The 144,179-nt window shown below is 38.4% G+C and overlaps 5 protein-coding genes, 3 long non-coding RNA genes and 1 pseudogene across 8 annotated transcripts; 4 read left to right on the top strand and 5 right to left on the bottom strand.

Moving 5' to 3' along the window:
• Positions 1-9,362: 9,362 nt before the first annotated feature.
• LOC125775505 (uncharacterized) lies at positions 9,363-10,576 on the bottom strand (annotated as a pseudogene).
• A 54,675-nt stretch (positions 10,577-65,251) lies between these two features.
• On the top strand, positions 65,252-67,663 carry LOC125775684 (uncharacterized). The gene is made up of 2 exons (XR_007421289.1): positions 65,252-66,958; positions 67,019-67,663. It is a non-coding gene; the product is annotated as an uncharacterized LOC125775684 (long non-coding RNA).
• On the bottom strand, positions 67,549-69,449 carry LOC105230070 (ubiquitin-40S ribosomal protein S27a). Its single transcript, XM_011210685.4, has 3 exons — positions 69,311-69,449; positions 67,792-68,132; positions 67,549-67,732 (listed from the first exon to the last, which is right to left on the bottom strand). Exons 2-3 carry the CDS (start codon positions 68,110-68,112, stop codon positions 67,583-67,585), a joined length of 471 nt encoding a protein of 156 aa, XP_011208987.1. The 5' UTR covers positions 68,113-68,132; positions 69,311-69,449; the 3' UTR covers positions 67,549-67,582.
• Positions 68,203-69,335, bottom strand: LOC105229986 (ribosome biogenesis protein NSA2 homolog). Its single transcript, XM_011210567.4, has 2 exons — positions 69,311-69,335; positions 68,203-69,071 (listed from the first exon to the last, which is right to left on the bottom strand). Exon 2 carries the CDS (start codon positions 69,051-69,053, stop codon positions 68,274-68,276), a length of 780 nt encoding a protein of 259 aa, XP_011208869.1. The 5' UTR covers positions 69,054-69,071; positions 69,311-69,335; the 3' UTR covers positions 68,203-68,273.
• A 7,458-nt stretch (positions 69,450-76,907) lies between the features above and the next one.
• On the top strand, positions 76,908-78,191 carry LOC125775671 (uncharacterized). Its single transcript, XR_007421272.1, has 2 exons — positions 76,908-77,936; positions 77,993-78,191. It is a non-coding gene; the product is annotated as an uncharacterized LOC125775671 (long non-coding RNA).
• A 32,232-nt stretch (positions 78,192-110,423) lies between these two features.
• Positions 110,424-111,656, top strand: LOC125775442 (putative nuclease HARBI1). Its single transcript, XM_049446075.1, has 3 exons — positions 110,424-110,861; positions 110,917-111,064; positions 111,144-111,656. Exons 1-3 carry the CDS (start codon positions 110,554-110,556, stop codon positions 111,633-111,635), a joined length of 948 nt encoding a protein of 315 aa, XP_049302032.1. The 5' UTR covers positions 110,424-110,553; the 3' UTR covers positions 111,636-111,656.
• Positions 111,657-111,841: 185 nt separating this feature from the next.
• On the bottom strand, positions 111,842-112,910 carry LOC125775476 (histone deacetylase complex subunit SAP130-B-like). The gene is made up of 3 exons (XM_049446128.1): positions 112,711-112,910; positions 112,469-112,648; positions 111,842-112,404 (listed from the first exon to the last, which is right to left on the bottom strand). The coding sequence occupies exons 1-3, from the start codon at positions 112,852-112,854 to the stop codon at positions 111,925-111,927; spliced, it is 804 nt and encodes a 267-aa protein (XP_049302085.1). The 5' UTR covers positions 112,855-112,910; the 3' UTR covers positions 111,842-111,924.
• Positions 112,911-113,347: 437 nt separating this feature from the next.
• On the top strand, positions 113,348-114,626 carry LOC125775512 (uncharacterized). The gene is made up of 2 exons (XM_049446172.1): positions 113,348-114,051; positions 114,105-114,626. Exons 1-2 carry the CDS (start codon positions 113,878-113,880, stop codon positions 114,624-114,626), a joined length of 696 nt encoding a protein of 231 aa, XP_049302129.1. The 5' UTR covers positions 113,348-113,877.
• Positions 114,627-121,022: 6,396 nt separating this feature from the next.
• LOC125775733 (uncharacterized) lies at positions 121,023-122,690 on the bottom strand. The gene is made up of 3 exons (XR_007421341.1): positions 122,373-122,690; positions 122,182-122,309; positions 121,023-122,116 (listed from the first exon to the last, which is right to left on the bottom strand). It is a non-coding gene; the product is annotated as an uncharacterized LOC125775733 (long non-coding RNA).
• Between the last annotated feature and the right edge of the window lie 21,489 nt (positions 122,691-144,179).

The following is a 144,179-nucleotide window of genomic DNA, read 5'->3' as shown; positions in this document are numbered from 1 at the left end:
TTCAACCTCCTATGATAACATTTTAAATGAAAAACGGCTATCCTGAGCAAATAAAGTGCTCAGAATCTGATGTTGAAATAGAGAAAAAAATATTATTGCAACACACTGCGTCAGGAATGTAATTAATGAACGCAATGAGTCCTCTCTTATTATTATTAGAAATGTGGCTATTTTGGCAGTTTTTCTGAGCAGAGCGAATATAGCGAATAATTTGAAAGACAATAACTTATTTATCACGACATACTATGTCTCTTTACTACTAATAATAAAATCGCAAAATGATGAAGAGCGCAAACTAATTTGGGAAAACTAGACCTTCGTCCTATTTGATTTCAATTTAAAAAACGAATCAGTTCAAGCAACCCTAAATTCACTAAATTTGCGCTAGAATTTGCAAGAAAATTAACTTCAAAATATTCCTGGTAAATATCATATACGAAAGAACTATTCTCTCAATCTTATATCCTTTCATCACCAGTCAAAGAAAACTATCATGCAAAATTAAATCATTTTTACTACAATCAGTTTTTGATTTAGTTAAATAACATTCAAAGATTTCCTTGTTTCGTTTATCAACTTTTTTAAATTAATATAATTAATTAAAATTCGTTACCATGGGGAGGATGGCAGAGTGAGAAACGGGAGAGGGACATTTTAAAAAGCTTTGGCAAAAGTTGCACTTTAATATAAGTCGCTGATTCCATACAAGCCCGACCACTGCGCGTTGTTCCAAAGATACCTTCTTTGCCTTCTTCTTCTTTATTGACGCAGACACCGCTTACGCGATTATAGCCGAGTTAACAACAGTGCGACAGTCGTTTCTTCTTTTCGCTACGTGGTGCCAATTGGATATTCCAAGCGAAGCCAGGTCCTTCTCCACCTGGTCCTTCCAATGGAGTGGAGGTCTTCCTCTTCCTATGTTTCCCCCGGCGGGTACTGCGTCGAATACTTTCATAGCTGGAGTGTTTTCGTCTATTCGGACAACATGACCTAGCCAGCGTAGCCGCTGTCTTTTAATTCGCTGTCAATGTCAATGTCGTCATATATCTCATACAGCTCATCGTTCCATCGAATGCGGTATTCGCCGTGGCCAACGCGCAAAAGACCATAAATCTTTCGCAGAACTTTTCTCTCGAAAACTCGCAACGTCGACTCATCAGTTGTTGTCATCGTCCAAGCCTCTGCACCATATGGCAGGAGTTTGGGATTCGTTCGTCGAGAGAGGACTTTACTTCTCAATTGCCTACTCAGTCCGAAGTAGCACCTGTTGGCAAGAGTTATCCTGCGTTGGATTTCGAGGCTAACATTGTTGGTGGTGTTTACACTGGTTCCAAGATAGACGAAATTGTCTACGACTTCGTACGACTGGGGAATCGGTCGTTTGCCTTCTCCTGGCGTTGCAATTTCACTGCCATTCAGCAGGCTGGGGAAGTCTTCCCTCCATAATTTTAGTATGCTTGAGGCATCGATCACTAGATCACCTTTGGGGGTTCTACAAGGGTATGCTCCTTGCACGACACTCCAGCTATTTTTTTTCATTTTCCGAAAACCAAAGGTAATAATACTATATTTGGGGTATATTAAGAGATAGTACCTATGAACATAAAAGAAAAAGTAAAAGTGCCCACTTTTAAATAACTTTTTACTTTTTTGTAAGTTATTTTGATAGTAAAATTTAATAAAAATAATAAAAATGTTTTTTTAAGTGATTTCACTTTCAATTAAAAATTAAAACCAAATATTTTAAAAAATATCGTTAAAGCGGTTTCCTAAATAAAAAAGCTAACTTTTTCATGGCATATTTTTTTTCGTCTAATTACGACCTAAAACATGGAAATTTACTGCTTTATACGAGTAGTTATGGTCAAATTTTGTGTTGACCCGTGTAATTCGACTATTTTAATTCAAGGCGAAGAAAGTACCAAGAAGGTTAGTTCGATTAATTATTACGCATATGGTTTAATGATTCGACAAAATGCTGACAACTATTTGCTGCGGTTTCGACGATTGCTGCAACAGTACTGTGTTGACATGTACGTCAAAAAAGGAACTTAGCGCTTAAATTTCATTCGTTTGAACCAAGCCAAACTGTGTTCTGAGGAGCACATCCATTTCCGTGATGCAATTAGTACGGAATAAAATGTAGCTAACATTGATTGATTACCTATTCTGCCAGAGACGTACATAGGAAGTTCACGTATGCATATATATGCGCAAAATGCAAACACTTACATATACTTTACAAGTAAAGACAATATACTTTACGTTTGCAAGTAATCCAAAACGCATAGAGATTAATAACACATCTTCGGAAAAAATCGAAGAGCTCGAGAAACGAGAAAAGATTTCAATCAGACAAAATGAATAATGTCATATGCCGAGATTCCCGATCACGAAGCCAATGTTGGTTATCCACTATATCGGCGTCGATCGATCATCCGATGATAACGGTCGAACTATCACAATAAAAGTAAAAAAGAATCGATTTCGTTGTCGCCAACAGTTGGATTGTTCCATATTCGCCAATTCTGTCGAAAACGTTCAAGACACTTTGCAACGTCGATTATTGCAATTCAGTAAAATTCTTAAAATGCTTCTGTAAAAATGTCACGAAAGGCAGCGATATAGCGGGTTTTGTCACCCAAAGCTCTAATAGCAACGAAGAAATTTCGCGCTAAAAAGTTGGTCGGTATATGAACTGCAATGAAGCGATTTGGGGTATATTCGCATTCCTTATTCATGAACGGCATCCTACTGTTGTGCGCATTTGGAGAATGGTCAAAGATTATATGTATTTTACGAATTCTAATGTTGTTCAACGTGTGCAAATACCTCCAGTGACAACATTGACCAGTTTCTTTGAGATCTGCCAAAGCGATTCGGTTGACCGAACTTTACTTTACGCGGAGATGCCACGTTATTGTACTTGGAATGCTTCATCAAAAAATTTTCAAAGACGCAAGCAAAGACTAAGCGGTTCATGGTTATCCGGATGCGCGTTCTATTGATGCTGTTGGGCGTATGTATACAGTTAATCATTAATGCTCCTTTTTGTGGTTGTTGTTGGTAAATGTGCCTGGGCCAACGTCATTTGAGTCACTACGGACTGTTCATTATACAGTATTGCATGTGAAGAACTAAATTTATTGAAAACGATACTCATTGGAAACAACAATCGTTGAAGCAATTATATCTGCATCTCCAAATCAGATATGAACATTACTGGCAATCATCATTTCGACATACTTTGCATCGAACCCATCTAAGCTGTGTTACAAATACAAGCATAGTATGTCAGAAGACGTTTTACATCAAATTCGTGTCAGTTCGAGAAATTCCGACCTTCAGATTAATAAGGAAATACATAGTCAGGCTTTGATCTTGATCGAAGACATCTGTTACCTCATGTGCGGCAATTTATTAGTCGAGTTAGGAATGAAAGCGCCACATTGTGAAAGGAATGACGCATTTAATCGAAAATTTGAACGGGAAAGTGAATATGATCACCAGGAATAGTTTGAACGAATGTACCCCTGTTGAATCACCAACAAAAGGAAGTTTATAACACATTGATGACGGCCATTGACAACGGAAATGGTGGTTTATATTTCCTGGATGCTTCTGGTGGTACTGGTAAGACATTTCTCATGTTCGTGCGAGATCTGAAATTGCGGTTGTAGTTGCTTCTTTTGGAATGGCAGCCATATTGTTAGAAGGATGCTGTACGGCTCATTCAGTATTTAAATGCCGTTAAATCTACAAACTATTGAAGAACCAGCGTGTAATATTACAAAATGGCAATGGCAAAAGTTTTAACACCATCGAAAATCATCATCTGGGACGAATGCACAATGGCACATAAACCAGCATTGGAAGGATGAGGCACGATGATTTTACTGCCTGGAGATTTCCGCCAAACACTACCAGGAATATCAAGATCAACTGCTGCAGACGAAATAAGCGCTTGTCTCAAATCATCGAATCTATGGCGCTATGTAAAGAAACTTCAGCCAGAGAACGTAAAGTATAGAGAAGGTGCAAATCGAAATCTGTATGATGGTTCGATTGCGCGGCTAACAGAGCTGATAGAATCAGATCAATGAATTCGCCGTTCTCGCTGCTATTTAGCAGAATTGAGCACGTGCAGTGGCAGAAATATATGTAAAATGACTGAGAATAAATAAAGAGAATTGGTTTGTAGAAAAATATACAAAATATACAAAGTCACGCAGAGAATGTAAAAAGCATTCTCTGAATGACATATGCATGCTTATACATATTGTATTATGTGAACCATTGTCATATATGCGCAATTTTCACATATGCATGCTTATTTTGTATTACATGAACCATTTTTTTCCAAAAATGGTAAAAATTTTAATTTTTTTTACAAAATCGGGAAAAATCGGGAAAAATTATTTTAATTTTATTTCTCTTTATTTTTATTTTTTAATTTTTCAGATAAAGTAATATCTCAAATAAATTATTTATTTCCACTATTACAAGGTGAAGATGTGCAAAATGAACTTCATTTCTTCAAAGAAAATTGATGACCTTCATGAAATATGCATATTCGCATTATTTCGTTATCATTTCCATATTTGTACCAATAGAATTTCTATGGCACATACATACATACATATGTATATTATTTCTTTGGCACATTTGTCTGTATGTTACAAAAACAAATGCGAGCCACATACATATGTACATACCTATGTAACGGGTGATTTTTTTGAGGTTAGGATTTTCATGCATTAGTATTTGACAGATCACGTGGGATTTCAGACATGGTGTCAAAGAGAAAGATGCTCAGTATGCTTTGACATTTCATCATGAATAGACTTACTAACGAGCAACGCTTGCAAATCATTGAATTTTATTACCAAAATCAGTGTTCGGTTCTTTTCTTTTTTATCGACAAATTTTGTTCAGCGATGAGGCTCATTTCTGGTTGAATGGCTACGTAAATAAGCAAAATTGCCGCATTTGGGGTGAAGAGCAACCAGAAGCCGTTCAAGAACTGCCCATGCATCCCGAAAAATGCACTGTTTGGTGTGGTTTGTACGCTGGTGGAATCATTGGACCGTATTTTTTCAAAGATGCTGTTGGACGCAACGTTACGGTGAATGGCGATCGCTATCGTTCGATGCTAACAAACTTTTTGTTGCCAAAAATGGAAGAACTGAACTTGGTTGACATGTGGTTTCAACAAGATGGCGCTACATGCCACACAGCTCGCGATTCTATGGCCATTTTGAGGGAAAACTTCGGACAACAATTCATCTCAAGAAATGGACCCGTAAGTTGGCCACCAAGATCATGCGATTTAACGCCTTTAGACTATTTTTTGTGGGGCTACGTCAAGTCTAAAGTCTACAGAAATAAGCCAGCAACTATTCCAGCTTTGGAAGACAACATTTCCGAAGAAATTCGGGCTATTCCGGCCGAAATGCTCGAAAAAGTTGCCCAAAATTGGACTTTCCGAATGGACCACCTAAGACGCAGCCGCGGTCAACATTTAAATGAAATTATCTTCAAAAAGTAAATGTCATGAACCAATCTAACGTTTCAAATAAAGAACCGATGAGATTTTGCAAATTTTATGCGTTTTTTTTTTAAAAAAAAGTTATCAAGCTCTTAAAAAATCACCCTTTACATTCATAATAACAAGTGCCGCACGCATCTTTTCGCATCTCCTTTGTCACAACATTGGCAGAAAATCCAAGCTGTGCCGAAAAAAATAAACGAATGGCTGCCGATTGTCACCGCTTCCCTTGCCCCTCTAGCAACTTCGCCGTCCGTAATATGTATATTGATAAGTGATAAAATCATGATTTGAATTTCTGAACGCGCACATGCGTATCCATACATACATATGTATAATCATATGAGTAGATAATAAGATTAATATGATAGACGATATATGTATGTATTTATATATTGTTGTGCAATGCAATTTCTATTACTAAGAAACATAATACAAAAATGTTTATTAGTATAGTATATTATGTAAAAATCAGATAAAATTATTAAATATTCAAGTCCAAATTGACTATAAATATTACTATGCATTCATACAAAATTATACTCATATCATAATTTTTAGGCTGGTTCTGGAATCCGAGTGGAAGTGGAAATCAAAATGAATGCAAAAACGAATGAATTTGCTTTTGGTGTTCTGAAATCTGAGTTTTTTTTTCATTTTAGAACTCGTTTTGTATTCACCCTATAAATGAACTTTACATCTGTCAAATGTAAAAATGAACTTGATAGCTGTCAAATTATTTTTCAACAAGAAAAATTAAAACGGGGCGAAATAAAAATGAGTGCTTTTGTGATATTTTCCTCAATTATTTTAGAAAGGGAATTACATGCAGAGGAAGCTGTTAGCAGGAGGATTTTACGTGACCATTCAAATCCATTAGATGTGCCGGATTTCAAGTAAGAATGTAACATTTAAAAATTATCAAAGAGCGCATGCAAAAAATCTCTTTTGAAGGTTTGTGGCAAGCTATCGGGTAAACAAAAGTGCTTTTGAAATGCTGGTAAGCGTCGTAGCTCCGCATTTCAATGAAAGTAGCAGCCCGGCACGACTGCAGTTGGCGGCCACACTAAGATTTTTAGCCGAAGGTGGCTTTCAAAAATCAGTAGGGAAAGATGTTGTTGTTGCAATGGGTCGCAGTACAATTGCGAAAGTTCTTAAGCGGCTGCTTAATGTTTTAGAAAAATACATTTGTCTACAATGGATTAAACTTACCATGACGGAGGCCGAAATAGCCGCATCAAAACAACATTTTTTACAAAACTTCGGCATACCTGGCGTGGTTGGATGTGTAGACGGAACACATATTCGGATAACAAAGCCACATAAAGATCCAAGCCTTTTCTACAACCGAAAAGGTTATTTCAGCATCAACGCAATGATTGAAAGTACCAAATATAACTACATACTTGTAACTTTGTTGTTGGTAACCAATTTTTTCAAATTTTCTTTTAGATTTGTGACTACAATATGACAATAAGAGCAATAGATGCCCGTCGCCCTGGTTCAAGCCATGACGCTTTAATATGGAGTGTGAGCAGAGCTCAAGAGTATTTCCAACGCAACTACGAAGGCGGTGAACGTGGCTGTTGGCTTTTGGGTGATGCTGGCTACGCGTAGCAACCATATTTGCTAACTCCGTTTAGGGATCCAAGTGTTGCACCACCACAACATACTTTTAATCAAAGACACTCTTCGGCAAGGAATATTATAGAAAGAACTATAGGTGTTTTAAAAAGCCGATTTAGATGTCTTTCTCGTCTCCTACAGTACCAACCTCAAAAAGTAGTGCAGATGACAAATGTTTGCTGCGCTTTGCATAATATTTGCAAATACTATAAAATGCAAAAATTGGTAGAGTTTGCCTCAGGAGATGATGAAAACGAACACAGTATTAATGTAGAAATCTTTTGCTTTTGACAACGCTTGATGGAGAGGCTGCAATAATGCGAGATACTATAGCCAACCTACTTCATACGAATTCCTGAAAATAAAGTGCGCGTTGAAATAATGCAAATAGATATTAAGTAATGGATTTCAAGTTCATATGTAAATATATTTTATTTATTTAAAATTAAAAATATCACATTAAGTGTACTTCAGTTTGAATAAAAAAAGTGAATTTAGTTCACTAAACAAAATAAAAATCACATAAATTCATTGAAAAAAAAATTAATTGTTGTTGCCGCGATTGTAATTTAAGCACATTTTGAGGTCTTGCAGCTCAAACTCCTTCATTTTCATCTCATTCTCCTTTTGTCTAAGCCTTTCCAGTTGTAGGTGGTGACGCATGTTCTCGGCCGTGCTTTCTTTAACGGCGATGGTTAATTCTTTCACGGCATCGCACACGCCTTGAAGGCCCGCACTAACTTCCCTCGTGGCGTCAACATTTTCGTCTAGCCCATGCACAAGGGTTCTCATGGCCACAGTCTGCTCATTAACATTTGCCCTAAGGCATTCAGACACCCCAAGCTGGCGTCTGCGAGATGGCGTTGAGAGGACGGCACTGCTTGTGCATGGCAATTTTGCGTCTTCATCCTCTCAGAATTTTGAGGAGCACCAAAGTCAGCCGTTTTTTCGATGTCGCCCACAACGGTATATATGCCACACAACTGGGCAATTTTATCTTCTGTTGCTGTTAACGTGTGCTTGTTAAACGGCCCTCCCCCAGTTGCTCTAGCTTCGGAATTATTGTGGGCAACTTTTTCCTGATAAAGGACTTCCAATCCATCCAAACCTAATGAAATATTAGATTTAGAAAAGTTCTTAAGAATTAGAAAATGTATTGTGTCACCTTTTTCCAGCCGGAAATATCTTTTTCTGGTGGGCCATGTTTGTTAAGCTCTGCTGCAAACTGCTTTCAAAGCGCATCGCTTTTGACTTTATCGCCTTTTACAAAATTAACTATTTTTAGTCCTTTTTTGTGCAAAATTTAAACATTTAATTACACTTACATGTTCGCGCAACAAATTCCCAAGTTTGAATTGAAGTGCATGCAAACCGACAAATTTCTTGTGAATTCGTTTTCCAGAACACGCATATTCACTCGAAATTCATTTTTGAAAAAAATGTGGAAATGAATCGGGGGAAGTGGAACATAGAACACCAAATGTCGGATTGAAAGTGAATTTGCTTGATATTCACTCGGAAGTGAATCACAGAACCTGCCTGATAATACGTGTTGTATGAGTAATTGTAGGTGATTAATTTAAATAAAATTTTCATAACTGTTATAAATTCGAGAAATAAAGAAAAACTACGGAAGTGCACCGCGTAGCTCTAGGCTAGTGTAACCACAAACCCACAAACTGTCCACATGTCAGTAGAAATACAAATTTTCTAGGTCCATTTTGACCCTATAATAACCGTTTTTGAAATACTTGTGCGAGTCTCACAATAGCCGACGTGTGTAAGAGAGAAAATTCATTCATTAAATAAATTTTTGACGGTCGTAGGGTCACTTTTGATAGCTTCACAGCGCTCTCTGCTTTCGATGTTCGATTTCCTTTCTGAAAATAATTGAATTGCCAACCGATATGAAAACAAAACGATGATTCGATTCGGTTGCGATATGATATTACTCTGTTTAAGAAAATGTACTAAATGATAATAAATTTCTCTTGCAATAATGGCACCAAAATATCAAAACTACCCTAGTTTGGATTTTTGTAACAATTATAAGTCCAATATCCGGAAAATCCCTTCTTATGTTCTTTCGAACTGAACTGCAGTTTTCAGGCATTTAGTTTCTTACTAATTTATGCTCATGATATTTATAATATTTCCAAATGGGTAATGGACTAATTATAGAGCAAAAATTCACAAAAGTTATTTTAAATTCTTTATTATATGTATACAAAAAATTCAATGTTTCAGTATTCTATATTTGTTTCTTTTTGTGCTACTAAATAAAAATATTTACAGTTAAATAATTTTGAACTATTAGTAGTAGTCTGGCTCCAATACACATAAGTCAAAATTAAAACTATATATAATATATGTATTTACAACTAACCCCGATTATCTGGTGCCAATATACACTCAACTGGGTTGTTCTGCTGCTGTTTGCATAGTTTCGGATTTCGACACCCCAATACTCGTATTTTTATTGAATAAAGTCAAAATATACTCCTTTGGAAAAGTACACTCAGTATTCGTGCATTTGTATATATCAAATATTATAAGCAAAGCTCTATAAACCCCTTACGACTGTGACTTGAACTTCTCGAGTGATGTTTGTCCCTTTCACCTTCAGTTTATCTCCACTGGTCAGCTTTATTTCTACTCGAGGCCGAGTACTCCGAATCGGCACCACTCGTGAATGCATTATAATCCGGCTCGGAGTGTTGTGTATCCGGTACTGTCGCAGAACTTCTTGTGCCTCCACGGTCGTTACGGGCAGTCTGTGCATCATCACCGAATTTCGGTACATGTTTGGAACTCCGCTCATCAGCCAGGGTGGCTAGTTGTTGATGGAGGTGATCGAGTATAAAATGTTGTTTGCGGCGCTCATCGCCCATATCTATGGAATCATGTTGTATGTGTGGCACCTCATCGTTTCCTCCATTTGCAGTATTGGATGTTAAATTTTCAAGATCAAGTAGCATAGCATCGCGTTCAAAGGGTTCAGCGTGGACTATTTGTCGTATGCGAAATTGCAATCGTGCGAATTGTGTGGTAAGAGTAAGCACAGCGCGTTGTAGAGATGTGAACTCGGATTCCATTCGACGCACATATTCCAGCTCTTTAATACTTACTTGTTTCGGATACCAGACATAAGTCTGATCATAGGGACTTTGTTCAGGGTTTCAACAGCACATGCCGTCGGGATTGTAGTCATTATTTGAGTTCCGCTTGCTACTCTCGGAGTCCTCCTCTTCATTGACCTTCATTGTTTTCGTAAAATGATTTTGTAGTAAAAAGTTATTGAGTCCAGATAATTGTATTTGAAAAATAAAATGTTGATTTTATTAAATTTTGAATATTGACTGAAAAATAAAAATACTTTTTTTTGATTTATAAAAATGTTAGTTACCGAATGGTTGCGATGATAGTGAAGGCTATGAATGGCATTCATTTAATGTGGCATCTGACAGGTGACAACTTGGGTTAAATGAGCGCTCCGGTGAAATATTCCTATACTATAAGTTAGCTGTTCTTCATTTATTTGTCATCGTTTTTAACATGTTGCTACAGATAAATTTTCGGCAGGGTTCACATAGTCGGAACTTAGGAGTTTAAACAGTTTTGATTCGATTTGAACAATTCTTGATCATTTGAGGTTTAAAAAGTACACGTCATATTACCATAAATACTTCTTCATTTGTGTACTGGAAAGTGAAATAATCAAATGAAATTTAGTATTGTGTATTGTTATATGGGAAATAGATGTATGTTTAATCTGCTGCCCAAATTTGCACCCCGAAATATTAATCACCTCAACAATTATTTAATAAAAAATGCACACAGGTTAAAATTTACATTAATTTATTATAATTTAAGGTGTTCACAATCATTGTTATTGTAATCAAATTCTTATAAAAAATTATAAATTATTTGTGGGCGACGGATGTATGTAGGTGCACCGAGCGGGGTAGATGTAAGTAGCACACCGGACCGATGAGGGATCGCAGGAGGGATTTACGTAGCGCCGCGTATGATCGAACAAACTTGTATATAAATAACGAAGGTAGATGACTGATGTTGATAGCGACTGTGTACACGAATTACGATGTGCAATGATTGTGTGTCGAATTGTGTCGAACGAATGGTGGCAGCGAATTGGACCGGGTGATGACGACGGGGTGCAGTGTGTCAGCGAATGTGTGTATTTCGAATGTAGTCTCCTTTCCTGTTGTCTATCCTTTTCGTTTAGTGGGTAATCGCATAGGTGTGGTGAATTGCGCCGTTGCATTAGGATGCGCCAGTTTTTCCGTGTAGAGGGGGTGGAGGCTTAACTCATTTAAACAACGTGGTTGTAGTCTGATTTCGCCCATTTTCGCACTGTAACATAAAAATGTCAGAATGTTACACAACGAATTTGGTTTAAATCGGTCGTTTAGGTTTCGAAACATGTAATTTCACCTAAAAAAGGCGGTGCCACGCCCAATGTTCAATTTGAACCGCGGCTCTTGTAAAGCCATATCGTACCATCTCGGGTGTAAAATCTAATGCTTCCTTCATTTTTTTTTACTAGTTTTTACTAAAATCATCCCAATATATCCATCTTTACACACTTCATAGAGGTTTTTGGTGAGGGACTCGATTGCAATCGAGTCTCAAACTTAGGAATATGTTTTTGTTAGGAAGTTATGTCTCTGAGCCTAGAATTTTTAAAGACTAGAGGATGACTGTTCTCAGACATTCTAAAGGACTTTATATTCATTTATAAATAAATTATAGAGATAAGATATGAAATAGAAATTTAACCTCTCTCCTTGGTAGGCAAGGGAAAGCTAGGATTTTTATTCGACTTATGTAAATATTACTTTTTATTGTACTTTACCTACTCAAAGTAAGTAAGTAAGTACAATATTTTAGTTCACTGTATTTTAAGTAAGTCCGGTTTGTTGCATAGCGTCTACCAGTAGTGATGATTATATTTTGACTCGTGACGGCGTGGTGTGTTCAGTAAGGTATGCAATTTCAACATCACACGCTTCATTTTGGTACAACGCTTCGAAATTGTCCAAACTTTTTACGCAAATTATCGATAATTCATCTTTTTAGTGAGGCTCATTTCTTGTTAATGGCTTGTCACTATTGGGGAAAGTTAAATCCTTCTGTGGTTCAGGAAATGCAATTCCAATCGCGCAATTGACCGTTTGGTGCAGATTGCTGTATGGCGACATTATCAAGCCTTATATTTTTCGAAATGAGGTAGGAAATGTCGTTACCGTCAGTAACTAGTAGAATTTGAAGAAAATAAAGCAGACGATCTCAATTTCCAACATGTTTCACGTTTGAACATGGGCACTTTGCGTGCAAGGTTTGGTGACTTGTTAATTTTAAGACATGGCGCAGTAAAATAGTTGTTGAGATCATCTGATTTAACGGGTCGATACTGTTTTCTGTGCGTCTGTGTTTAGGGGAATCACCAGCAACGCTCAATGAGCTAGAAGACAACATTCAGTGAACCGACCATTTGGCCGACATTTTGTTCAAATCGTCATTTTCTTCTTTATTGGCGTGGTTACGGCTAACGCGGTTATAGCCAAGCGCCAATTGGAGATTCCAAGTGTAGGCTGGTCCTTCTTCACCTCGTCATTCACAACCTGCTTTGCTTTTTTGGCCAACCTGGAGAAAGCAGAACTAACGTCGCGGTTGTTATGGCCATTGATATCGATGTCATCGGCGTACGCTAGATGCTTTACACTGTTATTTAATATTGTACTTTATCGATTAAGCTCCGAATCTCGAATTATTTTCTCCAGCAGCAGATTGAAAAAGTCACACGATAAGTATTCTCTTTATAAGAAACTTCTTTTGGTTCAAACGGCTCTCCTTCTCGATCTTGACGAAGCTTTTAGTATTGTTGAACGTCAGCTTACCCAGCCGTATTCGCTTTGCGACGATACCACGTTCAGGCATAGCGGCATAAAGACAGCTCTTTTTCGTGCTGTCAAAACCAGCTTTAAAATCGACGAAGTGGTGGTGTGCATTGATTCTCTTTTCACGGGTCTTTTCCAAGATTTGGCGCAAGGTGAATGTTTGAACGGTTGTTGATTTTCCAGGCCTAAAGCCCCACTGATAAGGTCCAATCAGTTTGTTGACGGGAGCTTTAATATTTCATATAATACGCACGATAGAACCTTATATGTGATGTTTAGGAGGCTTATCCCACGGAAGTTGGCGCAGATTGTGGTGTTTCCCTTTTTGAGGATTGGCAGGGCACATTTAAATTCCAAGCGTTGCGCATGCTTTCGTCCGACCATATTTTACAAAGAAACTGATCCTTCTCATTAGTTCTCTGCTGCCGTATTTGAATAGCTCGGCCGTTAGTCCATCGCCGCCGTCGCTTTGTTGTATTTCAGACGGGTAATTGTTATTCGAACTCCTTACATCGTCATCGATAGGGAATTTGGGTTCATCAGCTCCTGGTGTTATGTTACCCATTCTAGCCAGCTTGCCTAGCTCTTCGTACTCGCGTATTTCGGCCTCTCTCTTTTTTTATCTGAAAATGCGTCTTGCTTCCCTTTTCTCGGTATATATACTGCACCTGTTGTGGTCGTTGCAGGTAGGTCTATTTTCCCTCCAATGCGACGGCGCACTCCTCATCGTACCAGCTGTTCTTTTGCATTTTCCGAAAACCAATGGTCATTTGCAACTGTATGTAGAGAACTTGAAATGTCGCTTCACATTTTAATTATACCGAATTGGTGACGAATGCTCTCAGAAAGCATGATTGCAAGACGATTAGAAAATCGTTCGCCTGCCTGTTGTGGTTGGAGCTTCTCGACGTCGAACCTTCCTTGTGTTTATTGACGTGCGTTTTTTGTTACACAGAGGCAGGTGCGTACCTTTGTTGCAACAAGATAGTGGTCCGAGTTGATGTGAGGACGCACGTTTAAAACACTGGAGATGTGTCTTCCGTCTATCACAACAAAGATACCTTCTTTGCCAATGCTAGGGTGTAAAGTCTCCAAGCACGATTTTGACATCGTGCGCTCCAAAAGCTCATAGATGGCATCTTTGGTCACATCGTCCCTCTCTTCCGGTGGGGCGCGAACGCAAATCAGGGATGTGTTGAAGAACGTCGCTTTGATGCGGATTGTGGCTCGACGTTCATCCATCGGGGTGAATGCTGGACTCGGCGATGGAGTTTCTCTTCCACCACGAATCTCACATCGAAAGTGCGGTCCTTAATGGGGCCACTGTAGTAAATGCCACAAGGACTTACTCGCTTCAGTCATTGTCCCTTCCATCGCACTTCTTGGACGACAGTGATATCAGCCTTTATGTTTACGAAGACATCAACCAGCTGGGTAGTTACACCTTCCCAATTATCGGAACGGACACTCCAGGTGTATGCTCTTAAATCGTAATCCTTAATATGTTTGCACTGGTTGTCATCAAAATGGCGTCGTTTCTTTGTGATCATATGGCTCTATCTTCCCTCAGATACTGCTCTTTCTCAGATAAAACGATATCGCGGGTCGATTTCCAAAAAATGTAAATGAATTTTTCAAGGACCAACGCAGGGTATTTCAACAAAAGGTCACATAAAATAGTTGAGAATTCGCAAAAATTAAAGACAAACGAAAGAAAAAGAAGTATAACTTCAATAATGCACAGCAGACAAACATACATATGCGCACACAGGTGAATATGTCACCAACCAAAAATTGAAACATTGTTCTACAAAAACAACAAGAGCATAAGCATGGCAACATTGTGTTGTTGGTAGAAAAGCCAAGCTGTGCCAAAAGAAACGATCGCCGATTGTGACCGCTTCCCTTGCTACTCGAACATCTTCGCAGACAAGATTGCATTAGATTCATATTGAGCAAGGTTGCGTTTAACGCAACCTTTTCCGAACTCGTATAAGAAGTATAACTTCAAAAATGTCTTTATGTTCTCTGGTGTGTTGTGTACACATTTTTCGCTGTCAAAATGGAATAAAATATAAACAAGCAAAACGAAATTCTTTGTGAGCATGCATACATATATTTATCTCTATTCATATTCTCTGCTTCGGCATATATGCCTTGTCATCGTATGCCGTAAATGGGTGATTTTTTTGAGGTTAGGATTTTCATGCATTAGTATTTGACAGATCACGTGGGATTTCAGACATGGTGTCAAAGAGAAAGATGCTCAGTATGCTTTGACATTTCATCATGAATAGACTTACTAACGAGCAACGCTTGCAAATCATTGAATTTTATTACCAAAATCAGTGTTCGGTTCGAAATGTGAAAATCCGCTTTTTTATCGACAAATTTTGTTCAGCGATGAGGCTCATTTCTGGTTGAATGGCTACGTAAATAAGCAAAATTGCCGCATTTGGGGTGAAGAGCAACCAGAAGCCGTTCAAGAACTGCCCATGCATCCCGAAAAATGCACTGTTTGGTGTGGTTTGTACGCTGGTGGAATCATTGGACCGTATTTTTTCAAAGATGCTGTTGGACGCAGCGTTACGGTGAATGGCGATCGCTATCGTTCGATGCTAACAAACTTTTTGTTGCCAAAAATGGAAGAACTGAACTTGGTTGACATGTGGTTTCAACAAGATGGCGCTACATGCCACACAGCTCGCGATTCTATGGCCATTTTGAGGGAAAACTTCGGACAACAATTCATCTCAAGAAATGGACCCGTAAGTTGGCCACCAAGATCATGCGATTTAACGCCTTTAGACTATTTTTTGTGGGGCTACGTCAAGTCTAAAGTCTACAGAAATAAGCCAGCAACTATTCCAGCTTTGGAAGACAACATTTCCGAAGAAATTCGGGCTATTCCGGCCGAAATGCTCGAAAAAGTTGCCCAAAATTGGACTTTCCGAATGGACCACCTAAGACGCAGCCGCGGTCAACATTTAAATGAAATTATCTTCAAAAAGTAAATGTCATGAACCAATCTAACGTTTCAAATAAAGAACCGATGAGATTTTGCAAATTTTATGCGTTTTTTTTTAAAAAAAAGTTATCAAGCTCTTAAAAAATCACCCTTTATATTTCTGTCTCTTCATATTCTCGGTTAGAATATGTGAGAGAATTGTAAACAATGTTAAAATTGTGAAGCGAATTCCGACCTACAATGTTAACAAATGCGGCGAATTCCTTGATCTGAATCTATCAAATGTTCGCAGTCGAACCTGCACCTTCTCTATACTTTACGTTCTCTGGTATAGCTGATGCCATGGAGAATTTTAAATACTGCTATGTAGTTTTCCTTGATGCCTGTCATACATTTTATAAGGTCTGGCATATAGACCTACCCAAGTCATACTTGCATAACCGGATGTTCTACGTCAGGTGTCTTGATGCTTGATGTCAGCAAATTTAGTAATTGTCATTTGGGAAAACTTTAGATATCATCCCCAGAATTCGGGATTAAATGGGTATGGGGGGATAGAGAATGTTCTCCAGATTAAGAATGTGATATATGCATGCAGGAGACTTATAGTTTCGAAATATTCGCATTTGAAGTCCAAAAAAATCTCAAATTAAAGTATACAATTTTTCTATGTATTATGCATTTTACATTTATTTTACTCAACATTATATTCATTAACCTTTCATAAAATAGTTTTATACACTTTTTGACTTATTTACAGAAACACAAAACGATTGCATGCAAACAAATAACAATTGTTGCCATACCCACGTACTGCAAGCGGATTAAAATAAATAAAATGGAAAATATGAAATTGCAATTACAGGAAATAAATAGTTAAGGAAAAGTAATTGTCCCCTCCGTGACATTAATAGTCGATTCAACATCGAGGTCGAACTACTTTTAGCTTTTTAACCCTTTTCTTTCCAACAGCGGGGTGTTCAGAATTCTTTCGCGTCGTACTATTTTCTGCGGTAAATTTTCTTGTGGGCCTAGTAGTTAGCTTTGAAGAAATGTAGTATTAATTTTTAATACATGTTTTCAATAAAATGCGAACATGGCAATGCTGGTTTTGCGAAGAAACATCAAATCAACAATTGAATCATCGCCTCGAATAACGTTGTAAGTGCCTTCGGCTATGATAGCACTTACAACGTTATTCGAGGCGATGCTTCAATTGTTTCTTAAAGGAAATTCAAAGTAATTATTAAATTCATCCTACAATTAGTAGAAATCATTAATATAGTTCATTCTGAAATTTTTTATACAACTTAACAATCTTCATCCACATTCCTTAAATCGTAATGAAAATATTTATATACTTACACACATAAGTTCATTTTCTTTGTTTATTTTCTCTTGTTCTTCTAATATGGATCATTCACAATGCGTAACCAGCTGTCAAAATTACTTGACTTACCGTACTCGTATCAAACGGAAATTTCACTTCAAACATTGCAATTTTTTTTAAATTAATTGATACTCGTGTGATAGAACACATCATTTAATTACACGAATAAGCTTTATTGGACTATCTAATCAATTTAAGTCTTTATTTGGTTTGAGGTATTGATATTTAAATAATACAAACAATTCACTTAGCCATATTTTATTTGACCAACACAAGCTAATACATAGCTAAATCGTTGACAAATAAACGCTCTTAAAAATTAATTGTGTTGGCAATGTGTTTAAAACTGCGAGAGGTGCCGGAGGTTTTGGAGGATCATCTTCTTTTTTCACTCCTCTCAATATCAGCCCCATCGAAAAGACCTTTTTATACAATAATATTAATATATTTTATATAGTTGCCGCTGAATTATGGCTTTTGAGATATTTACATTTAAAGTTCAAAAATTCAATTATTATTTAGCGTGATTCTCTGATTTATAATGAATTTTACACTTAACTTTTGTATTCTTTAACACTTCACTAATTCGGTTCTATTAATTTGTTTTGTATTAAATAGTACAAAAATAATTTTAATTCCATATTTAACCCAATTATTCATAAAATAAGAAAATTGTAGCAGGCAAAAAATTAGTGTTATCACCTTATGATATCGAATAAAATAAGAAAAAAAAGAAAGATTATACCGTCAATACAACATTTATTATCGTATTATTTTCAGAATTTTACTTACATTGATAAATCAAGATGTTGGATCGGCCAGGATTATGTTTTTGAAATGCCGTGTAGGTCTGGCAAAATTTCGATTTCTTTGTCCTCCTGATTAAAATATATACAGGGTTATAGGAGGCGCAGGGGAAGACTGCCCCCTCTACTACCATTAGGTAGTCCGCGTGGAAACGATGACACTCGTAGGAGGGGAATGAGTGGTGCCAGCCTAAAATGGTACCTTAGGCCCCTCCAGGAGGGAAAGACTCCGGAGGTAGCCGAAAAACTAGCAAAGAACAGGGTCAGAGGCAGCAGTGCCTCCCCTGCCCTAAAGGTGCGTAAAGGCGCAAACACCGCATCCAACGCTAAGAGGACCAGCGGGAGTCGGGACGGCGGTCATGCTAATGCAAATCCAGCCGTCAGAACTGGTAGCGTTAACACAGCTGCCCCGGCAGCCAAACGCAAGAGCAACCAAATCACGCCACAGGAGCCACCGAACTCCAAAAGACAACGGGGCAACTTCGCCCACGTAGCTGGTGGCCATTCCTCCGCATCGAATCCACCGCGGGCAGCTGGGGGACAGCGCAGATATGCGGATGCCTTAAGGGGCATACGGATGGCTGTGCTGCCTCTGAACTACCCCGCGGAGACTCTGGAGGCGGAGGAGCTAACCGCTCTACAAGATCTCCTCATGGAAGAGGTGTACAGGGGCTGTAAGGACCCTGTGGGCTTCCTTGGGGTGTACTTCAAGGACGGGTTTATGCAGCTCGACTGCAAGAATGAGGTTAGCGTCAACTGGCTGCGGGAGGTTGCTCCCAAGCTGACTGGCTGGAAAGGCCCTACTCTTTGTGTCAGAAGTGGGGAAGACATCCCGATCATGCACTGCATGACGGTACTCCTCCCCAGATGCGAGGGGAAACCCTTCGAATTTGCTTTGGGGCTCCTCAACAACCAAAACGGAGGGATAAATATCTCCGCCTGACGAGTAGTCGATAACAAAACGGAGGGCTCCGGATGGAGGTTGAACTTGTCCGTAGATGACGAGTCCTACAAATTCATCCGGAAGGAGGGCTTCCGTCTGAGCTACCGTTTCAGCACGGTAGTCTTGAGGCCCTACAAACCGAAGACAACCGGACAGGAAGTCGATAAGATGCAGGTGGACGAGGAGACTTCTCGTCCCAGCATCACGTCAGCCGAGCAGGATGTGACTGCGATAAACACAGCGGAAGTCCCAGCAGTAAAGCCGACCGCGGAGGAGGGAGTGCTACCCTCTACGCAGGAGCTCCTGGAGGGACTTGAGGACATTACTGGTACTGCGGGGGACGGGGCAGATGAGGACCAGCTCCTCACTGAACCGATCTTATAGTGATCGCAGGCATGGGAGTAGCCCAGGTGAACCTGCACCACGCGGCGACAGCATCCGCTGTAATCGCGAGCAGGTTCTCGGCGGATAACCTGGGCATCCTGTTAATACAGGAGCCATGGGTCCACAGAGGAGAAGTCAGAGGCCTCAATGTGGACAACAACAAGGTAATCTGGGATCTTTCCAGTGAGAGACCCCGAGCCTGTATTGTAATTAGAAGAAATATTGACGTTTTATGTATTTCAGAATTCCTAACCCAGGACCTAGTTGCAGTGCAAGTCAGAGATGAGGAGGGAGCAGACTTCATTTTGGCAACGGCCTATCTGCCAGGAGACACTTCTACTGCGCCCCCTGAAGCGCTGCAGGGCCTGGTGGACTATTGCAGGAGGAACAAGTTACCCCTGGTCTTGGTCTTGACGCGAATGCGCACCACACAGAATGGGGAAGTACCGACTGTAATGCACGAGGTGAGTCTCTCCTAGAATTTATCATTAGTAATAATTTAAGTATTGAAAATGTTGGGGGTGAACCCACAAGCAATAGGAGGGAAGTATTGGACATTACCCTGAGTAACGCGCTCATGTCGGGGGTGGTCTCGCAGTGGAGGGTGTCGTCGGAACCCTCACTGTCGGACCACAGGATCTTGAGGTTCGTACTAGGGGTGGAGGTCATGACAATTCCCCCCAAACGTATCCCCAAAAACACCAACTGGGCTGTCTATCGGGATACATTAGATCGAAACCTGTTAGGGGACAGGAAGTCGGGCAGAGGAATATCGGCCCTGGGATTAGAGTGCAAGATATCTGCGCTGAACCAGGCCATCACAAACGCGTACCACTGCAGCTGCCCCCTAAAGACGATCACCAAGGGGCGCAACTGCCCGCGGTGGTCCAAAAAACTCTCAGATCTCCGATCTAAAGTGCGTAAGCTTTTCAATAAAGCCAAACGCACTGGGGACTGGGAGGAGTACAAATGCAGCCTAACTGCCTATAATAAGGTCTGCAAAACAAGAGAATTTCAGAAGTTTCTGTGAGAACGTCTCCTCAGTGCCAGAAGCAGCTAGACTGCACAAAGCGCTGGCCAAGGGTAAGACGAACACTGAACTAGCGACTCAAAGAGGGGATGGCACTTTTACAACAAGTGCGGAGGAGAGGGCTACGGTACTCCTACGCGCGCATTTTCCGGAGACTGTTGAGGTGGACCAGTGCCCACCTGTCGTAGAGCACAAGCCGTCTCGCCTGGACTGGGTGCTTGCAAGGAAACGGTTTACTGCGGACTCAGTCAGGTGGGCCACGGCCTCGTTCGCCAAATTCAAGTCTCCGGGCGCAGACGCCATCTTTCCGGCGCTCCTACAACAAGGTGAGCAGATCCTGCTGCCACACCTTGTTCAGCTGATGAGAGATAGCCTAGCGCTGGCGTACATCCCTGAACCCTGGAGGACAGCGAAGGTGATCTTTATACCGAAAGTGGGAAGGAAAGACTATTCGCTGGCTAAATCTTTTAGACCGATCAGTCTAACCTCATTCCTATTGAAAAGTATGGAAAAGATCTTAGACCAGGAAATAAGATCGAAGGCTCTCGTAACTACACCCCTGCATGCTAACCAGCATGCGTACAGGGCAGGCAGATCGACGAACACTGCCCTGTACCAGCTTACCTCGGAGATACAAAGCTCGCTGGATGCGGGGGAAGTGACGTTATGTGCCTTCTTAGACATCGAAGGTGCCTTTGACAACACATCCCACGGGAGCGTGGCAAGGGCACTGGAGAAAAGAAGTGTGGCACCTACAATGCGCAGGTGGATAGAGGCAGTACTGCGCACCAGAATAGCTGAAACAACAGCAGGAGGCACCACAATACGTCTCGGTACTACTAAGGGCTGCCCACAGGAAGGTGTGCTATCCCCCCTGCTGTGGAGCCTAGTTATGGACGAGCTACTTGAGTTACTGACAAACAATGGAATCCGCTGTCAAGGTTATGCGAATGATATTGTCATCATAGCCAGAGGCAAATTCGCGAGTACTCTCTGCGACATCGTACAAAGGGGACTAGGCCTAGCAAAGGGTTGGTGCAAGAGCGTCGGACTAAACATCAACCCCTTGAAGACGACCATCGTCCCATTCACGAGGCGCAGATCTCTGACTGGCCTGAGGAACTTGACACTCGGAGGCAGAGAAATACAGATGACTAACATGGTCAAATATCTAGGTCTAACGCTGGATTCCACGTTAAAATGGAAGCAGCACATAGACCTAACCATAGTCAAAGCCACAAAAGCACTGATGGTGTGCAACCGGCTGGCTGGTAAATCCTGGGGGTGTAACCCTAGCATTATCAGATGGTTGTACACTATGATAGTGCGACCAATTATTACCTACGGAGCGGTGGTTTGGGCAGCGAAGTCAGATCAGACGACGGTAGCTCTCAAACTATCGAAACTGCAAAGACTCGCTTGCGTCTGTATGACAGGAGCCATGCGCACCTGTCCGACGGCTGCACTTGAGGCCCTGCTGGAGCTCACACCGCTTAACTTAGTAATCGGTCAAGTCGCCAAGCACACTCTGCTTCAAATGACAGCAGAGGGGACTGGAAAAGGTAAAGTTATCTCGTCCCGACGCATGGGAGAGCTAAGTGATATCATACCACTGGCTCTTCTTCCAAGGGACAACATTAGCAAAAAAGTGAACTTCACCAAGAAGTTCAAGATCACTGGCCGAGTGGAGCGACTCCGCTCTCGAGCTATTACTTAGGGATAGCTCGATCAGGTGGTACACCGACGGCTCGAAAACGGGGGAGGGAATTGGCGCAGGGGTCGCGGGACCACGCACAAGGCTCTCCATACCTATGGGTAAGTTTCCGAGCATATTCCAAGCGGAGGTTTTTGCTATAAGTCGGTGCGTTGAGTTAAACCTCCAACGCGGCTATCGCAATGAACGAATAGCTATACTAAGCGATAGCCAAGCGGCACTCAAGGCGATCACGTCGTACGAGGTAAAATCGCTACTGGTGCTGGAGTGTATAGAACGGCTGAATAACCTGGCAGAGTGCAACCAAGTGCAACTTATTTGGGTGCCTGGGCACAAAGGCATTGCTGGGAATGAACTGGCCGATGAGCTTGCCCGCTCCGCAACATCCGCCAGCATGGTAGGACCTGAACCTTTTATAGCGGTGGGTCCCCACGCCATAAAGGAGCAGTTCCGCAAGGATGAAGCAGTGGGTAGGGAGAGGCATCGGCAACACCTTCCAGGCTTGCGACACGCAAAGTTGCTAATGAATGGCTATAATCTCAAAAGATTTAAGTTTATAATCAATCTCCAAGAGATAAAGTCAGGCTACTCGTCGCCTTCTACACCGGCCATTGCAAACTCAAGAAGCACTTATTCAACATGGGCCTAGCTTCTTGTGCAAATTGCCGGTTCTGCGACTTGGAGCCCGAAACTCCGGAACACCTGCTTTTGGATTGCACAGCAATCTGCAGGCGCAGGACTAAGGTCCTTGGATCCATGTTTCTAAATAGGGATCACATCGCCTCACTAGCACCTAGCAGTATACTGGAATTCATCAATTTGCTGTGAGTAGGTAGAGGGCACAATAGACCCTAGGTCGCGGTGCAATCCTCATTCATTTATTTATCTTTATCTTTAGGTACCGCAAAGAGATATTCGACTTTTTAATTCAAAAACTCCAAAAATTGCTATTTTACAACATTTAAAACCGTTTATGCACATTTTTCACTTAAAATTCATTTAATTAATCAGTAAACATTTAAACAAATTTACATTTTACACTTTTTGCAAGGTTTTTACTCAAGAAATCTATATTTTAAAAATTACTTTTTACACTCGTTGTGGACATCATTTATGTGCTAACAATTATGAGGAAATAGGGCGCTGCCATTTGATAAAAAGCAAGTGAGAAAAATTCGTTGAAGTTCCTATTTTTAGCTGAAATTCCTCTTTCTTTCTTTAGCAATCTTAGTTCTTATAAAAAGAAGTGCCTATAAATCGCAAGTATATTTCAAATTAAAATGAGTATAAACAACGCGGAGAACGAAGCAAAACGCAAAGCGCAACGCGACATCATGGCATAGTGCAATCGTTGATACTCGTAGAAGCCAGCTACATAGCTTTCTTTTAGTTGTTCTTGTTGCAAATGCATAAAAATGCATGATTTTATGATTTACGGTAAATAAACCTGAGAATATAGCAACAAAATTACCATCTGAGCTTTCAAATATATCTAAAAATTTATTTTGATACCAAATAGTTTTATTTCATTTAAAATAAAATAGTTCTGAATCTAAGCCAGTGGCCCTCCGGTGGGTCACCCCGTCCTCAACATATTAATAAAGAAAAAAGAAGCACTCGAAAGTACAAGCAAAGATCTCGCTGTATAATATTATATAATTCCTTATAATTGTAAACATTCTAACCTTTTCAGACATGAGTGTCCTAAATGATTTTTAAATTAATAAATTTAGGTAAGAAATAACAAAATAAAAGTGAAATGTGAAGTTATTTCAATGTTTCAAGTGTATATTTCAATAAACAAAGTGAAAAGTGTGAAAAGAATTTAGTTAAACATTGAGAAATATTTTTGGATTTTTAATCGGGAATATTTTAGAAAATATAAATGTTAGCAACATTATTTTTGCATTTTCCTCCTCTGGAGAAACTCCCCTATCAGTACATACTCCATTTTTATCGAAATTCGTTTTCAGTTCCCTAAATCGTGCCGTTGGTCCGACCTGTATAATTATTTTTCGGCCAATGCCGGAAAGAATTCTATGCGAAAAACTAATAATGTGTTATTTATTTCCTACCATTGGGATATTATTTGTGTTCTTTATTTCTTATAGGATTTTTGTAAAATATGTACCTGAGGTAAACATTGATTATTTTTTAGAATGCAATCCTTTTGTTATTGTATCAACAAAAAGAATTGAACAAAAGTCAAATATTAAATAAGTTAACTTTGCATTATTCAATACACTTATTACTTAAACTCTGGAGAGACTGAAGGACTAGTACATAAGGAGGCGCATACCGAGGGAATATCTATCAGAAGTGCAACATGCTTATCGTAAAGGCAAGTCAGTGCATACTGTCCTGCATATTATCGTGCGATGGCTTGAGGATTTCGCTTGGGACCTTCTTTTATATCGAGAAAACTTTCAACAACGTCCTGTCGGAGGTAATCGTTACTGCTCTAGATGGTCTTGAGGTAGAATTATAAATCAAACAGAGTGATTGCAACAGATTGGGGCAACGAGAGTTTATACTGTGATCCGGATTTCTAGTCCAATGCTCCCATATACATTTTATTGGCAATCACCGATCCATACGATTCTTTGCTTCGTGCATACATATGTATACGAGTATGCAGGTAAACCTCCTACAACGTGGTGAATAGGGTCCTGAAAAACTCCGCGTTATAGGAAATCGCGTTATAGGAGGAGTTTGGTTCCTAGGGAAAAAAATTTTCATTAAAATATGGGATTTTGTATAGTAAAAATATGTGCTTAATATAATTTTGTGTATTTATTAGTTGAGTCATAAAAACATACATATTTCGAAATTTAATACCATTCCATTTATTTAAACAAAAACAAAATAAAATAAAATTTCAATTCTACGTGAAATAAAAGTTCAATTAAAATCAAGTTAAAAGATTTAAAAACTAAAGCCAAATAGAACGATAACTTTCTACTCCTTCTCCTCACTTAGTATGATTTGTTTCGAACGTTTTGTTCGTACTAGTTCAAAATCTGAGCTTGATCCACTATCTGATTCGGGTATCCTTTCGCCGAATATTGGTTTGAAAAAATCGTGCATTGAAGTTTGTTTGCTCTTATTTCGCAAATATTTATAAATTTCTTGATAGCGAGCTAAATTGTTTTGAAGATTTCGTTCAAATATTTCTGCTCTGTCACTTAAAGGGTCGTTCTCCAAAATGTATTCTTCCAACTTTAAAACTTTCTCGATATTTTTTAGTGAAAAGTTTTTATTTTCAACATCGGAAAGATGGCCAGAGCTACATACCTCCAACTAATTCTACATTTGTCTTTGTCACTAAACTTGCTTCGTTTATTTCGTCGTTCGCAATTAATTCTTGAATATCAGCCATTGTTATTTTATCAAATCCATAACCTTCTACTACATGCGCCAATCTCACTATGTTTCTATATTCATCTTCTATTGGTATACAAGTCGAAACAGTGCCCTGAAAGTCTACTTATGGCATTAGTGCTTACCAGCAAGCTTTTAGTGTTTAAGGACGAATTTCTTTTAGTGACGCATCAACAATTTCAACGGAATCAAAGTTGGACAAAATGCATAGAATTTTATTTGGGCAAGAAAACCTTTTTCAAACTAAAATAGTAAATTTTTGAAAAAACTTTCGTTAAAATCGCGTTGTAAGAGTAGCGTTGTAAGAAAATGTCCGCATTTTGGGAACCGCGTTGGAGCGAAAACGCGTTATAGGAAACCGCGTTGTAAGAGGTTTACCTGTACACAAACCCATATACTATATGTACATACATATTTATATTTACTAAAATGCGATTTGCATTTTATAACCCGACTTTAATTAAACACTGAGTCAAATAGGCACAAGTAATTGCTTTGAAGTCAAGAATCAGACTGACTCTGCCATCATATCAGCAACTCAAGTGTGCTCCAATGTGTGGGTATACCGCACATTCCAACAAACTCAAAATATGCCGAGTCTGCTGTTCTGGTCACGTACTGGCGGATCAAGCGACGTAGTGTACATCTGCATGCCGTCAGTTGATGCAACCTGAGATGTAACCCGCGCGAGTTAAATAAGAGAAGCCGAAGTTTAAATAAAACACAAAATCTTTTTGATTACTCCATTTTGGTTCTACTGAACTGAGGCTCAAACATGAATAATACTACCATTTATAATGTTAAGATTGCTAAGTTTCTTACATTTATATTTGTTGGTATAATTTATTCGATAATTCAGAACTTATTGGTCAATGATTGTACAGAAAAAACCCCCCCCCACCCCCCCCCCCCCATAAAGCGCACTAGTGCCTAAAAATAATTTATACAGCTAGCTGTCGTTCTAAACAGATTGGGCTCGACTGGAGAAAGTGCATCGATACGAAAAATTGCGTCAATTTTTGGGATTGGTGACGGAGGAACGTTAACAAATATTACTCGCAGAGTATTCGAGGCATTTTTAAAAAGACTCCATTTATATATATACTGGCCAGATAATACTGAGCGCTCTCTAATAGTACGAGAAACGTTCAACGAACTACCATTTTGTGTAGGTTACGTGGATGGCACTGAAATAAAACTCGCCGAATCCCCAATAAAAAATCATGAAGCGTTTTTTTTTTCAGAAATCATATACGAGGTGTGTTCAAAAAGTATCGCGAATCGTCTTTCTTTTCTTCGATTGCAGGGGCGTGGTGCATCATGAGTTCTTGCCACATGGAAGAACGGTCAATATGGAATATTACCTGCAAGTTATGCGCAATTATCGCGAAGCAATCCGCCAGAAACGCCCGGATTTGTGGAAGAACAAAAATTGGCTTTTGCACCACGATAACGCCCCTGCTCACACACATCGTTGCTTGTGCGCGACTTTTTGGCCAAAAACAACACACTAATGATGCCGCAGCCACCGTATTCCCCAGATCTGGCCCCCTGTGACTTTTTCTTGTTCCCTAAACTGAAGAGGCCCATGAAAGGACGACGTTACGCTTCTCTTGACGAGATAAAGACGGCATCGAAGGAGGAGCTGAAGAAGATAAAAAAAATGATTTTTTGAAGTGCCTCGAAGATTGGAAAAACCGTCGGCACAAGTGTATAATATCTCATGGGGATTACTTTGAAGGGGACAAAATAGATATTCATCAAATGAAAATGAATAATTTGTGAAAAAACACAAAATTCGCGATACTTTTTGAACACATCTCGTATATGCAATTAAAGCTCAAATGGTTTGCAACTACAAGCTAAAAATTCGCGATGTTCTCGTTGGCTAGTGGCTCTACTCACGATGCAAAAATATTTAAAAACTGTTCACTATACAAATACGAGCCAAGATTTTTTTCAGGACAGGAGTGGATTGCTGGAGACTCTGCTTACCCCTCAGTAACATTATTATAACGCCTTACAGAAGCAACTCTCAACAATTTGAACTATCTAAAAGAAAAAATTCAACAAACAGCATAGCAAATACCGTGTAAGAATTGAACACTGTTTAGGCTTATTAAAAGAGCGATTTTGCAGTCTAAAAGAGCTTAGGATTCGAATACGAAATAAAATAGTCAAAAATACTGTAACGAATGGATATGCTGCATTCTTCACAATATACTGCTTGATAACAGTGAAATTAAAATTACAACGAGAGTATAAATGAAGACATTTATGAAGAAGAAGTGGAAGAAACGATCTCAAATAGCTTTGAATTAAAAAGACTATCGTTATATCGTCTTATGTTTCCAAATACAGTTTTATTAATTAAAAATTATAATTAAATCAAAAACTCAATTTTCATTTTTATATATGTATGTACATATAAAAAGTTGTATCACTTCAAGTAATCACATTTAGATATATTTGTACATTCTTAAAAATTATTAAACATAACAATAGCATATAAAATTCATTCTTATTACATAAACATTCTTAAAAATTATTATACAAAACATAAAAAATTGTTATATATTATATTTGCACTTTAGTTCAATCATTGCTAGTCTTTCTTTTTGCTCTAACTCCAATCAATCAAAATCTTTATTTAACTTTTCTCTGTCCAATTCTAGCTTTAACTTTCCTTTTTCAATTTCTATTCGTTGTTAAAACAAACTGTTCTCTTCTTTTGTATATCTTTAAGTTCACTAAGAATATTCTTTGGAGTGCGTTATTTCACTTCACTTATGACACTTCAGGGTTGTACGTCTCTACAACACAATTGGCTTCGGATTTACTCCCAAATAAAACCGAAAACCGTTCATAATTTGGACACATTTTTTGAAAGTTTTTCTGAAAGAACGGAGAATTATTAAAAAACCAAAAAAGTTTCACTTAACATTAAAGCCGCATTTACCTTTTATTAAGGAAAAATCATCGCCAACGTCTGTTCCAGCACCCGTCTATTTGCGCCACTCCTCAGCTTTAACATACTCGTACATATGCTTCCAGTACCGGGCCTTGCATCGTAACATGTCCGTAGTCGCATTGATATTTGTTGTATCAATTAATTTTTGGTAGTACAATTGGGCGTTTGGTTTCTATAAAAATACGTATTAAAGTGTTTATTTAAAGCTAATTGTATAAAGAGCTACCTCAATTTTCACATTTTCTAGTAAATATTCTAGAACCAACTGGAACCTCAAAAATTATGGAGTGAGGACATAATTTTTTAGGTTCCACTGAAAATAAGTATTTAATGAAATAAAAAGCAACTATTTGTTGAAGATATACTTACTTTTGTAAAATTTTTCCTAATTCCGAAGTGAGCACCAAATTTATTTTCCCCGTTTAAAAATGTATAAAGCAACGAGCAACAAACAAACAGCTGATGTGATATAACCGAGTAACGAAACAATTATCAAGCTTGCCAGCTGGATAGTTCGTTACTCGGTAAAACGATAGTCTGTTAATTTTACAAAAACAAAATACATGTAAAAACTACCGAACTAACGACTAAAGAATTAACAAGGCTGATCTGAGTCTGGAGTCATGTGTAGAAGTTCACGCAAATGAGGAAAGTTCTCTGATTGCCATTCACTTGGGAGTGGCCAGAAACGATCCTTTTACATGTGACTCAAGCAGCTCACGCCTTCCGGTCTTTGACCAAGTATCCTCTGGGTAGCCCAAGAACATCCGTTTGAAGGCGAGCTAACGTGAGAAGGCGAAACATCACCTGCATAGGGTTGTGCGCTGGGTTTGGGACCCGCCACGTAAAAAAACACCCCCAATGAAAATCAACAATAAGCCTCGGATGAGAGACCCCCCTTTTGATGACGACCATGGCAAACGAAATAAGGACTACGAATTGAGGGCATGCACCTGGAATGTCCGGTCCCTTAACTGGGAAGGTGCCACTGCCCAGCTGGTTGAAGTCCTCGTGAAAACAAAGGCTGACATCACCGCCGTCCAAGAAATGCGATGGACGGGACAAGGACAGAGACGGGTAGGTCCTTGTGACATTTACTACAGTGGCCATATAAAGGAGCGCAGGTTTGGTGTGGGATTCGTGGTGGGAGAGAGACTCCGTCGCCGAGTACTATCATTCACTGCGGTGAATGAACGTCTAGCCACAATCCGCATCAAAGCGAGGTTCTTCAACATATCGCTGTTTTTGCGCCCACGCCCCGACGGAAGAGAAGGACGATGTGACCAAAGATGCCTTTTATGAATGCTTGGAGCACACTTATGTGAGATGCCCCCGTCACGATGTAAAAATCGTGCTTGGCGACTTCAACGCCAGGGTGGGCAAAGAAAGTATCTTTGGTACTACGGTCGGTAAATTCAGCCTCCACGAGTAAACTTCCCCAAATGGGTTGAGGCTGATCGACTTCGCCGGGGCCCGAAATATGGTTATCTGTAGTACTAGATTCCAGCATAAGAAGATCCATCAAGCTACCTGTCTGTCTCCGGATCGAAAAGCTACCAACCAGATCGATAATGTTGTGATAGACGGAAGACACGTCTCCAGTGTTTTAGATGTGCGTACGCTCCGAGGTCCTAACATCGACTCGGACCACTATCTTGTTGCAGCTAAGATTAGCACCCGCCTCTGTGCAGCAAAAAACGCACGCCAACAATCACAAGGAAGGTTCGACGTCGAGAAGCTGCAATCACAACAGGCAGGCGAACGATTTTCTAATCGTCTTGCAATCATGCTTTCTGAGAGCACTCGTCAACAACTCGGTATAAGGGAACTGTGGGACGGCATTTCAAACTCCTTACGTACATCTGCAACCGAAACCATTGGTTTTCGGAAAGTGCAAAAGAACAGCTGGTACGACGAGGAGTGCCGTGTCGCAGCGGAGAGAAAACAGGCTGCCTACCTCGCAACGTTACGATCGACCACAACGCGTGCGGGATGGGACAGATACCGAGAGTTGAAGAGGGAAGCGAGACGCATTTGCAGACAGAAGAAGAAAGAGGCCGAAATGCGTGAGTACGAGCAGCTTGATGAGCTGGCCGACAGGGGTAATGCTCGAAAATTCTACGAAAAACTGCGGCGGCTTACAGAAGGTTTCAAGACCGGAGCATACTCTTGTAGAACCCCCAAAGGTGATCTAGTTACCGATGCCCAGAGCATACTTAAATTATGGAGGGAACACTTCTCCAGCCTGCTGACTGGCAGTGAACGCACAACACCAAGAGAAGGCGAACCCGATACCCCAATCGATGACGATGGAGCAGACGTTCCATTGCCCGATCATGAAGAAGTTCGAATAGCAACTGTCCGCCTGAAAAACAACAAAGCGGCAGGGGCCGATGGATTGCCGGCCGAGCTATTCAAATACGGCGGCGAAGAGCTGATAAGGTGCATGCATCAGCTTCTTTGCAAAATATGGTCGGACGAAAGTATGCCCAACGATTGGAATTTAAGTGTGCTATGCCCAATCCATAAAAAAGGAGACCCCACAATCTGCGCCAACTAACGTGGGATAAGCCTCCTCAATCGCATATAAGGTTCTGTCGAGCGTATTGTGTGAAACAGAGATAAAGAGATGTCCAACTCCTCTCTCACTGGAAGTGAGAGAGCAATTGCTAAACGTCAAAACCTACTGAACTTTGACAGCTAATCGAGTTCAGTAGGTTTTGACGTTTAGCAATTAGAAACGAGCGATGGCCAGATTGAAATCTTACCAAAAAAATATATAAACGGAGAGATTTGTCGCACTTACAAATTATGTAAAACAATGAAAATTAAATAAATTTGTGAAATCTAAATGTATTTGATGAAACATTTTGTAAGGTGAAGCATCATAGTATTATTTTCAGTGGAAAATTATTAAAAATATTTATTGATTAAGAGCTTAAAAGCTTAAAACCTTTTATTGGGTATTGAAAAGTCAAAAGTCAGTTGTTTTAACATGCCATACAAAGATTTAAATAAATTCTCTATGTATTAAATAACCACTAAATAGTAACTTCTATTCTTACTAAATGTTGGGTGTTTTAATTTAAATGTCCAAAAATTAGTATTTTGTCCAATCTGGCCATAATGGAAAATGTTATAAAAAACGCTTATTTTGAAGCGCTCTCACACTGGAATAAGTTGGACATCCCTTTATTCCTGGTGTGAAAGATTAAAGCCCACCGTCAACAAACTGATTGGACCTTATCAGTGTGGCTTCAGACCTGGTAAATCAACAACCGACCAGATATTCACCATGCGCCAAATCTTGGAAAAGACCCGTGAAAGGAGAATCGACACTCACCACCTATTCGTCGATTTCAAAGCTGCTTTCGACAGCACGAAAAGGAGCTGCCTTTATGCCACGATGTCTGAATTTGGTATCCCCGCAAAACTAATACGGCTGTGTAAACTGACGTTGAGCAACACGAAAAGCTCCGTCAGGATCGGGAAGGACCTCTCCGAACCGTTCGATACCAAACGAGGTTTCAGACAAGGCGATTCCCTATCGTGCGACTTTTTCAACCTGCTTCTGGAGAAAATAGTTCGAGCTGCAGAACTCAACAGAGAAGGTACCATCTTCTATAAGAGTGTACAACTGCTGGCGTATGCGGATGATATTGATATCATCGGCCTCAACACCCGCGCCGTTAGTTCTGCTTTCTCCAGACTGGACAAGGAAGCAAAAGAAATGGATCTGGCAGTGAACGAGGGCAAGACGAAATATCTCCTGTCATCAAACAAACAGTCGTCGCACTCGCGACTTGGCACTCACGTCACTGTTGACAGTCATAACTTTGAAGTTGTAGATAATTTCGTCTATCTTGGAACCAGCGTAAACACCACCAACAATGTCAGCCTAGAAATCCAACGCAGGATAACTCTTGCCAACAGGTGCTACTTCGGACTAAGTAGGCAATTGAGAAGCAAAGTCCTCCCCCGACAAACAAAAACCAAACTCTATAAGTCACTCATAATTCGCGTCCTGCTATATGGTGCAGAGGCCTGGACGATGTCAACAACAGATGAGTCGACGTTGCGAGTTTTCGAGAGAAAAGTTCTGCGGAAGATTTATGGTCCTTTGCGCGTTGGCCACGGCGAATATCGCATTCGATGGAACGATGAGCTGTACGAGATATACGACGACATTGACATAGTTCAGCGAATTAAAAGACAGCGGCTACGCTGGCTAGGTCATGTTGTCCGGATGGACGAAAACACTCCAGCTCTGAAAGTATTCGACGCAGTACCCGCCGCGGGAAGCAGAGGAAGAGGAAGACCTCCACTCCGTTGGAAGGACCAAGTGGAGAAGGACCTGGCCTCGCTTGGAATATCCAATTGGCGCCACGTAGCGAAAAGAAGAAACGACTGGCGCGCGGTTGTTAACTCGGCTAATAATTAAGAAGAAGAAGATCTGAATACCTCTAGTATGTTTATTGTATTCACCAAGTTTTTGGAGCCACCTTGAGTTAATGTCGTTTCCTTCTGTTTTTGTGTGCAACCAAACAAGTGGTTGATGGTCTGTTAGCAGTTCAAATGGTTTGCCATAGAAATATGGTCGAAAATAGTTGACTGACCAGACAATAGCAAGCAATTCTTTTTCGATTGCAGCATAATGTTTTTCATGGTCGTTCCAGGTTCTGATTGTATTATACTATGTTCGGACCGACATTGAAAACATGTTTTCGTGGGAAAAACTGGTTTTCGCACGAAAACTTGTGTTTTCGCCAATATAAAATCTGTCATACGAAAACACAGTTTTCACTGAAAACTACTTGAAAACTTATATTCCACTCATTATAATCGATGCCTGCTCTATTTTAATCGATTTTTTTGGAAGAATATTTTGCCGGCCCTAAATTGTCACTTGATATTTGTTTACATTCCATATCCAAATACAGCTGTTCACTGTTAAGGGAATTATCTTGTTCTTGGTGCAACGACACAACAAACACATGCAAAAATTTATTTGCAATGGCTGTAATATATTATATGTCAGACCAAAACGCATGTTTATTTTCGTGCCGTCATATATCACTAGATTCTGCAATGGGTGTTCTCTTGGCCTTGCATATATCGGTGTAGGATTTTTGCATTTTGTGTCATCTTGAAACCAGGGGTCGAATCGTTACATCCGTGAACGTATCACTCGTCACGTAAAAGCCTGTATTTCGTATGACATACGTGAACGAGTATATAAACGTATCCGTTCGTTCGAATCGTCATTCGAAATTACCAATCGTAATAGACAAATTTATGGAAATGTGAGCAAATTTTTTTAAATTTTATGTTTAGTAATAAAGAACATAAATAAGAATGGAAATAGAAATGAATGGAATATCTCATTAAAAATAAAATAAAAATATATTTATATGAACAAAATTTTTGTATTTTAGTTGACATTAAAAATAAAATTATTTACAAGGTAATGGTCATATACATTTTTGAATTAAATTTATTAAAGAATACTTCATTTGGTCTCTTATCGTTTGGTCGATTGCGGTGAGGCGGTTTTCAATAGGGGGATTCTCTTGCTCTTGCAAGATTGCAGATTGAAACAATCCTATACCGAAATATACAAGGGCACGAGAGCACCCATTGTAGTATCTAGTTATATATGAACGGCTGATTCGGTCAATTTATTGTAAATGACTATTGTGCATGGCTATTGTGAATTGGCAAAATCTTTATAATTTAAATTGAAATTATAAAATCTGTTTAAAATTTACCTTCCTCAACAATTTAACGTCAAAATATGTATTTAAGTAAAATGACAGCTGGCACAGGGTTGCAGTTATTTTCTTACGTGTCATTGCACGAGAATAAACATGGGTTTTGGTCTGACTTATTTCACAACCATTGCAAATAATTTTCTGCGTGTGTTTCTTGTTGTGCTCCGTGCGACTTCTTGCTTTTCGTTAAAATGCATTTGCCCATGAAAGGAAAGCGTTATGCTTGCACCGGCATACTGGCGGTCATACCGGCCAACGAGCTAAAACACTCGTTCGACATGCTTTTGGACCGTGCAAAAAGTTGTATTGAAGCAAAAGGAGACTATTTTGAATAAAATAAATTGATTTTGCCGAAAAACCCTTTGTTCTGTTTTTTTAAGTCCTGTTTACTTTGGAACACACCTTGTATATGCCATTTTTGTTTCCCTGAATTATCTGATTTTTTTGCGACTATCCAAATTGGAAAGTTAGAGGGGGGATAACTTTCTTTGATAATGTTTTGTTCTAATATTTTATTCACCTGCTTTTAATTTCCTCTCCGTATACCCTTGTGTACCTGTATATTTTAGAATATACAGGTTTATTTGTTTTTGGTGTTTTGTGTGTGGGTGGGTTAACTTTTCTCCTTCTCGATAAAACATTTCAGAATATTCTCGTAAAATAAAATCTACATATATATGTTTTTTTTTCTTCCTCATTCATATAATCTCTATAGAGCTTTGATATGTTTTCCAAATTTAAGGTTGATTCTAGTGTAGGGATTTTCGTATCTATAAATATTAATTTGTTGTCGTTAATTTAAACGAAATCTTCTTGACGTTGAATTTTTGAGTTTAGTGCTTTTAATACATTTTGACCGATCAGTCCGTTAAAATTTTTATTTCTAAATTAAGTTACCTTCCAAACCACTCTATTGGGGTCATTGAATTTCTGAGATACTTCTGTTATTATTTCAAAATCAACTTTTGTTTGTCTTGATAGTGTACTGTATATGTTAGGTTTTATTTAGTCCTTTTATTTTCTTTTAACGATTGCTCGTCAATTAAAGTTGTCGTAGAACCGGTATCTATTAAACATTTAATTATATTTTTTTATTGTTAATTCTACCGGTAAATGTCGCTCTCTTTGGTTAATTGAAAATTTACCTCATATGATTTCTATGTGGTTCTGGGTTTCTTGAAAAGTTGTGTTGTGCTTACGGATTATCTGTGTAATTTGTTTGCCTACCTTGATTATGTGCTACTTGATTGTCATCTAAATATGTACATAATTGCGAACTGGGTTAAAATGATTGCCATTATTTCGTTGTGAGTTGTTATTTGTTCTAATTCTATTGTGTGTCAGACCACACTTCTCCAGACAATAATATGCTTCTCTAAGGTTCCCTATGTTTCTGCTATGTTTTATGTTAGCTGTATGTACCGGCATGATATTCACAAAAGTTTTTAAAATCATTGCCTCGTTTATTGCGGGAGAAAACTCTTTTGGTTTTACAGTGTCTTATCCAGAATATTCTTAAGGTATAGAAATGATTGACTTACATTATAATATCTGACGTTCAGCGTCTTGTGTTAAGTTGATGATAGAATTCTCGAACTTCAAAATTCCTCAGTAGCTCTTGTTTTATTTCATTTCAACTTAGATTTTCCAGGGATCTAATAGTGTTAGCTGCTTCTCCTTGCATTTTTTCAGGACGTGCCGTTTGTGGAAGAACTCCGCCATGTTGCCAGAACACAAATCGATGAAAAGTTCCACCTCATTAATAAATGATGTGAGGTCGTATGTGCCATCTCCTCAGAACTCCTGTATTTGTGTTGCCTCTTTTAATGCTTCTGACAGTGGTAATTGCTAGGTGGAATAGTTAGGTGGTAATTGACGTATTGCAGCAGATGAAGCTTGATTTAGTTCAACCGATATTAATGCTTCCATGTTAATTTATGATTTTTTTTTTGCTATAGAGTTTATCTTTTGCGGTATTGAACGCATATATTTATTCACAATTTTAGGTTGAATATCCTTGTGAATATTAATGATAGGTACTTTTCCTATGACACCATAGTCAAGCCCATTATGTTCTATGGAGCCTTTATGTGGTGGAGGGCTTTAGAAAAGACGACACTTTCAATGAAATTTTAGAGTGTTCAATAGTAGGAGGAAGCATCGAAAGCTGGAGTACGGGACTTTAATCCGTTTAGCCTAACCTACTTCTAACTCAAGACTCTCCCACGGAACCACCTGATAAGGTATTACTTTATGGGAGTGACAAGACACGCCGTTTACGTCTCCTCTATAGCACGGATGGACTGACGCCTATTCTGCTGTAGCTGTCTGTGGAAATATCTTCCCACTTCTCAGAGGACTGACACATAAGTGCAGTCAAACTTTCCACCGTTAAACTATCACCTAGTGCTGTTTCTAACTTTTCCCCTATGTTTAGAAACCGAGAACAATGGAAAAACACGTGTTCAGAGTCTTCTATTGACTCCGTACACATCGAACAATACGGACTGCCGTCATTTTTTAATTTGTATACATAGCCTCTGAAGCACCCATGCTCGCTGAATATTTAGGACAGGTGGAAATCCAGGTAACCATGTTGTCTACTTATCCACGTATGGATGTCAGGTATAAGTCTGTGGGTCCACCGTCCTTTAGTTGAGGTTTGCCACCGTTGCTGCCATATAGTTATGCTCTTTTTTCTCTGTTCTCTCTTTTGGATTTCTGTAATTGACGCTAATAGTTCATATAATCTCGTGAACTCATCTCCCTGGATGTCTGTGGGCATCATATTAGCTAGTAGTTCAGCTGCTTCGTTGGAAATAGTTCGAAAAGCACTTGTTACTCTTAATGCTGTGAGTTTATGCACCGCATTTATTGGTCTGGCATACGCTTTTATGTTTAGAGCCTGTATCCATACTCGGATTGCATTTTTACTGACGGGAGCTCTCTATCAATTCCAGTTTCAGACTTCCTGACTATTGCAGTGTCTTCCAGGCTGAGGTTGCAGCCATCAAGGTAGCAGTAGATTTGCTGCCTCGGAGTGGCCTTCTTTGGAGGAATGACCAGTCGCTCAGATAGCAGACCGGCGATACTAACCTTGAACTCATTTACATTGCGTTCAAATGCATAGTGTCTTTGTGATAACACTGTGGTGCCGAGTCATAGCGGAATCGCAAGTAATTAGCCTCATCCTGCATAGGAAGGTTTTATGGAAGCTGAATATCTCTATGACACCATAGTCAAGCCCAAAAATTATTTCATATTTTCGGACTATAATAATTGTAGCATAAATTTTATATACCAATTAAAATAATAAATTTAATATGAGCAATGATATTTTGATTATGTTATGTCGTTGCCTTCTTACAAATGTTCATGTAACAGTCTTCGCGACGCCATTTACAGTTCACCGTCATGTATATCATAAAAAGTTTGCGCACAAAAGTAAGAAAAAATTGATGGTTAATAACTTGTGGAGTATCCTTTACTTTCTAAAGCGGCCGTATAATTGATTTTACCAATTTTGCCATCTCTTTTGAAGAAATTTTATTATGTTCTTCGAGAATGATGTTTTTCATGAAATACTGTAATCCCAAATCTTGCGCTCCAATAAGTCGCAATTGTATGCAATTACTTCGGCGCATTATATAACAGCCATAACTACATTATGTCTGCTGTGTGTTTCGGATCATAATCCTGTTGAAAGTGAAACATATTTTCGAGGCCAAGTTATTGAGCACTTTGCTTTCAATTTGCCTCTAAAATATTAAGATACAACCCCTTGTCCATAATAGTATCAATATCTTGTAGGTTACATACACCACCACTCGCCATACACCCCCACACCAAAATGCCACCGCCGCCGTGCATCACTGTAGCCACTAAGTTTTCTTTATTTAAGCCTGTACTTTAGTTTCTCCACACTAACTTACGTCCTTTTATTCCAAATGTGCAAAATTCACTTTCATCAGAAAATATCCCGAAACCTTAATGGCTTATTAACTATAATATGCATACACTGCCGTATATTACTATCAAAAAATTAAGAAAAGCCTGTCAAATGCACAAGGAACGGAGAGTAGACTTTTGAATGACTATAATTTACTTACATGCAGAAGGGAAAAGTGTCAACAAACAATTTGGATTTTGATTTTTTATTTCGTTTGGGTTTTGCATTATTAATTATTTTGCATAATTAAAATATTTAAAAACAATTAAAACGAGTACTCTGTTTTAGGCGGATAATGCATATTAACAAAAATTAGTAAAATTAAAAAAAAGAGTTCGGTCATGTTCAGTGAGGGAAATAAACAGAAAGAGGAAGAAGGATTGTTTTATACGATTTCAAGAAATGAAGAGGATTTTTTTATATACACGCGAATGACGCCGCAAGTGTATGGACTTTTGCTTACTAAGTTTGTTCATTCTAATGTATTTTTATTAAGTGTCTCATTTTTTTCTCAAGGAACTTCGTTTCAATCGTTGATATGATCATTTCAATTAGGAAAGCAAACGTTAGACACATTATTCCGGAGACAGCTGAAGTCCTTTGGACCAAGTTAGGCGCTGTTTATGTATCTGAGCCTAATGAAAAAATTTTCAAGCAAATTTCCCAAAATTACTGGGAGCTGTGAAATATGCCCAACTGTATTGGATCTATTGATATCTCTATTCGATGCCCACCTAAAAGCGGAAGTAAATTTTTCTGCTAAATTTTTTTTCTATTATTTTATTAGCAGTGTGTGATGCAGGATATCGGGTTACCTACATATATATTGGTGCATGTAGAAGTCGGAGTGATGGTGGTGAGGATTTTTATATTTGTGCATTTTTTTTATTAATATTATACTCGTAGTTTCTCTTAACATGCTTAGGCATTGTTCAAGTGTATCGATTGCGAAAAAGGTTGCTAAATCACAAACTTTCTATCCCTTCACCGAAAAATTTACCAAATACAAAACTAAAAACTCCACACTTCTTCGTTTGCATCATTACGGTGGAAGAAGTTCCTTGGAAATTAGAAATAATTTATGCAGTGTTTTTTACACTTTTTAAAACGTATTTTATATTCACATATCTAACAACATTTCTAACTAGTTTATTTATTTTTTAATAAAACTAAATGGGGTTTAATTATTGTCATTCAATTTTTTTTATTAAAGATAAATAATAAAATAGAAGGTTCGATTTTCTACTCGGCTTGCACTCATGCTCTCTGAGAGCACTCGTCCACAACTCGGTATAAGGGAACTGGGGGACGGTATTTCAAACTCCTTACGTACAGCTGCAACCGAAACCATTGGTTTTCGGAAAGTGCAAAAGAACAGCTGGTACGACGAGAAGTGCCGTGCCGCAGCGGAGAGAATACAGGCTGCCTACTTCGCAATGTTACGATCGACCACAACACGTGCGGGATGGGACAGATACCGAGAGTTGAAGAGGGAAGCGAGACGCATTTGCAGACATAAAAAGAAAGAGGCCGAAATACGTGAGTACGAACAGCTTGATAAGCTGGCCGGCAGGGGTAATGCTCGAAAATTCTACGAAAAAATGCGGCGGCTTACAGAAGGTTTCAAGACCGGCACGAAAAGCAGATGGCGGCGCCGGCTAAAAGATCCGAAACTGACGAGGCTTTTATGACAACGGTTTCGTGTTTGATGAAGGACCTGCGAGTGTCGGTTAAAGACGGCTTTAAAAGAAATGACATTGGAATTATATCGCTTATGTCGTGAAATGATAAGAATGTAACCTTCTTCTTCTTCTTAATTGGCGTAGACTTACGCGATTATAGCCGAGTTAACAACAGCGCGCCAGTCGTTTTTCCTTTCGCTACGTGGCGCCAATTGGATATTCCAAGCGTAGCCAGGTCCTTCTCCACCTGGTTCTTCCAATGGAGTGGTGGTCTTCCTCTGCTTCCCCCGGCGGGTGCTGCGTCGAATACTTTCAGAGCTGGAGTGTTATTGTCCATTCGGACAACATGACCTAACCAGCGTAGCCGCTGTCTTTTAATTCGCTGAGCTATGTCAATGCCGTCATATATCCCATACAGCTAATCGTTCCATCGAATGCGATATTCGCCGTGGCCAACGCGCAAAGGACCATAAAACTTTCTCTCGAAAACTCGCAACGTCGACCCATCAGTTGTTGTCATCGTCCAAGCCTCTGTACCATATAGCAGGACGGGAATTATGGGTGACTTATACAGTTTGGTTTTTGTTCATCGAGAGAGCACTTTACTTCTCAATTGCCCACTCAGTCCGAAGTAGCACCTGTTGGCACGAGCTATCCTGCGTTGGATTTTCAGGCTGACATTGTTGGTGATGTTTACGCTGGTTCCAAGATAGACGAAACTATCTACAACTTCAAAGTTATGACTGTCAGCAGTGACGTGAGAGCCAAGTCGCTAGTGCGACGACTGTTTGTTTTATGACAGGAGATATTTCGTCTTGCCCTCGTTCACTGCTGGACCCATTTGTTTTGCTTCCTTGTCCAGTCTGGAAAAATCAGAACTAATGGCGCGGATGTTGAGGCCAATAATCAATATCATCGGCATACGCCAGCAGCTGTAGACTCTTATAAAAGATTGTACCTGCTAGATTAAGTTCTGCAGCTCGAATAATTTTCTCCAGCAGCAGATTGAAGAAGTCGCACGATAGGGAGTTCTTCGCCGCTGTTTGAATAGCTCGGTCCCCGCCGCTTTGTTTTTCTTCAGACGGGTAATTGCTATTCGAACTTCTTCATGGTCGGGCAATGGAACGTCTGCTCCATCGTCATCGATTGGGGAATCAGGTTCGCGTTGTACGTTCACTGCCATTCAGCAGGCTGGAGAAGTTTTCCCTCCATAGTTTAATTATGCTCTGGACATCGGTGACTAGATCACCTTTGGTGGTTCTACAAGAATAGCCTCCGGTTTTGAAACCTTCTGTAAGCCGCTGCATGTTTTCGTAGAATTTTCGGGCATTACCCCTGTCGGCCAGCTTATCAAGCTCGTCATACCCACTCATTTCGGCCTCTTTCTTTTTATGTCTGCAAATGCGCCTCGCTTCCCTCTTCAACTCTCGGTATCTGACCCATCCCGCACGTGTTGTGGTCGATCGTAACGTTGCGAAGTAGGCAGCCTGTATTCCCTCCGCAGCGGCACGGCACTCCTCGTCATACCAGTTGTTCTTTTGCACTTTCCGAAAACCAATGGTTTCGGTTGCAGCTGTACGTAAGGAGTTTGAAATACCGTCCCACAGTTCCCTTATACCGAGCTGTTGACGAGTGCTCTCAGAGAGCAGGAGTGTCAGACGAGTAGAAAATCGTTCGGCTGTCTGTTGTGATTGCAGCTTCTCGACGCCCAACCTTCCTTGTGTTTGTTGACATGTGTTTTTTGCTGCACAGAGGCGGGAGCGAATCTTGGCTGGAACAAGATAGTGGTCCGAGTCGATGTGAGGACCTCAGAGCGTACGCACGTCTAGAACACTGGAGACGTGTCTTTCGTCTATTACAACATGATCGATCTGGTTAGTGGCTTTTCGATCCGGAGACAGCCAGGTAGCTTGATGTGTCTTCTTGTGCTGGAATCTAGTACTACAGATAACCATATTTCGTGGCGGGGACAGCTCTCATAGGCGCACTCCAAGCGCTTATAGAAGGCATCATTGGTCACATCGTCTTTCTCTTCCGTGGAGGCGTGGGCACATATCAGCGTTATTTTGAAGAACCTCGCTTGGATGCGGATTGTGGCTAAACGTTCATCCACCAAAGTGAATGATAGTACTCGGCGACGGAGTCTCTCTCCCACCCCGAATCCCACACGAAACTTGTGCTCCTTTATATGACCACTGTAATAAATAGCACAAGGACCGACTTGTTTCAGTCCTTGTCCCGTCCATCGCATTTCTTGTACCGCGGTGATGTCAGCCTTTACTTTCGTGAGGACATCAACCAGCTAGGCAGCGGCATCTCCCCAATTAAGAGACCGGACATTCCAGGTGCATGCCCTCAAATCGTAGTCCTTATTTCGTTTGCCATAGTCGTAATCAAAAGGGAGTCTCTCATCCGAGGCTGTTGTTGGTTTTTCATTGGGGGTGTTTTTTTTACGTGGCGGGTCCCAAACCCAGCGCACAACCCTATGTAGGGGATGTTTCACCTTCTCACTTTAGCTCGCCTTCAAACGGATGAAGACCGGAAGTCGTGAGCTGCTTGAGTCACTCCCATTCACTCCCAAATCAATGGCTATCAGAGAACTGTCCTCATTGGCGTGAACTTCTACACATGACACCATCAATAGTTGCAAAATACAATTTATTTGTATTCGGACCGTTGCTCACTCTAGCTTTAGCTTGCTTATTCACATTATAGTCAGGTCTTTAAGTTGAGGATTTTGCTGTAATAAAGTACCACTCTTCTCGGTCACTGAGCTTAGAAGGCAGTGCAGAACGATACTCAGCAATTGTGGTACTTCTTGATTTATAATTACAAATCACCTTTTGAATAGAAGAGTGAGTTCTACCTACAGTTGTGTTGATTTCAAGCAAAGTTTTGCCTTCTTTCCATAATTTTACGTTTATTTCCCTTGAACCAAAACTAGTTGTTATCCTCTTACCAGCCATTTATTCAATGTGTCGAATTTCTATCAAAATTATCATAAGAATATTAATTACGCTTAAACAAATACTTTTTTCACCGATTCGTTTGAATTTGTAATGTGAAAATCTCATTTTAAAAATTTGTACGCAAACTTTTTCGGCGCTGGAGAAGATTGGTTTTTGAAAGATTAATCGACAACATCGATATTTCCACATGATTCTTACCGGGCGATTCTGTATTATGATACAGTCACAAGTCTCTAGAATTGAGAGGGGAAACTTTAGTATACCATCCCACGAGTTCAGGGCTTAAGTGGCTATACCAGTGTGACGCATGAAAAATTAAGCGATTTTCGTGAATTTTTTTAAGAGAAAGTACGTGATTGAATATTTCAAACTTGTTTGAACGTAATAAGGTATATTTTCAGCTATATTTGGGGATTTTTTTTTTACAAAAATGTTAAAAAATAACGGAGTTATGGGTTCTCTTCGGAGGTGCCAAAAAAAAGTGCCCCAACTGCTGGCATGATTCCGGCCGAATGAGTAACTCAAACAAAATAAAGTTTATTAAACTTAAAAATATTTCCTATACAGTGAACTATGATCTTTGAAAAATATCAAAAATTGAGAAAATTGCGTATTTTTGAAAAAAAAAATCGTTTTTTTTTACGAAAAAATGGTAGTTTTTTTAATGCCAAATTGACAATTTTCAACCAATCAAAAAGATCGTAGTCTATTGTATAGCAAATAAAGGGTGATTTTTTAAGAGCTTGATAACTTTTTTTTAAAAAAAAACGCATAAAATTTGCAAAATCTCATCGGTTCTTTATTTGAAACGTTAGATTGGTTCATGACATTTACTTTTTGAAGATAATTTCATTTAAATGTTGACCGCGGCTGCGTCTTAGGTGGTCCATTCGGAAAGTCCAATTTTGGGCAACTTTTTCGAGCATTTCGGCCGGAATAGCCCGAATTTCTTCGGAAATGTTGTCTTCCAAAGCTGGAATAGTTGCTGGCTTATTTCTGTAGACTTTAGACTTGACGTAGCCCCACAAAAAATAGTCTAAAGGCGTTAAATCGCATGATCTTGGTGGCCAACTTACGGGTCCATTTCTTGAGATGAATTGTTGTCCGAAGTTTTCCCTCAAAATGGCCATAGAATCGCGAGCTGTGTGGCATGTAGCGCCATCTTGTTGAAACCACATGTCAACCAAGTTCAGTTCTTCCATTTTTGGCAACAAAAAGTTTGTTAGCATCGAACGATAGCGATCGCCATTCACCGTAACGTTGCGTCCAACAGCATCTTTGAAAAAATACGGTCCAATGATTCCACCAGCGTACAAACCACACCAAACAGTGCATTTTTCGGGATGCATGGGCAGTTCTTGAACGGCTTCTGGTTGCTCTTCACCCCAAATGCGGCAATTTTGCTTATTTACGTAGCCATTCAACCAGAAATGAGCCTCATCGCTGAACAAAATTTGTCGATAAAAAAGAAAAGAACCGAACACTGATTTTGGTAATAAAATTCAATGATTTGCAAGCGTTGCTCGTTAGTAAGTCTATTCATGATGAAATGTCAAAGCATACTGAGCATCTTTCTCTTTGACACCATGTCTGAAATCCCACGTGATCTGTCAAATACCAATGCATGAAAATCCTAACCTCAAAAAATCACCCGTTATATTCAACTATACCCAGTTTTAATTTGAAGTCGATCGGTCAATTTCTCGTTAAGGTATGATGTCAGCAAATTTGAAAAATGTCGTTTCGAGAAAAACGCGTTTAGAGTTTCACTTATATATCGCTCATTTGCTGCAAGACCGGCATAATTCAAAAAACGTGATTTTGGAGTTAATGCTGCAGAATTGTTCGTTATATCATACTTCATGTTGAGTGAAAAATTCATATGAATACCTCTTAAATGCTCCGCTTGAGAAGAGGTGTAAGGTTGGAGTCACCGTGTAAGGTTGTAGTAAGTTGAAAACTTTAAACGCGTTTTCTGGCGAATCGATTTTTTTGACTTATGCCGGTCTTGCAGCAAATGAGCGATATGTTTGCACCTTTGACCGATCGCTGTTTAGAACGCTGCCATTCAAAAACTATTCAAGATACGACCTTGCCGATTTCACAGGATATTTTTGAATATATAAACTGTCGAAAAAGCAAATGGTTTGTTAGAGGAGATTTTCCAGATTAAAAATATATTATAATTATAGCCGCCGCAAACTTATAAATTTCGAGATATGTGCATTTAAAGTTGAAAATTTCGCAAATTTTATTTTCCAATTTCTCTATTTATAGTAACTAGTTGAAATCCATTTAATCATACAATAAAAAAATGGTTGCAAACAAGCAAAATATTAGTTTTTAAATATTTTGTAATGGTTTAAAAATATGAGTAATTTAAAATCACTGTTGGATCGGCCAGGGTTATTTTTTTTGAAGCGTGGCCGTAGACCGCCAACGCAAAAAGGAGTTCAACGCGAGAGAACTGAACACGCCAGGGTGTTGGTCTGACTAGCGTTTCTTTTTTGAAGCGCATCCGAAGGCCGCCAATGCATAAAGGAATTCTATGCGGAAAACTAATGTGTTATTTATTTCATATCACTTTTTTTGGTTCTTCTGTAAAATATGAACGCAAGTTAGCACTGATTATTAATAAGAATGCTAACCTTTTGTTATTGTGTGAACAAAAATAATTGAACGAAAGTTAAATATTAAAAAGAAGTTATTTTTGCACTATTTAATATAAAATAAATGGTTGGAAACGATTTAGTGAAGTGTTATTGAATATAAAAGTTAAGTTAATTTTTGAACTTTAAATGCAAAGTCTCAAAAACCATAAGTCAGCAGCAACTATATACAGGGTGGCACAAAGTCAGAAGATGCTATAAATTTTGCAATTGACCTCCAATTTCAGTTCTGTTTTGATATGTGTGTAGTAAACACATTCGAAATCAGGGCTAATGGGATGCCCAACTTATTCCAGTGTAAGAGCGCCTCAAAATAAGCGTTTTTTATAACATTTTCCATTATGGCCAACCGGCCAAATTAATTCTATTATGCATCAAATTACAAAACAATTCATGAAATATATTTAAATTTAGCATTTTCTTTGATTTCCATTATTTTAAATTTTTATTAGCGATCTTAAACGGCGGCAACAAATTCCTCCGTTCACATATATTTTTTTATAATTTCAATCTGGCCGTTCCAGTCATTCCAATTGCAAAACGTTAAAACCTACCCATTCCAGTCAACTGTCAAAGTTTGGTAGGTGAGCGGCTCTCACATTTCCAGTGACAAGAGAGTTGGGGGAGCTCTTGTCTGCCACTTTGAACATATTGAATAGAGATCATCATAGTGTTACAAAAGTAGTATTTAGTTGTATTTGTATTGCTATATGCATCCCTTATTATGAACAATAGCTGTAGGTATATGGAATAGCATTTGTCTTGTTGTAGACATCTGGCGCCACGGCTGTCTGCTTGTCTAAGCAATAGCTGCATTTGGCGCCGTATATTCTGGTAATTTCCAGACGCAATATTCTAGAAGGACACGTCGGCATCAGCGAGAAGTGCGTGGCTATATAAGCCGTGGCAGCGCCAACGGAATCAATCAGTGCTAAGAGTAAACTGTTATAGTGTAGACGAGTTGTAAAATAAAGAGTTGTTGAATTGAATTAAACAGTAAACGGTTTTATTTGTCAATCCAGAGATACGAACCTAGTAAAGTGAAACTAGCAAGGAGTAAATTCGCAACAATTGGTGTCAGAAGTGGGATTGTCAAATAATCCAAATTCAAGATGATTAAATTCGGAGAATTGAGAATTCAACAATTAAAAAAGGAACTGGAGGAGCGTAATTTGCCGATAAGCGGGCAAAAGGCGGATCTGCAGGCACGATTACGTGAAGCAATGGAAGCGGATGGAATTAATGTGGACGAGTTCGAATTTGTTGGGCCAGAAACTTCTACAAAGGTAGAAGAAAAAGTAGAATAACAACGAACATCATCAAGTGTGGACATGAACTTGCTGTTAGTGGCTATTAAGCAAATAGAAAATCGTCTGGCACAGCAAATAGCTGAAAATACATCGCAGTTAAAGTCTTGCCTTACACAACAAATGACTGAAAATAATACGCAGTTAGAAAAGCGTTTGGTACAACAGATTACAGAAAATAATACACAAGTGCAAGAGAAATTTTCAAAAAGAAACTTATGTAAAATTTATTTATTTTTAACTTTTTCGTGTTTGCGTTGCTTACAAAATATAAAGAAACGACAATCGATTAATATCTATTGTTGCGAATTTACTCCTTGCTAGTTTTACTTTACGAATATTATCATATTATGCACTTTGTATACACTTGTACATATTTATTTTATATTTATTACTTAGATATTTGCTTAAAATAAGCATTTTATTTTGTACACAAATTTCACTACATGCACAATAACATAAGTGTTCCGTGTTGTCAAATAATAAGTGTTACCATATCCCAAACGATTGGAAACAATATAAATAAATAACAAAAAACTCAAATGCAGGAAAAAATATCTCTGGCCGATCCAACACCGAGGTGTGTCAGGTTTTTTTTTTTTGAGTACAACTCCTTTTTGCGTTGGCGGCCTTTGGCCCCGCTTCAAAAAAATAACTCTGGCCGATCCAACACCAGGGTGTCAGGATTTTTTTTTGAGTAATAGCGGGATTCTGTAACCAGTCTCTGGTCTCTATTTGACACATTTTGAGGCAAAGTCTCAATTTGAGACTAGTTACTATTCACTAAACAGTCTCTAGCGTTAGTCTCAAAATATTGAGACCTGGTAGTTAGCAGGTCACAAAACTAAAAAGAGCTCTTGTCTGCCATTTTGAATATACTGAATAGAGATCATCATAGATATTAATCGATTGTCGTTTTTTTATATTTTGTAAGAACCTCAAACACGAAAAGATGAAAAATAAATCAATTTTACATAAATTTCGTATATGTTATGAAACAAAGTCAACATATATTTTTATTTTTATTGATAATTATGTTTTTTGACTATGTTATAGGAAATTTAATATTTGTTATCGACATATTTATTTTCATTCAAGTGTAAAAACATCTCTGAATGATGAAATGTAATAGATTTTGTGACTGTCACTTACAGAATAGCAATATCATCTCAAGTCTCACAAATTGTCTCTAACTTAAAATCTCAAATTTAGAGACTTGAGACTGTCTCAAGTTACAGAATCGCACGGTAAAACTCCTTTTAGCGTTGGCGGCCTTCGGCGCTTCCAAAAAAGGACTCTGACCGATCCAACACCGGGGTGTGTCAAGTTTTTTTCGAGTAAATCTCTTTTTTTGCTTTTTACTCATGATATAGCATGAAAAAGGATAATAAATTGGTGTATAAACCTATATTTTATTAATTTTTATTCGTTTGATAATTGTGTAATTATGGCAATACTTATTATCCGTCAACACGGAACACTTTTATTGTGCATCTAATAAAATTTGTGGAAAATATAAAATACTTCTTTTAAGCAAATATCTAAATAATTACTGAAAAATAAGTATGTAGAAACAATGTAATGAAGTGTAAATGTATAAAAAGTCCATAATATGAAAGAAATAATTACTAGAAATCGAGAAATTGCAAGATAAAAGTTGCAAAATTTTCAACTTGAAATGAAAATATATCGAAAACGGGTCGGCTTTAGTATACCGTCCCAGGATTTCGGGAATAAAATGGGTATGGTCGGTTATAGCCGCAGGAAGCTTATAGTTTTCGAGATATTCGCGTTTAAAGTTAAAAATTTGAAATATTTTAGTTACATATTTTCTATATATAAAAATAATTTTGCACTTATATTTTTCAATTTTATATACACTAACACATCACTTATTCATTTGTACACATTTATTTTATATAATATAGTGCAAAAATAGCTTTTAATATACATTTAAATTATTGTTGAATTATGATTATTTAAGAATAACAAATGAATTACAAACTGTCAAATAATCAGTGATACCTTATCGACATCATTGAAATAAGTTCACACTTCACATTTATTTTGTAATTTTTCAGCAAAATTTAGTAATTTAAAGATCACTTATCAAATTTATGGCTGAAAAGTTTAGAGTGTTTATATTTACGAGGAAAACCATCTTTGCCACACCTTAAAAACCAAAAGTGAAGGATTGTTCAGCGTTTCACAGCATTTTCTTTGTTTGTACTTTCCAGTGATTCTTTTTTCTGTATTAACTATAAAAAACTGTAAAGAAGATTTTTTAAGCTAAAATTGAATATGTGAACACTTTTCCATATACATATTATACATACATATATGAATTTATGAATAATGTTTGATTTATATTTAATAAACACAGATTAGTAAAATCGTGTGATAATATTATAATATTACGAGGGAATACCCGGGGTGACTGAAGTACTTTCGCGTAGCACTCCTTTCTGCGATGGCGGCCTTCGGCCACGCTTCAAAAAAATAACCCTGGCCGCGCGAATACCCGTGGTGGCCGAAGCACTTTCGCGTAGAACTCCTTTCGGCGTTGGCGGCCTTCGGGCGCGCTTCAAAAAAATAACCCTGGCCGCGCGAATACCCGGGGTGTCTGAAGTACTTTCGCGCAGTACTCCGTTCTGCGTTAGCGGCCTTCGGCCGCGCTTAAAAAAAATAACTTTAGCCAAGCGAATACCCGGGGTGACTGAAGTAATTTCTCGTAGTACTCCTTCCTGCGTTAAAAATAAAAAAATATATTTTGAGTTTTAAAAATTTTTGTTTATCATGCACTCATATTGAAAAAAAAATTGAGTTTTCGTTACAAAATGGATAAATTTTGGTTTTCATATCTGTCAGCGATTTCCACTTATTTTTGATGATACATTGTTTTGTATTTTAGGTGACGATACATATCGTACCTAAAATGCAAAATAACGTATCATGAATAGAGGCATTTTTGCGAAAAAGGGGAATTTCAGCGAACTGCCTTATAATCTCATGGCAGCGCTCCATTTCGTCGTAATTTTTGGTAAACAAATGAGGTTCAAACGAGTGTAAAATGCAATTTTTAAAATAAAGATTGGCACAATTCCGATTTCTTTGGCGCCGCGATTTGCAGGTACCGTTGGAAAGAGGAAGTCCACCTGATTAAAAAATAGGGTCCGCAAACGCTTAGTTTACGACTAGTTCGACTTCAAAGTTCAAAAATTCCTAAAATTCGAACATTTCAACAAGCTATTTCCCCACATTAAACACACTTTTCGGACATTTTTTTACTTGAAATTAATTAAATTAAACTATAAACATTTAGGTACATCCATATCTTTCACTTTTTGTAGCTTTTTTTTACCTAAGAAATCTATATTTTAAAAAATACTTTTTACTTTTTTAGTGAGCATCATTTATGTGCTAACAATTATAAGGAAATGGAGCGCTGCCTGGCTAAATGGGTATCAGCCTTCCCACTTCTGCCCGTCAACATCATCCCACACATCTACGTACATATGCAACACTGATTCGCCACATTCCCCACACTCATCATCACTTTCTTCACATCATCCACCACGCTCTAACACACACACAATGACATCACACACCATCATCTACTTTCGCCGAAGAAAGGTACAAAAAAGACGGACACCTTGTTAAGATCATCATTCTGGCGCTACGACATCGGCACAATCGACTCGTTTTTCCTTTTTTTGCGAACTTCTACATCAACGCTAATTGAAAGTGTTTTGTGAGGCGAAAATTTTAATTTTATTTTAAAGTGTTTTGTGAGCCTATCATTATAAGCATAAAAAAGTAAACAAGTTTATACTTTGTATCTACCCACATATCAATATAAATTGTGAAAATAAATCCGGAAATACATCTGAATTACAAGCTTGAGAATCTCTTCATCCATCCGGACAACATGACCTAGCCAGCGTAGCCGCTGTCTTTTAATTCGCTGAACTATGTCAATGTCGTCGTATATCTCGTACAGCTCATCGTTCCATGGAATGCGATATTCGCCGTGGCCAACGCGCAAAGGACCATAAATCTTTCGCAGAACTTTTCTCTCGAAAACTCGCAACGTCGACTCATCGGTTGTTGTCATCGTCCAAGCCTCGGCACCATATAGCAGGACGGGAATTATGAGTGACTTATAGAGTTTGGTTTTTGTTCGTCGAGAGAGGACTTTACTTTTCAATTGCCTACTCAGTCCGAAGCAGCACCTGTTGGCAAGAGTAATCCTGCGTTGGATTTCCAGGCTGACATTGTTGGTGGTGTTAATACTGGTTCCTAAATAGACGAAATTATCTACAACTTCAAAGTTATGACTGTCAACAGTGACGTGGGAGCCAAGTCGCAAGTGCGACGACTGTTTGCTTGATGACAGGAGATATTTCGTCTTGCCCTCGTTCACTGCCAGATTCATTTGCGTTGCTTCCTTGTTCAGTCTGGAGAAAGCAGAACTAACGGCGCGGATGTTGAGACCGATGATATCAATATCATCGGCATACGCCAGTAGCTGTACACTCTTATAAAAGATTGTACCTGCCCGATTAAGTTCTACAGCTCGAATAATTTTCTCCAGCAGCAGATTGAAGAAGTCGCACGATAGGTAGTCGCCTTGTCTGAAACCTCGTTTGGTATCGAACGGTTCGGAGAGGTCCTTCCCGATCCTGACGGAGCTTTTCGTGTTGCTCAACGTCAGTTTACACAGCCGTATTAATTTTGCGGGGATACCAAATTCAGACATTGCGGCATAAAGGCAGCTCCTTTTCGTGCTGTCGAAAGCACCTTTGAAATCGATGAATAGGTGGTGAGTGTCGATTCTCCTTTCACGGGTCTTTTCCAAGATTTGGCGCATGGTGAATATCTGGTTGGTTGTTGATTTACCAGGTCTGAAGCCACACTGATAAGGTCCAATCAGCTTGTTGACGGTGGGCTTTAATCTTTCACACAATACGCTCGACAGAACCTTATATGCGATGTTGAGGAGGCTAATCCCACGGTAGTTGGCGCAGATTGTGGGGTCTCCTTTTTTATGGATTGGGCATAGCACACTTAAATTCCAATCGTTGGGCATACTTTCGTCCGACCATATTTTGCAAAGAAGCTGATGCATGCACCTTATCAGCTCTTCGCCGCCGTATTTGAATAGCTCGGCCGGCAATCCATCGGCCCCTGCCGCATTGTTGTTTTTCAGTCGGGCAATTGCTATTCGAACTTCTTCATGGTCGGGCAATGGAACGTCTGCTCCATCGTCATCGATTGGGGTATCGGGTTCGCCTTCTCCTGGCGTTGTGCGTACACTGCCATTCAGCAGGTTGGAGAAGTGTTCCCTCCATAATTTAAGTGTGCTCTGGGCATCGGTGTCTAGATCACCTTGGGGGGTTCTACAGGAGTATGCTCCGGTCTTGAAACCTTCTGTAAATCGCCGCATCTGTTCGTAGAATTTTCGAGCATTACCCCTGTCGGCCAGCTTATCGAGCTGTTCGTACTCACGCATTTCGGCCTCTTTCTTCTTCTGTCTGCAAATGCGTCTCGCTTCCCTCTTCAACTCTCGGTATCTATCCCATCCCGCACGCGTTGTGGTCGATCGTTACGTTGCGAGGTAGGCAGCCTGTTTTCTCTCCGCTGCGACACGGCACTCCTCGTCGTACCAGCTGTTCTTTTGCACTTTCCGAAAACCAATGGTTTCGGTTGCAGCTGTACGTAAGGAGTTTGAAATGCCGTTCCACAGTTCCCTTATACCGAGTTGTTGACGAGTGCTCTCAGAGAGCAGGAGTGCAAGCCGAGTAGAAAATCGTTCGGCTGTCTGTTGTGATTGCAGCTTCTCGACGTCGAACCTTCCTTGTGTTTGTTGGCGTGCGTTTTTTGCTGCACAGAGGCGGGTGCGAATTTTGGCTGCAACAATATAGTGGTCCGAGTCGATGTTAGGACCTCGGAGCGCACGCACATCTAAAACACTGGAAACGTGTCTTCCGTCTATCACAACATGATCGATCTGGTTGGAGGTTTTTCGATCCGGAGACAGCCAGGTAGCTTGATGTATATTCTTATGCTGTAATCTAGTACTACAGATAACCATATTTCGGGCCCCGGCGAAGTCGATCAGCCTCAACCCATTTGGGGATGTTTCCTCGTGGAGGCTGAATTTACCGACCGTAGTGCCAAAGATACCTTCTTTGCCCACCCTGGCGTTGAAGTCGCCAAGCACGATTTTGACATCGTGGCGGGGGCATCTCTCATAAGTGCGCTCCAAGCACTCATAAAAGGCATCTTTGGTCACATCGTCCTTCTCTTCCGTCGGGGCGTGGGCGCAAATCAGCGATATGTTGAAGAACCTACTAAGCACTTTATTTTGCTGCCACTAACACTTTCTTTTTTGTTTCTAATTGTTGTATTTTGTATATGTATATATTAATTTTCTAGCACTTGCTTTTATGTTCTCAGCTTGCGTTTACTTTATGTTTAAGTTTTGATCACTTTATACTTCCACCACACTTGATTTTATATTTTGAGATTCAATTATTATTTTAAACGTTCGGTCACTTTCCCATGTATATATGTATACATATATGTGTATATAAAAATTTTATATTTTTTATTTATTTATTTGTTTATTTATTTATTTATTTATTTTATTTTATTTTTTTTTTCCGTAGTGCCTTTCTTTTAGGCTCGAAGGACCTGCCGTCATCTGCCGTCATCGGCCGTTCGTCTATCAACAATTCGTCACCTACTCCGCGCTGATATTTTTTTGTTTTTTATGCATACGTTCGATCATACGCGGCGTGACGTAAATCCCTCCGGCGATCCCCCAGCGGCCCGGTGTTCAACTTACCCGCTCCGTACACCTACATACTTTCGTCGTTCAAATAAAATTTATTATTTTTTACAAATTTAAGTACATTAAATGACTGTAAACCCATCAAACTACATTAATAGCGGGATTCTGTAACCAGTCTCTAGTCTCTATTTGACACATTTTGAGGCAAAGTCTCAATTTGAGACTAGTTACTATTCACTAAACAGTCTCTAGCGTTAGTCTCAAAATATTGAGACCTGGTAGTTAGCAGGTCACAAAACTAAAAAGAGCTCTTGTCTGCCATTTTGAATATACTGAATAGAGATCATCATAGATATTAATCGATTGTCGTTTCTTTATATTTTGTAAGCAGCTCAAACACGAAAACATGAAAAATAAATCAATTTTACATAAATTTCGTAAATATTATGAAACAAAGTCAACATATATTTTTATTTTTATTGATAATTATGTTTTTTGACTATGTTATAGGAAATTTAATATTTGTTATCGACATATTTATTTTCATTCAAGTGTAAAAACATCTCTGAATAATGAAATGTAATAGATTTTGTGACTGTCACTTACAGAATAGCAATATTATCTCAAGTCTCAAAAATTGTCTCTAACTTGAAATCTCAAATTTAGAGACTTGAGACTGTCTCAAGTTACAGAATCGCACGGTAAATGATTTTACATATAAAACGTCAGCATTTTTAATAAACCAGTGTTAAAGTGGTTAATACTTTGTGTCCAAATTAAGGGCAACAAATTGTTCATGGTCCTTCGAGCCTTAACGAAAGGCACCTATAACCGGCAAATTAAAAGCAATAGTAACTAATATAATAACAATAATAAATGAATTTGGTGGCAATCGAAGTGCGAAAGTTAAATATACTTGTATGCAGTGTGCAGTGAAAAATAAAATAAAAAAACAGTGCAGTGACCCAACTAGAACGAAAAAAAAAACATATCCACATATTTATATATGTACATACATATACAACATATAGACAAAAAAGTGCAGTGTCACAATCAAAAAGAAAACAAAATAAAAAACAAAAACAAATTACACGGGAGAACGAAATAAACAAAATAATTCCAACAAACAAAAAACAAAAATAAAAACATGAAAAAGTGCAGTGAACCGCCAAAAATCTAAAAAATGCAGTGACAACGACAACAAAACGAACAAAAAGCAATTTCAACAAAGAAAACAGCAACAAACTAACGCGCGTTACCTAAGCACAAAACATCAACTAAATAATTAAACGTGCGCGAAAACGAAATTTAACCAATAAGCTTAAACACAAATCTGGCGGCAAAAGCAAAAGTCGCACCGCTAAAAACGATGAGTCTACCACGACTTGAACTCTGTGGCGCTCTGCTACTAGCAAAGCTAGTTTCCATGGTAAGGACCCACTTGAACATGGCAAAATACAAGGTATATCTATGGTCCGATTCCGAAATAGTTCTAGCCTGGTTGGAAAAACCACCACATGCGTGGAAAACATATATTTCCAACAGAACGTCTCAAATACTTGACCTAGTAGGAGCAGCCACTTGGCGACACGTAGCCAGTGCTGACAATCCTGCGGATCTAGGTACAAGAGGATGCCAGCCTCTGCATCTCGCCACCTCCACCCTTTGGTGGAATGGCCCCCAATGGTTAACAGAATCTCCCGATTCTTGGCCACAATCGCCCATGCGCAACATAATTGCCCCAGAAGGTCGAAAAATCGCCACTTATAACACTACAATGGATGATGCTGACATCCTTGCACGATTTTCATCGTTCCCCCGAGCACTCAGAGTAGTCGCCTATATGCTCAGATTCATAGAGCGACTCAAGTATAAAGTTAAAGGGGCAACCTATCCCCAAAGCGATACTTTGACGCACCAAGACTTGCAAAGGGCAAAAATTGCCCTTATCACATCAACTCAAACGCGCTATTTCAGCCGCGACATATCCTTATTAAGAGAACTGAAGCCGATTGATAAAAGGAGCTTACTCTTAGTATTAAATCCATTTCTAGACACGAAAGGTCTGCTTCGTGCGAATGGTCGGCTTGCAAATTCAAGCCTAACATATAATGAACGCCACCCTATAATAATACCAGAGAAATCCTCATTTGCCACATTATTCATCAACTATATCCATATACTCATGTTGCACATCGAACATCGCCTCATGCAACATATGGTACGCCAAGAGTACTATGTGCCCCGTCTTAAGCCCCAAATCAAGAAGTGCATTTTCACGTGTAAGGTCTGCACTATGCACAAGCAGAAAATGAGAACGCAGATTATGGCAGCACTTCCACCGGAACGCTGCAATTTCGCTCTGCCTTTCACCACAACAGGTGTCGACTTTGCTGGGCCTTTTCAAATAAAGGCGTCCATGCTAATGTCTCCCACCATGATGAAAGGCTATGTGGCTGTCTTTGTCTGTTTCACGACAAAAGCAGTGCACCTTGAGCTGTGTACTAATCTGACGACGGAGGCTTTTCTCGCGGCATTTGCTCGCTTCGTCGGACGACGTGGCTTTCCATCAAAAATAATGAGCGATAATGGCAAAACATTTATCGGAGCACAACGAGCTACAGAAAAACAATTTGTAGATTTCATGAAACAAGTCTCACCTGACATTATCCAAAAATACGGTCCGCAAGGTATCAATTGGCAGTTCATCCCCCCAAGCGCTCCTCATATGGGCGGTTTATGGGAATCAGCTGTAAAAAGCTTCAAAACTCACTTCAAGAAGCTAGCTGGCAACTATAAGTTCAATTATGAAGAATTCACGACCTTGTTAACCAGAATTGAAGCCGTTCTCAACTCACGGCCTCTCGCAGCTCTCTCGCAAGATCCCTCCGACTTCACTGCCCTAACTCTCGGCCTCTTTCTTAAAGGAGCGCCCATTCTGGCCACACCTGAGCCAGGCGTGGAGACGCTCTCCTTATTAAACAGATGGGAACGAATTAAAATTCTCCATCATGAATTCAGTCGCCGATGGAGAGAAGATTATTTAAAGGACCTCCACAGAAGGTACCGGTGGAAAACACCAGAAAAAGCGCCTCAGCTTGGAGATTGTGTCTTGATCAATGACGATTGTCTCCCCCCTACAGAATGGCGGCTTGGCCGCATAAAGAAGCTTTACTACAGCTCCGACGGAAACTGGAACACTAACCAGGCCGGTCGTTAAACTATGCTTTTTGCCAACAGCCGAAAAAACCGATATATAAACCGTAAACAATAAACCGAAAAAAAACGTCAAATATACCACAAACAATAATTTATTAAAACCAAAAATAACATAAAAGTGTCGATCCACATGACGACCCACTCATGCCAAACCATAATTTATTAAAACCAAAAATAACATAAAAGGATGCAAACCTCTGCATCTCACTCATGCCACACCACGTGGCAACATACTTCACCACTATATTTAACCAATATCTAATGATGATAACTCTTCTCTAGATACATATGGATATCGATGCGGCAACAGCACCAATGCCAACCATCCGTTCGGCTGTCCACGTTCCACGCCCGGGGGCTGTCCCAACACCAGCGCCGCGAACCATCACGGCAACAACGCAGTCCACCGCTGCACGCAGTGCAACTCGAGCAACTCCGACGTCGCAACAGAATGAGCTGCCTCGCATCCGATGCCCTCTCTGTTGTCGTTCGCCCAGGTTGCCACACTGCGGCATATTTAAAGGGATGCCGCCTCAGCAACGCCAGCAGGTTGCCCGGGCACATGGCCATTGCCTGAGTTGCCTGTCGCCTACTCATACCACACAAGAGTGTACGTCCGGCTATGTGTGCCAGATATGTATGCTTCCACACCACACTATGCTGCACCGCATCACCACCCCCGAAACCGTGCGACACTTTGCGCCACGCAACCGCGGGGGTAAACGACGTTCCAAACGGCAGCAACAGCGAAGGCCAATAAGCACACCGGACGACTCGCGTTCGCGACAACACCACAACGCAACACGGCGGCAGCGTACTAGGCCACAAACCCGCCGTCCAACCGGTCTCAGCAACGTGGTCGCTACGCTGCAACAACTCCAGCGATTACTAGGCTAAAAATTTGCCTAGGGGGGCCAGGATGGCTAAATGGGTATCAGCCTTCCCACTTCTGCCCGTCAACATCATCCCACACATCTACGTACATATGCAACACTGATTCGCCACATTCCCCACACTCATCATCACTTTCTTCACATCATCCACCACGCTCTAACACACACACAATGACATCACACACCATCATCTACTTTCGCCGAAGAAAGGTACAAAAAAGACGGACACCTTGTTAAGATCATCATTCTGGCGCTACGACATCGGCACAATCGACTCGTTTTTCCTTTTTTTGCGAACTTCTACATCAACGCTAATTGAAAGTGTTTTGTGAGGCGAAAATTTTAATTTTATTTTAAAGTGTTTTGTGAGCCTATCATTATAAGCATAAAAAAGTAAAGAAGTTTATACTTTGTATCTACCCACATATCAATATAAATTGTGAAAATAAATCCGGAAATACATCTGAATTACAAGCTTGAGAATCTCCTGGGTTCAGTTCATCTATACCTGTGTTTTATCATTTTCAATTTTGCAAAAAATACACGGTGAGTGCGGACAAGGTGACACATACAGAAAATCACTGCCATATGATAATAAGCTAATATGAGCAGTTCGCTGAATTTCTTTATTTTGATATAATTCCTCTTTCTTTATTTAGTAATCTTAGTTCTAATAAAAACAAGTGTGTCTATAAATTATATTTCAAATTAAAATGAGTGTAAACAATCTTTTCATGCATATGGATTTTTTCCTATTCAAATTTAATAAACAACTAGTTAATATTATACAATAATATTACGTATTAAAATAATAAAATGCTTAGGTTACTACGCGAAAGTACTTCAGTCACCCTGGATATGGGCTCGACCAGTGTAATTTTTTTAGAACGCGGCCGAAGACCGCCAACGCAGAAAGGAGTACTACGCGAAAGTACTTCAGTCACCACCAAATGATATAAATTTTACAATATTATCATAGATTTCTACTTATTTGTCTTTATCGAACATAAGTCGCATTTTATACATATACATATGTATATGGAAAAAGTTTTCACAACTCAATATTATAACGTGAAAATTTTTGGAAAGTATTTGGAATATTTGGAAGCCAACGGTTTTTACCAGCTTCCTAAAGAAGATGTGCAGACCATTTGGAAAGAGGTAGCATCAAATTTACTTGCCGTCGTTTCTTCTGCAAACGTATCTAGGACATATGTACTTGAATGCGTCAGACGAAAGTTTTTTTTTGAATAAGTAAACAAATTGTAAGAAAATTCTCTACTTTCACGTGCAATTACTTACAGCCCGTCATTCATCTGGAAGAGATCGCACATATCTCGTAATCTTCTCCTTTCAATTCTCACCCCAGCATTCTGAGATGCGCTGGTCTCCTCCTCAACCAGTAATATCGCCGCGGATAAAGATTCCATACTTACGTTTAATAAAAATAATAACATTATAAAAATTTTACTTTTATTTATTTTCTTTGAACAGCAGTAATTTGTGCATTTTTGCTTTGTTATGTTCCAGTTTCACATATTTCAAGGCAAAAAGTTGATTTCGAAAGAGTTATAGCTCTTCCTCTTCTTCTTTCAATCCAATTGCAACGCTTGATACCTAATTTCGACTCCGGCGGAGCGTAGGGCGGGAACGTAATCGAAATGCATGATAGGGGTGTGTGTACCACAACCGATATGCTAAAGGATGCATTTCCCTGGCGCCTAATCTCTCGTTTTGGCGATTTGCGCTGCAATGTCAACAAACATTAGACCAGAGATAAAGAGATGTTTAACTCCTCTGTCAAAGTTTAGGTGGTTTTGACGTTTAGCAATTGGAAGCGAGCGATGGCCAGATGAAATCTTACCAAAAAATATATAAGCGGAGGGATTTGTTGCATCGTCCAAGACCACTTATAAAAAATTTAAAACAATGAAAATTAAGTAAATATGTGATATTTAAAGGTAGTTGATGAAACGTTTTGTAATTTGAAGCATCATAGTATTATTTTCAATGGAAAATGATTAAAAAAATTAAATGAATGACAGCTAACAAGTTTAAGTCTTTTCATTGGGTATTGAAAGGTCAAAATTCAGTTCTTCTAATATACTTTAAAAAGATTTAAATAGTTTCTCCATATAATAAATAACCAATTCTTATTTTGTTCGATCTGGCCATAATGGAAAATATTATAAAAAACGCTTATTTTGAGGCGCTCTCACACTGGAATAAGTTTAACAACCCTTTATCCCTGCATTATAGGCTAGTTAGTGAAAAACGCTTCCTTCCTTCCTTCCTTTTCCTTCCTTAAGGTTGGTACGCAGCTCTCAAGTAATTGCTCAAGAACAAAAATACATTATTTCTCAAGTAATGTTGACAGCTGGTTACGCATTGTGAATGATCCACATTAGAAGAGCAAGAGAGAATAAACAAAGTAAACAAACTTTGTGCGTATGCATGTATGTATGTATGTGTATGGTAACACAAATATTTTCATTGAGATTTAAGGAATGTTGTTGATGATTGGTTGGTTTTATACAACATTTCAAAATGGAATATACTTTATAATAATGATTTCAACTATTTGACGATTACTTCGAATTTCCTTCAAGAAACAATTGTTGATTTGATGTTTCTTCGCAAAACCAGGTTTGCCATATTCACATTTTATTGAAAAAAAGTATTAAAAATTAGTACTAGATTTCTTGAGAGCTGCGTACTAGCACAAGTAAGCTTATCGCAGGAACGTTTCTGGACCGTTTCTTAAGCGTTTTTTTATATGAAGTTTTTACGTTTCTTGAGAGCTGCGTACTAAGCTTTATCGGCAAAATGAGTGCACAGTCAAGAACGTGGTAAAAACGCAGAAATCAGCCATCTTTGCTTTGTTTTCATTTGAACAATGTTGCCATTGCCCAATACGCATATATAGTTTTGAGCACATCTTTGTTTTCAATAACAATTTTTTACAATATAGAGTATCAAAACTGAAAACAAACTATTAAAAATAGTTTATATATTTATAAATAATAGCTTTCGACTCTTGAGTTATTTTAAGAAAATTTCAAACATATTGAACAGATTGAATTATAAAAGTTGATAATTACTGCAGTATATCGATATTGGCAACCTTGCGTTGTGAGAGAGCAATCAGCTGAGACGTTTGCGACGGCAAAAATCCAAATATCGCAGATTCTCACGTCAACGTCACGTCAGAGTAGCGTCAGAGATAAAGAGATGTCCAACTCCTCTCTCACTGGAAGTGAGAGAGCAATTGCTAAACGTCAAAACCTACTGAACTTTGACAGCTAATCGAGTTCAGTAGGTTTTGACGTTTAGCAATTGGAAACGAGCGATGGCCAGATTGAAATCCCGCCAAATTATTGTTCGAATGGAGACATTTTTCATTTTTTTGTCTCCATTTGTAACGGCCATTAGTTCGAAGAATACCGAAGGCGAAACAGCACGCAGATTGAAAGATGTGAGTATATTTTAATTTTTATTAAGTAAATTTGCATTTATTTAACACTTTTTTATTTTATTTTACAGATAAAATGCCGAAAACAACCAGCAGTTGGAAGAAATGTGTTGCTGGCTGCAGCGATGGAGGCAGAATATTTAGCTTTCCAAACAGTGGAACGGATCTCGAACGGTGAGTGAAAAACATTAAATAGTGCAAAAAGTGTTTGTGAAAAATTTTGATAAAATCAGTGTTTCAATTGTGCAATGAGTAATTTTGGATAATGAAATTGAATTCCCGTGTCTTTTTAAATGTGATGTGCTGAACAAGTAGAGCGCGACAGACTGCAAGCGACATCTGTCAAATATTAAAATACACACGTTCTTACGGACACAGTTATGTAGTCGTGCAGCTACCTCAATAACTGTGTCCTTAAGAACATGTGTATTTTAATATTTGACAAATGTCGCTTGCAGTCTGTCGCGCTCCACTTGTTCAGAGCGTAACTGTCAATTTATTGCCATTGCCGTTATTTAATTAAATAAATTATTTTAAAGTAAATAATTGAATATTTATGACAGTTATAAAAAAGTCGTACTTTAAATATTCATTAAATATAAGGGGTATTCTCTTGCTCTTGCAAAACCCGGTGCACGGTGCAAGCATTGCAAATTTACAACGGCACAACAACCACACGCAGAAAAATATTTGCAAGGGCTGTGAAATATGTCAGACCAAAACCCGTGTATATTAGCGTGCAATGTCACGCAAAAATAAAATTGCAACCCTGTTGTAGTTGCCATTTTACATAAAGTCATATTTTGACGTTAAATTGTTGAGGAAGGTAAGTTTTAAGTAGATTTTATAATTTTTATTTAAATTACAAAGATTTGTTACAGTTTTTTTTGTTAAAAATGTATGCAGAAGGTGCGCCAATTCACAATAGCCATGCACAATAGTCATTTACAATAAATTGACTGAATCAGTCGCTCACATATCACTAGATTCTGCAATGGGTGCTCTCGTACTCTTGTATATTTCGGTGTAGTATTTTTGCAATCTGCAATCTTGCAAGAGCAAGAGAATACCCCTATACACTTTTTGCACTATTATTATTATTATTATTATACATATTTTATAATTAAATGATTACTTTTTTGTATTTTATTTTGTTTCTTTTAATAGGCGTAAATGTTGGCTCAAACGTTTTTGAAGACCTGAGTGAAAAAACACCTAAACACATTTTTGCGTGTGAGCGGCATTTTTCGAATGAGAGCCGTTCCGGACATAAATTTAATTAATGAGCCAATATTTAACGCCCCAAATTCTGAAAATATAATTGAAATAGGCGTTGAAGATTTTTTTCCCCAAATGGAAGGATCTGCTTCAAATGCAAACGGTGCATCGAGGCAGCTGCTTCCACTTTTAGAAAGGGAAGACCGCGAAAATATTTTAGATCCTCTGCCACTTCTTGAGGAACTAGTAAAGAGTAGTGAAAAAGCCGCGCAAACAGGTAGGGGTCTGACAGCAGGGACAGATAGAAAAAAAATTAAGAGAAGAGAATAGGATTTTAAAAATAAAATTGGATGAAAAAGAACAGGAGAATAGGAGTTTAAAAGCTCAGTTGGTCCAAATGGCAACTGAATTAGAAAGATGTTGGGACATGTTAAGAAGTAGTTCTTTTAGGGAAGAGTCAGATCCTCTTGAGATAGTTTGCAGCAAAGTTCCTCCTCAGTTAGGTGCTTGTATTAGGAGTAGTTTTTTAAATAGTAGTCGCCAAAATCTCGGTCGGCGATATGATAGTTTTTTTAAAACTTTAGCTTTGGGTGTATTTTTTTTGTCGCCAATCGCTTATCGCTACCTAAAGCACCAACTTAGTTTTCCCTCAGAAAATACCTTACATAATTTTGTCGCAGATTGGCCTCGTTTCCCAGGTTGCACCCAAAGCAGCATAAAGTCTTTACAAATTAGGAGTAAGGGATTTTCTTTCGAACAAAAGTTCATATCAGTTTCTTGTGATGAATTGTCACTGAAATGTCATTTGCAGTATGATAGGAAATTTGATAGGGTGATAGGTCTTGAAGATTATGGCGATGAAAATCGCACATCTAGAATAGCCACAACTGCAATGACCATAATGGTGCAAGGTATAGGTGGAGAACCTTGGTCCCACCCGTTAGCTTATTTTTTTATTAAAGGCTCATGTAAAGGGGATGTCCTCAAGAAATATATTCTTGAAGCCATTACCCAACTTCAAAATATAGGGCTAGTTCCTTACCATTTTGTTTGTGACCAGGGTACCAATTTTCAAAATTTAGCTAATTTGTTAGGTGTTTCAATGTCACGGGCCTTTTTTAACGTTAATGGTAAGGAAATATGTTTTTTTTTACGATAGCCCCCATTTATTGAAATGTAGTCGAAACTGCTTACAAAATATGAAAAATAAAGTAGATTTTAAAAATAGTCGCGTATGTTGGTCTGACATAGTCCATTTTTATAAACAGGACTCTAAGTCGAGTTATCGGTGTGCGCATAAATTAACCGATGCTCATATTTACCCCAATACCTTTCAAAAAATGAAAGTTAAATTCGCGTCTCAAGTTTTAAGTAATACGGTCGCTTCAGGTATGCTTTCTCTTTACAGCTCGGGAGCCTTAAGCTCAAATAGTATGAGCTTCAATAATACCGCGGATTTCGTTTCTTTTTTCAATAAATTATTCGATATTTTAATAGTAGTTTCACTGAGGCCATTGTACCCACTAAAAAAGTTTTTATAAGTTCCCCAGAGCAAAACCAGTTTTTAGATGAGGCAGAAAAAGTTTTGAAAACAATTCGGGTCGTAGATGAGTTAGGAAACGACACAACAAATAATTTCAATTTTATAAAGGGGTGGTTAATTAATATTAATAGTTTAAGACGATTGTGGCGATTGGTGTCACACTCAGGATTTCTTTACCTGAAGACAAGACGACTATGTCAGGACAGCTTAGAGCATTTTTTTGGTCAGATTAGAAGTAGGGGAGGTACTAGAGTAACACCTTTCATGTTCTCTAGTTTATTTAGGAAGTCATGGGGTTTACGTTACGTAAATATCGTAACAAAAGGTAACTGTGAGCTGCCTTTAGAACCCGAAGCCACAGTTATTTCAGAACATAGCCATAATGTTCTTCTTAATGTGTGCAATGATTCCGTTTTAAGTGACCTTTCTTGGCAGGATTTCCAGGGTTTACCACGGCCCGAACACTCCATTGTTAGATCCATTACTTTAGATAGTAGTTTAGAAATTAGCTTTTTAAAGGAAAATGCTTTGTTATTTTTGCGGCTACCTTTATTTGAAAATTTTTAAAATGCACACATGCCTCCTGCCATTACCCTATTTAGGAGATGAAATTCCTTCTGATGAATTCATCTTCATACATCAAAACCAGATCGATAAATGCAACTTAGTAAAGCCGCCTCAAGAATTTGTTGCATTTATTAATAATTTAGAAATAAAATTTGTTGAGGAATTTGACAGAAATTGTCATAAAATAGGATTAGGAGAAATTCTTTTTGATAAATTAAAAGATATTAGGCCCTTCTTGTGTTGTGAAGACTGTGACCCAAAGGTAGTTATTGCTCTATTTATTAGAATTAGAATTTATTTTGCGACGAAATTTTTAAATAGAGATTTATCTTTACCCAATTTTAAGAATAAAATTTTGTGTGTTTTACATTTGTAGATTTTATCTTCCTTTTTTAGTGGTTGCAATGAGCTAAATATTTTATACCAAAGTAAGATTTTTTAAGCAGATTCGTATTAAGAGGCTCTAAAGTTAGAACGTTTAATAGAAAGTTTTTAATAACAAATTAGAATTTGGGCTTTAAATATTGGCAGTTGTATATATGTATATTTATTTTTATAGTTTTAAGTATTATACTATTATAGGGGTATTCTCTTGCTCTTGCAAGATTGCAGATTGCAAAAATACTACACCGAAATATACAAGGGCACGAGAGCACCCATTGCAGAATCTAGTGATATATGAGCGACTGATTCAGTCAATTTATTGTAAATGACTATTGTGCATGGCTATTGTGAATTGGCGCACCTTCTCCATGCATTTTTAACAAAAAAACTGTAACAAAACTTTATAATTTAAATAGAAATTATAAAATCTAATTAAAATTTACCTTTCTCAACAGTTTAACGACGTAATATGTCTTTATGTAAAATGGCAACTACAACAGGGTTGCAATTTTATTTTTGCGTGACATTGCACGCTAATATACATATTTCACAGCCCTTGCAAATATTTTTCTGCGTGTGTTTGTTGTTGTGCCGTTGTAAATCTGCAATGCTTGCACCGTGCACCGGGTTTTGCAAGAGCAAGAGAATACCCCTTATGTGATATGAAGTGATATTGTTTTTGTTATTTTTTATACTATTATATATGAATTGTTATTGTTTTGCTTTTTTTTCATTTTTTTATGTAAATAAATTTTTAATGGGTGAAAATAACTTCGGTAATGCGCCCTTTTGCATACCTCATAGGTGGTGTGGAAAATGCGAATTGGGTGTTTTAATTAAAATGCCCAAAAAATAGCTTTTTTTCTGATCTGGCTACAATGAAAAATGTCATAAAAAACGCAAATTTTGAGGCGCTCTCACACTGGAATAAGTTGGACATCCCTTTATTCCTGGTAGCGTTTTACCATAGATAACTTGATACGAGACTCTTTGGTTCGAGAGAGAGCTGTCAAAACTCGCATTTTTTATACCATTTGCCAATGATGCCATTAATTAATTTACATAAACATTTATTTTGCCAAAATATGTTCGCACAGTTCAATGAAATTTCATTTCACAATAATTTCGTTAAGTAATTTTAGCGCTGCTCTTCTGGCATCCCGCTTTTTTGACTAACTGCTGATTGGCGTCACCCTGATTGTGTTTTGTTGCCAGCTTAGAAAACAAATCAGGGTGCCCTGCCAGCTGACAAGCGAGAGAGAAAGAAAAGAGATTCTGATCAAGTTATCTATGGTTTTACACTGTTCAGTTACATTCAGAGATAACAGGGATAATATCCCTGTGAGATAATATCCCTGGTTACATTGCGCGCCCATAAGATAGGTCGTCCCAGCTGACACGACCCACGATTCTGCGTTATTCACTAACCAGCCTATTAGACTCTTCCAGCTCTTAAAGACAATATCCGTCAAGAATGTGAGGACCTATCGCGTCGCAAGTTCTGGACAAAGTGATGGGAAAATGCCATAAAAAGCGCTCAAATAACAATCAACATCATATCACAATCTCGACTTGATGCAAAAAAATTTAAAGGACCAAATAATAATAATCCACAAGCAGAATCAGTTTTTCATTTTCCAAAAAACTTCGGAAGGTAATTTTTGCGCCACCTGTTATATATGTACATTCTTCATCTGGAGGGCCTCCTATATCCGTACATACCCATTTTAACAACGAAATCAGGGGATGCTATTCCAAAATTTACCGAAGGTATACATCTCGAAAGTCTCATAACAACCACTGAGTTTTTATAATCCATTACACAAATGATTGCACGGTAATGACATTCGACAAAGATTTGATGGTATGTGTTTAACAATGAACGCCTATTTCATAGAATTTTTACGCTTTTTCCTGCAAGAAGCCTAAAATTATTATTGACCAAATCCTCGCCTACTCTATTCGATTGGCGTACTTGCGAGTTGAAATGTTTCTTCTGGGCATTGTAGATCAATCTCCCATCTGTTCAGAATAGATCATGACATACAAAATCTATGTCCTAGTTGCCCAATGAAACCACCTAACTTAACATCCATCGGCCGAAATAGCTCGTTTAGTAATTTCGGTAACAGCAAAAGTTATTACGTTCCCCACTTAGGGTACAAATATGTGCTCCAACAACGTGACTCGGAAACACATTTTTGCATTCAATACTTTCTTCATTATAGTCAGACCCTGCCGAAAGAGCACGTTCCATTGGTTTTGCCTTAAATGAGTTTGATGTTTTCATCACATGCATATCAAATAACGCGATGCGAATTATTTTTAATTTTTTTCCTTATTCATATAACAATTCATACATGCACGAGTTGTAAACCAAGATTCCGGTATTACCTATAGAAAAATTTGACAAAGTCCAACAACATCTTGTATATTGTTTAAACAAACTTGATAGAAATGTTTATTTATCTTCTGGTTTAGAAAATACGAACGTTAGTTGGCATTTTCCGCAGTAATGACGATCTTCATGAGCTGCCATGAAAACACCAGCTCCACAGTTCTCACCTGGGCATTCTCGGCGTAAGCGATGTATTTTTCCGTTTTCATCGACCTAAATTATTAAGATATGGTTTAACACTTAAAATATATTTCAACGAATTTCACTCATACCTTGTAATATTTTAAAACTGCTAACTTAACCTTCTTTCTTTTATGTTTAATTTTTTTCGGAGTCGAGTAGTTCTTCTTCTTACGTTTTTTTGCGCCACCTCTAAGACGAAGTACTAAATGCAATGTAGACTCTTTCTGAATATTATAGTCAGCCAATGTGCGACCATCTTCCAATTGCTTTCCGGCGAAAATTAGACGCTGTTGATCAGGCGGAATTCCTTCCTTATCTTGAATTTTGGACTTAACATGTTCAATAGTATCCGAAGGCTCAACCTCAAGAGTGATGGTCTTACCCGTAAGGGTTTTTACGAAAATTTGCATTGCTGAACAATCTTACAAACCTAATAAAAATAAAACAAAAGTAATGATCTAAAGAAAATATTTAACTTCTAAAATAAAATGTGCATTAAATTTAATGAAATCAATTTATCCTCTTGTTTATTAAATTATTAACACAATATAGATATTTTCAACAATTAAATTTATACGAGTAATACGGCATTGATAACACCATCGTTTTCTGGATTGTTTGTCACTTGTGCATATTTTCCCCAAACAACTTTTCCGGTTTGGGTAACAAGTCCTAAATCTGAAATATTTACTTCGATCACGGTTCCTTTTGTAATAACTCCCAATGATGTTAACATAGGTGAGCTAGGATTTTTCTTAACGCCAATTATAGGAAGATAAAATGTGGTCTTGAGTTCTGGATGTGTTACATGAGCTTTATTCATTCTTAAACCCATTGGCCTGATAAATCTTTCAAATTTTGGCGGTTTCCTTGTAAAATTTTCACCAACAAATGTTACTTTTGTTACCATACGTTTCCATGATTTTCTTTTCGTTTTACCAGTTTTCAACTCTTTAAAAACTTCCGCATCTGATTGGGCCCGAACTTTTGGCAGCGGTACGTCCCATTTACCAGCTTTTTCTTTTCTCTTCTGCTTGATCATATTGGACAGTATTTTTGCATTGGCCTGTTGGCCTCTGTCCAATAAATAATGTGGAAGGGCACCTTCTTCAATCTTTTCATTTTCTTTCTTACTCTTCTTTTCCTGATGCGCTTTTATATTCTTGGAAATTTGTATTTTCTCATTTCGACGTTCTTTATTGAACAGTTTAGCTTTTATTCCACGCAACTTCTGTGCTTTTCGTGCTCTTTCCTTAGGTAGCCGAGCTTCTTTCTTTCTCTTCCGTTCTTCATAATCTAATCGCCTACCATATAGTTTAAGATGACGTTCCATATATTCATTTTGAGGCATGATGAATTATTTTTGAACCTAAAAATTGAGAATCCGATTACAAAAGGATGTATCTCTTTTCAGTTTACACCACGTATGTCGTATCGACATATGCTACGAAAATATACCAAAATTAGTTTTAAACGCTCCCTTCAAATTTTACGATATTTTTACACAGAATTATAATTGCATATTACATAGATATATGCACGAGTACTCAAACACCATAATATTTTTCCGAAAACTTCCTACAATATTTTTTTTAAGGAGTAACTCACCCATATACGCAAAGACCACGATACAAAAAGGAAGTTCTTGGTCATTAAACAGGAAATGTAAATTATCTTACAATATTTTATAAACGCATAAATGCTGCGTTCAAGAAAACCTGTAATACAGTCTTAAACTTAACGCTCCGTCTCGACAGGATAAAATCTATGTCTTACTAACTGTCAAATCTATTGCTATTGCCATTGCCAAATCTGTATGTGGGCAGTTGTTATCATAACATAATCATTTGCGCAAAGGCGCAGGGTAGGTAGGTTCGAGCTGATGTAGCGCATGCTTTGAGCTCTTGAAAAACTTATTTTATCATATTGCGAAATCCCGTCGGGTAGGTAGCTGATGTAGTACATGTTTTGAGCTCTTGAACTGTTTAAATATTTTATGAGGAAAATAAAAAAAGGATAAAGATCCTTCACAAATGTATTTCTGGGACAAATAAAATAATAAGAAAAGGATGAAGATCCCTTTTTTACAAATGTATTTCTGAGAAAATAAGAATTCATATTTTTGGACTACTATATAATAATTCTGGCATAAATTTTATATACCGAATTAAAATAATAAATTTAAATTGAGAAATGATTATTTATGCTTGTATAAGTTTATTAAATTTAAGTCTTCGCTCATTCCATAAATATTCTGTAAATTAACAATATTAAACTAAATATTAATTCTTTTGAAAAATGTTATTTTGAAAATGTACTTTATTTAATTTTTATAATATAACACAACACAATCGTCTTAATATTCGCTCTTCTAAATTTCATATTACCGAAATGAAAATACCGTCGGCAAATGTGTAAATGAGATATGTATGTTGCCTCTTCGAAATTTTCATAGAAATGAAAACTGCGCTGTCAAACTACTGAAGTGACAGCTTATTGCTTACAATATATGGTAAACTAATTAGTTAGCCATATATTGTAAGAAATAAGCAATATGGAGTCTCCACAGGCAATAGGCAGGGAAAACCAGTTAGTAAGACATAGATTTTATCCTGTCGATACGGCCCGTAATTGCATTTCATAATCGGATTAAGGTCCCTTTACACAATCTGATTAGCAATATTTTAAACCGCATACTCTTAAACCTGAAGATGTCTCACAATCGAAAAGGAAGGATAGAGGAATTATTAGCTGATACGGTCAAAACGAAGACACTGCTAAGGAGTGTAAGGGGTTGTGTTTCTATTGATTTCTAAAATGGCCGATTTTTTACCAGAGATAGTTGCATTTTTTTATTTTCTTAAAATAGATGGACAAGTTGTCCAAAAAAATGTATGGTTATATCAAAGTGTATTCAACAAAGTGAACTAAGTATATGACATTTAATTTTTCTTTACGCTTATTTGACATGAATGTTGTCATTGACTTAACCCTTACATTTATTCAAAAATCCAAATTCGGAAATTCAAAAGTAAGCAAATTTCAAAACGAAAAACAATATTTTTTTGAATAACTGAATAAAATGACGAATACTTGTTGCCTATGCAAAACAACTCATGGAAGTAACTTACCAATGTTTTGTGCTCCAACTGATAAATCGCAACGGAAGGAATGGGAAAAAGTATGTGGCGTACAACTCAGTTTGTCATCGAGAATATGTGGGCTACATTTTAAGGCGGAGGAAATAAAAGAATCTCCCCTTAAAAGAAGACGGCTAAGCCCCGATGCAGTACCCTCATTAAACTTACTTCCCAATCTTCAAGAAAAAAAGTAATAAACCCTCATATTTTGATAACTAGAAATTTTACGTTTTTACTACTGATTAGGTCTCAAGACAAACTTGTTTGCGCGAAAATTTTAACAACTGATCGGAAGCTATACATGCTGTGCTGTAGTTTTGGTTTTTTACACGTATGTAATTGTTTGTAAAATAAATATGAATTCATTATAACGTTGAAAACAAATAAATTGTTTGTCTCTATTTCTATTACGTTTATATTTATCATATATACTCGTATGTATGTAAAGCAAGTGGCTTCATATTGTTCAAGATCAAAAAAAAAACACACAGGTTAATATAAACAAATACATGAATTGTTTACTATTTTATTGTCAAATAAGCGTAAGTCAAATACTTAGTTCACTTTGTTGAATACACTTTGGGTTATATGTAAAACCTTGCAGTTGGTTTAAAATAAAAGCACACGATATTATTATATATTTTTAGAGGAGCGGGAATATTTCGCAAATATAAAAAATAATTAAGTTTTATATTTTCGCCTTTTAAACAGGGGTAAGATACTAAATATTCACCCAAGAAGAATTTTAAGGGCATATAAGAACCATGTAAGAAACGAGATTCAACAAATGCAAATTCGAGGAAACTGAGTACAAGTTTTATAGTTCGCAAAATTGAATTTTATAATAAATGAACAATATCGAGTAGTTTTGAAAAACATCATCAACCTCCATCCACATTGAAGATCCTCTAAAGCAATTTAAGAATATTTAAGGATCTTGCCAGGCGTTTTAGAAAATTTTATTTGCTACAAAATAAATCCGAGGTCAAAATCGCTATCGTTATACTTCTCGAGATATTCGGCTTTTTAAGTAAGGCTTTTTAGATGGTATGTAATAAAAAATCTATGAAAATTCCATACAGCCTTAACTAAAAAGGCGAATATCTCAGGAAGTATTAATGAACATTTTTTCTATAGTCAAAGCGATTCCATAAAATGCCTCTGATATATTTTGAAATTTAAAAATAAAAAATCACGATTGTTAACATCAAGGGCAAAAATTTTCAAGGAATTTTTTTAGGATATTTCCAAGGAAATTCCATTATGGGATTGAAAAAAAAAAATATATAGTTAAAAAAAACACCCTAATATATACTATATATACATAAAATTACGATTAACAAATTCCAAAAAACTGTTGTGGATTCAGCAAGTAGAAATGCATGCGAAGGACGCAATAAAGAAAACCTATGAAATTTATAAGTTATGATTTATTTACATATAAATAATAATTTCATATTAGGAGCCAGGAGGGTAATCTGGCCTGTTTCTTTTGACATTTTTTTCATAGAAATTTTTATTCTACAAAAGAACTTTTTTCACATATCGTGAGGTATAAACAAATTTTTTCGGAATTTTTTGATGACATCTGTCGTAGAAATGGCCGGGTGAATGAGATGCGTCTTTTCACTGGCGGACACGATTTCTCATGTTTGGATCATCTGAAACGCAAAGACCCAATTTATTCTTAAAAAGTACGTGAATAGTTATTGTCCCTACTAGAATCATAAAAAAATGTTGATAAATAAAAAAGTAATTACAGTAGAACTCCAATTATCCGAATTAATGGGGACCGGGACCCATTCGGATAATCAAATATTCGGATAATCGGATTTTTTTTTAAAAAACTTGCCATTGGAGAGAATAAAAGCTACGTTTTGATATTGCACTATTTTTTTTATTGAATTAAATGAAAGAAACATGAAATTTTCACATGTTTTAAATATAAATAAAATGTACTTATGTACAAGTTTAGAAATAAAAATCATAGTTTTTTAAACATCTCCGTCAATGTAAGCTGTTTTGAGGTCTTCAACCGTTTTCAGGCAGCCAGGTCACGCATTCGCTTGACGGTGAGCAGTTGCAAGTGGTCACACTCGGGCTGACGCTCCACCCACTTCAAAGCAGTCTCGAGGCCGGCAAATGCTTCACTAGCTGATGGTCCAGCGTCTACTTCAACATCAGCAGAAAGTTCTTCTTCCACTTCCACTTCAACATCTTCTCTCACACTTGCAACAATTTCATCGTCATTGAGAATTTGAAAACCAGGGTCAGACGTGTCACAAGCCATCCACTCTCCTACATTGTGATTCGGATAATCGGCGATTCGGATAGTCGGAGTTCGGATAATTGGAGTTCTACTGTAATTTTTTTTAATTCTTCCCTACGTTTTTTTACATACATTTTGTCATAACATTGTCAATAAATTATACAAAAAATATGAATCTAGTTGGGACGATAGCCAGCGTTTTGTGAACATTAAAAAAAAATTAGGCAAATCGGTTGAGTAGTTCGACCGGAATCATGACCACCAGTTTAAAAAAGTGCGTTTTGAGAAAAGCGCTTTTAAAGTTTGAGGTGTGCACTCCGAACGTTGAGCGGTATTATTATTTTTGGGCCTTTTTCGAAACCTTCCAATGGTAAAGTGGGTTTCTACATTAATTCTAAGCGTATAAGAGAACAGGGAATGCAAAAAATATATATTTTGAAACAAGAGTACCCTACTGATCCCTTAATTAAAACTCTAATAAATAATGCTTACTTCTGTACAAATGTAGCCGCAATATTTCAGGAGACAAAAAACTGGTACTGCTATAAATTGCAGTGGAACAGCTAATTCAAACCAATGTTTGTAGTTAATGTGAAAATCAGACTTGTACTATGTTCAGACCGACACTTAATCACACGATTTCGGCTGTTGAATGGATTATCCCACTAATCTTAAAAATTTATCAAGATTTCGCCATACAAAAATGACAGTTCCAAATCACTTCATTGAAATGATTTGAAACTGATCCACGCTAAATCTGTCCGTGCGACTCTGATTTTGCGCAATCTACTTGTCAGCACTGGAAAACTATTACATTATCACAGCTGATTTCGACACTACAAAGAGAAAAAAATGTATACAAACAAATTTTTTTTAAAACAATGAATCTAATTTCACCTGAAAATCGACCAAGCAAATGAAAAAATGCATCCATTATTTCTATTATATGGAAAATATTAAAAAAAGACGGCTTTTATTTCAAAATACTATATGACAATCTTTTCTTTTGATAAATATTAAGCGATGTGAATTCTTGAATGACAATAACAGCTGTTTTTTGATCTTTCTAACGGCAGTGAGAACACTGTTGGATTATGAAATGCTTAAATGTAATCTAATCTTTGAAATTTTCGGTCTGAACATGGTATTACTTTCTTATACACAAACAAGTTAATATATTACAATAGCATTTTATATAAATCATACATTTCCTCATTTAGAACTTATTAACACATGTATCATGCATATAAATACATATTTATGTATGAAAATCGTGGAATGTTCTACAAGATTGTTCTACAAACAAAAACAACAAACGCCTCAAATAGATTAAGCAGCATAATAAGTTAAAAAGGGATAAAAATTGGCGAAGTTAAAATTTATAGTGAATCACACAACAACAAAATTTTCGCTCATGAACACAAGCGCACTTTCAACAAGCAGAACAAACCATTCATAAGGCAACCACCTTCACATCTTCTCGAGCATGTCTGTGCCTTCAAGCGGCTTTTTGCGCCGATGGCAAAAGCTTCTTCTTCTTCTTTACTGGCGTAGACACCGCTTACGCGATTATAGCCGAGTCAACAATAGCGCGCCAGTCGTTTCTTCTCTTCGCTACATGGCGCCAATTGGATATTCCAAGCGAAGCCAGGTCCTTCTCCACTTGGTCCTTCCAACGGAGTGGAGGTCTACCTCTTCCTCTGCTTCCCGCGGCGGGTACTGCGTCGAATACTTTCAGAGCCGGAGTGTTTTCATCCATCCGGACAACATGACCTAGCCAGCGTAGCCGCTGTCTTTTAATTCGCTGAACTATGTCAATGTCGTCGTATATCTCGTGCAGCTCATCGTTCCATCGAATGCGATATTCGCCGTGGCCAACGCGCAAAGGACCATAAATCTTTCGCAGAACTTTTCTCTCGAAAACTCGCAACGTCGACTCATCGGTTGTTGTCATCGTCCAAGCCTCTGCACCATATAGCAGGACGGGAATTATGAGCGACTTATAGAGTTTGGTTTTTGTTCGTCGAGAGAGGACTTTACTTTTCAATTGCCTACTCAGTCCGAAGTAGCACCTGTTGGCAAGAGTAATCCTGCGTTGGATTTCCAGGCTGACATTGTTGGTGGTGTTAATACTGGTTCCTAAATAGACAAAATTATCTACAACTTCAAAGTTATGACTGTCAACAGTGACGTGGGAGCCAAGTCGCGAGTGAATTAATAACACTTGGGTTATTTTAGTCAAAAAAATATTTTAGTTCTGCCTTGACAGCAGAACGTTCTTTATTTCGTAATCTTCAAAATACAAAAGACGAAGCGTGTATGGTTATGCTTCTATTTATACTAACTAGAATGTTTACTTATTACTAGTTGATAGTTTCTGTAGAAACAGATTCTATTATTTGTTTAGGTTTGTATACATATACATTGTCTGTTGTATTGATAGTGCATTTACAATATTTGCTTACTTGCTAATGAGATAGTTTGGCGCAGTTTACATTTTCGCACATTCATTTTGTTTGTTATATTTATGATGCTAGGCGAGACTATTGTTATTGTTTGTTTAGGTTACCAGTTGATAATTTATGTTTTCGATACAAAAATGTGATTAAGTAACACATGTTCCTTAACTCTCCCCTCCTTTAAAAAAGAGTAAAGGCTCCTGCCTTTTTATACGGTTGTAGTGGTGTTCTTCTTGGTTAGGTATTCCATTTCTTGCTTTCGTAGTATTTCCTCGTAACGTTTTTGTGTCATTCGTTGTGTTTTCAATGTTTTATATCTAAGTACTGCATAATATAACTTAAATGATAAATATGTTAAAATAGCGATTATACTTATTGTTATAAGAGTTGTTTTAATAGGGTGTTCCTCAAAAGCGATTATGAATGTATGTAATTTTTGGATGTTGCTAAATTTATAGTTAGATTCTCCATTCAAGATTTCTAATAGTATAATTTTATCATTAGAGTGTGTTCTTATATATTCGTTAATTTCTTCTTTTTGGTTATGATATTCTTTACCATCAATTTTTATGGTATCAATAAATTGTATTAAATTAGTTCCATTAATTGTTTCATTATTAATTTTGTGTTCACCTTCGAGGAGAATGTTTCTCTGGTTTATCTGTAATAGGGGGATATTATTTTCTTCTATTGTATTACAAAAGGCTTCTTGGTATTCTAATATTGGTATAGTAAAGGGTAATTTTTTAAGAGCTTGATAACTTTTTTTAAAAAAAAAACGCATAAAATTTGCAAAATCTCATCGGTTCTTTATTTGAAACGTTAGATTGGTTCATGACATTTACTTTTTGAAGATAATTTCATTTAAATGTTGACCGCGGCTGCGTCTTAGGTGGTCCATTCGGAAAGTCCAATTTTGGGCAACTTTTTCGAGCATTTCGGCCGGAATAGCCCGAATTTCTTCGGAAATGTTGTCTTCCAAAGCTGGAATAGTTGCTGGCTTATTTCTGTAGACTTTAGACTTGACGTAGCCCCACAAAAAATAGTCTAAAGGCGTTAAATCGCATGATCTTGGTGGCCAACTTACGGGTCCATTTCTTGAGATGAATTGTTGTCCGAAGTTTTCCCTCAAAATGGCCATAGAATCGCGAGCTGTGTGGCATGTAGCGCCATCTTGTTGAAACCACATGTCAACCAAGTTCAGTTCTTCCATTTTTGGCAACAAAAAGTTTGTTAGCATCGAACGATAGCGATCGCCATTCACCGTAACGTTGCGTCCAACAGCATCTTTGAAAAAATACGGTCCAATGATTCCACCAGCGTACAAACCACACCAAACAGTGCATTTTTCGGGATGCATGGGCAGTTCTTGAACGGCTTCTGGTTGCTCTTCACCCCAAATGCGGCAATTTTGCTTATTTACGTAGCCATTCAACCAGAAATGAGCCTCATCGCTGAACAAAACACGCGCGAAACACATTTCGAACCGAACACTGATTTTGGTAATAAAATTCAATGATTTGCAAGCGTTGCTCGTTAGTAAGTCTATTCATGATGAAATGTCAAAGCATACTGAGCATCTTTCTCTTTGACACCATGTCTGAAATCCCACGTGATCTGTCAAATACTAATGCATGAAAATCCTAACCTCAAAAAAATCACCCGTTACAATTGTCTCGTTTGTTTTGCTTACAAATATATTTACTCATATTATTTTTACATTTAGTGATTGTTATGAGTTTATTATTACATTGTGCTATCAATGGGTCTAATATAAGTTTCCCATGATGATATTTTAGAGCAGTTATGTCGTAGGTATTACATTGCTTTGATATGATTGGGTATTTATATATAGTAATGAAGGCGTTATCTACCCTGACTATATGTATTTCTGCGTATTCTAATATATCTATAGCTGGAAGGGTTATTTTTTCTGTATTCAGGATCTTTTCCACTTCTTCTATATTTATTGCACCTGAATAAAAATTTTTCACCCCTATCATGCATTTCGATTACGTTCCCGCTCTACGCTCCGCCGGAGTCGAAATTAGGTATCATGCGTTACGATTGGATTGAAAGAAGAAGAGGAAGAGCTATAACTCTTTCGAAATCAGCTGTTTGCTTTGAAATATGTGAAACTGGAACATAACAAAGCAAAAATACACAAATTACTGCTGTTCAAAGAAAATAGATAAAAGTAAAATTTTTATATTGTTATTATTTTTATTAAACGTAACTATGGAATCTTTATCCGCGGCGATATTACTGGTTGAGGAGGAGAGCAGCGCATCTCAGAATGCTGGGGTGAGAATTGAAAGGAGAAGATTACGAGATATGTGCGATCCCTTCCAGATGAATGAAGGGCTGTAAGTAATTGCACGTGAAAGTAGACATTTTTCTTACAATTTGTTTACTTATTTAGATTCAGAAAAACTTTCGTCTGAATAAGGACGAATGTCCTAGATACGTTTGCGGAAGAAACGACGGCAAGTAAATTTGATGCTACCTCTTTCCAAAAAGCCTGCACATCTTCCTTAGGACGCTGGTGGAAACCGTTGGCTATATCTAGCTTACTCTCCATCATATCTGCCAATTTTCCATATTGCTCTGGTGTTGTTGTTTTTGGCCTGAAAGCATATCAAAAAACATCACTAAAACTGGAAATATCGTGTGTTTTACAACTCTTAAATACAAGTTTTACTTACATTTTTAGAAAATTAAAAAAAAATCACGCAAATAATAAAATTTTCTCAGCAAAATAAAAACACAAAAAGTTCTCCGCCAACAAAATTGCAACTTAGCAAAACGGAGCTACGATCGAAATGCATGATAGGCAGAATTGTAAATTTCGAAGTAGAACTGAACGGGAACGGAACGCATGATACCAAAGTCGCCAAACGGAGAAAATTTCAATCCAAGTCGAAATGCGTGATAGGGGTGTTTATTTTTTGCAAAATTTATTGTTATTGTTAAGTCTAACAGTTCCCTGTGCATTTCCTGCAATACCATTCTTTGTTTAATGGCTTTAAGGTTAATTGTGTCTAATAATTTTTCGAAGTGTGAGTTTATTATTTGTTGTTTATTATTATTTTTTATGATATTATTTATTTATTTTTTTTATTTTTATGACATCGTCATGGTCTGGAACTCCAGTTATGAAGCTGAATATACTGCCTAGGAAATTTAATGCTCGTTTGTGTCTCCTTGTTAATAACTGATCCTTTAGTGCTTCTATCCTTTGTATGAGCATCGTATCTGCTATTTGCTCATTGTTGTGGTGTCCGTTTCTGGATGTTGTTATGGTTTCATAATAGTCTAAGATTGTCGTTAAATTCACTATGTGGAATAAATAATCTTCTTCGTTGTATACGTAAGATGGGTCTGTTTGTGTTAGAATATATTTTTTGTCTTCGACGTTAGTTATTTCGTATGTTTGTAGTTGTTTATGTAGTAGTAGTATTGTTACCAGCAATATCCATATTTGTTGTGTTGACATTGCGTATGTTATCTTTGTGTATGATTCTCCCCTTGGTTGTTAAGACTGTGTCCTCACGGTTTTCTTTTACTATATGTTTTGTACAACGATGACCGGATTTATCTCTTCTGTCTGTTTTTTCGTAGATTATTTGTCCTTCTTGGAATTCTCTGTGTTTTCCAGGCACGTAGCCAGGGGAGGGGGGGGCTAAAGGGCTGAAGCCCCCCCCCGAAATAAGGAAATTTTTGAAATAAATCGCAAATAAAAAAGATTTATCACAACTCAGCTCAAACCTATAACAGTCGTACGCAACTACACTAGACGGTGACTGAAAACTTATCAAAAGTCATAATTAAGCGTTGTACAGATCTCCATCTTGATATGGCGAAGTTGGTTAGACAGGGATATGACGGAGCAACAAACATGTCAGGGCATTTAAGTGGAGTGCAAACCAGGATAAAACAACTGTATCCAAAAGCACGATATGTTCATTGCGCTAGTCACCGATTGAACCTTGTGCTTTCTAATACTATGTCATTACCTTCAATACGGAACTGCCTTGGTATTGTCAGTGAAATAGCAAATTTATTTAGAAACCATTCAAATGCAAACACAACTTTCCAGGACGTTATACAGAAGCACGCACCAGAAAGCAAAAAAAGACGACTTGTTCGCCTTTGTGAAACAAGGTTTAGGTGAAAGCATTATAAGCTTTGTGGAGCTTTTCAAATTCATTGTACTAAGTTTGGAAATAATTTCGAGTAAGACATGGTCCATTTCGTCTAAAGCATCAGCCTTCTTAGCAGCGGTAGAGAAAAGCGATTTTTTGCTTAGTCTACTCGTCTGTGAGCAATTGTTCAGCTTAACGCTGCTACTGTCTGTGCAACTTCAAGAAAAATCTATGGATTTTGTATCAGCAATGAACCGAGCCAAAGAATTAATAAGAACTCTGCACCAGATAAGAGAAACAACGGATGGTTTTTTCAACGATATTTTCCAAACAGCATCACAAATGTCTAAAGATCTTTTTGACACAGATCTTGTAGTGCCTACAGTGACTTCGCGTCAAACTACTCGTGCTAATCCACATTGCACAACCCCTGAAAGCCACTTCAGAGTTACAATATTTATTTCATGCGTTGATGCTCTGATTCAAAACATGACAGAACGTTTATTAGTGAATGAGGATATAATCTCGTAATTTCAAATTCTACTCCCAGGTTTTGCTGCAATTGATAATGCCGAAGAATTAAAAAATTTAACTATTTACTTCGAGGAGCAAATATCACTGACAGCATTAAAATCAGAGTATCGATTGTGGTGTGCCAGCTTATCAACAATAGATCCAACCATAGAAGTGTTGAAATTACTGCAACATTGCGATGCAACGTATTTTATAAATATTCACTACCTGCTTACAATTTTAGCAACTCTTCCAGTGACGACCGCTTCCTTTGAAAAAACTTTTTCAACCTTAAAAATAATAAAAACTTTACCACGCAGTGTGATGGGCAATGAGCGGCTGAGTGCACTTGCTGTTATTGCAGTCCACTGGGATATTAAAATAGATCCAGTAATTAATGATATGGCAAACAAGAAGAAAAGAAAAATATTACTTATTTAAGTTACAACTACCAAATAATTTAAGTAATATGTATATGAATTTATATTGTTTTTTTTTTTTTAATAAACAGAAAATTTAAAGTTTATATATGTTTTTACTTCAGCCCCCCCGAAATGAAAAGCTGGCTACGGGCCTGGTGTTTTCTTTTCTTGTTGTGGTATTCATGCATGTAATTTTGTTTCTTTTTTATTTTTTCTGCTATGTCAGGATGTAGGTTCCTGTTAAAGAATACATCTACTGGTCTTGCTTCGGTTACTGAATGTAGTGTCCTGTTGTATTCTTTTACTGCCTGAAATATTTCTTCATCTGCTGTACTTTCCTTATCTGCTGCTAATGTCCTAGATATTTCTAGTATCGTCGAATGTAACCGCTCGACTTGTGCGTTTGATGTTGAATGATGCACTGTGTGCCGACGCCGCTGAATATACAGGGTAGGCCATTTAAAGTTGACCCATTTGTTTCTAAAAAAAAAGAACAAAAGAAAACAATGTTTTTTGTTCATTTCAAAAATAATTTATTTTGGTCCAAGGGGATTTGTTTCAGCTAATATTTAAAAATTAGATCGCGTAAATGGGCACCTTTAGCTTTGACAGCTAAATGCACTCTTTTTTCGACATTTTCCATGACTTTGGCCAATGTTTCGGATGATATGGCGGCTGTTTCACATCGAATGTTGGCTTTCAGTTGAGCTAAGGTCTTTGGCTTATTAGCGTATACCTTGGATTTCAAATAACCCCACAAATAAAAGTCTGGTGGCGTCAAATCTGGTGATCTCGGTGGCCAGTCAACAAAATGGTCGCAATAAATTGATTGTTGGTCGAGCTGTATGGCATGTAGCCCCGTCCTGTTGAAACCAGAAGTTATCCATGTCATTTTCGCGAATAATGGGTATCACAAAATCCGTTATCATGGCTCGATAACGCTCACCATTGACTGTTGTCGTGGCTCCATCATCGTCTTCGAAAAAATACGGTCCGATGATCATATTCGCGCAAACACCGCACCAAACTGTTACTTTTTGGTCGTAAAGAGGCTGTTCTTCAATTAATTGAGGATTTTCGGTGGCATAAAGACTTAATTGTGTTCTTAACTGGAGCACTTTTCACTTTATTTTTTTTGCGAAACGCACGTTGAGTTAACACAATTGAAAAGTTATTTTGAATATAAAGCTGAACAATTTCAGCGCGTTCTTTTGGAGTGTACTGTTCCATGGTATAAATTGTCTTCGAATGACGCTTCTAACGCGGTATGACATTAGCCGATTTGTCAGTTTATCGATTATTTTCTCTATCTGTTGGGTCTGTTATGTCTTTTAGTTTGTGTTGAGTAAACACTTTTGCGTATGTATCGAATGAGAGCTTTATGTCTTTCCTCACGTCGTACCATGTTTTTAGGTCTGCGTGGAAAGCTGTGGTTCGTTTAGGTTTCATTAATTTTTTTAATGTTTCTATTAAGTATTCTTTTGTTTGAAATTTAATCGTAAACCGTTCGTATTCGGGAAATGGCGTGTTCGCTTCTAAGTTATTTTCTTTATGGTGAATTATTTCAATTTGTGTTTTAAAGGAATTAAATGGTGTTTTCACTTGTGTTATGTGTCTTAATTCAGACGATTCTGCAGAGTGCATAGACGTATCTGATGTGGTATTAATTTGACGCGATAGTGCATCGGCTACGACATTTTCTTGTCCCGGTTTATATTTTAATTTCGCACCATATTCTTCTATTAGATTTGTCCATCTTTTCAATTTGGTGTTTGGGTTTTTTTTCCGATATTGAAAAAATTAATGATTGATGGTCGGTGTAAATCGTTAAATCTGCTATACCGTACAAGTAGTTTCTTAGTTTCTGTAATGACCAAACTATTGCTAACATCTCCTTTTCATTCGTGGAGTAATTTTGTTCTGTTTTTGTTAGAGTTCGTGATATGAAGCGTGATAGAGTAATTGCTAGCGTCTGTGGTTAGGTCGAATCCTTTTTTGAAGTTTGGTTGGTATAATTCGATTTTTTCTTTTAATAGTTTCTTTATTGTATTTATAGCATCTAGTGCATTTTTATCTAGTTTTATTTTTACATTGGAACTTTTATTCTTTGAAATGTTGCCGTTTTCTCCTCTCAAATATATTGTTAGTGGTTTGCATATGTGTGCGAAGTTTTGCACGAATTTCCTATAATAGGAAGCTAGGCCTAAGAATGAGCGTAGTTCCTTTAAACTTTCAGGGGTTTTATACCTATCTATTACTTCTATTTTTTCAGGGTCTACTGTTATTCTACCGTTTTTTATTACGTGTCCTAAGAATTCGGTTTGTGTTTGGAAAAACTTTGACTTTTCTTCAGAGATTTTCATATTAGCGTTGTGTAATGTTTGTACAATTTCGGTGATGTGCTTCATATGTTCTTCGGGGATGTTGAATATATTAGGACATCATCGATGTATACGTACGCGCATTTACCAATGTATGGTCTGAGAATGTCATCCATGCATCTTTGAAATGTAGATGGTGCATTTTTTAAGCCGAATGGGAGTCGTAAAAATTCATATTTAGCTCCGTTGATGGAGAAGGCTGTTTTTTCCCTATCCTCTTCCCTAATTAGAATTTGGTGGAAACCTGACTCTAAGTCTAGCGTCGTGAAGTATCTTGCTTCTCCTAAGTTTTGTAGAGTCATATTGATATCTGGTATCGGGTACCTGTCTGCAACAGTAATTTTGTTTAACTTTTGGAAATCTATAACCATTCTCTTTTTTGGTTTTCCTTCCTCATCTAATCCTTTTTTAGAGACTGTCCATATCGGAGCATTGTATGGGCTTTTGCTCTCTTTTATTATTCCGTTTGCTAATAATTTATTTATTTCCTTTTTTACGAAATCTTGATACGCGTATGGATATGGATATTGCCTAACCCATACAGGATCATTAGTTTCTGTTCTAATTTCAGCTTTTATTGTAGTTGTATACGGTAAGTTTTCATTTCTATAATTATTTTTCATTAAATCTTTTATGCAATTTTCGAACTGTTTCTCGCCTACTGTATAAGTAGTTTACCTTTGCACTTTTTGAGTGATTTGACACTTTAGTAAACGTTATTGAATACTTGAAAAGATCTATCTTTGCCTTCATTTTCCTTAATGAATCTTCTCCTAACAGTATATCAAAGTCTTTTAATTCATTTTTTCTAGAAATTCTAAGTCGAATCCTACTAGATTAATTTTTCTTTTATGTGTTATTTTTGAACTACCATGAAGTGTAGTTGTATTAATTATTTTTCCTAATGGTATACTTTTTGCGTATTTATAATTTTTGCTTACGTAACTACTGGTTGCACCTGAATCGATCAGTATGTGCACGGACTTACCATCTGGTGCGGTTCTCTTGAGTGTTGGTAGACCGTGGTATCTTATAAAAAATGTTCTTCTTCAGTGTAGTTGCTGTTTGGTTCGTTGTAGAGTGACTGGATTTCGCTTCTTTCATTGTTGAGTTGGTTCACTCGCTGTGCTTTGTTGTGGGCGTTAGTGACTGTTTCGTCTCTATACCTTTTGAATTGGTTGCCAACTGTTTGGATTGCTTGTCTGAAGGGATTGAAGGTTGGTTGTTGTCTTGGTTGGACTGGTGGGTTGTTTGGTAGTTGTAAGTTTCTTTGATGTGTAGGTCGTCGGAATCGTTTTGAGGAATCTGTTTCCATAGGTTCTACTCTGGGTTGTTGGATCCTTTGAGGAAATGTGTTCCTGTTGATTACTGTATAATTGTGTTGCGGATGTGGTCGCATCCTGGGTATATATTCTAGGTGTTGATAGCCGACATCATGTTGCATAGTTCTGGCTATATCGTGAGCTTCTGTGAGTGATGCACAGTATCTGGAGTATAATGCGTTTTTGATTGAGGAACTTCTAATGCCGGAGATGTATGTTCTCGTGGCTTTTAATTGTGCTTCTTTATTATGTGATGCTAGGACTGCTTCGTTTTTATACGTCATTTCTAACTTTGACAGGATCAGGTTTAACGCTTGATTCACTTGATCGTAGTATTCATGTAGTGATAAATTTCCTTGTTGTAACCTTCTCATTTCATCTTCCAGGACATACAGTGGTCGTTGGTCGGCATAGGTTATGTCAAGCCGATCTATGATTGCATTAAAATTAGTTCTGGTGTTATTGTTAACCAGGCCTGTGATGCACTGCCGGTTATTTTCCCTAAAATTATGAGCACTGTTTGAGCAAATAAGTTTGTTCCTCTGAATTGCATAATGTTATTCATGTGAGTGGTCACTATTTTTCTCCATGGTCGATATTCTTTAGGATCGCCGCTGAATGTTCCTATTAGTTTGAACATGTTTAAGTCTATCTCATGTGCATTATTGTATACACATACGTCGTCCTCTTCCTCCGCTTGAGGAGTTAATGTTGGATTAGCTAGTTCCATTGAAGCTATTTTTCGCTGTAGTTCGGTGACTATAGTATGGAGTGCTTGAATTTCGCCGTTCATTTTTTAGGTTTTAACTTGTTATTAAATTTTCACTTTTTATTTATTTTATTTGCGTTGATTTGAAGGATAAAGGTTATCCTTTTACTTTTTATCAGGAGCCACACGCGTAAGGATTTTATTCACTGAATCCTTTTTTGATGTGTGTCCCACGTTGGGCGCCAATTAATAACACTTGGGTTATTTTAGTCAAAAAAATATTTTAGTTCTGCCTTGACAGCAGAACGTTCTTTATTTCGTAATCTTCAAAATACAAAAGACGAAGCGTGTATGGTTATGCTTCTATTTATACTAACTAGAATGTTATACTAGTTGATAGTTTCTGTAGATACATATTCTATTATTTGTTTAGGTTTGTATACATATACATTGTCTGTTGTATTGATAGTGCACTTACAATATTTGCTTACTTGCTAATGAGATAGTTTGGCGCAGTTTATATTTTCGCACATTCATTTTGTTTGTTACATTTATGATGCTAGGCGAGACTATTGTTATTGTTTGTTTAGGTTACCAGTTGATAATTTATGTTTTCGATACAAAAATGTGATTAAGTAACACATGTTCCTTAACTAGTGCGACGACTGTTTGTTTGATGACAGGAGATATTTCGTCTTGCCCTCGTTCACTGCCAGACCCATTTGCGTTGCTTCCTTGTTCAGTCTGGAGAAAGCAGAACTAAAGGCGCGGGTGTTGAGACCGATGATATCAATATCATCGGCCTACGCCAGCAGCTGTACACTCTTATAAAAGATTGTACCTGCTCGATTAAGTTCTGCAGCTCGAATAATTTTCTCCAGCAGCAGATTGAAGAAGTCGCACGATAGTGAGTCGCCTCGTCTGAAACCTCGTTTGGTATCGAACGGCTCGGAGAGGTCCTTCCCGATCCTGACGGAGCTTTTCGTGTTGCTCAACGTCAGTTTACACAGCCGTATTAATTTTGCGGGGATACCAAATTCAGACATCGCGGCATAAAGGCAGCTCCTTTTCGTGCTGTCGAAAGCAGCTTTGAAATCTACGAATAGGTGGTGAGTGTCGATTCTCCTTTCACGGGTCTTTTCCAAGATTTGGCGCATGGTGAATATCTGGTCGGTTGTTGATTTACCAGGTCTGAAGCCACACTGATAAGGTCCAATCAGCTTGTTGACGCTGGGCTTTAATCTTTCACACAATACGTTCGACAGAACCTTATATGCGATGCCATTCAGCAGGCTGGAGAAGTGTTCCCTCCATAATTTAAGTATGCTCTGGGCATCGGTGGCTTGATCACCTTGGGGGGTTCTACAAGAGTATGCTCCGGTCTTGAAACCTTATGTAAGTCGCCGCATCTTTTCGTAGAATTTTCGAGCATTACTCCTGTCGGCCAGCTTATCGAGCTGTTCGTACTCACGCATTTCGGCCTCTTTCTTTTTCTGTCTGCAAATGCGTCTCCTCTTCAACTCTCGGTATCTATCCCATCCCGCACGTGTTGTGGTCGATCGTAACGTTGCGAGGTAGGCAGCCTGTTTTCTCTCCGCTGCGACACGGCACTCCTCGTCGTACCAGCTGTTCTTTTGCACTTTCCGAAAACCAATGGTTTCGGTTTCAGCTGTACGTAAGGAGTTTGAAATGCCGTTCCACAGTTCCCTTATACCGAGTTGTTAACGAGTGCTCTCAGAGAGCAGGAGTGCAAGCCGAGTAGAAAATCGTTCGGCTGTCTGTTGTGATTGCAGCTTCTCGACGTCGAACCTTCCTTGTGTTTGTTGGCGTGCGTTTTTTGCTGCACAGAGGCGGGTGCGAATTTTGGCTGCAACAATATAGTGGTCCGAGTCGATGTTAGGACCTCGGAGCGCACGCACATCTAAAACACTGGAGACGTGTCTTCCGTCTATCACAACATGATCGATCTGGTTGGAAGTTTTTCGATCCGGAGACAGCCAGGTAGCTTGATGTATCTTCTTATGCTGGAATCTAGTACTACAGATAACCATATTTCGGGCCCCGGCGAAGTCGATCAGCCTCAACCCATTTGGGGATGTTTTCTCGTAGAGGCTGAATTTACCGACCGTAGTGCCAAAGATACCTTCTTTGCCCACCCTGGCGTTGAAGTCGCCAAGCACGATTACATCGTGGGGGGGCATCTCTCATAAGTGCGCTCCAAGCACTCATAAAAGGTATCTTTGGTCACATCGTCCTTCTCTTTCGTCGGGGCGTGGGCGCAAATCAGCGATATGTTGAAGAACCTCGCTTTGATGCGGATTGTGGCAAGACGTTCATTCACCGGAGTGAATGATAGTACTCGGTGACGGAGTCTCTCTCCCACCATGAATCCAACACCAAACTTGCGCTCCTTTATATGGCTACTGTAGTAGATGTCACAAGGACCTACTCGTCTCTGTCCTTGTCCCGTCCATCGCATTTCTTGGACGGCGGTGATGTCAGCCTTTATTTTCACGAGGACATCAACCAGCTGGGCAGCGGCACCTTCCCAATTAAGGGACCGGACATTCCAGGTGCATGCCCTTAGTTCGTAGTCCTTATTTCGTTTGCCATGGTCGTCATCAAAAGGGGGGTCTCTCATCCGAGGCTTATAGTTGATTTTCATTGGGGGTGTTTTTTTACGTGGCGGGTCCCAAACCCAGCGCACAACCCCAAGTAGGGGATATTTCGCCTTCTCACTTTAGCTCGCCTTCAAACGGATGTTCTTAGGCTACCCAGAGGATACTTGGTCAAAGACCGGAAGTCGTGAGCTGCTTGAGTCATATGTAAAAGAATCGTTTCTGGCCACTCCCAAGTGAATGGCGATCAGAGAACTTTCCTCACTTGCGTGAACTTCTACACATGACTCCATCCTCCCGTTGATGGCAAAAGCTGAAAATCATAAATTGAACAACTTTCTAGAAAGGAATCTGACAAAAGTGGCAACATAATAATTGTTGATTTAAAATTTTTGTGGCTGGCAACATATTTACATACATATTTACTATGGTTTGTGGGCAAAAATGTTAGAGCGGAACCAGCTCTGATTTTCTACCAACAACAAAATGTTGTGATGCTTTGTCTTTGCGTCAGTGCTTCGATACATGAAAGCAAAACGCGTGAGCTTGGCCATTTGTTGTTCTTGTCAACGGAGATTTCGAATGAAACAAAGACTGTACATGTTTACGTACATATGTTGCATGTAGACAAATTTACAAACATTATGCGTATGGATATTATATATGTATGTATGTGCATATGTGCGATGTTTACCATATAAAGGAGCGCAATTTTGATGTGGGACTCGTGGCGGGAAAGGGACTTGGTCGCCGAGTAATGTCATTCACTATGGTGGATGAACGTCTGGCCCCAACATGCATCAAAGCGAAGTTCTTGAACATATCGCTGATTTGCGCTCACGCCTTGACAAAAGAGAAGGACGATGTGATCAAAGTTGCTTTCTATGAGCTCTTGAAACGCACCAATGAGAGCTGCCCCGCCACGTTGTAAAAATCGTGCTTGGCGACTTTAACGTTAAATTAAATTCAGCCTCCATGAGGAAACATCCCAAAATGGGTTAAGGCTGATCGACTTCGCTTATAGGTATTACTAGATTTTAACAAAAGAAAATTCATCAAGCCACCTGGCTGCCTCCGGATCGAAAAACCACCAACCAATCGATAAAGAACGCACGCCGACAAACACAAGGATGGTTCGAGAAACTGCAATCGCAACAGACAGCTCTCTGAGAGCACTCGTCAACAACTCGGTATAACGGAACTATGAGATGGCATTTCAAGCTCCTTACGTACAGCTGCAACCGAAACCATTGGCTTCGGAAAATGCAAAAGCGACGGGGCGTGCCGTGTAGCAGCGGAGAGGAAACAGACTGCCTACCTCGCAACGTTACAATCGACCACAACACATACGGGATGGGATAGATACCGAGGATTGAAGAAGGAAGCGAGACGCATTTGTAAAAAGAAAAAGAGAGAGGCTGAGATGCGTGTGTATGAAGAGCTTGACAAGCTGGCTGCAGGGGTAATGCTCGACAATGCAAACGATTTTTTCGCGACTTACAGAAGGTTTCAGTACCGGAGCATACTCTTGTAGAACTCCTGGAGGTGATCTAGTTATTGATGTCTAGAGCATAAGTGAATATTTCAATGCCCAACTTCGTGGGATGCATACAATTGAGCTTAAATTTTGAATAGTTCACTTACACTCTCGTTAAGTACTAAATGTACTAACGGGACCCTATATATATTAGTGAAAATACGGTTAACTTCGATCAAAAGGATTAATTTATTTTAATCATAAAGTTGACAATTAATAGTGAGTTAATAAAAATGTATATGCAAATAAACATATGTGCGAAGCGGTGTAACAACCGAATCAGCTGTCCAAACGATGTTATTGCAAACGCCCGGGATGAGTGTCGGAAAACGAAAAAGTGATAAAATGAATGTTGATGTGCGAACTGTATGTAACGAATGTGTTGAACCTGTTCAGCGGAAGATCCTTTAAGCTTAGTAGGTTGATGTAGAAGTGTGATGTGTTGTGTTGTGTGGTAATGTATGTGTTACGGTGTAATCGGCTGTGGTATATTAGCTGTGTCTTTCTAGGATGGGCCAGTTTTTCCGGGTAGGGTGGGTGGATGCTTAATTCATTTAAACACATAAGACACTTATGGAGCCTGCTGAATAGCTGTGAAGGCAAACATCAATAGAAGGCGAAACCGACTATCCAATCGATGACGATGTAGCAGACGGTCCATTCCCCGACCATAAGGAAGCTCGAATTGCAATTACTCGCCTAAAGAACAACAAAGCGGCGATGCCGATGGAATGGTTCTACGCACCGGAACTGAACCGGATTTTATCCTGCCAAGGACTGCTTTTTCGGCGATCTAACCCTGTTTAGATCGGTGAGTATTAATTTAAGTTTGTCGTCACTAGAGCAACGCCTTGAAGCATGGTTGCTCCATATCCTGACTCGTGCTGGCATTGAGTCCAACCCGGGCGCACAGGAATTTTTCTGCTACGTTTGCACCAAAAGCTCCATCCAAACTCCACCTTGGACAGGTGTAATACATCCAATGGATGGACCCATCTAAAACCTTAAGACATATAGGGGACTGCCACATTAGCCTCTACGGCTGTGCAATTTGCACCAAGTTCGTGTACTGCGCCGCCACTCATCCCGAATGACCAACATAGGACCTCTACGGTCCACAGAAGTTCAAACCGTCAACATCACACCCATTCTGACTTTTCCTCCCTCCAACCTTCATTCCGCTACAATCCTAGTGCGAGAACCACTCAGCAACTCCAGGATACTCGCACAGCTTGTTCCGTGTGTCAGACCGTCACACGTCGGAATTTCACATCAATCAAGTGCAATTCCTGCACTGGCTGGTTTCACTTCCCGGTATGTTCCGGCCTACGCACCACGCGTGAGTGGAGTGTGTCGTACGTTGCCCCATGCTGGAGGAGTCTGCCTCCACAACACTCAACAGTGGCGTCGCCAAACAACACCAGAGTGAGACAACCGCCACTGCGGGTTCTACAGCTGCAACAAATACTACCTAAACGTCACTCCCTCATCATTAGGATCACCCACGGACACACGCGATAAACCCGAATACTACAATTCAACTGCAACGGACTCCAGAGTAAGATCGGGGAGATAGTTGAAGAAATATTTACCAGTTACGTGTTGCCTTACAGCAGGGATGGGCACATTTTTAGCCCGCAAAGTTAGCAAAGTGCGCACGGGGGCTAGATGAGGGGAATATCAGTTTACGGAGAGAAGGGCATATCAAGTTGCGAAAAAAAATCAATTACATTCCTCCGTAACTTAATGTGGACCTCCGTGGTTGCGGCAATACTGACATTGTACACAAATTAAAGAGCGGAAGTTTACTTCATATCGGAATTGTACAGTTGTGTGAACAAAAAGAGGTAAACATAATTTGCAGGGTTTAGAGTTTCGCATTAAAATTTGTTTTTATTTACCTTTGCATGGTGAGAAATTCTAATCACTGTTAGGAAAAAATATATAAGTTATACTTGTATCTAAAAACAATTTTATTTAATAAGAAAACAGCACATTTTAAAACGTTGGCTAAATGAGCCTTAGTCGCCTGCCCCACACCACACCTACACTCATCATTAGCACGCACACTCACCACACTCACCTCGACATCACCACACTTCACATCAACACCACCCACACGCGCGAGCGCAGGATCCACACACTAAAACACACACCACATCACTCCACTAAAAAAGGGTCCGCTTTACACCTGTCAGTTCTGATTCAACCGCCTCTGAATCTACGTCGCTTTTTCGCCACCGCTACGCAGCGCTCCAGCTCGATCCATCATTCGAAGCCAACTCTTACTTATATCATAGTAGTGCTTGTGTTGATGAAATAGAGTCAATTGGAAACTCATTTATACATATTGTATAACATAATCACTAATCGGTGAGAAAACGTACCAAATAAGTGCTAAATTTATACGATCCAAAGCTACACGAATAAAGTGGTAAAATCGGAGTTTGGGTGTTTTATTTTAAATTGAACAAAGCGAACAAGTGTGGTAAGTGAAGCAGGCAGTGAGTGAAACATTGGTCCTTCGAGCCGCAAAGGCTAGCCTACAAAACTTGGTATTAAAAATTTAAGTGAAGCTACACATACATACATACATATATACCAAAATTTAATGCAAGTTAAATAAAAGTGAAGTGACAAATACTTACATACATACGAAAAAACTTACATACATACAAAGTTGAAAAACGGAAAACACGAAACGGTTCCCTACCGTTATATCAAAATCAAAAAAAATAAAAAAAAAATTATAATTTTTATCAAAATCAAAAAGGAAAATATATAAATATATAACAGTGTGACATATAAATGTATAAATATACATATAAATACAAAAATTCAATACTGTGCTGAACAACTAAACAAAAAAAAAAACCCGGGCGCGAAAATTAATTCAACTTTAAAACGGGAGCGAAGCTTAAAAACAAACAAGAAAGGTGACTTCAAAGTGCAATAATTTTCAAAAAGAAAAATAAATAAATAATAAAATTAATAATTGTGAAAATAAAGTATATCTACTAAAGACATCTGCACATATGTAAATACGAACCAAACAACAACCGGAGAGAAAAAAAGAGGAAAGGAAACCATCATCGGCAACAACACAACAAAAAGCAGATTGGAGACCAAAAAACATAAAAAACGGAAGGAAACGAATAACAGGCATCGGCACCTTTATCTGCAGAAACATCCCTTAGCCCCTTGAAGCGGCTCAAAGTGAGTTGTATCGACTCCACTTTTTATAAAAAATTATATTTCCATATTTGTATGTTGGTTAATAGATACAGTTTATATACATAACAACTGTATTCAAGTCGGTTAACTTTTTAAAAGAACGGTTGCTGCCAAACTGTTTCAACTTACGGTTAATTTCCGGGAAACCGAAGAACAGTTTGGTACGCTATATATATTTGTACATCCACATATATGTATGAACAGTATATACTATAATATTTATAATTATATATGTATATACTGGCATATACATATCTAATACAAAAGGTCCTATTTACGCTTACCCTTGTGTATCCAAACACACAAATTTAACAAAAAAAAAAAAAAAAATCAAGTATACACTTGACCTCGTTTTCCGGCAATACCCCTTATACTCCAAAAGTATAAGCAGGATTGCTTAAATAGTAAGCTTGGACAAATTCGATCCGTAAAAGAAAAAATAAAAGTCATAAAATACAACATACATATATGCAAATACTTATATTCATATTTTATATTTATTTATACATATATTGACATATAAGTACCAACCAAAGTTGGAAAACAACATACACACATATGTATGTATAAATAACAATTATAAATTTCTGCAAGATTACATATGTGCATACCTGCATGTAACCAATTTTCTTTTCCCGCGCTATTTGTACGGCAAATAATATATATACATACACACGGCATACAATTTGCTTATGCCGATATAGATATAAATATAACGTATGTACATAGGGTACATAATTAAATAAAATCTTAATTTACAATTTAAATATTTCGAAAAAAAAAAGAAAATTCGGTGCGGTAAATGCAACCATTTAATAAGGATAAATTACATTCTGTCAATTATAACAAAAAAAAAAAAAATTTTTTACAAATATATACGGCATATTAACATTTCATTTTATATTATATATCCAAAGGCCAAATCGGCATATTTCAAGCAATACCTCTTGTTCTTGCTAAAGCACAAGCAAGCAGGATTGCAAACGGAAAAAATCTTTTATATACAAAGGTCATTAACCCTTTTCTCTTTCCTTATTATCGCCCGTATACGCAATTATAAACGAACGAGTGCGAAGCAATAAATAAAATCGAAAAAACAAGAACAAACTAATAGCACAACTATTAGAAATACGAAACAATATATAAAATAAAAAGAAAACAAAACAAACTAATAGCACAACTATTAGGGATAACGAAAACGAAACACTCGCTCGTTAGTTCGGCCATTGCGTATACGGATACAACAAAAATACAATTTTATAATAAGGAAAACGAAATACGCGTTCGTTATTAGATACTTGTGTATACAACAACCATACAAACCGCGTATCTTAAAGATTCAAACGTATTTATTACCTCCATAAATACACTGAGAGAAGTTTTTTCTGTCTCATATTTTCAATTTTTATTTATATTTATTTTTGGTTATCTAAATGAACGGAGATTCTAAGGAATCTAAATCGATTCAATATCTAAAAGTACAAAAAATGATTTCTGAAGAAAAGAGCCCATGTACACCTGCTGAAGCTACACGCTCAAAGCAAGGTGCTACAAAGCAAAAAAAAATTAAAGACATTTCATATACTAAGTTTATCGCTGAGAGTGACAGTCTAATTCGATACTGCACTCGATTTTCATCTTCACCGATTCAGGACAATTCTGAATCGGTACTAGAAATCAAAAAGGAAAATCTAGGCAATTTCTGGACACGTCTCCAAGCTAGAATCTGACGAATCAGATCTTCCGGAAAATTTTAAATCCTCGGCTTGCTCCAAATACGAAAACTGCTTAGACCAGTACGAGGAAACGAGAGCTATGATCTCCGATCAATTGAGATTAATAAAAGCAATTGCACCTACTCCACAACCGAGAGTAGAGCTGCCTCCAATTCAAAGCCAAGAGGCGAGTTCCGGCATTCACCTTAAAGTGCCAGCGTGTGAGACAGATATATTTCACGGAGGTTATGAACAATGGCCGTCCTTCCGGGACATGTTTACGGCCGTGTACATAAACCATCCTAAATTATCACAAGCGCAAAAATTGTATCACCTCCGATACAAAACAAAAGGTCAAGCAGGCGTAATCGTCAAACAGTTCGCTCTTAATGACGAAAATTTCAATTATGCTTGGGAAGCTCTAAAAGCTCGTTACGAAAACGAAAGAATATTAGTCGACAAACAAGTCACAATATTAATGAATTTACCAAAAATTCAGAAAGAAACAAGTGAAGAATTTATAAAACTTCAATCCACTGTTTCAAATTGCTTGTCGGTTCTAGCGACACAGAATATTCCCACACACAATTGGGACCCCATACTAGTAAATATATGCTCCGCGGCATTACCGGAAAAATCTTTGCTTCTGTGGGAGCAATCGCTCTCATCACGAAGAAAATGCCCAACGTGGCAACAAATGAAAGATTTCTTAACTGCCCAATATGAAATTGCGGAAAGGGTAGATAAAAAAATGGTCAGAACTAAAAACGTTCAACAAGACCTAAATCGAAGTTTTATTAGACCCCAAGCTAGTAACAACCACAATTTAAACAGAAGCTTCTTTAAAAATCAAACGTTCACATCCGAACAATATAAACAAACGTCGTGCGAACTGTGTAAAGGAGGGCACAAGCTGAAAGCTTGCGAAAAGTTTAAAAAACTTAATATCAATGAAAGGAACAACTTTGTCAGAGCAAAAAGACTCTGTACAAACTGTTTGTCCCACTCACATAATCTCAATAATTGCGAAAGCAAATTCAATTGCGTATATTGCCACAAGAGGCATCATTCAATGTTGCATTTCAATAACTTTCCTAGCACACCCCAAAGTAGCGCTTTCTCCAAAAGAGCCACGGGTTTAGTTGCAACCGCAACCCCCGAAACACAAAATCCCGAAATTTGCCAAGAGACACCATGTTGCTCAAAGGCTTTAAAAACACAAACGAGAACCAAAGTAGGGTACTACTACCCACAGCAGTTATCTCCATCGAACACCGAGGAGAACTTTTCAAATTGAGAGCCCTAATAGACCAAGGATCACAACGATCATTCATAGCGTCTAGGGCACAAAATAGGCTAAAACTGCCAACAAAACATGCCAATTATGAAATTACGGGAATGGGTGGAAGAGTAGTACAAAACTCAAATAAAATCTGCCCCATTACCCTAATTTCCCCCCAAGCGGAAAAGCGCATTCAAGCAGAAGCTATAGTCTTACCGCAACTTACGAACATGCTGCCAAGCTATCATATAAATAGCAAGCATTGGCAAAAGGTTACACACCTAAAGCTAGCAGATCCTAACTGCAACCCCCCCGCTCAAATAGATCTTCTATTAGGCAGCGACCTTATTCCTCAAATTATTCTAGAAGGGGTTGAGAAAATTTCAAACACCCTTCTAGCACAAAATACTATATTCGGTTGGATACTAAGTGGACTAGTAACAGAACCAGTTACCGCCATGACAACTCAAGTGGAAGAGATATCCAATGAATTCCTTAATTCACAATTAAGGAAATTTTGGGAATTAGAAGAACTCCCCCCCATTACCATTACAACGCCAGAAGATCAGTATTGTGAAGACTTTTACAAAGCCACAACTACTAGATCAAGAAATGGTCGGTATGTCGTACGACTACCATTTAAACAACAATTTCCAGACACACTCGCCATAGGTCACTCTCGCACCTCTGCAATACAGCAGTTTCTAAGTATGAAAAAAAAAAGGGTGAGCTCAAACAACATTATGATGGTGTCTTAGAAGAATACCTCCATTTAGATCACATGGAGGAAGTAAGCCCATGCGAAAAAATCATAAAAGGCAAATATCACTCATTCTACTTGCCACACCATGCAGTAGTAAAGCCTGACAAAAAAACAACAAAAGTTAGAGTTGTCTTTAATGCCTCCAGATGCACTAGCTCGGGGAATTCGCTCAACGATATTCTATTCACGGGCCCTACACTCCAACCAGATTTAATGCTCCTCATACTAAATTGGCGTATATACAAATACGTTTTCAATGGGGATGTTGAAAAAATGTATCGACAAATAGTCGTACATAAAGATGATCAAGATTTTCAACGAATTATTTTCCGAAAATCTCCCAATAGTCCATTACGCGACTTTAAATTAAAAACAGTTACCTTTGGCGTAAACTGTGCCCCATACCTCGCCATTCGTACACTCCACGAACTGGCAGAAGACACAAAGTCAGAGTTTCCTCTGGCAACACAAGTCTTAAAAACACATACGTATGTAGACGACATCCTGTCTGGGAGCCACAGCCTCTCACAAGCATACGAGTCCTTATCACAAGTGATAAAGGCCCTCAACACCGCAGGGTTTCCCCTAAAAAAGATCACAGCTAATCACCCAAGTATCTTAAAAAATATACCAAACGATAACAAATTGGATACTAATTTCCTTATATTTGAAAAGGAAAGTATAACAAAAACATTGGGCATCCAATGGAATGCGATATCGGACCAGTTCTCATACACGACAGAGTCCATAACCGCATTATCCGCCATAACAAAGAGGCAAATTTTATCCTCAATGGCAAAACTTTTTGACCCCGCAGGATGGCTTGCGCCAATTATGATACAAGCGAAAATCCTGATTCAAGAGTTATGGCTAGACGGAACAGACTGGGACGAACAAGTGAAACCTCTTCGCTTAGAGAAGTGGTCCCGGTTTGCTAATAATCTAAAAGACATCTCGCAGATACAAATTCCACGGTGGGTAAATTATTCCCCCGAATACAAAGTGGAACTACACGGCTTCTGCGATGCCTCTGAAAAGGCATATTGTGCCACGATCTATGTGCGCGCACAAAGCGACACCGCAACCACAAGCCACCTACTAGCTGCAAAAGCAAAAGTAGCACCTCTAAAAACGATAAGTCTACCACGACGTGAACTCTGTGGCGCTCTGCTACTAGCCAAGCTGGTTTCCATAGTGCAGACCCACATGAACATGACCAAATGCAAATTATATCTATGGTCCGATTCCGAAATCGTTCTAGCCTGGTTAGAAAAGCCACCACACTCGTGGAAAACATATATTTCTAATCGAACCTCTCAAATACTTGACCTAGTAGGAGCAGCCACGTGGCGACACGTAGCCAGTGCCGACAATCCTGCTGATCTAGGTACAAGAGGGTGCAAACCCCTTGATCTTGCCACCACCACGCTCTGGTGGAATGGCCCCCGATGGTTAACCGAATCCTCAGATTCTTGGCCACAATCGACAATGCGCAACATAATCGCCCCAGAAAGTCAAAAAATCGACACCTATCATACAATAGTGGATGATAATGAAATCCTTGAACGATTTTCATCGTTCCCCCGAGCCCTCAGAGTTGTCGCATATATGCTCAAATTCATTGAGCAATTTAAACTTAAAGTTAAAGGAGTAACTTACACTCATTGCGATACATTGACGCACCAGGACTTACAAAAAGCAAAGGTCGCGCTTATCGCCTCAACCCAAACGCGCTACTTCAGTCGCGATATATCGTTACTAAGAGAATCGAAGCCAATTGACAAAAAGAGCTCACTCTTAGTACTAAACCCATTTTTAGACACGAAAGGTCTGCTTCGTGCCAATGGTCGGCTCGCTAATTCAAGCCTGACTTACAACGAACGCCACCCATCATAATACCTGAGAAGTCTCCTTTTGCCACATTACTCCTGAATTACATCCATATATTAATGTTGCACGCAGAGCAGCGCCTCATGCAACATATGGTACGCCAAGAGTATTATATTCCCCGTCTTAAGCCCCAGATCAAAAAATGCATTTTCATGTGCAAAATCTGCACTATGCATAAGCAAAAAATGCGAACTCAGATTATGGCAGCACTTCCACCTGAACGCTGCAATTTCGCTCCGCCTTTCACGACCACAGGTGTCGATTTTGCTGGGCCTTTTCAAATAAAGGCGTCCATGCTAAGATCTCCCACTCTCATGAAAGGCTATGTGGCTGTCTTTGTATGTTTCACGACAAAGGCAGTACACCTTGAGCTGTGTACTAATCTGACGACGGAGGCTTTTCTCGCGGCATTTGCTCGTTTCGTCGCTCGACGTGGCTTCCCCTCCAAAATCATGAGCGATAATGGCAAAACATTCATAGGAGCCCAACGAGCCACAGAAAAACAGTTTGTGGATTTCTTAAAACAAGTGTCCCCTGATATCGTACAAAAGTACGCCCCTCAAGGTATCAATTGGCAATTTATACCTCCAAGCGCTCCTCATATGGGTGGTTTATGGGAATCAGCTGTAAAGAGCTTCAAATCTCATTTCAAGAAGCTAGCCGGCAGCTATAAATATAATTATGAAGAATTCACGACATTATTAGCTAAAATTGAAGCCGTTCTCAACTCACGGCCGCTCACAGTACTATCACAAGATCCCTCCGACTTCGCAGCCCTAACTCCAGGGCATTTCTTAAAAGGAGCACCCATTCTGGCCTCACCTGAGCCAGGCGTGGAGTCGCTTTCCTTATTAAATAGATGGGAAAGAATTAAAATTCTCCATCATAATTTCAGTAGCCGATGGAAAGAGGACTATATAAAGGACCTCCACAAGATGTACCGATGGAAAAATACAGAAAATGCGCCAAAAGTTGGAGATTGTGTCCTGATTCACGACGATTGCCTGCCACCTACCGAATGGCGGCTGGGCCGCATAGAGAAGCTTTATCCACGCTCCGACGGTCATATTCGCGTAGTCGATCTCCGTACGCAATCCGGAAAGCTAACAAGACCGCTCGTCAAACTATGCTTCTTACCGATCGCCGATAACCGCGAAACAAAAAAACCGATAAACTGCTAAATAAACCGAATATAAAAACAAATAAAATAAAAATTTATATAAATACGTATACACATATATATATATTTAAAATACCACACAAATGTAGTCGATTAATCTAACGACCCACTCATGCCGCATAACGTGGCAGCCATGCTCATATATCCTATATGCAACCAAATTCTAATTGAAATAACACTCTTCCAAACAGATCAATATGGATGCAGACATGCCAGCACCAACCACTCGTTCGGCTGTCAATGTGCCACGCCAAGCGGCTGCCCCAGTTGCAGCGCCCCGAACAACCACCCCAACGGTGCCTCGGAGTGGAACGGCCGCATTGCCGTCAACACCCGCGCTTGTCGTCGACCCACCACGCCGTAGATGTCCCCTATGTCGTCGACCCCACCGGCTGCCACAATGCGTCATCTTTAAGGGATTGCCACCTCAACAACGCCAGTTGGTCGTGCAGGCGCACGGCCATTGTCTGAATTGCCTGACGCCTGTCCACCAAAGGCACGAGTGTACGTCGGGCAATCTCTGCCAAATTTGTATGCGGCCGCATCACACCATGTTGCACCGAATCACTCGGAATGACACCCGTCAACAACCTTCCGGCCGCAACCGCGGCGCAATACGACGACCTCCAGTAAGCCGGGATGCGCGGCCCCGTCGAACAAGTGGGCCATCATTATCCCGTGCCCGACGGCCACACAATGGGGCATCAACACGACGCCAGCAACCACGACCGCGTCCACGCCGCGTCTCAGGCCTTAGCAGCGTCGTAGCCACACTCCAGCAGCTTCAAAGCATTCTAGGCTGAAATATTCGCCTAGGGGGGGCGGGATGGCTAAATGAGCCTTAGTCGCCTGCCCCACACCACACCTACACCCATCATTAACACGCACACTCACCACACTCACCTCGACATCACCACACTTCACATCAACACCACCCACACGCGCGAGCGCAGGATCCACACACTAAAACACACACCACATCACTCCACTAAAAAAGGGTCCGCTTTACACCTGTCAGTTCTGATTCAACCGCCTCTGAATCTACGTCGCTTTTTCGCCACCGCTACGCAGCGCTCCAGCTCGATCCATCATTCGAAGCCAACTCTTACTTATATCATAGTAGTGCTTGTGTTGATGAAATAGAGTCAATTGGAAACTAATTTATACATATTGTATAACATAATCACTAATCGGTGAGAAAACGTACCAAATAAGTGCTAAATTTATACGATCCAAAGCTACACGAATAAAGTGGTAAAATCGGAGTTTGGGTGTTTTATTTTAAATAGAACAAAGCGAACAAGTGTGGTAAGTGAAGCAGGCAGTGAGTGAAACAAACGTCACAACACCTATAGCTGTTCCTATTTTGTTCACACCACTGTACATGTGATAGATCAGTTAATGGTGGTGATGCCAGTTGTAAAAATTCATTTTAGTTACAATTGGGCAAACTTTTCTCAAGTTGTGGGCTTTTATACGTACATATGCATATCTGCATATATAAAAAAGAAAAGATACTTGTGACCATTATATTTATATATTGTGTTTAAACATATTGCAGTTCCATTTAATGAAAATGCTTATATAAATATATGATTTGTGATATTTTCAGTTTGGTTGTTTTATCAAAATATTCAAAGAATTGAGGTTTTTTTCTGAAATTGTTTTGTTAAATTATAAAAATCTAAGTTGCCTCTGAAAATGTATTATAATAATAATATGCGCTATAGAAAGGGAGCACATATTTTCAAAAATATAAGAAATCATAAAATAAAAATATATTTGCGCGGTATGGCATTATTGATTGAGAGCGGCTAAGCACACAAATAGAATACAAACGCTGAGGACAGAAACATCTTCTCACTTCGCCACGAGCGGTAAGTGTTTTGTTCTCGTTTTCATTCAATGTTGCCATTTCTCAATACGCATATGTAGTTTTGTACACATCTAACAGCCCTATTCTCATGCCCTCACAAAAGTCACCAACCTCACTACAATGATGTTTCTCACTGTAGTGAGGGTTACCTTATTCTGGCGAAAATTCAAGAGCTCAAATGCGCACTATTCTCACAAATATCTGTGACGTGTGAAAGCAGGCATCATAATACAAAACATCTGTGTTTGTTTTTATGGAATTTATATAATCAATGTTTTATATCAACTCCAAGAAACACACCAGCCCTATTTGCCAAAATACTAAAATGAAAAACACTTTAATTGTCGTTTTAATTATTTATTTCTTTAACACAACCGCACGCTCTCGTTGTCTGCAAGTAAGTAAGAAGGGCACGCATGTGCATACAAAAATGAAACAAAAATGTTCTTAGGCAGAGAGGGAGAGAACAAAGAGAAGAGAGAGCTTTGCCTCTCTCTGTGATCTTCATTGTTCATTCCCTTTCCACACACACACAATGTGTATGTGTACAAGTGTGACTTTTGGTATTCTCAACACGCCACCTTAAAAGTTACACTGATACAAAATTAAGGAATAACAAAAGATACATAATTTTCAGACGAGTGCGTGCATATTCAAATGATTGTATTATTTTTCTTCTCTGGGGACTCCTTCTTTTTTGATCCAGCATTTGCTGCAAAGAATTGGGGAAACCCAGTAAAACCCAATCAGATCAATAAAAAAAAAAATAAATTAACAAGATTCGTTTATATAAACAGCAATGGTTAGACTAGAAATTATTTTAGTTTGATTATTGTTAAATATATATATATATATATCAGAGTCCTGCACGAGTAATTAAAAAAGTAACATGTTAGCAAGCGGCGATGCCGATGCGGCGAGTACACGCTACGTAACGGTACTTTGGCATCGTGGGCATCGGCATCGAGGGTATCGGCATCGCGGGCATCGCCGATTACTAACATGTTACCAGTGGTCGGCATTTCTTAGAACAATTGTGGAAACTAACTTCACACGTACGCTTACGCTCTATCGCAGAGCCGCTCAAAATTTTTCATGCCTATACTCGGAGTATAGGCAAGCAAATGCAGTCGAAGCATGTACGCTATGACGCTAATTCTGCCAGCGTCAAAAATACACTCGAAATACAGGAATTCAGTTTCGAATAAGCATATAGAGGACTTAATGAGAATCAAAACTTACGATCTTGACGTCGATATGGAAAAAATCATGGAAAGTTAAAAAAATTAACTTAAAATTATTGTTGTTCTTAATTGCTTTTTTAATCAAAAACCATAATTTTTTATTTTTTTCTAAATTTTTAATAACAAAATAACCAAATAGCACGATTTCACTCAGTGTACTAAGCAAGCGCGCGCACACAATCATACGCTAGCAGATATCAAATGTGTGATTGTATGCGTTGGTAAATAAATTGCGCATTATTTTGAGCGGCTCTGCTCTATCGTTCAGTCGTTGTCGAGCCAGCAACGAATTAACATCATGTAAGACTATAGCGTTTCATTTGCCATTGACGATACCAGATAGTAATCGTACGATACCACGATGCCGCGATGCCGATGCGCAATGTTACCTTCGCATCGTGGTAATCGTCAGAAGTGTTACTTAGTAACGTAATCGTACGATGCCTACCTTAATCGTGCAGGCCTCTGATATATATATATGTATATGCCAAGAGATCCAGTTTGACTTGGTTTTAAAGGTGAATTATGTTCAGGCTGAAGGTCCAGTTAGTCCCAGTTGGTCTCGCAGTGCAGTGAATCTAGCTGTTGGTAGTGGCTTCGTTAGAATATCTGCCAATTAGAAATCTGTGGAAATATACTTGACGCAGATTAGTTTGTTTTCAATTTGTTCCCTGGTAAAATGATATTTAATATCTATGTGCTTAGTTCTCTTGTGGCAAGTAGGATTATTGGCTATACTAATACAACCTTTGTTGTCTTCAAAAATATCTATTGGGCCATTTAATTTTAACTTAATTTCATTTATTAATGACTTTAGCCATAATGCTTCTCTAACACCTTCAAATAAGGCCATATATTCGGCTTCGGTAGATGAAGCAGCTACTGATTTTTGTTTCATAGTACTCCAGGAAATTGAACAATTTCCAAACATTTTAAATATATATCCTGTAGTACTTCTCCTATCAGTTTCATTTCCAGCCCAATCAGAATCGACATACCCTATAAGAATATTATTCACTTTAAGATTCCTTTTGAACGATAACTTTAAGTCAACAGTTCCTTTTAGGCATCTTAAAACTCGTTTAAGACATTGCCATAATTCTTTATTATTATTATTAGTGTACCGGCTTAAGATACTTATTGATGTACTCAAGTCCGGACGTGTGCACAACATTATATACATTAAACAGCCAATTAAATTCCTACATGGTGCCTCACACGGTTCTTCAGCTTGCAAGTCCTCATAATTTAGTTTACTTGGAAGAGGGGTACTAACTGGATTACAATCTTCCATTTTGAATTTCTTTAAAACATTTTTAATATATCGTCACCTGAAATGCAAAATAACGTATCATCAAAAAATTCGAAATTGAGTGTCTTATTGATTACGCTTCACTACTTCAAATTATATACATAATATTAAATATGTTCAACATTTTCTGGTTCTGCGGTCATATATAAACCAGTTTTAACCAATATTAATATTTTGTTTCACTCATGTTCCATTTTATTCCGTGTTTCATTCATGCCACTGTGAATTTCTGAAAATGTTGTTACGTTAATTTGCATTTCAGGTGACGATATGCAGATTGACTGAGACAAATTTGATCATCTTTTCGATCAATTTTTATTCCAAGGAAATGTCGTATTTAACATAAGTCAGTCATTTGAAACGTACTTGAAAGATAAGTTTTAAATTTAGACATACTTTCGGAACTACTGGTGGCAATTACCACATCGTCAACATATAATAGTATATATATATTTTTACTTATATCTCCCTTACTTAAAATATATATACATCGGTCTACTTCTAGATTCTGAAAACCAAAATTTTTAAGTGCACTTTCAAAAACCTCAAACCAGCATCGTGCAGCTTGCTTAAGGCCATAAATAGCTTTATTTAGTTTACATACTTTATTTCCATCATACTGGTTTAAACCTTTTGGAACCTTCATATAAATTTCATCCTTTAAAGTTCCATATAAAAACGCTGTTTTTACATCCATATGATGGATCAGTAAATTATATTGATTAGAAAATGCTAAAAGAAATCTGAAACTAGAAATTCGTGCAACAGGTGCAAAGGTCTCATCATAATCCATCATATATTCTTGGGTGAAGCCCCTTGCTACCAGTCTTGCCTTATATTTTAGTAAATTACCATTTTCATCTTGCTTCCAACTAAAAACCCACTTGCAATCTAGTATGTTTTTATCAGTGTTTTAAAAACTGCAGCAAGTTTCATTTCATGTGATTTTGCTTCTGCTTTTGCTTCTGAAGAAAACAGAAGTCGCAGTCGAAGCAAAAGCAGAAAACGATCGCCGACGAAAAGCGAATCAGCAGCAGCAGACGCCGTGTAAAAAGTTTTGATTTTGCTTTGCTGCTGCTTTCGCTAAGCAACGCAAGTCGAAGCAGTAGCAACTGCTCGACTTCTACAAGTCGCCAGCAGCAGCAGTCGCCGTTTGAAAATTTTTGATTTTGCTTTACTGCTGCTTTCGATTCTGCAAGTCGCTGCATTTCGCAGTCGAGACTGCTGTCGAGATTTACTTTGCTGCTTATGCTGTTTGTTGCTCCCCCTGTATTCTAATAAATTAAACAGTTTAACAATTTGTTTTTTTTTTTTAATTCACTTTTTTCATAAAATACAATATTATTCAAAATAAACTTTCAAAATCCTCGTCATTTTGAAAAAGAGATAAGTTATCAATCGCTAAGTCCAGAAAGCTTGGATTTAATTTGACCAGAAATATATTCTCTAGTACTTCCTGACTTAGTCGATTTCGCTAATCAGTAAGTACAAGTCTTAACGTCGAAAATGCTCGTTCAATCGTCACCTGTTAGAAAAAATTTGTATTTATGAAACTGTAAACATTAATTTATTAAAACATTTGTATATACATATGTACCTGAGTTGGTGGTACAGAAACATTACTTAGTGCATATAGCTCCTGGTCTGTGCACTGCTTTCCTTTCCAAAATGTGAGAACGTCTGCGTCGATTCTTTGGAAAGGAAGTTGAAGATTGTCAATCTTTGAGTAGACGTCGAATGCACTACTGACTTCCGTTTGGATCCCTTGCTCCAATTTGAAAGTCTATTATTTTTTAGTTTATTTTTACATGTTTTACATTCAGCTATGCCTTCATCAACATTATTCTCGAAATACATCCAAATATCACTTTGCGCCATAGTTAAACAATTAACGGGGCATCTCGAATTCCTATTACCATTGCCAAATCTGTATGTGGGCATTTGCTATCATGATAGAATCATTAGCGCAAAGGCGTAGGGTAGGTAGGTTCGAGATGTTGTAGCCGTCAGAAATAAAACTTTCGTCGGTATACATATATACGTAAATGAGAGGCAGGTAGCTTAAATCTTTTATGTGGAAAATAAAGAAAGGATTAAGATCCTTTTGTTTACAAATGTATTTCTGGGAAAAAGAAAATAATAACAAAGGATAAAGATCCTTTTTTTTACAAATGTATTTCTGGGAAAAATAAGATAATAAGAAAAGGAGAAAGATCCTTTTTTACAAATGTACTTCTGGAAAAAATAAGAATTCATATTTTTAGACTACTATATAATAATTGTGGCATAAAATTTATATACCAATTGAAATAATAAATTTAAAATGCGCAATAATATTTTGATTTATGCTTGTATAAGTTTATTAAATTTAAGACTTCGCTCATTCCCAACCCGATTTGCATAATTTTTCTGTAAATTAACAATATTAAACTAAATATTAATTTTTTGAAAAAATGTTATTTCGAACATGTACTTTATTTTTATAATGTAACACTGACGCACAAAAACAAGAATCATACAGTATACGTAGAAAAATTCAGACGCGACAGTAGTCTTGACAGTAGACGCGACTTGCAGAATCGAAATTTTCAAACGGCGACTGCTGCTGCTGGCGACTTGCAGAAATCGAGCAGTTGCTGCTGCTTCGACTTGCGTTGCTTAGCGAAAGCAGCAGCAAAGCAAAATCAAAACTTTTTACACGGCGTCTGCTGCTGCTGATTCGCTTTTCGTCGGCGATCGTTTTCTGCTTTTGCTTCGACTGCGACTTCTGTTTTCTTCAGAAGTAAAAGCAGAAGCAACTGTTCATTTTAAGAAGTTGCTCGCAGTCGAAGCAGTGAAAAGCAAAAGTATAGCGACTTCTGCTACTTCGACTGCAGTTTTTTAAACACTGGTTTTTATCCATAGGCCTTTGCACTAAGCACCATGTATTATTTACAAAATGAGAATTTAGTTCATCTTGAATGGCTTCCTCCCACAAGGTTCTGTCATCGCGAAATTTAATTTCCTCATATATTGGGTATTCATAAGACATTTTTCTAAAAATCTATATGATAATTTTGGTTTATCTTTATTTCTCTCACTGCGTCTGACTTGTTGATTTTCATTTTCTTGTATATTATCACCAGTTTCAACTACTGGATCGGTATTCTCGAGACAAGTGGAATTTTCATTTGAGTTTTCACCAGACTTTGAATCCATTGATTCATTCATTTCCTGTGATGGAAAATTTGACTCTTCATTCTCTTCAATTGGAGAATCATGACTTCTGCTAACATCACTATGTTTTACCACAGAGTCATTTTCATTTAAGGTCATAGATTTTATATTTTTTTTGTCCACCACTACATCTCTAGCTATCATAAATTTTCTCGATTCTTCATTCCACAATTTATAGCCATTTGGCTCATACCCAACGAGTATAGTCTTGATAGATTTCTCATCAAATTTTCGCTTACGCACTTTATTTAGTGCGTATACAGTTGATCCAAAATTTTTTAAATATTTTAATATTGGCTTCTTTTTATGCCACATCTCATATGGTGTTTTTCTTATATTTTCCAAAGCTCTACTTGGGGACCTATTAACTAAATAAGTTGCTGTCAAAACAGCTTCACCCCAAAAACTTTTATTAAGTTTGGTACAGTTAATCATAGAACGAGCTTTTTCGGTGATTGTTCTAATCAGCCGTTCTGCAACACCATTCAATTGTGGGGTATGAGGAATCGTTAAATGATAGCTGATACCTTTTTCTACACAAAATTCACGCATTTCATTAGAGAGGTATTCCCTACCATTATCAATATATAGATTTACCATTTTTAAGTTGAAATGAGCCTCACTTTTCGCCACAATGTCTTTGAATACAAAAAACACGTCTGATTTATAAGTTATTAAATATGTCACACAGTAATGTGTGAACTGATCAATAAATACTACATAGTAGTTTTTATTATCAATAGTTGAGGGCGTAATCGGACCACACACGTCAGAATGAACTACGAACAATGGGCGGTCAATATTTTCTTTGTTTTTAGATTTTTCGAATTTTAGCCTAGATTGCTTTCCGTTAATACACGCCTCACATATTTCATTTCTATTTAGCTGTACGTTTTTTATAAGTTCAACATCTTAAAACAAGCTACAGTAGAACTCCAATTATCCGAACTCCGACTATCCGAATCGCCGATTATCCGAATCACAATGTAGGAGAGTGGATGGCTTGTGACACGTCTGACCCTGGTTTTCAAATTCTCAATGACGATGAAATTGTTGTAAGTGTGCGAGAAGATGTTGAAGTGGAAGTGGAAGAAGAACTTTCTGCTGATGTTGAAGTAGACGCTGGACCATCAGCTAGTGAAGCATTTGCCGGCCTCGAGACTGCTTTGAAGTGGATGGAGCGTCAGCCCGAGTGTGACCACTTGCAACTGCTCACCGTCAAGCGAATGCGTGACCTGGCTGCCCGAAAACGGTTGAAGACCGCAAAACAGCTTACATTGACGGAGATGTTTAAAAAACTATGATTTTTATTTCTAAATGGCAATTTAAAAAAAAAAATCCGATTATCCGAATATTTGATTATCCGAATAGGTCCCGGTCCCCATTAATTCGGATAATTGGAGTTCTACTGTATTCCGTTTAATTTCTAAGAATTTTCCTACACTGATATGGCCTAACCTTTCATGCCACAAGCGATATTCAGCATCATTTAAAATTTTGGATGTATATACTTTACTATTTAAATAAAATTTCATAATCGGTACATTATACTTACATACCCCTTCAAATGCCAAGTTACCATTTTTGATTATTTTTATACCATCGGGATTAAATTCGACGGACATTCCAGCATCTAGCATCTTCTTCACGGATAGTAAATTGTGCGGGATTTCCTTGCAATACAGTACATTTTGTAATGTAATGTTTTCCCCAGAACTGTTAAGACTAACTTGTCCTTTGCAGTAGCATACACAAATTCTCCACGCTTTGCAATCTCAATCGCCACACTTGGATTTATATTCTCATACTCGGAAAATACAGTTATGTCATTTACTATATGATCTGACGCCCCTGAATCTAATATAAAATCTACGCCATCTGTCTTTTCACTGGAATTAGCTAATTTCATCATAAATGCGAAAGCACAGTCCAGCTGCGTTGCTGCCTTCTGAGTCTGTTTCTCACTAACCGTTACGTTCATCATAAATGCAAACGAGCGTTCTGGCTGCGTTGCTGTTGCCATCTGAGCCTGTCTCTCTCTAACATTACTCTGGACATGAACATTCTGGTTGCCACCTGCCTGCCTTTTTAGGAAGAAACAGTCTTTCTTTATATGACCTAATTTGCCGCAATGAAAACACTTCAGCCTAAGCTTTGCTTTATTCTGAAATTGTTTCTTCACAAATTTTGTTATCTTGTTTTTGTATGTGCTATCCCTAGACTCTCGATTGCCTATAGCCTGCAAAACTTTTGCACTTGTGTCCTTGCTAACTCCTTTTAGTTTTATTTCGTGATCGAGAAGCCGAGTCTTTACAAAGCCTAATGTTAAATTGCTCTCAGAGAGAGTTTCTATCGCTGTTATTACCCCATCATAGCTAGTTGGAAGTGTTAGAAGCAAATGAGACACTTTGTCCATTTCATCTATCTTGGCTCCCGCCGCAACTAACTCAGTAACCAAATCATCAAATAAACGAAAGTGGTTTAATAGCGGAGTATCACCCTTCAATTTTAAAGACAATAGTTGTTTGCGTAATGAAAGCTGAGATGCCAGGCTTTTACGCTCGTAAATAGTGTCCAAATTTTCAAAAATCTCCCTAGCCGAGTTCCCATTGTTGGCAAAAACTAAAAAAGAGTCACTCAAATATTCAATTACAAGACTCTTTGCATTTCTTTCTGCTCGCTTCACTTCATCACTTTCCTTATCACTTGGTTCCTCATCAATCACTTTTAACAACTCGTTTTCCTCTAACAAAGCCCTGACTCTAAATTTCCATATAGAATACTTTTCCCCGTTAAAGGGTGTTATGTTTCTCTTTCCTTTTTCCATCTTCCGAGAATAACTGTTCTTCTTTTTTGACTGTTATGCGCTTCTTAGAATTTGTGTTGCTAGTCTGCTTAACACTCGCATAGAAACTGAAAGAAAAAAAGTGCTCCAATTTGGTGCGTTGTTATACAAATATGTATATGTACGTTGTTCACTTATAAGCACAAATTTCAATAATAATTATTTTGTTTAGACTTGATTTAAGTTTTAATTGTTTCAATTTTTTTTTTTTTTTTATTTCACTTTAATTATTTAATTTAATATTCAAAGCATTTCACTATAGCACTTAGCTGCAAATTGTGACTGGGCCCATAACCTATGGAATTTATATAATCAATGTTTTATATCAACTCCAAGAAACACACCAGCCGTATTTGCCAAAATAGTAAAATGAAAAACACTTTAATTGTCGTTTTAATTATTTATTTCTTTAACACAACCGCACGCTCTCATTGTCTGCAAGTAAGTAAGAAGGGCACGCATGTGCATACAAAAATGAAGCAAAAATGTTCTTAGGCAGAGAGGGAGAGAACAAAGAGAAGAGAGAGCTTTGCCTCTCTCTGTGATCTTCATTGTTCATTCCCTTTCCACACACACACAATGTGTATGTGTACAAGTGTGACTTTTGGTATTCTCAACAGTTTTGTTTTGCATATTTTAAATTTTTTAAAATATTGAGAATTGAGTGTTATTAGAATGGAGGAATTATTATTTGTATATGCGGCAATTGTTGAGGAGGAGGAATCGGGGGTAGGAGAAAAATTTTAAATGGTTTGCGAGACAAAAGCGATCCCTTTACTATGCAAGACACTGCATTTATTAACACATTTCGATTCCCAAAATCGCTGTGTAAATTGCTGATAAGTGAATTGGAGCCGCATGATGTGCAGAAGTCAAGTATTCCTTTTGATCTGCGTTTCCTGACGAGTTTATATTTTTACGGGCATGGCTCGTATCAAAAATGCGTTGGTAATAATTATATGCTCTCTATGAGCCAATCCTCAGTATCAAGAGCTCTGCACTTTATTTCAAAACTAATTGTTGATGTTAAGGGAAGTGAAATTTATTTCCCTTCAAGCGCGCAGGATGTGTCAGATGCAAAAAAGGGGTAAGATAAATAAATAAAAATAAATATAAATAAATAAATAAATTTTTTCTTACAGTTTTTACACGAAATTTGGGATCAAGGGCACAATCGGCGCAATCGATTGTACCCATATTGGGATTGTTTCACCCTCAACTACAGACGCCACTACTCCTCTCTCACTTTTTATGAACCGGAAAGGATTTTACAGCCTTAATGTAGAAGCAGTACGTAATGTTCTATATTATACAAACTATTTACCAATCTTTCTATTAATACATATGTATATATTTGTATTTTTGGCAGGTTTGTGATCATCGACTTCTGTTCACCGCTGTCAACGCGAGATATCCCGGGTCTTGCCATGATTCTGGTATTTGGACCACATCCCCAACACGTATGCACCTCACAAATACCTATAACACGCAAAGTGATTCGTGGTTGTTAGGCGACCAAGGATATCCATTGGAGCCATGGCTGTTAACGCCAGTCGCTGAACTTTCAAACGCAAGGGAAGTGCGTTACAATAAGTTGCACGCCAAAGCACGTAATACCATTGAGAGGGCCTTTGGTGTTTTGAAGTCACGATTCCGGTGCCTTCATTACAGCCCTGAAAAAGCGTCTTTGATTATTTACGCGTGTACAATTCTTCACAACATATTACTGAAGCATGGTGTGGCTGCAGACCTTGGCTTCGAAGAAGTTTTAGAAGAATCACAAGACACCGAAATTGTTTTCGAAAACCCCAATTTTAGGGAGGGTGCTAGAGTAAGAGAACGTTACATTATGTCTTTATAATATACATATGTATGTATATATTTCCAGTGGCGTTATGTACCATAAATATATATACATAAATATATATACATATATGTAAGTTACTTACTGTCTCTGTACATTTTACTTCCTCTAAGAATGAATAAAAAGACATCTACATATGTTTAAATAATTAATTTTATTTTATTTAATTTTTTTTCATTTTTATTTCATTTTTTACATTTCTATTTCATTTTTTACATTTCTATTTCATTTTTTACATTTTTATTTAATTTTTTACATTTCTATTTCATTTTTTACATTTTTATTATTATTTATCCAATTTTTGGGACAACTTAGCCATAACCTCTGACAGCGAGGTTAGTGCCTGTGTCATTTGAGTCAGCACCCCTGTCATCTGCGCATTTTGCTCTACAATTTGCCTTTGTAGAGCAATGGCCTCCTCCTCTCGCTTTTCTCTGTCCTCCATTTTTTTCAGCACTGTTCCAAGCATCTTCGCTGCAGTCAATTTTTCGGGAGGGATATAAGAAGGCGACGGCATAGAAGAAGATAATATGGGAGGAGATAAGGAAGAAGATGGAGGTGATGGTGAAGAAGAAAAATGAGGTGATGGCGAGGAAGAAAAATTGTTTGATAAAGCAGGAAAAGCTGGAGCAGGCGATGTGACTGCTAGTGAAGATGCTGGAACAGGCGATGCGACTGCTAGTGAGGGTGCTGGAGCAGGCGATGCGACTGTTGGTGTTGGCGAGGAAGCTGGAGCTTCAAGTGTATTTATATACAACGGCAAAACCTGTAAGTATAAAAGGGACCAATTATTGCCTCATGTAATTAAAAATATTAAATTAAAATATTACCTGATGACCCAAAGTCGCAACACCCGGCAATCCATCTACCGCTGCTGCCCCAAATGTTGTTATGGCTTGCTCCTCGAATGGAGTCATTCCACTTATCGGAGGGCCTCCACCAGTCGCTTGCGCATGTGTTTTCAGTTTGCGCGCTCGCGATCGCAACTGGTGTTTCCAATGCATTAATGACTATGGAAATATATGTATGTATTTTAATAATGTGACACAAACACAAGCATTTATTAACTTACCTCCTTCCACTTGGCTGCCGACCGAGTTGGGCCTCTTAAGGCATTTAAATTGTCTGCTAACTCCGACCAAAGTATTTGCAGCCCTTGAGGGTTGGTCGGAGTTAGCTTCCCGCGTTGCAACTCAGGATGCTGCTTGCAAAACATTATGTAATGTTGCAGCTGCTCTTGAGTTGTTCTCTCCGTTTTTGTACGCCTAGGAATATATAAAATTATTGTATATATATATTTAAAATTTGCAAAATTACTTACATATGCTGATTTTCCATTGTTGTGTACTTTTTTGTTTGCTTATTTTTCTTAAAACAGCTGTTTGACAGCTAAAAGCTTTTTACCTCACGTGGTGACTTTTTTAAGCTTTTTTCTTATGAGGTTTGAGCTAGAATAGCCTCACAAATTATGCCTCACAAGAAATCTCTCAAATATTTCCTCTCAACTCAGTTGAGAGGTTTTTTCAGAATAGGGCTGTAAGTTTTCAATTATAATTTTTCATAGTAAAAAATATCAAAATTGAAATCAAACTAATAAAACTAGTTTATATATTTGTAAATAAAAGCATTCGATTTTGAATTTGAGTTATTTTAAGAAAATTTCAAATATATTGAAGACAATTTTTATAATTACTACAGTATATCGAGCCTGGCATCCCTGCGGTGTGACAGAGCAACCAGCTGAGTCGTTGGAAATTCTACGATTGGCGGGTGGTAGAAGGGTTGTTGGGTAATTATTTACATTGCGCTCTCATAAGATTCATTTGGTCATATGTATGTGTTTGAAGAAACAGTGGTTCATAAACTGAAGTTATTATTGAAATTACTTTTTATAAGGAAGTTTAAAGAAATAACCTGGGCCCGAATCGCGGCACACGTTAACGAGCGAAATTTAAGAATATTTTTTGTTTTCGGATCGTTGTAGTCGCTATCGAATAGGCACTTTCGAAATTTGAAATTTTCTCATTCGATAACGAGTTCTTGTTTGTACGAAAGAATCGAAATTTCATTCGTTAGCTATTTGAGAAACGTTATAGCACAAATTGAACAAAAAATTTGAATATATCCGCTAAAAATAGTCAGAGGGGCAAAATGTAAGTAATTTTTCATTTATTTAGTTTATTTAACATGTGATATAATTATAACTAATAATTGAAGGACCAATGTAAACAAAATAAATATGCGTCAAAAAAATTTGATGAGTGACTTTATGCTACAGCATCAGGACTTGGCAAAAAATATTTTGCCTAATTGTGGGCAAGGCAAAGTTGCAGCAAATAAGCTATGGGAGGCGTTGACTTTAAAACTGAACGCTGCCGGGCCACCGATGAAAGATGCTAAATCTTGGCGAAAAGTAAGATAAATAAAATAATAGATGATTAAAATAATAATAATATACAAAAATAGGTATTTGCTGACCAGAAGCACAACATAAAAAAGAAAATTTCTTTCAACAAAGCCTCAAAACAAAGGACTGGTGGTGGTCCGTACGAGGAAAAGCTATTAACTGCAGCAGAAGAGCAACTCCTCCAAGCTACGGGGATAGATGTTGCTGTAGAAGGGTTGACCGTAGTAAAATCTTTTGGAAATGTAGAGCCCGAAGAAGGATTAAATGAGTTGGTAGAAATGATTATAGATAGCGAGGAAGAAGAAGATCCGACTCCATCCACCAGTCGCAGTGCGACAAAATCATGTAAAGCGAAGCCCACTGTCGAAAGTGAAAAGCTTTCTCTTTTAAAATGCAATTTACGCGCATATGAAGTAACGCAAGCGCAAATAAATAAAAATATTGAGAAACTACTTGCGCTAAAGCAGAGATCTCTCCAAATAAAAGAAGAGGCACATGCTGCAGATATGAAAATAAAAGCTTTAGAGTTGGAGATTAAAACTCATGAGCTTGATATTTTAAAGAGAAAAATCCATAAATAAATACCAATATATAAGATATGTTAATTCTAAATTCTTTATTGAAAATATATTTGTTAAAATAAAATACTTATGAATTCAAATGTTGTTGGAACGTTTAATTCAATTATTATCTAAAGACAACATAATGTGATCTCTAATTTTATGACCAATTTTGGTTAATTGAGTCTCATTTCCGGTATCTATTTCTGTATCATTATTTTCGTTTACAAAATATCTGCAATATGTTGTATTTTTATATTGTATGCAAATGTTATGCAACGCTGCACATACATTGCCGAACTTTGCCATCTTTTCAGGACTATACCGACTTCTTTTATCATTGGTAAGAATTTTCCACCGGCCTTTCAGTATACCAATGGTTCGTTCAACAATACAGCGTGCTTTTGCATGGATTTCATTAAACCGTGCTTGGCACGAGCCAACTTCGGGGTTTCTAAATGGTGTCAAACACCATGGTTCCAAAGGATATCCAGAATCTCCTGTTAATTGAGAAAATACGTAGATATGTTTATAAATATATTTTGCAGCTGTATAAGTGCATATAAAAGGGTGAGTTTTTAAGAGCTTGATAACTTTTTTTTAAAAAAAAACGCATAAAATTTGCAAAATCTCATCGGTTCTTTATTTGAAACGTTAGATTGGTTCATGACATTTACTTTTTGAAGATAATTTCATTTAAATGTTGACCGCGGCTGCGTCTTAGGTGGTCCATTCGGAAAGTCCAATTTTGGGCAACTTTTTCGAGCATTTCGGCCGGAATAGCCCGAATTTCTTCGGAAATGTTGTCTTCCAAAGCTGGAATAGTTGCTGGCTTATTTCTGTAGACTTTAGACTTGACGTAGCCCCACAAAAAATAGTCTAAAGGCGTTAAATCGCATGATCTTGGTGGCCAACTTACGGGTCCATTTCTTGAGATGAATTGTTGTCCGAAGTTTTCCCTCAAAATGGCCATAGAATCGCGAGCTGTGTGGCATGTAGCGCCATCTTGTTGAAACCACATGTCAACCAAGTTCAGTTCTTCCATTTTTGGCAACAAAAAGTTTGTTAGCATCGAACGATAGCGATCGCCATTCACCGTAACGTTGCGTCCAACAGCATCTTTGAAAAAATACGGTCCAATGATTCCACCAGCGTACAAACCACACCAAACAGTGCATTTTTCGGGATGCATGGGCAGTTCTTGAACGGCTTCTGGTTGCTCTTCACCCCAAATGCGGCAATTTTGCTTATTTACGTAGCCATTCAACCAGAAATGAGCCTCATCGCTGAACAAAATTTGTCCGAAAAAAAAAAAAACCGAACACTGATTTTGGTAATAAAATTCAATGATTTGCAAGCGTTGCTCGTTAGTAAGTCTATTCATGATGAAATGTCAAAGCATACTGAGCATCTTTCTCTTTGACACCATGTCTGAAATCCCACGTGATCTGTCAAATACTAATGCATGAAAATCCTAACCTCAAAAAAATCACCCGTTATTACCCAAAAGCCAGACATTTCTCATATTGTTTTGATTATATGCTTCCTCCAAAAATCTCCTCTGCGCAGAATGCTTCCATACAAAAGAATCGTGAGCGGCTCCACCATATTTTGAATCTATAGCTAAAATTCGATGTTCGTAATCACAAATCTGCAAATATATATATGTACATTAGAGTGGGTCAATTTTTTTCTTGACAAAGCGGTTATCAAAATCGTAAACTACGATGAATTCTAAGAAAATTTGCCCAAGAAACCATGGGTCTAAAATGAAAATCGAGCCTCCGGTTTTTAGCGAGAAAATTTCGTATATTGTATTTTGTAAAAAAAAAATCCAATTCCTATTCCACTGTCGATTGTTTGCTTGTTTTGTAGCTATCGAAGCTAATTTGCTCAAATTTGGTATGTGATGTTGTATTTAAGCAGAAAATTCGACAGTACAGAAATTTTTTATAGGGGGCGTGGCACTGCCCACTTATGAGTTCATATGCATATCTCTGGAACCACCTCACCGATTTCGTTAAAATTTGGTATACCTATTACACAATGCCTACTTAAGAGATATCTGGAAAATGATCGAAATCGGATAATAACCACGCCCACCTACCATATAACGGTAATTTTTGAAAACACTAAAGATCGGAAATTTTAATAACTGTTAAAGGGAAACATCTTGAGTTTGGTATTCGGTGTTGTATTGCAGCCAGAAATTCGACAATATGAAAATTTTGGCATGTCACCGCCCACTTTTGAGTGCATATGTAAATCTCTGGAACTTCTTTATCGATTTCGACTAAATTTGGTACACATTTTAGATTGTACCTAGTTAGGTGAGATTATGAAAATGATTAAAATTGGGCAAAAACTACGGCCACCTCCCATATAACGGTATTTTTCTGTACGGTCACTGCTTTATGTTTTCGACTCTAGTAGTTTTTACTGTTTTCCTTTTCAGCAAACAAGACCTTAAAACTAATTAATTCTGAACTTTAGAAGTATATTATATTTTGTTTGGCCCTTAACAGTTAAGTTTTTGCTTTATATATAGATATAAAATGATATTGTTAACTGCAATACGATTTCGCGGAAGATGAAAGCTATTAAAGTTTGAATTTTATTTATTATTATTTTAATTTTTATGGGTGGATAGGTAACATATACACACACCGACCACAGCGGCCAACGACCATACTACGCTGAATACATCGGTTCTCGTCCGATCACCGAAGCTTTTTAAACCCCGATCTAAATACTATCTTTATATATATAAATCTTCTGACCGTGTGTTTGCCTTGGAATTGCTCCTAAACGGATGGACCGATTTTGATGAAATTTTGTGTGTACGTTCAAGGAGATTCGGGAATGGTTTATATTTACAATTTGGTCCACTGGAAAATGTTTTTTAAATAATTTTTTCATTTTTAATCAATTTTTAAATTTGGAATGTTTGATTCAGAGATGGCGCTGCCATCGCAGTATCCAATATTCAAACCTTAAATTGGCGTAAACGTGTATTAAACAAAACGATGCCAAAGTAAAAGGCGACATCTGTGGATCAAGTTTTTATCACATCGCTTAATACTATATATATAAAAGAAAGTGATGTTAGTTACTATGCTTATAACTAGAGAACGCCTGGACCGATTTCGGTGATTACCACCAATTCGGATAGGTCTCCGCCCAAACAAGGAGAATACTTTTTTTTTAGGAGAATACTTAAGAAAATTATGGAAATGTTTTTTTTTTTTTTGGATAATTCCAAAAAGTATCTTTTTTCCATAAACATTTTTTTTCAATTTTTGTTTGTTTTGTTTTTCAATATTTTGATTTGTAAATTATTTGAATAGTTCAATTTCGGTCGCTTGCTTTTTTATTCCGGCTATTCAAAAGAAAAATTATTCAGTGAAAACTTTACGTGCGTTTCACACAAAGAGGTCAATTGCAGATTGAAATTTGTTACGAAGCCACGAAGAGGTCGCCCTAATATCGGTCCATCAAAGTATGGCAGCCAAAGGCAAGGCAAGGCAAGAAGTACTCCCAGGATGCGGTGACATACGTGCGGAATTATGGATCGCGGTCAATAAGCAAGCGATCGTCACGATGTCACAGCACGACTTTTCAAACAACAGTTACGATGTTTCATGGAGTTTATCTTGGAGTAGGGTAGGTATATGTGGTACTGTTAGATACTAAATGTACTCTGTTGAGTGGCAAAAGACAGGTTTGTCGCACGTATATATTCTTCTTTGGATGGTGGATGGTTGTCACACCAGATCAAATTGATGAACTCATTTCTGCGGAAATTAATGATGCAGAGAAATGCAGTATTATATGAAGTGATGAAAACCAACATGGTTCATGGATCTTGCGGACACCACAATCACACTTCGGTTTGTATGCCTGACAATAAATGCGCGAAACATTATCCATGTGCTTTTCTGAAACACAAGCTGGAAATGATGGATATCCACTCTATCGGCGTAAATATCGAAGTTAACAACACATCAAAGTTGACAACACATGGGTCGTACCATATTCGCCACTATTGTCTAATTCACATTCAAAAGTCATGTGAATGTTGCGTATTGTAGTTTGGTGTAATCGATAAAATGCGTTTGTAAATACGTCACCATAGGAAGCAACATGGCGGTTATTGGTTTTAAACGACACGGTCGATACGTGAACTGAAATAAAGCGCTTTGTAGGATATTTCTTTTGCAATTCATGAACGTTTTCCGACTGTTGTGCGTCTCGAAGTTAATTTGGGGAATGACCAAAGAGTCTATTTCAACCCAGAGAATACAATACAGTCAACAGAAACACCACCAGCAACAAAATTAACATTAGCGAGTTTTTTTTCAACTTCCGTCAGTGATCCATTTGCGAAAACATTGCTCTATTCGAAATACGTTGATATTATACATGGGATGCATCATCGAAGAAATTGTTACGCAGAAAGCAGGGTCATCCAGTAGATGGACATCCAAGTGTGTTCTCAACTAATGCATTAGAATGAACTTACACAATCCACCCGAAAAACGAATGCCACTGAAGTTCACACACATTTCGCGATGATCAGCCTTCAAATCCGCGTTATGGGATACGACCAAAAATTACATTGCCGAAGACATTTTACATTGCATACGCTAAGAATTGGAAATGGGTCAATACTGATTGATACTTCCCATGGTCTGATATCAATCCCATATGCCGTTTATCAATTCACGAAAGATGGACTCATCACGAATGTTTATACGAACATTGGCCAAACTGTCGTAAGTACGATTCCTTGAGTGTACGAGCAATCTTAGCTGCCACAAATACCTATGTTGTTGACTTAAACTGGAAAATTCAAAATCAAATTCCAGGAGACTTGCAGTCATACAAATCGATCGATCGTCTGACAATGAAGACGACACCGTGAATTACCAGTGGAATTTGTAAATTTTTTGGAGAGGCCTGGTATGCCACCGCATCATCGCAATCTGATTGTGATGCACCTATCAAATATAAGGGACAAAATGCTTGATGCTACGGATTTCTTTTGAGTTCTAACGATTTGCCATTTCGGTTCAAAAGTATTCCGTTTCCAGTGAAAATTTAATTTAAAATGACGATCAACAGAATAGTCGCATAGTGGGTGGCATACATTTGGAAATGCTATGTTTTTCACACGGCCAGATATACGTGGCGTGCTCAAGAGTTGGAAAACCATCTTCTCTGTACATTTACGCACCGGAACAGAAACCAAAAAATTTTGTTTATCAAGCTGCGTTACATTGAAGAAAAATGTAGACAAATAGCAAATAAATGATTATCAATAAAATATGAAGTCTTTTCATTTCAAAACACACAATTTCGCGCAGGACAACGGCTGCGGGGTCAGCTAGTTATTTTATAAATATCTAATTTATTTTTAAGGGTCACAACGTTTTATTTCTTAAAATTACAAAACCCATGAGCTTTTACATTTCTTGTGTATTGATGATTTAATGGCCAATTTCTAAAAAAACTTTTTTAACATTAAGCTAAACATCAAAATTAGACCGTTATCTATACAGCTTCTAAAGCTGTTGGAATTTCATTTCGAACAAATCCAGACATAACCACTACTGTTAGTTTTCTTAAAAGATTCAGTAACATTTTTGAATGTTTTAAATTTGTGTAGAGCACTTTCTCAAAATTGCAAGTATATAGAGATCTTAAGATCAACTTGATATGCATCACAAAAAGAACGCTGCTGAGAAGGTGTAGCAGCACCTGTACGGTCACAGCTTGATGTTTTCGGCTCCAGTAGTTGTTACTATTTTCCATTTCATTTATTGAAAAAAAAAACAAAAGTTTCTCGTTAAAAACCGGAGGCTCCGTTTTGATTTTAGAGCCATGGTTTCTTGGGCAAATTTTCTTAGAATTCATCGTAGTTTACGATTTTGATAACCGCTTGGTGCATTTTTTTTGCTCCATACAAATTGACCCACTCTAATGTACATACATACATATTCGTAAGTATGTGGTCTACAAATCCAAATATATATGTATATAAATGCATATGTTATGTATTTATGAGTACATCCATGTGTACATATATGCGACTTACTATCATTGAATTAAGACTGTGGTATCCTTTTCTGTTGAAAAACATATGTTCATTCACAGTTGGTTTTTGAAGGCCAAAATGTGTACCGTCAATACATCCGATAACTAAACATTTGTATATTTATTTTTAGCATCTTTATTTAGTCGACAACATACCTCCTGGAACTTTATATTTCTCAACAAAGTATTCTGTGCACTTAGATAAACGGTTTGGCGAAAACTTAATGAAATGTGGACAAAGTTTTGTCTCCATTTCATTAACTACGTCCCCTACAATTTTACACACTGTGCTTTGACACATTCCAAGTAACGGGTGTTTTTTTGAGGTTAGGATTTTCATGCATTAGTATTTGACAGATCACGTGGGATTTCAGACATGGTGTCAAAGAGAAAGATGCTCAGTATGCTTTGACATTTCATCATGAATAGACTTACTAACGAGCAACGCTTGCAAATCATTGAATTTTATTACCAAAATCAGTGTTCGGTTCGAAATGTGAAAATCCGCTTTTTTATCGACAAATTTTGTTCAGCGATGAGGCTCATTTCTGGTTGAATGGCTACGTAAATAAGCAAAATTGCCGCATTTGGGGTGAAGAGCAACCAGAAGCCGTTCAAGAACTGCCCATGCATCCCGAAAAATGCACTGTTTGGTGTGGTTTGTACGCTGGTGGAATCATTGGACCGTATTTTTTCAAAGATGCTGTTGGACGCAACGTTACGCTGAATGGCGATCGCTATCGTTCGATGCTAACAAACTTTTTGTTGCCAAAAATGGAAGAACTGAACTTGGTTGACATGTGGTTTCAACAAGATGGCGCTACATGCCACACAGCTCGCGATTCTATGGCCATTTTGAGGGAAAACTTCGGACAACAATTCATCTCAAGAAATGGACCCGTAAGTTGGCCACCAAGATCATGCGATTTAACGCCTTTAGACTATTTTTTGTGGGGCTACGTCAAGTCTAAAGTCTACAGAAATAAGCCAGCAACTATTCCAGCTTTGGAAGACAACATTTCCGAAGAAATTCGGGCTATTCCGGCCGAAATGCTCGAAAAAGTTGCCCAAAATTGGACTTTCCGAATGGACCACCTAAAACGCAGCCGCGGTCAACATTTAAATGAAATTATCTTCAAAAAGTAAATGTCATGAACCAATCTAACGTTTCAAATAAAGAACCGATGAGATTTTTTATGCGTCTTTTTTTAAAAAAAAGTTATCAAGCTCTTAAAAAATCACCCTATAAAAAGTCGTTTCCAACTGAGTGTTGATAGCCTCCACTCGCCAAAAGGGACAAAGTCGCTGCTAATTGAAGAATTGGTGGTACTGCGGTTGACAAATGTCCGTTAAATTCTATTTCCGATAAGATGAATGTAAATGCGTCTTTGGTCAGTCTAAACCGCTTCCTGAATCTGTAAATGATTTAAAATAATAATATCTATACCAAGTTAAACGATGTAATTAAAAATGTTCTTACGCTGCTTTAGGTAAAGCCAGGGGATTACTTTTGTCACGGATCCTGGACCTTATGGCCATTTGCTGATGTTCTTCATCTGATTCAGATGAACTTGAATAAAAAAACACGTTAGGGTTCATTTTTTTTGCCTGCAAAAACTAAATTTAGTAAATTTATATATGTATAAACGTATAACAAATTTGAATATTTACATTCAATTCCAATTCAAATATTTCTTTCTTTTGTTTTGTTTCGTTATTCGAAAATGTCATTTAGAGCTACACCAGGGAAGTTATTTCATAAAATTTCTATTCGTTTCGTATCGAGTGCGACGATCCGCACACTCGACACTTTACGAAATTTCATTCGATACGATTACTTGCTCGCTCACGACTGCCGCGATTCGGGCCCTGGTTTGAAACTTTTTGCTTCGAAAATTATATATAAAATAAGAAGTAGGTTATCTGATTTAAATTTTGGTACTTGGTACAATAATGCGTGGAGCTATAGCAAATGAGATTAAACCAAATTTATATATTTTAAATGCTGATATAAAGACATATTAAAAAAATGGTTACTAAAATCAAATATTTATTATACTTTTTGTTATTTGTCTAACATTTTATAAATTTATAGTAGTTACAAAAAAACTTAAAATTGTTAGGCAATTTTACAGTTATTACACACAGTGCAACTTCTCATATATGCGTGCGCTCTCATTTGTAAACATGGTGTGGGAAAATACGTTGCTCTCACTTCCTTCTTCATGTTTGCCCGCGATGATCCCCTCACCTAGCCCTCAAAATGTGCACTCGTGCCCGCACGGGCAAAATGCCACTGAGGGCTAATGTGCCCATCCCTGCCTTACAGGATATCACCCGAATGTAAGTGCGCTACTTCGTGGTGAAAATCGGTTGGTACTAGGCGTCTTTAACGTGCACCATGATCTTTGTCATTCCTGCCTGTCAAACGATCGTAGGGGGATGGACCTGGCGGAACAGATTGACGTTTCGACATACCTGTAATAGATCGTCCGATATTACCATTGCTAGTGGTGGTCTGATAAATAGCATAACTTGGCGACCTATGCTAACACCCGCATCATACCACCTGCCCATAATTATTTCGATCGAGAAACCTTCCGATTTTGTTTCTGTGGACAATCGCACCTTCGACAAAGCTAACTGGGTCGGTTTCACAGCATCCTGATTGGAAAAATTGCGAAACTCAGCGCTAATTTCCCAGCCGAAGCAGCCGTTTTAACTAATGAGCGGGACACCTTACGCCATGCCGATCCCGGGTGTCCACGAATAAGGGATTTCAATTTCGAGATTCGGCGTATGGTAAACCACCATAAGCGGACGAAGTGGATAAAGCACCTGAAGTCCTGCAACCTCTCCATCGGTGTGAGTAAGCTTTGGGCTATTGTAAAAGCTTTGTCTAATCCGAAGAGACATGACGACCGAGTTGAAGTTCAATTCAGGTGAGGTTCAGGCCAGGTCATGCCTCTTCGGACCCGAAGAAGTGCGCGAGCTATTTTAGCTGGCAGTATACACTGCACCCTTCCAAGAGATGTGTTAACCGAAGGTGGCACAAAATGCCAAACGACTGCGCGCAGCTTACTTTTACCGATGAGGAGGATCAGAATGTCATCAATAAAGCAAAATCCTCTAAATCCATTGGCCTTATGGAATTAACATGCTAATGCTAAAGCATCTAGGCTCGAAGGGAGAAAGTTGTCCCACCAAGGTTCTCAACCTGTCTCTGACCACTCTTCAAACACCCGATGTGTGGAAAATCGGAAGAGTGGTCCCACTACTGAAACCTGGGAAACCCGTCAACAAATGGGAATCTTATCGCCCGATAACTCTCCTCTCCCCAGCAGTGAAGACTCTTGAGGCCTTGCTACTCCCGACTTTCACTCACCACCTGAGCCTAGCCAGGCACCAGCATGGTTTGCGAAAAGTGCACAGCAGGACATTGAAAAAACTACGCTTCCTCCAGAGCTAAAGAAGTGAACCATGAAGTACCTGAATGGTCGTCAGCCATCCGTACTATTTCGAGGTGAAATATCTAAACTGAGAAGAATTAAACTGTTTAACTTCTACATCTCATAACTCCCGCAACCACCAGAGGGGGTTTCCATAACCTCGTACGCAGATGACTACACGATATTGACATCGGGCAATGGAATCGATGGCATGTGTTCGAAGGTAAAGAACTACCTCTCCAACCTTTCTCGTTTCCTCACTGCACGGAACCTCAGACTTTCCCCCACCAAATCCACAGCGACCATATTTATAGACTTGAACTTAATGTTGTAGTCGATGGCGTCAAAATTCCGGCTGTCAATAACCCTAATATTGTAGGTGTAACCTTCTATAGTCTATGCTCCTTTTCTCCCCATACGACCGCAATTATAGCCAAGGTACAGAGCCGCAACAAAATCCTCAAGTCGCTAGTCGGCAGCACATAGGGTTAGGTTAGGTAAGGTAAGATGGCTGATCAAAGATCCCACGTAGACTAGCAGTTAGTCCTTTCTGATGCCATTGAAAAGGAACTCCCGTGTTCGGACTTAAAGATTGGCGAAACGCTTTGTAGCCAATACATAGTTAGACAGACGCTTAACTTCAACACCCACCAGTTTGGTGGGGTGTCCAATGGTATGCGTCCCCAAGTGTGTGAGTCTTGATCTCCCAAAAGCGGGACAGTCAAGCAGGAAGTGCTGGCTTGTTTCTACCGCATTTTCTTCCAAACAGCTTTTGCAGTCGGCATCCGGTAAGATTCCCATTCTTACCGCATGTAGGCCAATAGGACAGTGGCCTGTTAAAAGACCCACTAACAATGAGAGGTTAGCCTTACTGAGGGCTAAGAGATCGTTGGATCTCCGACGATCTATTCTGGGCCAAAAGGCTTTAGCAACCGCACAGGTGCCGGGGCTGGCCCAGCGGATGCACTCCGTAGCAGAAAATCAGCTGCTACCTTGATGGTTGCGACCTCAGCCTGGAATACACTACAGTAGTCGGGAAGTCTGAAACAGGAGTTGATGGAGAGCTCCCGACAGTAGACCCCCCCACCAACCTTCCCCCCAAGCTTTGACCCATCCGTGAAGAAGCTTGCTGACAAGATGGGCTTTACTATGGTGTCATAGAGCCAGAGGACCACTTTCGGTGAGAGACCCCATCTTTTGCCAATAGCTCCTCTGCAGCAGTATAAGGCAATAGCTGTCATTTTTGCTCTCTCCTCGATATTCGGCTTCCATGAAAGCTTCTTATCCAGTATGAGACCTAAATATTTCACTGTATCCGCCGGTTGCAGGCGAATACCTCCCATCTGCGCAACGGTGCCGCCGGGATTTTATATTTTCGGCTGAATAAAACCATTTCTGTTTTGTTTGGATTAATGGCGAGTCCACTTCCGACCGCCCACTTTGTTACAACGCTGAGATATCCCTTCGTCAACTCGTACACGGTGCTAAGGAACTTTCCTTTGACCATAAGTGCTACATCGTCTGCGTAGGCAATCACCCGACAGCCGTGATCCTCTAGTTTTTTGAGCAATTCGTCAACGACTAGGATCCATAGAAGAGGGGAGAGAACCCCACCTTGTGGTGTTCCCTTACTCACACTACGCCTCGCGAGTTACGTAGCCTAACATAACAGTCTGGCAACTATCCCCCTCATTACGATATATAATACATATGTACGATATTAAGGTCTCTTATAAGCATAATAAGAACATTGTAACTAGTCTTAAGATTCATTTCACGAATAAATGTTGCATATATATTATACTAACATAACTGGCGCAGTCGGTCCCAAAAAAAAAAAAAAAACAGAGTAACCTACCTATACCCAAAAGTGAATAAGTTAATTGGTGGAACTATTAAAAACTATAATTTTGTGAAGTTAAATAAAAATCTAAAATAATTGAACCAAAGTAAAAAATAAAATAAAAATAAAAAGGATGGCTAAATTTCATTAAATCGAAACTCTGTTAACTACTAACTTAACTACATAACCCACAAGAACTACATAAGTACATAAGGTGGAAATCTACAAATTATAATTTTTTTTAAGTGAAAAATTATATTTAATATTCATAGTTCAGTACCGTGCATCGAAATTCCAAAAGTTAAAATAAAATAAATATATAAATATATTTTTTATACTACAATTCAAAAACTAATATCATATTGAAATAAAATAAGAGACGAAACGCAAAATCTGTAAACTAATGAAGGTAAAATCAACAAGACATACAAGCCCAAAAGTGACAATTCGGTAACCTGCAAATTAATCACGGCAATCCATAGTTATATACATGTGTATGCAAAAACTAAATGCTCTGAACTATTAAAAAGTGAACTATTAAAAAATACACCACAAATACTTTTCTGATATAAAAAAGATAAAAATATTAAAAAAAGAAAAAAAAATTATCATCGCTAATGTGCAAAATAAAATATAACATATAATACATGCCACGTTGTAACATAACCTTCTTGTCACCACATGGTAGCAAACAATAAGGTCACCTTTAAAAAGAAGTATAAAACAACAATTTTGCGATCGGATGATCAGCTCCAACAATTCAATTACTAACTTCGACTAAGCGGTACTTGGCAATGTCAACTAACCCAAATAGTTCTAGTGAGAACCAACCGGCAATGGCAACTCATCCAAATAGCTCCAGTGAGAACCGACCAGCATTGCAGCTGTCAGTGAGCGACATTGTGAAAGATGCTCACAGAGTTAACGAATTCCGCGGAGACGACGTATATGCCCTCTCTTCATTTTTAAGAGAAGTCGACGCCGTACTGGCAATGCTGTATACAAAGCCAAAAGCATGTGAATATGTATACCGAAGGGTAATCCTAAATAAAATTCAAGGTAAGGCATTACATGCAATTCATACTAGGGGTATTCTCTTGCTCTTGCAAGATTGCAGATTGCAAAAATACTACACCGAAATATACAAGGGCACGAGAGCACCCATTGCAGAATCTAGTGATATATGAGCGACTGATTCAGTCAATTTATTGTAAATGACTATTGTGCATGGCTATTGTGAATTGGCGCACCTTCTGCATGCATTTTTAACAAAAAAACTGTAACAAAACTTTATAATTTAAATAGAAATTATAAAATCTAATTGAAATTTACCTTTCTCAACAGTTTAACGACGTAATATGTCTTTATGTAAAATGGCAACTACAACAGGGATGCAATTTTATTTTTGCGTGACATTGCACGCTTATATACATGGGTTTTGGTCTGACATATTTCACAGCCCTTGCAAATATTTTTCTGCGTGTGTTTGTTGTTGTGCCGTTGTAAGTCTGCAATGCTTGCACCGTGCGCCGGGTTTTGCCAGAGCAAGAGAATACCCCTACTATGTATATCGCCAGATGCAAACTGGATCGAAATCAAAGCAACTCTAATCAGAACTTTCGGCATTAAGGAGACATACCATCAACTTTACCAGCAAGCATTTGCATTTCGACATCCTTGCATTAGAACTTATTTTGAATTGTTAATTAATATATTATACAAATGAAACGAAAAATTTGAATACGATGTAAATAAACCAAGAGAATTTAGTCCTCTAAATAATTAAAAAATTATTTTAAGAACATTTTTGAATAATATAGACGCTAATTTGGCTTCGATAATTATAAATAGGAATATAAATCGCTTATCAGATGCTTATAATTTATTAGAAAGCGAAGGTGTAATTCGTAATCAGAATAAGTGTAACAGTATAAATTTCAATGATGATTACTATAACCATGCAAAACAAAGTAGACATACAGATTCAAGTTACAACTATAACAGAGATCAACAAGAATATAAAATAAATCAGCAATATTTGAGAAATTATAATAAAAATCAGAAATTCTATCCTAATCAAAATAAAAATTTTTGGCCAAGGCAAGAAACAAAGAATTATTCAAGTCAAGCTAATAATAAATTTCGGTTGCAAAATTCCAATCAATATAATAGCTCAAATTTAAAAAAAAAGTGAGCCAATGAATACCGATTACGAAAGAAACCAAGTTTCAAATTTTCATGCTATAGCCTCAAGGGAACATTACCCATAATAGAGCTACACATAGAAAATAATACTGTTTTATGTTTAGTAGACACTGGCTCAACTACTTCACTTTTAAATGAAAAAATACTACCTTATTACAAAAGAATTCCACTTCAAGTTCCATTAAGATTTAAATCTTTAAATAGTGAAACTAAAATTAATTTTGAAATTATTACTAACTTACCAAAAGAATTTGAAAAAGACAACAATGTCATGGAAGTTAACCAGCTTTGAGGGAAAAACTTCTGATGCAATTCTAGGACAAAATATTTTAAAACCACTTAAGACAATTATTAATATGGACAAAGAAAGTATCACTATAAATAACATCGAAATTAAATTTGTGAAAGATTATCAAACCAGTAAAATAAATGAGTTTCATTATTTAAATACAATGAATATAAATGAAAAAGTTTTACAAAATTTTTATAAGAATTTAAATACAGAAGAAAAGAGCGCTTTAAACAAAATACTCAATAATTATCACGATTTAGTTTACACAGAAGGCCAGCAGTTAAGTTACACTAACATAACAAAACACGAAATAAAAACAACTACCGACAGACCAATTTATACAAAAACTTATCCTCAAATACACGAAAAAGAAGTAACTGCACAAATTAGAGATATGCTGAAACAAGGCATTATAAAAGAAAGTAACTCTCCTTATAATAGCCCCTTATGGATCGTACCCAAGAAGACAGACATAACAGGCGAGAAGAAATGGAGAATAGTAGTAGACTATCGCAAATTAAACGAAATTACAACGGACGACAAATTTCCAATACCGAACATCGACAGCATACTAGACAAACTTGGACGAGCACAGTACTTCTCGACGATAGATTTAGCAAAAGGATTTCACCAAATCCTTGTCAAAGAAGAAGACCAGTTGAAAACTGCTTTTTCTACCCCCTACGGACATTATGAATACGTTCGGATGCCGTTTGGTTTAAAAAATGCTCCAGCAACGTTTCAAAGACTTATTAACCGAGTTTTGAAAGAGTTTATTAACAAATTTTGCGTTGTATATCTGGACGATATACTTATTTTTTCTACCAGTTTTGACGAACACGTTACAAGTATCAAACAAGTTTTGGCGAAGTTAAGAGAAGCGAAACTAAAAATCCAAATCAATAAATGTAAATTTTTCTCAAAAGAAACCCTATACCTAGGTCACATTTTGACACCTGAAGGCGTTAAACCTAATGAAAATAAAATAAAAACTATTTTAGAGCTAAAGATTCCAAAATCCGTTAAACAAATAAAATCATTTCTCAGTATGTGCGGCTATTATCGCAAATTTATTAAGGATTTCGCAAATGTAGCGTACTCGATGGTAAAATTTCTAAAGAAAGACGCCAAAATAAATATAAATGATCCAAATTTTATCAATTCGTTTGAAAAACTAAAGCGTATAATTACAGAAATCCCAGTGCTTAAGTATCCGGATTTTAGCAAACGTTTTGAGTTGGCAACCGATGCCAGCTCCTTCGCAATCGGAGCAGTGTTGCAGCAGGACAAACATCCTGTTTGCTTCGCCAGCCGAACTTTAAACGACCATGAGCGCAATTATTCAGTCACAGAAAAAGAGCTTTTGGCTATTGTCTGGGCTGTTGGATATTTCCGTCCATATTTATATGGCGTTAAATTTAATATTACGTCCGATCACCAGCCGTTAAAATGGTTGTATACAAAAACGCAAGGAAAAGACGCTAATCCAAGGCTTTACCGATGGTTAATAAAACTAAGCGACTACAATTTAAACATTGATTACATTAAGGGAAGAGATAACCATGTAGCAGATTTTTTAAGCAGAATCAATTCAGATACTCATGAAATAAACGTAGGTAATGATGACAGTTCAAACTCTTTAAATAATAACGCTAGTGACGATACAATTACAATGCATCCACAAGCTGATGATAGAAGTAATTACATTGGCATTTTAGACACAGTAGTAAATAGATTTCCTGTTCAAATTATATTTACAAGCACTAAAAGTAAAGAATTCGAAATTATAAATAATAAAAGAAAGATTTATATCAGTTTAGCAGATCTAAGTAATAATTTAGAAGAAATTTTAGAACGAAACATTTCAGGTTCAAGAATTGGAATTTATACAGATCTCGACGATGAAAAATACAATATTTTACAAAAAAAATTGTAGATATATACAAAAATAAACCAAATTTCAAATTTTTCAGATGTTCTTACAACGCAAAAGATATGGCTTCAGAAAACGAAACCTTTAAACAGATTCACATGTACCATAAAAACGAAACAGGTCACACAGGTATTAGAATAAAATACGATCGCAAACCAGTGAAACCTAAGTTCGCAATGACCGAAACCCCAAAGGATAAGAATCAGATCATACATATAGACATTTACACGAATTCAAAATCAAATTTTTTAACATTTATAGATCGATTTTCAAAATTTGCTACTGCCTACTACCTTGAGGACAGAAATCACCAAACAATAACTGAGAAACTAAGACAATACCAATCACAGAAAGGACATTTCGAAAAACTGATAACAGACAACGAATTTAAAAGCGTAAACAATAGGGATTACCTCAGAACAGAAAATATAAATTTACATCTAACAAAACCAAATAATCATACTGGAAACGCCGACATCGAGAGGTTACATAATACACTAACTGAAAAAATTAGGATGTTAAACATAGAAAATAACTTGTTAGGCAATAAAGAAAAAGTAAGCAAATCCATTGAGTACTACAATAATTCATACCATTCCATTACAAAAGAAAAACCAATTAATGTAGAATCAGGAAATTGTAACAAAACAAATATATACACAAAAATGATTAATGAAAAGAATAGATATTTGAATAAAAGAAATCTGGATAGAGAAAATTTAGAGAAACATTAAAAATTATAAAAATGTTCGTCATAAAGAACAACCGAAGTTTATATTTAATGAATTGAATAATATACATGCTAAAAATATTAAAAGAAAATATAAATTTCATGATAAATTTAACATACAAGAAATTACCTAAAACAACAAAAAACAAAAAAAATAATAAATGGATAACAAACACAAACAAAAAAATAATAATCTAATAGATATATATGTAAAAACAAACAAAAATTGTAAAAAAAAAATTAAAAAATGTTATGGATATATGAAAATATTTGATTTATTTAATTATTATAAAAAAAAAATTTAATTGTATTTCTATTACTGATTACTTATGATATTATATCACAATTCATGTAAACTTCAATTTTAACGGGGGGAAGTTACGTAGCCTAACATAACAGTCTGGCAACTATCCCTCTCATTACGATATATAATACATATGTGCGATATTAAGGTCTCTTATAAGCATAATAAGAACATTGTAACTAGTCTTAAGATTAATTTCACGAATAAATGTTGTATATATATTATACTAACATAATGGCCCGCTGCCCCATTCTGTTTCGATCACTCTGTCGCACAGAAGACTGAGAATGAGGCACTTGAGGTTCGATTCAACCCCAAGACCGTCAAGAGCAGTTACTACTGCCTCAGGCAGGACATTGTAGAAAGCTTCCTCGATATCAAGGAAGGTCCCAACAGCGAACTGCGTCCTTGGCTTCAATGGCTTCTTCGAGCCATGACACGATAGTATACAAGCAGTGTCCACTGACCTGCCTTTGCGATAGGCATGTTGTGCTTTTGACAAATAGTCTCTCGGAATGCTCTTCCTTATATGCCAGTCCATCAGTCTCTCCAGAGTCTTTAACAAGAAGGAGGAGAGGCTGATTGGCCTGAAATCCTTGGCCCCTGCCAGCCTTCGGGATGAACGTAACCTTCACTCGTCTCCAGGCCCCCGGGATGTAACCTAATCTGATGCAGTTCGCATAGATACGTGCCAACCAGCTGCATGACAGCCTGTCGCAGCTGCGCTGGTATGATACCGTCTGGTCCCGGGGACTTGAATGGTTTGAACATGTTAATCGCCCACGTCAAGTGTCGCTTATCCAGGATGCCGATAAAGGCCGCGCAATCGTCATGCGGCACCCCGAGGGATCCCCTCACAGAGGACATGTTGCTCGGGAAGTGAGCGTCGAGAAGCATTTGAAGTGTTTCTTCGCTACAGAGGGCTCACTTCCCATTTGCGTCCCTGAGATACCCCAGGGACACTGGGGTTTTTGCGAGAATACGCCTGAATCTCGAGGACTCGTGACAGCCTTCCACTTTTTCACAGAAGCACTTCCACGAGGTCCTCTTGGCCTTCCTTAACTCGGACTTATATATTGAAAGTCCTGCTTTATACAAAGCACAGTCCACAGATAACCCACATCTGCGGGCCTTGTTGAAAAGCCGTCTACAAGACGCCCTGATATCTGAGAGCTCCGTAGTCCACCATAGAGGTTTCTTTTTGCCCTTCGGCGATCTCAGTGGACAAGACCTCTCCAGCGCAGCCTTGCACGCCGAGCTGAAGACTTAAAACCCACTCCTCCACCGCATCAGTAGTGGCCAACGAGTCCACCCAAGGAAGCCTCCTGCGGTAACCCTCCCAGTCCGTGTTCCGAGGGTTCCTAAAAGATTTCCTAGGCGGACCTTCTCCGGCTAGACTAAACTCGATATACCTGTGATCCGAAAAGGAGTGATCGTCGAGGACCCTACAGTTCGATATCAGCGGGGCAATCGCTTGTGAGGTTAGGGTGAGGTCGAGAACCTCCTCCCTGCCGGCAGTCACAAAAGTAGGAGAGTTTCCTCTATTACAGATGCGAAGATTTTCGCCAATAATAAAATCAAAAAGCGACTAACCTCTATTGTTAGTATCTGAGCTTCCCCAGATCTGATGCTGCGAGCTAGCGTCGGAACCGATGATGACGTCAGTGCCAGTTTTAGATGCTTCGGCAAAGGTCCTCCTCAGCAGTAAGGGAGGTGGCTCCACCACATCATCGTATGGGATGTATGCGGAGATGAGTCAGAAATCTCCGGTGTCGCACTCCAATTTCGCTGTCACTATGTCAGCGTTGCTGAAATTAGGTAAAAGAAATACCGTTAATTCATTCCTTACCAGCATACAGGCTCTGTTCCTACCTGCATCCTTGGCCGTCAGGAGCCTATGGCTCTTTGTCCTCAATCCAGAGATCCCGTTACTAGTCAGCCACGGTTCCTGGATCAGGACGACATCAGCTTCGTCTTGTTCCAGACGGAGCAATAGATTGGCGGAAGCCGCCTTCGCATGCTGAAGGTTAATCTGGAGGAATTTCATCCTTCAGACTTTCCTCCAGGAGCGCTATTTCAGCGCCCAAGTCGTGATCGACCCGAACCTTCGCCACATCCGAGAGATTCGGATCGACCGCTTCCACGGCCATTTGACCGTCGGCGCCCTCTGACGCATCAATTTCCACGGTCGTTTGACCGTCAGTACCCCTTGTCGCATCCACCGCAGCACTACCATCTCAAAACCATAGCTTATGGCTCCCTTTGTTTTGCTGAGAGGACCGATGGATTCCGTGTTTAGCATTATCAGCGCTTGCCGATACGGTTCATCAGTTCTCTCCAGCCTTAAAACTCTCCAGTCCTGCGTCGTAAGTGAGGGATTACAATATCTGAGGATTTCCTCAATCTCGCTCGGGTTGGAAGGTTCGGCCGGCAGCCAAACGCGAGCCCTAGGACGAAGAGGAAGATCCTCCTTGGCCACGGCTTCCTTCCAGACCTCCCCCACCTGAGAGACTGCCTTCCTGTATAAGGTGGCTGATCTCTCGTCAGCACAACTTGTGAGCTTGTGCAGCCCCTGGTGCCAACCGGCACTCACGCATTTCGGGGGTGGCCCCAGGTTTTCCTTGACCACCCTTTGGAACACCGATGAGATAGTCGCCGCTACCCTCTTCCATTCATCATGGGAGATGGCTCCGTCCTCCATACTACGGTCGAGCACCCCCAGTACAATGGCCCCAGCGCCTCTAGCGATTTCGCTAAAGGTTGGCGCTTTTCCTCTTCACGGTATCTTAACCAGGGAGGTTTCTCCCTCGTGCGACCTCTGCCGCTTGACCGCCGGTTCTGTCCTGCTGGTTTCCGGTCCTACCCTATCGTCTTCGCTCAGCACTTTCTTGGCCCACTCAAGTGTACTAGTATGTTGCTCAGAAACCTGACCAACATGCTTGTCACCGTAACGTTCCACGATTTTGGCCGCCAATCGACGGTCTGACTTTAGCTTTCTAGCTAAAGCTGCTTTGCTTTTTTTTTCCCCCTGTGGATCCCTTCATAATTCTAGCTGAGGTTCCCCTGCTAGTGCTGGCGATTCCGCCGCGTATGAAGGATCCACCCTTCGCTACTTCTGTTGCCGGCGGTTTAGCGCCGGTTACCCCCAGCCTGCTACCTGAGGAGACACCTACTGGAGTCTTTGTCGTATTGCTGCCAATTTCCGGCGACGGCATCCCCGCCTGGGTTGGATCTAGGTGCCGATTTCGACAGCTCTTCACCTCCCTTCGTCGTTCTTCCGTCATTTTTGTCATTTTTATGATTGTCCATGCAAAAAGGGTCTCCACTCAGAGCCCAAGGTTGTCTCGATGACGAGGCCAAGGCGAGAGTTGACGTACGCCCTTATGAGGCAATACGTTCAGAGCCGACCAGCGCAAAGAAGGAGTCATCTCAACATACACCTACCACGCCAACTTAACGACGACTGGGGGGGAACGTACTCTGAGGCCTGCCAGGGTTTTAACGGGACGGTGGCAGTTGCGACATTAGCCTGTCAGCCATTTCTGATGAGTGTCACCTCATCGTACTCAGGTGTCAGAATGCCGCCACCACCAGCACAGGGTTCTACCAAATCCAATAAAAAGTTTCTCAAAAACCAGTCCAAAGCCAAAGTCGTCCAGGGAGTTGTTAGGCCGTAAAGGCCGCAGGTCATTTAGCGTTACCCAGAATGCACCAACTTGGAGGCGACCTGCCTTACAAATACCAATATGGTCGCCTGAATGCAGTGGTACGCAGATGAGGAAATTTCAGACCTGCCAAAATACTGCACTCCGGACCACGACGGGATGCTTTTTGATGTCTCCCATAGAACACCTCCATAGTGAGACGCTTATGCTCCCAGTAAAGAAGCATAATGAACTCCTCTTCAAGCAGTTCCTGCTGGGATGTTGTCGTAGAAATCACCCTTGCAGCCATCTGCTTGGAGCGGAACCGTCTCCTAGGAGCATCAAAAGGTCTTTCCTTGACGTTGTCGACGACGTCGTACAGTACGCCAACCGGACTTCGGACGCAACTGACTTTCGACAGGTACTGACCGCCATTCACAGTGGAGCCATCAACACCTTCACCGACTCCCATACCGTGAATGGCGTTCTTGGAGTCAAATCACCACCTATCGCAGACGAAGAGCATACCCAATGTATGTCCTGCTTGCAATGAGTCTCTGAATGCTACTGACCACCTTTTTGCATTCCCTACAAACCCCACTTATCTAACACCCTATACCATTTGGTCCGATTCCGTCGAAACAGCACGTTTCTTGGGCCTCTCGTTAGATGACGTCGGCGACAACGCAAATGACCCTTACCATCCTAACGGGGATTAGATAACTTTTTTTTAAGCGCGGCCGAAGGTCGCTAATGCAGAAAGGAATTAAATGCGAAAATTTGTTAATCTATTATTTACTTCCTGCAATTGGGGTATTATTTGTTCCATTTGTTTCGTTTGGATGTTTTTTGTAAAATATTTTTATAAGGTAATACCGATTATTGGATAGAATACAACGCTTTTTCTATTGTGTGGACAAAAAGAATGGAACAAAAGTTAAATATTGAATAAAAGTTATTTTTGCACTATTTTTCATATAATAAATGGGTAGAAACCTATTAAGTGTTAATGTAAATAAAATTACAACTATATGTGTAAAATTCATTAAAAATAGGAAAAACAAGCATTTTAAATAGTTGAATTTTTGAAACTTAAATGCAAATATCTCAAAAACCATTAGTGATATAATTACATACAGCTGTGTTCAAAATAATAGGAGTGCACCTGAGAAAAATACTTCATCCAAAAAATTTATCATGTCTGAAGATGAACGCCAAGCACTCTTCAAGAAATATTTCTAACGATATTCCGCGAGTAGAACACAAAGCATAAACTTCGGCTGTTTACATTATTTGCAATGTTATGAGTTCATTTCTGTGTCGGTCACTGAACTGGGCTGTTCACAAAAATAGGAGTTGGTAACTCATATATACATATTGTTACGAATTTACTCCTTGCTAGTTTTACTTTACTAGGTTCGTATCTCTGGATTGACAAATAAAACCAAAAGCCGTTTAATTCACTTCAACAAAATCTCTTTATTTTACAACTCGTCTACACTATAACAGTTTACTCTTATCACTGATTGATTACGTTGGCGCTGCCACGGCTTATATAGCCACGCACTCCTCGCTGATGCCGACGTGTCCTTCTAGAATATTACGTCTGGAAATTACCAGAACACAATGCTATACGGCGCCAAATGCAGACAAGCAGACAACCGCGGCGCCAGACTCTGCAATTGTTCAAGCAGACGGCTACGGCGCCAGATGTCTATTGTTTCGACAAGCAGACAGTGCGGCGCCAGATGTCTATTGTTTCGTCAAGCAGACAGCCGCGGCGCCAGATGTCTACAACAAGGCAAATGCTATTCCATATACCAACAACTATTGTTCATAATAAGGGATGCATATAGCAATGCAAATACAACTTAATACTACTTTTGTAACACTGCCCTCCACTTAAGCCTAATCGTCCCGATTAGGCACAAATCCTTTTGAACCAAATGGGGCGAGCCTTTCCAAATGTACTACTTTCATTTGACATCATGCTTTTCCATTTCTTCGTATGCGGTATACCACGTCATTAAGTCGTTTCATCACCATATAGGGCCCTTCCCAGGCTATCTGCAATTTCGGGGACAAGCCTTTCTTTCGAAGTGGATTGTACAACAGGACCAGATCACCTTCTTCAAAACCTTTTGAATTTGCCGCTTGATCGAACCGGTCCTTCATCTAATTGCTCATCAGATGCGTGTGCTGTCTTACCATTAGATGCAATTCATTAATTTTTTCCTTTAAGGCAGAGGGATAATCTCCATCATTTCTTACAGCTGTAGGATTCGTTCCAAACTTAAGATCAGCAGGGAGTCGCAGATCAGATCCGAAAGTAATCTTTACTGGCTTGTAACCAGTTGTCTCGCGCTTCGCTGAACGATACGCCAGCAGGAACATCTGGATGCACTTGTCCCAATTCTGTTGATCTTTATCAACGATTTTCCGCAGATGTTCTTCGAGCGTTCGGTTAAATCTCTCCACCATTCCATCTGATTGTGGATAGTCCATGACAACCAGTAGATATTTGTTTCCGGCCGTAATGGTTGGGAACGGACCTGCAACATCCATTGCGACTCGTTCAAATGGTGATCCCACTTTGTACTGTTGTAGCCTACCGCGACTTTTGGCTTTGGACCTTTAGCTGCCATGCACTCTACGCAATTACTTATCCATTCTGCTATGGAATCTCGACAACCGATCCAGTAGACCCGTTGTTTAATCTTCTCTATAGTTTTTGTAATTCCAAGGTGCCCTCCACTAGGTCCATTGTGATATTCTTTCAATACTTTCGGGATCATGGACTTCGGTACTATGATCAGCAGACGAGACTGTTTGCCATCTTCGCTTTCCCAGGTACGATGAAGGTATCCATTAACGAGGTTTATGCTGTTCCATTGGGCCCAATATGCTTTTGCAGTTGGACTCTCGCTACTTATTTGTTCCTTTGGTGGTCGTACCCCATTTTCTTTGGCCATTACAAGCTTTGCAAGATCAGGGTCCTGATTGATTCTGCTGCGGTGAGGAGTCCAATCATCTTCAGGTTCTATATTCAGTAATCGCACGTCGATTATACCTTCTTTTCCTTCTGATTTGGAGCAATGTTTACATTCCAGTGGACAAGGCGACGTGATAATGCATCCGCATTTTTGTGGTGAATCCCCTTTCGACGTTCCGTTTCGAAGTCGTAATTCTGTAATCTTTCGATCCATCGTGCAATTTGGCCTTCCGGATTCTTAAACTGTAATAACCATTTTAATGCTGCATGATCAGTCCTCAGCAAGAATCGTTGTCCATACAAATACTTGTGGAAATGTTTTACACATTCCACCACAGCTAGTAGCGCAGCGCGTCACACAGTAGTTTTTCTCTGGTTTCCCGAGCACTCTGCTGTAATACCCAATTACTCTTTCTTGTCCGTCGATGAGCTGAGACAGGACACCTCCAATTCCATAAGCGCTCGCATCTGTATCCAGGATGAATTTCTTTCCAGGTATTGGATAAGCTAACATCGGTGCCGTACAAAGTAGTTTTTTAAGCTGCTCAAACGCTTTTTCTTGTTCCAACTGCCATACAAACGGGCGATTCTTCTTTGTTAAATCATGTAAACTTCTAGCCACGTTCGCAAATCCAGGTACAAAACGGGGGTAATAGGTGCATAAGCCAAGGAAGCTGCGGAGTTCATGTATGTTGGTGGGTCGAGGCCAATCTTTGACTGCTTTTATTTTTCCTTCCTCGGTGTGAATCCCCTCAGTTGACACTTTATGTCCGAGATATGTGACCTGCTTCTTCCATAATGAACACTTTTTGGGATTCAAGCGTAATCCGGCTGATGCTATTCGCTGAAAGACTTCCTCCAGATTTTTCAGATGATCATCGAAACTTTTTCCCATGATGATGATGTCATCAAGATACACCAAAAATGTCTTCCAGTTGAGTCCTTTTAACACATGTTCCATCAGTCGCTCGAACGTTGCAGGCGCATTACATAACCCAAATGGCATCACAGAGAATTCCCATAGCCCGTCGCCCATACTGAAAGCGGTCTTTTCACGGTCACGTTCATCAATCTCGACTTGCCAATATCCACTTTGTAGATCTAATGTAGAAAACCATTTCGCTCCAGACAAGGTGTCTAATGTATCGTCGATTCTCGGTAGAGGATAACTGTCTTTTTTTGTGACATCATTCAACTTCCTATAATCTACGCAAAAACGGGTGCTACCATCTTTCTTTTTAACTAAGACGATAGGTGAGCTCCATGGACTTATTGAAGGTTCGATTACACCGTTTTTGTGCATGTCTTCAATAATTTTGTTAGCATCCTCACGTTTTGCTAGTGGAACCCTACGCGGAGCTTGTCGGATTGGTTTAGCGTTTCCAGCATTTATGCGATGTTTGACAATGCCGGTTCTTCCTGTGTTGTTTCCTTCGTTTGCAAATATGGATGCGTATTATTCTAATAGTTTTTCTGCTTTTAATTTTTCATTTCCATGCACCTCGTTTCCAAAAATTATCTCTTATAATAAATTAAATTGCAGTGTAAAATCGTGTTTTGTCCCCATAAATCGAAATGAGTATTGATAATAAAGGTATACAATATTATATAACAAAGTAGTTTTTATGTAATAAAATGTTGTTTTATTATTTTAAAACAATTGTTTTGTAAGTGACTTTTTGAGTGGTATGTTTTTCTTTATACATCGAATTAAGGTATACAAAATGTTGTGATCCCTATCTCGCCCTCAAATGAATCAAGTTTGTTTACATTAGTTAATGTTTTCTAAGTCTATGCTTTTGATTTCAGCTGCAGCTTTTTGCAAATTTCTTTGTTATTCATGTTATTCTACCAGACATACGATTTTTTGTGTGTTATTTTTCATAATTTTCTGTATTCACATGTATGTATATTCGTCACACTGTCACATTGAGGTTTACCCATCATCTGACGAAGCTGTGGATTATTACAATTACAAAGGGTAGTCTTCCACCGTTTGGCACAATTCCGATTTCTTTGGCGCCGCGATCTGAAGGTATCGTTGGAAAGAGGAAATCCTCCTAATTAAAAAATATAGGGTCCGCAAACGCCTAGTTTACGAGATATTCGACTTCAAAGTTTAAAAATTCCCAAAATTCGAACATTTAAACAAGCTATTTCCCCACATTAACCCATTTTCGGCCGCACCTAGATCCACCGCATTGATTTCATTTCAACTTTTTATTTTGATTATAATAAAAAAACACTCGATGCTTAACATTTTTTGAGATTGTTACATTGAGCCGTTTAGCCACGGATTCAGAAAGTTGCAAAATCGCATAAAATTATTGATTTCACGCAGATCTCGTTCATTTTCGACTTGGTGATTTTTCAAATTTGCTGGTCGATAAATCGACCAATGGCTGTAAATGGTTAAACACACTTTTCGGACATTTTTTACTTCAAATTAATTAAATTAAACTATAAACATTTAAATACATCCACATTTTTCACTATTTGTAGGTTTTTTACCTAAGAAATCTTTATTATAAAAATTACTTTTTAGACACGTAGTGAGCATCATTTATGCGCTAACAATTATGAGGAAAAGGAGCGCTGAATTTTTCTATTTTGATATAATTCCTCTTTCTTTATTTAGCAATCTTAGTTCCAATAAAAAAGTGTGTCTATAAATTATATTTCAAATTAAAATGAGTATAAAAAATTTTTCCATGCATATGGATTTCTTCTTATTCAAATTTAATAAACGTATTAAAATAATAAAATGCTTAGGTTACCCCAGGTATTTGCTCGATCAGGATTATCTTTTTAAAGGAGTACTACGCGAAAGTACTTCAGTCACCCTGGATATGGGCTCGACCAGGGTAATTTTTTTAGAGCGCGGCCGAAGGCCGCCAACGCAGAATGGAGTACTACACGAAAGTACTTCGGTCACCTCGGGTATTCGCTCGACCAGGATTATTTTTTTAGAGCGCGACCAAAGGCCGCCAACGCAAAAAGGAGTACTACACGAAAGTACTTCGGTCACCCCTGGTAATCGCTCGACAAGGGTTATTTTTTTAGAGCGCGGCCAAAGGCCGCCAACGCAGAGAGGAGTACTACGCGAAAGCACTTCAGTCACCCCGATGTGATATAAATTTTACAACATTATCATAGATTTTTACTTTTTTGTTTTTATTGAACATAAATCGCATATTATACATATACATACATATGTATATGGAAAAAGTTTTCACAACTCAATATTATAACTTGAAAAATGTTAGAAAGTATTTTCTATTATAATTAATATAGAAAAAAGAATCACGCAAAGAAACAAACAAAGAAATATCGTTAAGAATCCTACAAATTTGGTGTTTAAGATGTGGCAACGCTTGTTTTCCTCATAATTGTAAACAATCTAACCTTTGCAACGATGAGTGTGATAAGTGATTTTTAAATTAATAAATTTAGGTAAAATATTACAAAATAAAAGTGAAATGTGAACTTATTTCAATGCTTAAAGTGTATATTTAAATATACCAAGTGAAAAATGTAAAAAAAAATGAGAGGATGGAGTCATGTGTAGAAGTTCACGCAAGTGAGGAAAGTTCTCTGATCGCCATTCACTTGGGTGTGGCCAGACACGATTCTTTTACATATGACTCAAGCAGCTCACGACTTCCGGTCTTTGCCAAGTATCCTCTGGGTAGCCTAAGAACATCCGTTTGAAGGCGAGCTAAAGTGAGAAGGCGAAATATCCCCTACTTAGGGTTGGGCGCTGGGTTTGGGGCCCGCCACGTAAAAAAACACCCCCAATGAAAAACAACAATCAGCCTCGGATGAGAGATCCCCTTTTGATGAGGACCATGGCAAACGAAATAAGGACTACGAATTGAGGGCATGCACCTGGAATGTCCGGTCCCTTAATTGGGAAGGTGCCGCTGCCCAGCTGGTTGATGTCCTCGTGAAAATAAAGGCTGACATCATCGCCGTCCAAGAAATGCGATGGACGGGACAAGGACAGAGACGAGTAGGTCCTTGTGACATTTACTACAGTTGGCATATAAAGGAGCGCAAGTTTGGTCTGGGATTCGTGGTGGGAGAGAGACTCCGTCGCCGAGTACTATCATTCACTCCGGAGAATGAACGTCTCCAGTGTTTTAGATGTGCGTGCGCTCCGAGGTCCTAACATCGACTCGGACCACTATATTGTTGCAGCCAAAATTCGCACCCGCCTCTGTTCAGCAAAAAACGCATGCCAACAAACACAAGGAAGGTTCGACGTCGAGAACGCAACGTTACGATCGACCACAACACGTGCGGGATGGGATAGATACCGAGAGTTGAAGAGGGAAGCAAGACGCATTTGTAGACAGAAAAAGAAAGAGGCCGAAATGCGTGAGTACGAAGAGCTTGATAAGCTGGCCGACAGGGGTAATGCTCGAAAATTCTACGAAAAGATGCGGCGGCTTACAGAAGGTTTCAAGACCGGAGCATACTCTTGTAGAACCCCCCATGGTGATCTAGCCACCGATGCCCAGAGCATACTTAAATTATGGAGGGAACACTTCTCCAGCCTGCTGAATGGCAGTGAACGCACAACATCAGGAGAAGGCGAACTTGATACCCCAATCGATGACGAATGAGCAGACGTTCCATTATCCGACCGTGAAGAAGTTCGAATAGCAATTTCCCGCCTGAAAAACAACAAAGCGGCAGGGGCCGATGGATTGCCGACCGAGCTATTCAAACACGGCGGCGAAGAACTGATAAGGAGCATGCATCGGGTGAAAGCATGCCCAACGATTGGAATTTAAGTTTGCTATGCCCAATCCATAAAAAAGGAGACCCCACAATCTGCGCCAACTACCGTGGGATAAGCCTCCTCAACATCGCATATAAGGTTCTGTCGAGCGTATTGTGTGAAAGATTCAAGCCCACCGTCAACAAACTGATTGGACCTTATCAGTGTGGCTTCAGACCTGGTAAATCAACAACCGACCAGATATTCATCATGCGCCAAATCTTGGAAAAGACCCGTGAAAGGAGAATCGACACTCACCACCTATTCGTCGATTTCAAAGCTGCTTTCGACAGCACGATAAGGAGCTGCCTTTATGCCGCGATGTCTGAATTTGGTATTTCCGCAAATCTAATACGGCTGTGTAAACTGACGTTGAGCAACACGAAAAGCTCCGTCAGGATCGGGAAGGACCTCTCCGAGCCGTTCGATACCAAACGAGGTTTCAGACAAGGCGACTCCTTATCGTGCGACTTTTTCAATCGGCTGCTGGAGAAAATTATTCGAGCTGCAGAACTGAATCGAGCAGGTACAATCTTTTATAAGATTGTACAGCTGCTGGCGTATGCCGATGATATTGGTATCATCGGTCTCAACACCCGCGCCGTTAGTTCTGCTTTCTCCAGACTGAACAAGGAAGCAACGCAAATGGGTCTGGCTGTGAACGATAACAAAATGAAATATCTCCTGTCATCAAACAATCAGTCGTCGCATTCGCGATTTCACTGCTGACAGTCATAACTTTGAAGTCGTAGATAATTTCGTCTATCTTGGAACCAGCAAACACCACCAACAACCGTATCAGCCTCGAAATCCTACGCAGAATTACTTTTGCCAACGGGTGATATTTTGGACTGAGAAGGCAATTGAAAAGTAAAGTCCTCTCTCGACGAACAAAAGCCAAACTCTATAAGTCGCTCATAATTCCGTACGAGATATACGACGACATTGACATAGTTCAGCGAATTAAAAGACAGCGGCTACGCTGGCTAGGTCATGTTGTCCGGATGGATGAAAACACTCCAGCTCTGAAAGTATTCGACGCAGTACCCGCCGCGGGAAGCAGAGGCAGAGGAAGACCTCCACTCCGTTGGAAGGACCAAGTGGAGAAGGACTTGGCGTCGCTAGGAATATCCAATTTCCGCCACGTAGCGAAGAGAAGAAACGACTGGCGCGCTGTTGTTGACTCGGCTATAATCGCGTAAGCGGTGTTTGCGCCAGTAAAGAAGAAGAAGAAGTGACAAATGTAAAAAAAATTAGTGAAACTTAGAGAAATACCATGTGTTTTTAGTGCAAAATCTTT

This window comes from Bactrocera dorsalis, chromosome 1 (assembly GCF_023373825.1).
Source record: "Bactrocera dorsalis isolate Fly_Bdor chromosome 1, ASM2337382v1, whole genome shotgun sequence".
Classification (NCBI taxonomy): domain Eukaryota; kingdom Metazoa; phylum Arthropoda; class Insecta; order Diptera; family Tephritidae; genus Bactrocera; species Bactrocera dorsalis.
Note: the sequence above shows the minus strand (reverse complement) of the source record. Positions and strands in the feature narration are given on the sequence as shown.

Excerpts from the sequence above, each read along its gene's own strand:
- LOC125775476 (XM_049446128.1), bottom strand. The coding sequence starts at position 112,854 with ATGTTTTGCAAGCAGCATCCTGAGTTGCAACGCGGGAAGCTAACTCCG. Across the intron at positions 112,649-112,710 it reads CGGCAGCCAAGTGGAAGGAG|TCATTAATGCATTGGAAACA; the intron begins GTAAGTTAATAA and ends ATATTTCCATAG. Across the intron at positions 112,405-112,468 it reads TTGCGACTTTGGGTCATCAG|GTTTTGCCGTTGTATATAAA; the intron begins GTAATATTTTAA and ends TTATACTTACAG.
- LOC125775442 (XM_049446075.1), top strand. The coding sequence starts at position 110,554 with ATGCAAGACACTGCATTTATTAACACATTTCGATTCCCAAAATCGCTG. Across the intron at positions 110,862-110,916 it reads GTGTCAGATGCAAAAAAGGG|TTTTTACACGAAATTTGGGA; the intron begins GTAAGATAAATA and ends TTTTTCTTACAG. Across the intron at positions 111,065-111,143 it reads ACAGCCTTAATGTAGAAGCA|GTTTGTGATCATCGACTTCT; the intron begins GTACGTAATGTT and ends TATTTTTGGCAG.
- LOC105229986 (XM_011210567.4), bottom strand. The coding sequence starts at position 69,053 with ATGCCTCAAAATGAATATATGGAACGTCATCTTAAACTATATGGTAGG.
- LOC125775512 (XM_049446172.1), top strand. The coding sequence starts at position 113,878 with ATGCGTCAAAAAAATTTGATGAGTGACTTTATGCTACAGCATCAGGAC. Across the intron at positions 114,052-114,104 it reads ATGCTAAATCTTGGCGAAAA|GTATTTGCTGACCAGAAGCA; the intron begins GTAAGATAAATA and ends ATACAAAAATAG.
- LOC105230070 (XM_011210685.4), bottom strand. The coding sequence starts at position 68,112 with ATGCAAATTTTCGTAAAAACCCTTACGGGTAAGACCATCACTCTTGAG. Across the intron at positions 67,733-67,791 it reads CAGTTTTAAAATATTACAAG|GTCGATGAAAACGGAAAAAT; the intron begins GTATGAGTGAAA and ends TTAATAATTTAG.